General features: G+C 36.5%; 1 protein-coding gene and 1 non-coding gene across 2 annotated transcripts; both read right to left on the bottom strand.

Moving 5' to 3' along the window:
* Nucleotides 1-673: 673 nt before the first annotated feature.
* On the bottom strand, nucleotides 674-790 carry LOC112441715 (small nucleolar RNA SNORA57). The gene has a single exon (XR_003029573.1). It is a non-coding gene; the product is annotated as a small nucleolar RNA SNORA57 (small nucleolar RNA).
* A 3,954-nt stretch (nucleotides 791-4,744) lies between these two features.
* On the bottom strand, nucleotides 4,745-119,085 carry CEP126 (centrosomal protein 126). Its single transcript, XM_024975716.2, is given in 12 exon segments — nucleotides 4,745-5,379; nucleotides 10,794-10,858; nucleotides 17,190-17,399; nucleotides 18,948-19,023; nucleotides 22,521-22,633; nucleotides 34,806-35,469; nucleotides 35,471-36,949; nucleotides 43,992-44,187; nucleotides 61,207-61,318; nucleotides 72,308-72,453; nucleotides 111,795-111,914; nucleotides 118,686-119,085. Coding segments are annotated over 12 exon segments (3,369 nt in total). The 5' UTR covers nucleotides 118,814-119,085; the 3' UTR covers nucleotides 4,745-5,319.
* Nucleotides 119,086-126,771: the final 7,686 nt, after the last annotated feature.

The following is a 126,771-nucleotide window of genomic DNA, read 5'->3' on the forward strand; positions in this document are numbered from 1 at the left end:
CAGGCAAGAATGGTTATCAATTCTTGCCTGGAGAATTCATGGGCAGAGGAGCCTGGCAGGCTATAGTCCATGGGGTCACAAAGAGTTGGACATGATTGAGCGACTGCCACATACACACACACACAGGGCCAATACTGCATGGGGATTCTGGTCATATTGCAGTTTCATAAAAGGACAATGTCATAATGTATTAGGAAAGTACAAATCTTGTCCTGCTTTACCAGTTTACTAGTGAGGTTGTTCTGGTCTAGCCTGACTTTGGATTTTTAATTATTTTTAACTATCTCTTGTTTAGAGATATTCTTTGATGTATAAATGAAAGGGATTAAAGTTAGGGATTATTAACTGTGGAGTTGCTTTAGCATGTAGGAGGCTGATGAATACATTTACAGCAACACATAAATATGAATCCTTGTCTTAAAAAAAAAAACACACCACGTATTAATTTAAGATGTTTGAAATGCTTCACAAACATCATGGCACACCCATCTTGCCTGATTACCCCATGGGAATATAATTTTATTTATTTTCCTGTAGAACAGCCTTCATTGTTTGAAATGTGAAGTGGGAGAGGAGAGGCTAGCACAGCTCAGGCTCCCAGGGCAGCTCCACAGACCTGATATCAAAGGAGAATGAATCAGTACCTTGGGGAACCCTGCTGCTCCTTGGAGCCTGATGTCCGGGTGCTTGAGGTTAGTACTCACGGACTGGAAGCCACCGGTACCAAAGGCATGACACAGAGAAGGCCAGAGCCCTTTCTGGACCTCTGCACATGACCAGGAATGAAAGGAAAGTTGTTTAATGCTATCCTGATTCACAGAGGTATATTGATGGCATAAAAAAATGTCCAAAATGTTTACTGGTAGAGGCAAGCAACTTTCTATTTTTTTAAATCTGAGCTCTAAATTTTATGTTACCTTATTAAATTCTACTCTTATACACTCCAAATAAGACTGTACAAAATACTTTTTCTTTCAGTTGGTCATGATCTTGGGTGGGTTTAAGCTGTCTCTGGACTATGGTAACTGAATCAGTTCAGTTTAGTTGCTCAGTCGTGTCCAACTCTTTGCAACCCCTCAGCATGCCAGGCCTCCCTGTCCATCACCAACTCCAGGAGTTCACCCAAACCGATGTCCATTGAGTCAGTGATGCCATCCAACCATCTCATCCCCTGCCGTCCCCTTCTCCTCCTGCCTTCAATCTTTCCCAGGATCAGGGACTTTTCCAATGAGTCAGCTCTTTTCATCAGGTGGCTAAAATATTGGGGTTTTAGCTTCAGCATCACTCCTTCCAATGAATATTCAGGACTGATCTCCTTTAGGATGGACTGGTTGGATCTCCTTGCAGTCCAAGGGACTCTCAAGAGTCTTCTCCAACACCACAGTTTAAAAGCATCAATTCTTCAGTGCTCAGCTTTCTTTATAGCCCACCTCTCACACCCATACATGACTACTGGAAAAATCACAGCGTTGACTAGATGGACCTTTGTTAGCAAAGTAATATCTCTGCTGTTTAATATGCTGTCTAAGTTGGTCACAGCTTTTCTTCCAAGCAGAAAGTGTCTTTTAATTTCATGGCTGTAGTCACCATCTGCAGTGATTTTGGAGCCCCAAAATATAAAGTCTCCCACTATTTCCATTGTTTCTCCATCTATTTGCCATGAAGTGATGGGACCAGATGCCACGATCTTTGTTTTCTGAATGTTGAGTTTTAAGCCAACGTTTTCACTCTCCTCTTTCACTTTCATTAAGAAGCTCTTTAATTCTTCAGTTTCTGCCATAAGGGTGGTGTCATCTGCATATCTGAGATTATTGATATTTCTCCCAGCAATCTTGATTCCAGCTTGTGCTTCATCTAGCCCAGCATTTCTCATGATGTACTCTGCATATAAGTCAAATAAGCAGGGTGACAATATACAGCCTTGATGTACTCCTTTTCCTATTTGGAACCAGTCTGTTCTTCCATGTCCAGTTCTAACTGTTGCTTCCTGACCTGCATACAGGTTTCTCAAGAGGCAGGTCAGGTGGTCTGGTATTCCCATCTATTTCAGAATTTTCCACAGTTTGTTGTGATCCACACAGTCAAAGGCTTTGGAAAAGTCAAGAAAGTAGAAATAGATGTTTTTCTGGAACTCTCTTGCTTTCTCGATGATCCAACAGATGTTGGCAATTTGATCTCTGGTTCCTTTGCCTTTTCTAAATCCAGCTTGAACATCTGGAAGTTCATACTGTTGAAGCCTGGCTTGGAGAATTTTGAGCATTACTTTGCTAGTGTGTGAGATGAGTGCAATTGTGTGGTAGTTTGAACATTCTTTGACATTGCGCTTTTTGGGACTGGAATGAAAACTGACCTTTTCCATCCTGAGGTCACTGTACCTCACTCACATATGCACCCAAATGTCAGTTTCTCAGAGCCCTTCTCTGAGCACTTTACCTCTCTGTCTAAAATAATACTCCCATCATTCTCTGTCCCTTACCATGCTCTGATTTTCATTCAGTGTTATCTGATATTATAGTATGTTTTAACTATCTAATATTATAGTCTTATGTTTTAAAATCTGTAATTCTCACTAAAATTTAAGTTCCATAGTGGCAGACAGTTAGTTTTGTTTTTTATTGTATCCGTAGCACACAAAGCAGTACCTAGTACACAGTAGGGGCTCAACAAATTGAACAATTGAATATTTTTTCCTTGTTATTTTGATCTGCCACTATGTACTTTATTTTAATTTCAAAGGGAACAAATTAAGGACAATTTCTACCTTCTAGAATTCTCTTGATCTAGAAGAACAGACATTTATGCACACAAATAATTATAATGCAGGGTACAAATTTATATGTAGTGGAGATTTATAGGTAGTGGAGATGATTACTAGAAAAAATTGGGAGGAAATTTAACCTAAACAGAATTTAAAAGAATGAATTAAAGTTTATCAGCAGATGTAAGTAGAGTGAAAGGGAAGGCATTCCAAGATAGTATCAATGGTATATGTACAGGCAGAGAGGCATGAAATAGCAGGTTGTATTTGGGGGTCTGTAAGCAAGAGAGTTCCAGAAAAACATCTATTTCTGCTTTATTGACTATGTCAAAGCCTTTGACTGTGCGGATCACAATAAACTGTGGAAAATTCTGAAAGAGATGGGAATACCAGACCACCTGACCTGCCTCTTGAGAAACCTATATGCAGGTCAGGAAGCAACAGTTAGAACTGGACATGGAACAACAGACTGGTTCCAAATAGGAAAAGGAGTATGTCAAGGCTGTATATTGTCACCCTGTTTATTTAACTTATATGTAGAGTACATCATGAGAAACGCTGGGATGGAAGAAGCACAAACTAGAATCAAGATTGCCGGGAGAAATATCAATAACCTCAGACATGCAGATGACACCACCCTTATGGCAGAAAGTGAAGAGGAACTAAAAAGCCTCTTGATGAAAGTGAAAGAGGAGAGTGAAAAAGTTGGCTTAAAACTCAACATTCAGAAAACGAAGATCATGGCATCTGGTCCCATCACTTCAAACAGTGGAAACAGTGTCAGACTTTATTTTTTGGGGGCTCCAAAATCACTGCAGATGGTGACTGCAGCCATGAAATTAAAAGACGCTTACTCCTTGGAAGGAAAATTATGACCAACCTAGATAGCATATTCAAAAGCAGAGACATTACTTTGCCAACAAAGGTCTGTCTAGTCAAGGCTATGGTTTTTCCTGTGGTCATGTATGGATGTGAGAGTTGGACTGTGAAGAAAGCTGAGCACCGAAGAACTGATGCTTTTGAACTGTGGTGTTGGAGAAGACTCTTGAGAGTCTCTTGGACTGCAAGGAGATCCAACCAGTCCATTCCAAAGGAGATCAGCCCTGGGTGTTCTTTGAAAGAAATTATGCTAAAGCTGAAACTCCAGTACTTTGGCCACATCATGAGAAGAGTTGACTCATTGGAAAAGACCCTGATGCTGGGAGGGATTGGGGGCAGGAGGAGAAGGGGACGACAGAGGATGAGATGGCTGGATGACATCACCAACTCGATGGACGTGAGTTTGAGTGAACTCCAAGAGATGGTGATGGACAGGGAGGCCTGGCTTGCTGTGATTCATGGGGTTGCAAAGAGTTGGACACGACTGAGCTATTGAACTGAAAGTTCAGTATGCTGAAATAAGTGGTGTGGTGAGAGAGTTGGTAAAGATGATGTAGGTAAACAGGGAGGACTCAGGATATGAAGAGCCTTATATGCCATGCTCAGGTGTGTAAATTTTCTCTAGCAGCCAGAGAGGAAGCTCTAAAGACATTTAAGTTGGGATTGATATGATTTTCATTCTGGTCACTTCACTCATACTTCAGAAATGCCACTCTAGCAGCCTTATTGGTGCCAGAGGTAAGAGATTCATCTTGAAATAGTCCAGATGAGAGGTGATGAGAGCATGAAGGAGAAATACTTGATAAAAGGATGTATGCTGCTGATGTACTCAGTCGTGGCCGACTCTGTGATCCCATGGACTGTGGCCCGCCAGGTTCCTCTGTCCATGGAATTTTCCAGGCAAGAATACTGGAGTGGGTGGCCATTTCCTTCTTCAAAAGGATGTATGAGACTATTATAATTTTATGAAAACAATTTTTTTTTATGATCATACAACTTTTGGTTTTGTTTCTATAACTTAAAGAAACAATCTTCTAATATAAATCTAGTTTCACCAATAGACACTCTCATTGAGAAAAGAACATATTGATCAGACAATTTAAGTAATCCAGTTGGGATTGAAGTTTACTTTTGATATTTATCATTTGCCTCATGAGCTTTGCTAGTAAAGCCAATTCTTTAGAGGCTAACCACCCCTTTCAAATATGATAACTTTAATTTCTGAACATGCAGAATTGAGAATAAGACCCTTTAGTAACATCTCCAAAGTACAGAGATCCTTCAAAGTCTTAAATAGAATTACTATTTATGAGCGGTATTATTAATCATAAACTTTTTACACCATTCTACAAAAATTTAGAATTTATTAGGAATTTCAGCAAAACAAGCTCCTGAACTATAGCTAACACATAATTTGAATAATAAAATATCTTACTTTTAAATACAATGAATTTATTTCCAGTAGCATTCTCATTAAAAACAGTGAAGTATTTTCATTTATTAAAAATGTATTTATCAATAAAATACATAAAGTATTATAAGCATAAATGTAAATCAATTTATCTCCATTGTTCATGTTATTTGATGGTTATAGTATTTTAATAATTAACAGACACATAAATATATATTTATAGGAGATTCTCAAAAATAATGATTCCATTTAATAACTACTGTTATACTCATCAGTATTTTCTCTGTGATCTGGATCCAACATCAGATGGACTGGTCCTTGGCTGGCTGTTCTGTAACATAATTTCAGAATATATTCTTTTACTGTAGTATTCATAGACTTTAAGGAAAAATCTGTTAGGTGGATCTCCTTACAGATTACAGATTTTAATAAGACTGAACTCATAATTCAATTTCTCAAATGCTACATAAACATCAATCTCAACATGATGACTATCACTTTATATAAGGCATCATACTAATTATAATGGTTCATAATCTTTACTCTTTGCTATTGGCAAGATGTTTACAGGTGCTTTTTAAAAATCATAACCTGCTGTGTAAATGGTCAAAATTTAATAATTTTAGTTTCTATAGGAATCACTTGGAGCCCATACAATACCCTAGGAGTAGTTTAACAATGTTAGGCTAAAGAAGTTCTTGGGAAAGTGATTGTTAAAAATTCATTAAATTTATTTTATTTATTAAAAAAATTTTTTTTAATTAATTTTATTTTTAAACTTTACATAATTGTATTAATTTTGCCAAATATCAAAATGAATCCACCACAGGTATACATGTGTTCCCCATTAAAAAAGCAGGTAAAATATTCCAAACTGAAAATTCTGCTTCTAAGATTCCTAGTTTTTATATTGAAAAATCATGGGAGGGCCTGGAGGCTGCCCTGCAGTAACCCTTTTATCCTATATTGTTTGCATTTTATCTGTATGTCCGTGTTATAATGCACAGACTTACTTCCTTACTTGAGGAAAGGAAAGTGTTTTCTGCTTTCGAGTCCCAGCCTGACACAGGGTAAGAACTAAGCCTTTATTTGTTCAGTGAATAAAAATAGGCAAATACAATAATTTTTACAAAAAGAAAAAATCAGACTGCTACGGTTTCCAAAAAGAAGAACTTCTAAATTTTGGGTAAAACAAAGTCTGAGCTGGGTAAGCCTATCAGGGATGACACTGAAGTCAAGTCTTAAAAGAATAGAGGAGAGAGGAGTTTAGGAGCACTCCTGTGAAGCAGTGGGAGCAGTGTGGGCCCGGGATGCTGCAAGAAGTTCCAGGGAGACCTGCTTCTTACTCAAGAGTATGTAAATTATGACCTGTAGAGCAACTGGAGATGAGGGTGAAAAGCTCTTGAGTGTAGTTCTCTGGAGTTTTTAAAAATTACTTTTCATTGTCTATTTATTTATTTTTGGGTGCACTAGGTCTTCGTTGCTGCACCGGCTTTTTCTAGCTGCAGCAAACAGCGGCAGCTCTTTGCTGCATTGGGGTGACTTCTCTTGTTGCAGAACACAGGCTCTAAGTGAAGGGGCTTCAGCAGTTGTGGCCCGTGGGCTCTGCAGTTGTGGGTCACAGGCCCTAGAGCACAGGCTCAGTAGTTGTGGTGCATGGGCTTAGTTGCTCTGTGGCATGTGGAATCTTCCTGGGCCGGGGATCGAACCCTGTGCCCTGCACTGGCAGATGGATTCTTATTCAAGGTACCACCAGGGAAGTCTTAATTTTATCTTTCAGGTGATGGGTAACTACTGAGATTGGGTTTTAAGAAAGAGAGTGTTATGTTCCTACCTGGCTCTTTAAAAAGATTACTCTGATGGTGATGGTGTGAAAGACACAGTGGTGAGAGCAAAAAGGGAGGCTGTTGAAATGGTCTAGATGAGACATGGTGAATTCTTAAACTAAGATAATAGCAGAAATGGAGAGGAGTCAGTGGATTTGAGATGCACTTTATTATTGGGAGGATTTATTGACTAGGGGTTCAGGGAGAATGACAAGCCTGGATAAGATATAAATTTCTCTCTGGGAAATTTGGTGGATAATGGTGCCATTGAAATAAGGATTATAAAAGGTAGAACAGATTTTGGGGGTTAGATGGGAAAGTGTAAATCCTGACTCATCACTGAGAATGCATCACCAGAACTCATCACAGTTCTGAGAGTTGAGAAAATCACTTAATGTCACCAACGTAGAAGATTAAACAGAAGAATATCTGTGAGACCATTTGGTACAGTGCTTTTCAATGGTAGGAGCCTAGTAAGTGTCAGTTTCCTTTCTTCTACTTATATCTCAAAAATGTTCAGTTGCCGCAAAGACTGTATTGATTAAATGTTAACACTCAGGGGCTTCCCAGGCGGTGCACTGGTAAAGAATCCACCTTCCAGTGCAGAAGATACAGGTTCGACCCCTAGGTTGGGAAGATCCCCTGGAGAAGGAAATGGCAACCCACTCCAGTATTCTTGCCTGGAGAATTCCACAGACAGAGGAGCCTGGCGGGCTGCAGTCCATGGGTTTGGAGTTGGACACGACTGAGTGAGTACACAACAACATTAACACTCAGGGACTTCCCAGGTGGCCCGGTGGCTGGGAGCCCACAGGGCTGTGGGTGGGGTCGTGGTCGGGAAACCAAGACCTCAACTGACAGGACAGCTGAGCCAGTGTGCTCTGGAGCCTGCGCTCTGCAACCAGAGGAGCCTGTGTGCCCACAGCTGGAGAAAGCCTGCGCAGCCAAAGCAAGCAAACAGATAAACAACACTCAGTAGAGGCCTTTGGAAGAACGCTAGAAACAGTGGTACTTTTATGGAGCATAAAATCCTTAGAATATTAAAAAAGGTTTCAGGTTCACTGCATTTTACTGAAGTCTGAAAAATGTGGATAATTTATATATTCACAGACCATGTATAAAAAAGCCATATAATCTCCACCAGTATTTTCAAAGATTGAGTATGTGCAAATTTCTATGAAGTGGGCAGATAAGTGAAAAAAATCCTCTAAGATCCAAAAAAGATTATTCACTTAGAAAGACAACTAACAAAGCACATATGGAGTACACATGTGTAAAACCAGATATACTGCAGTAATAAGTTCAGAGGAGGCTTAGAGTATCATAGATGGATTGGTCACAGCATGCTTCATGGGAGAAGTAACATTAAACTGCAGCTTAGAGGGTTGTGTCTGAAGAGTAGAGCAAAAATATAGTGCAGGTAGGAATTGGGCAAGAACGTAAGTAAAGCATGAGAAAAACATGAAAGCAGAGCAGAGCATTGCAAACTTAATTCACATTAAATACATTAAACATGTTTGGCTAGAATAGATCAACATTGTACATTGTGGGATTAAAAATTGTTGTTAGAATAATTCATATTTTTTAGAAGAGAAGTTATATTCTGCATGTAAATTTCATGTAAATACTTTTTGGAATGTCACTTTTTTTGGAGATAATTTAAACTAGTAAGATGACCATGTGCATTAGTTGCTCAGTCGTGTCTGACTCTGTGCGACCCCATGGACTGCAGCCTACCAGGCTTCTCCGTCCATGGGATTCTCCAGGCAAGAACACTGGAGTGGGTTGCCATTTCCTTCTCCAATGCATGAAAGTGGAAAGTGAAAGTGAAGTTGCTCAGTCGTGTCTGACTCTTCACGACCCCATGGACTGCAGCCTACCAGGCTCTTCCGTCCATGGGATTTTCCAGGCAAGAGTACTGGAGTGGGTTGCCATTGCCTTCTCCACTAAACACATTAGGAAGAAAAAATACATCGGTTTACTTCTATGCCTGAGATGAGAAAGAAACCCAGATCAATACTATCAAGCACTGGTATGGGGGAAACATCCCAAAGGGCAATTGAATGGGGTAAATATGCAAACAGCAACAACAATAAAACCCATATATGTGGGGTGGAGGGTGGTGGATTAATATATAAACTTTACTCAAGTTGTGAATTTTCCAGAGAGATATACAACTTCTGGGAACGAAACATCAATTCTCCAATGTTAAACCAATGACATTTGGGTTTTTAGTACTGGGGTACCTGATAGATATTATACAATTAGTGTTGCTAGGTGGAGAAATTTAGTTTCTGAATTAACTACATAATACTTGTACATTGTAAAGCTATAATATAGTATTATAATTTAAAAACAAAATTCTTGTTCATATGGATAGGAAAACATTGGAGATGAATGAAAAACAAAAAACACTGATAAAAAACTTATCTGCAATATCTCCAAAATAACAAATACTTTTGAACAGACATTTTTGCCATTTAAAGAGATAGAAATATTTTTTGGAAAAATCTCTATTGACTAGAAATAGGCTATACTACAGGTGTCCTGGTAAATACAATTTTAATGGTCTCTTGAACATACAGAAAGTGTAAGAATATGGTTATATATTGCCTTTTTAGAACTTTCATATTAAATAATTTTACATATATAAAATACAGTGAAGATCCAAGAACAAATTTTGAAATCTTTTAAAAGACCAAAGTACATTGAAAGCCCATGCACTTTATTCCAAAGGGAGGAACTAAGCTTGGACATCTAAAAGTGTGGACATCTGTTTTTGGGACTATAGATAACAAGCAGTTAAATAGAATTGGGCAAGATACAGGTAGAAATAAGCCCAAGTGATTAAAAGAAAAACAGGCTACAAAAACATAAACTGAGAACTCTGCATTCATAATAACCTGAATAAAAAATAACCTGAATCTAATCATGAGAAAACGATCAGACAAATCCAGATTATAGGGTATTCAATATAATCGGTCTGGATGCTTCGCAAGTGTCAATGTAGATGAAAGACTGAAAAACAGGAGACTTTTCTAGGTTAAAAGATACAACAACCAAATGCAACATTATAATCCTGGGTTAGATCCTGGATCAGAGAAATAAAATAGCCACAGAGAGTTTTTTTTAGACAACTGAAGAACTTTGAATGTGGAATGTGTATCAAATAATATGTGATATTAAATTTCTCGGGTGTGATAATTTTGATGGTAGGTGAATTTCTGTATGCTGGGGTATTAGAGGGGAAGTATCACCATGTCTACACTTTTAAGCAGTTCATTAAAATATATGTTTGTGTGTGTTTAACTATGCATCTTCTGTCCCATCTACCCTGTCCTATCTGAGCCCACCTATTCTACTTTGCTCTTTCATCTGCCCATCCATCCATACATCAGATAAACCAAAGACGGCAAAATGTCATCAGCTGGTGAATCTAAATGAAGAGTAAAATAACATAAAATAAAAACAGCAGACAGACGGTCAAACAAAAATAAAATGTTCAAATCTCCAGGCAGAATATGGCAAATGAAACCGTATTGATGGAGGAGGGGAATGGTGTAATTTTGATGTCATAACTCTGTGAATTTATACCATTTTCCCTGAGAAAGGAAGGTTGCTGACTGATGTTACTGATGTTAAAATAAGGAAGAGTAACGTTTTTAGAGAGAAAGTTAATGGTTACCATCTGTCAATTGATGAAATGCTCTCAATGTAAAAATCTTTATATTATGATTTTTTAAATGAGAGGATATTTGCTTGATTCTAAGAAAACATCTTATAATTAAAAAGTTGATTGGGGAGAAAAGCTTCCTAAAAGTCAATCTCAAGAAAAATTATTACCAATAAAGGATTTTTACATATGAAAACATGATGTTTCCTAAAAAAAGAAAACAAAAAATACTCTGAAAATACTTACCAGAAGTGGTATTATTTGTAAAGTACTTTTGATGGATGGATTTTTGCAAATGGTTTCTTGTATATCTGAAATAATTATACCATGATATATAAATAATTTAGTTATATATATTGAAAGGACTGGCTAAAGAATCAAATATTAAATTCTGATGTGTCAAAATATTCAAAACTGAATAAGAAACTTTTTTCCTTATTGTCCTCAGAAACAGTCGAGTTAATTTGATTAAAAACTATTATTATACACAAAATTTATGTTCCTAAAAAGACATTCCCAGTACTTTGACTGTTCCATACCAATCTTTATTCAAATGCTAGGTTATTTTTTCTTTAAAATTTTTCTATCTTCTTGTTTTTTTCTTTTTTAATTTTTCTATCTTTTTAAACAAAAAACAAATTTCATTCTTGGAGGATCTCAGGAAAAAGGAGGAGATGTTTAGCTACTGAGGTGCAAAAAGTTTAGTAATTTGGTCAGCTCTTGCCTTTTCAATGTTTTTGCTTTTGTCCATATAATAGCAAGGATCTGGACAAAAGAAAAAAATTAAGACAGAATCTTTTATATGAAGCATTTAAGATATGTGGAAGTATCTAAAGGAAAAAAAGAACCCTCCAAAAAAACTGACTTGATGCTTTTATTCTATATCTGCTTAATTTTTGGAGAAGGAAATGGCAACCCACTTCAGTATTCTTGCCTGGAAAATCCCATGGACAGAGGAGCCTGGTGAGCTATGGTCCATGGGGTTGCAAAGAGTTGGATGCTACTGAGCACAGCACAGCTGCATAATTTTACCTTAAACCTACAGCTTTAGTTATGTATTGCTTTTGTAGATTCAGCACACTGTCTTTTATTAATGTATTAAGCATTTAATTTTGAAATTAACACAGAGTATGTAAAACATATGTGCATATTTATTCAGTAATAATAAAGCTAATGTCTTGTGTAACTACCTAGACTAAGATATTTGAACATTATCATCACTTTGGAGAAATCCTGGAATACCTCAGATGCTCTGGGGATTGCATTCTCTTCCCTGCTCACAGAGGTAATGCACTAAACTGGCTTTGCTTCTTTATAGATTTAATACATGTATACATATCCCCCAAATAATTGTCTAGTTTTGCATGTTTCTTTACATAAATGGTATTTCCGAGATTTGCCTTATTTTGCTCAAAATTATATATTATTTGGATTCATCCATGATGACGTGTGTAGATCTAATTTTCCATGCGTGTAGCTGTTCATTTTCCTTGTTGAATAGTAATCCAGAACCTGAATATACCACATATATATGTGTGTGTATATATATATATGTTTTAAAATTTTTGGCTTTTGTTGTTATGATGATCTCTATCCGCTGGAGAAGGGAATGGCAACCCACTCCAGTATTGTTGCCTAGAGAATCCCATGGACAGAGGAACTTAACAGGCTACACTCCATGGGGTTGAAAAGAGTCAGACGCGACTAAGCAACTAACACACACACACTACACATACTTATACATGTTTCCTGATACACATGTGCAGTTTTCTCTAGATATGCACCTAGAAGTAAAATTGCTAGGTTGTAGGGTATGTTCATGTTCAATTTATTACATGGGTAGCAAAACATTTCCTAAAAGATTGCCTCAGTTTACATTCCCATCAGCATTATCAGAGAGCTCTAATTGCTGTACGTCTTTGCCAACACTTAGCATTGCCATGCTTTTAAACTCATGTCTTTCTGATGAGTATATAACTGTACCTCATTGTTTTATTTTGTATTACTAAAAATGTTGAATAATCTATTAGTGCTTATTGTCATTTGCATTTTCTTTGTTGTGACGTTCCTGTTCATCTTCCCACACCTATTTTTCTACTAAATTGACTTATCGATATATAGAAGTTCTTTATATATTTGAAAGATGTATTAAATTTTCTTCTGTTTTGTGGCCTGCCTTTTCATTCTTTTAATGTTCTGATATGAAGAAAAGTTTGTAACTTTAATACAGTAAAATTTATTATCTTTTTCCTCTATGGATTATGATCCTTGTGCTCTACTTAAGAAATCTTTCCTTGAAATCCTGAGATTACGAATATTTTCTATACTACCTCCTAAAAGCTTTATATATATATTTCATATTTAATCTTTAATCACCTTGTAACCGATTTTTACTTATGTAATAGGAGCTCAATTTAATTTCTATTTGGTGCCCAACTGTTGCAATTTGAAGTGACAAACAACTTGTCTCAGAATGACCCCAGAAGTTCTTCATAGCTATTTGGGATCGAAGAATGGGTTCTCATCCTATGTGAAAGGGCTTTACCTAAATCCAATCAGTAGCTCATTCCAGTGAAAAAGGCTGCAGTTTCTCACACTGGGGTCCCAATCAGATGTTTGTTAGACTGGTTTATATTGTCCCATGGCTCTTAGATCCTCTGTTCTGGTGTTTTCCTTCAAACGTTTTGGTGTTTCAGTTTGGAAATTTTCTCTCACCTATCTTCAAATTCATAAATTCTTTCCTCAGCTTTGTTGAATCTGCTGACAAGTACATAGAATACTAATTTCTGTTACAGTGTTCCTATTTCTCACATTTCTATTTGACCCTTTTGTATGGTTTCCATCTCTCTGCTGAAATTCTTATCTGTTCAGGCTTGTAATCTCCCATGTGGCCCACCTTTTCCACTATAACCTTTAACATATTAGTCATAGTTATTTAAAATTATCTATCCAACAGTTTCAACATCTGGGCCATCTGTGTCTCACTCTGTTCATTGCTTTGTCCCTTGACTATGAGTTTTTTTCCTTGCTTTTTAAGTTTTGACTGAATGCTGAACTTCTTGTTTGGGGTAAATATGTTTGTGCCAGAAAATGGGCATGTCTTTTCTGTTAGACAATTGGTGTGTATGTATGTGTGTGTGTGTCGTTAATCAACTCAGTTTGAGTTTTATTGTTGCTATGGTTACCTTCAGTACATCAATGGTTTCAAAATTCTCTAGTGTTATTTTGTGCTTCTGCAGGTATCAGAGGTTTTTCCCTTAAATTTTCCCCTCTACTTTCAGTTTTTGCCTCCCTGTGTGTCTGCACAGTACCACAAGACTCTCTATGCTCTTGCTTTTCTCCAGCTGATTTCCATTGCTTGTTCTTTGGTACTCACTGGCCTTGTAGTGGGGGAGTAGTGGAGTCTTTCTGTTGTCTTGCTCCAGGCTTAAGCCTTAGGCATGTCCTCTATGCCTCCTCAGTCATTCTGCTCCTCCTTTCCAGGGCAGTCCACTTTGTGCACTATATCTTTGGAAGGTTTTGTGCAAGACAATTTTGTGCCCCTTCTCCAATAGCATGATACCTCTAATAATATGGGTCTCTGCCTCCTTTTTGCCCCTTCTCTAAGAGTAGAAGCCTACTTCTCTCACGTTTCCGCTACACCCAGTAAGTCTTCACTTGTGCCCTGGGGGCAATCAGCAAAGTTTGCTGCCTCTATCCCAATACCTGTGTGTGTGTGTGCTGAGTTGCTCAGTTGTGTCCAAATCTTTGCACACCAATGGACTGTAGCCCACCAGGTTCCTCTGCCCACGGAATTTTTCAGGCAAGAATACTGGAGTGGGTGCCATTTCCCACTCTAGGGGATCTTCCTGACCCTTCCTGACCCAGGCATCAAACGCACATCTCTTTTGTCTCCTGCTTTGGCAGGTGGATTCTTTACCTCTAGTGCCACCTGGGAAGCCCAGACCTTCATTCTGCAGGAAAGAAGGTTCTGCATGGAGCTTGATACCTTTCCTACAGTGATGGCTGCTCCCCTTCTCCAAGACTGCGCCACTGAGAAAGGATTTCTCTAGTCTCCTATTCTGCTTTTTTTCTTATGAATACACAGTACAAGTTTATAAATAAGAATCTGTGAGCTGTGTGAACTCTTGTGTCTGTGACTCCCAGGGGTTTTATATTCCAGTAATAGCCCACATTTATCTGTTAGCAATTTAAACATAATTCCTAACATCAGCTTGTATGGAATCTGGCATTGCACCATACTCTGCCACAGCAAGCCAACGGTCATGTTGTCTCTCCTTGGAAGTTCCTGTCTTTCCTTGGATGTCAGGCTACTTGGTTGTGCTGGGATCTCAGCTCTCTAATGGGTTCAAGAAAACCTACACTTTTGTTGTTTATCTGTTTTTTCTCATTCTTAGTGTGTGATTGATATATTCCAGTTTTCTACATTTTATGCAAATGTGGAATATATACATGCACACAGTAAATACATATATATTTTTATATATATGACATATAAAAAAATATTCAGTAGTTCTCAACCATAGGTAATTTTCTTTTTGCCATTCAAAGGACATCTGGCTACGTCTGAAGACACTTATCATGATGGGGACATTCTATGATTTTCGAAGCCAGAGATACTGCTAAGCATGGTACAAGGCACAGGAAAGCCCCCCACAACAAATGATTATCAACCAAAAATGTCTGTAGTGACAAGGTTGAGAGACCTTGATAAATACATACATAGAAAATATTTTTATTATTGTTCACATCTAAATAGTTTGTAATTTCTATTATAGTTAATTTTTCAGAACATTGGTTTGTTTAAAAATGTTTTTCTTAATGGTTATTTTTTGTTACTCATGTTTGTGGTCAGAGGATGTGCATTACTCCAATCCTTTGAAATGTGTCAATGTGTTTTATAGTATAATATTGGTTCCTTTTAATAAATGTTCTAAGTGTGCGCTTACAAAGAATGTGTCCCTTTGATCAAGAATGTTAATCATGTTTGATTATTATATATCAATTTTTTCGGTCTATCTGTTCTATCAATTACTGATTGTAATTAATTATAATTAATGTTAAAATATCCCCTAATCATGGCTAAAAAATACTTTATACATTTTGAGGCTATGTTTTTAAATGTTTATACAATGAAAATATTTTATAATTTTTCCTGTATTAAAACTTTGATCATCATGAAGTCATCTTTTTTTATGTCTAGTAATGTTTTCTGCTTTATAGTCAATTTCATCTGATAATAATTCATCTAAACTAGTTTTCCCCTGTGACCTTAGTAATGAGCACAGACATACTTTATTCATCAACATCTAAAGTTAATTTCTGTCTCTCATGGACAGAGGAGCCTGGTGGGCTGCAGTCCATAGGATTGCTAAGAGTAGGACATGACTGAAGTAACTTAGCAAGCATGTACAAAGTTAATCTCTATCTTTACTCAATTCCATAACCATACGAGAGTTCTAGTACACTTTAACACCATTTATGTTCTCCAATTTATGTAATATTTTTGATAGGTGTTTAAACTCTGTTTTCTCTTTGAATCACGTACTACTTTTTAATTACATTTATTTTTTTTATACAATGTTTGTTCAAATTTACCCTCTCAGACTATCCATCTGAGATCACTTTTGGTTTGCTAAAGTACAATTTTTAGAATTTCCTTTAGTAAGAGACTGTTGTTGACAAAAACCTCTTAAAGAGTTACATAGACATACAGAGACATACAGAGGGGTGAAAAAGCTTGCATGTCTTCGCCCCTCATCTGTTTAATTCTGAGACTTGTTAGGCAAGCTTTTTTTTTTTTAACCTCTCTGTCTCTCTGGGAGTGTGAGACTGCATAGGATGTAGCTCCTCGGTAGGCCCAACTTTAGGGTGGGAGGGTCTTCCATGAGACTACTCATCTTTAAGTAGGCCATGGATTTTGTCTTCTGTTCCCATTTTTCCATGAGGCCATGAAAAGCAAAGCTCAATTTCACTCTGTGGGTTAAATGTTCTCAAGAGAAAAGCTAGCAGCAGCACTGTCCTTATCACTCTAGGATCTTATTTATATTTAGTTCCTGGTCCTGTGAATTTCTGTATTCTCACCATCTTATTGCTATATTTAAGATTTTCAAGTACATAACCCTGAATTTATGGTTGTTTTTGATGGATGGTAAATACAGAGGATGAGATGATTGGATGGGATCACTGACTCAATGGACATGAGTTTGAGCAAACTCAGGAAGACAGTGAAGGATGGGGAGGCCTGGCATGCTGCAGTTCATGGGCTGACAAAGAGTTAGACATGACTTAGTGACTGAATGACAACAATAATCCTGAATTTATGGTTGTTTTAGATGGATGGTAAGTACAGATAACTAGCTTGTCACATTGCTGAAATAGAAGTATATTCACACATTGCCAAAAGACAATTAAGCCTGCCAGTGAAACTGGTATCATTGTAAATGATATGAATACAGTATACTTGAAATAGTATAGAGATTCAGATAAATTTTAAATTGTTATATACTTGGTTCAAATAGGTGATAATCTGGACACATTTTGCATTTTCATTTTCAATTTTTAAATTAAATTTTAAATAAAAATTGTCTAAGAATAAAATACAAAATTTCCTGTACACAAAAAGTGTTCTTCCATACTTACAGTATAATCTTTCATTGAGATGATTAAGGGACTGTAGGATCTTTTGTTCTTCAGCTGATAGTGCACAGATGTTAAATTGCTGCATTTTATTTAAAGCCAGATTTGTTTGCTGTAGCTGCTTGCTATTCATGACAGTTAGAATCTCATCCTCAGGCACTGAAGCTTTCACTAGATTTTCAGCCATCAAAAATTCAGAAGTACTGCCTGAAACTACAGAAACTTTATATTAACTATTCTTTGATCCCTTTTTGTCTTTGGGATCTGTCCTTATACATAACTGACACGCCTGTATGTATTAATTTCACAAACAGAAACCCAGTAAATCTTTTGTTACTTTGCATTTTATTTATCAGGGTCTTCTATATCTAGCATTTTCCCATCCCTAAGTAAAAAACAGACACTCAAAATGATGGCAGTGAGGTAATAAAAGTTCATAGGTGTTAGTTTAACTAAGGAAAAAATACATTATGTATATGTAGATTATTTCTGTGTTGTTTTTATTATTCATTAGTAGAATAAAGAGATGAAGTAGATTGTCTTATAATAGCAATTATGATGATAAGAGAAAAGGAACTTACAGAAATTTTAGAAAATTAGATGATCAGCTGGACAGAATTGAAAGCTTAGAAACTGACCAAATAAAAGACCATATGACTATAGAAGGATCAAATACTTCAAAGAAGATGAGTCAAATAACTTAGCTTGTTGCTTATAAAATAAGCACTTTGGAGTTTCACTTCACATCATCTATTTAAACAAATTTCAAAGGAATTAAAGAGTTAAGTTTAATGAATCAAATCATTAAAGTAATCTAGAGGGAAAAGAAACATTTCTAACTTTCTTCATCGGAAAGTTTCTTTGGTAATGCACAAATCACTAAGACAAAACCAAAAACAAATTTTTTGAGGTTGGTCTTCCCAAATAGATTTTAAATTCTGAAGGCCAAGACTTTTTACATGTTTGATTAATTATTATGTATCCAAAATATTTAGTTGCAGGCAGGAAATTAGCTCTCAATAATTATTTGTTAAATGAAAAAATGTAAAGTAAGACTTGTATATGTGAAAATAAAACATAAGTGGAATAAAATGCACATAATAAAGTAGTAAAAACATTTATAACTAGCATAAGGATCAGAATCCTTGATATTTAAAGAGTTTGCAGAAATGAGTGAGAAAATACTAAAACTCCAATATTTATAGGAAAAAAGAATATGAAGAAATAATTCACCAAAATAAATACACATACAGAAACAATTAAGCTTATTATTAGTAAAAGGTACTCAAATAAGAACTAATAACACACCATTTCTCTGTCATATATGCAAATAAGAGATGTGATATTTACCTTAAGTTCACATACACCCAGAAGAATTTTGAATGATAATACTTTTCATGAAAATGCTACAGGAATATATAAAAAAAAGCCACAACAAAATTTATTTCCTTTGACCTAGTACTCATTTAATACACAGAGTTTCATTCAATAAATATTAGTTGGGTGCCAATTAAGCCAGGTATTCTAATTTTAAATAATCAAATAGGAAAAAATCTGATGTAGAAAGATGTTAAATATATTATTATTTAGAACAAATAAAAACTGGCAACAGTCTAAATGTGCAGGGTGAGGAGAATTCAGGTCCTAATTGGTGGTATAACAGTCATGTGATATGTAACAGCTGTGGAAAATATGTAAGAACAACAAAAAAGAAATCATTGGGAACAAAGCTGAGAAGAAACTGTTTAAACTAAAACATACCTTCTTCAATATTAGAAGTACCCCTTGTAGTTTGTTTTGGCTCACTTGAACTTAGCTGGATACTTTGTCCAAAATTCTATAAAAATAGAATATTAAATCAGAATATAATTCCATATTTAAAATTAGTGATATATATATATTGGCTTAAAAACTTTTATTTGCTGTTTTTATTTTCAATTATCACTATTCATATAATACGTATTTCCTTTTTTTGGAGCAGAAATTAGGAATTACTAGAATAAGCCCTTTCTATGGAAACTAAGTGGCTTCCCTGATAGCTCAGTAGGTAAAGAATCCACCTGCAGTGCAGGACACCCCTGTTTGATTCCTGGGTCAGGAAGATTTCCTGGAGAAGGGATACACTACCCACTCCAGTATTCTTGGGCTTCCCTTGAGACTCAGCTGGTAAAGAATCTGCCTGCAATGCGGGAGACCTAGGTTCGATCCCTGGGTTGGGAAGATGCCCCGGAGAAGGGAAAGGCTACCCACTCTAGTATTCTAGCCTGGAGAATTCCATGGACTGTATAGTCCATGGGGTCCCAAAGAGTCGGACACGACTGAGTAACTTCCACTTTCATGGTAACTAAAGATTAGAAAAATGTTTTATGTCAATTTTGGTACATTTTCAGATTGCAATATCATCTTGGACATTTGGAAGAGGGAAGTAAGTTGGGTGTTAATCAAAAGTATTAACTAAAGGAAAGGTAAAAAATTACCCTAAGGCTGGTTTATCATTGTAAGGGTAGGTGACAATTACTAACTGAAAAGTCTCTGATTGTGGCTTTATGCCAAGGATAAGCAAGCATCTTAGATGACAATACTTAGAAAAGAAACAGCTGCCTCAATGCTGCGCAGAACTGGGCAATAAGAAATATCAGAGCACTGGCAACTAGCATTTCCATTCAACACTCTTGAGTGATACCAACTCTCCTTCCCTGGATATGGTCTACTTTGATTCTTTACTCTCGTTCTGTTCCACTTTAAGAAATGATTCTTAGATAAAGTTGCCTGGCTATGACTATACCTAGACTTTGTTCAGTCTAATTGGAAGAGTAACTGAGGCAGGTTTCTGCAAAAACCCTGCTTCAATAGCTCTCATAGCCTTGCCTGATCTCCATTATAGACTTGAGACAACCTGGACTGAGACCATGGCACAAAGTGGCAATTGTGCGTTTTTTTATCTTTCATTGTGTTGGAGAAGACTCTTGAGAGTCCCTTGGATTGTACGGAGATCCAACCAGTCCATCCTAAAGGAGATCAGTCCTGGGTGTTCATTGGAAGGACTGATGTTGAGGCTGAAACTCCAATACTTTGGACACCTGATGTGAAGAGCTGACTCATTTGAAAAGACCCTGATGCTGGGAAAGATTGAGGGCAGGAGGAGAAGGGGACGGCAGGGGATGAGATGGTTGGATGTCATCACCGGCTCAATGGACATGAGTTTGAGTAAACTCCGGGAGCTGGTGATGGACAGGGAAGCCTGGCAAGCTGCGGTTCAGGGGGTGGCAAAGAATCAGACACGACTGAGCGACTGAACTGAACTGACCTCTTTTCGATTCTCTCCACACAGAAGTAGTGGTTGGGAAAAATCCAGTGTGATAAAATACATTTCCTAATAACAAGGTGACAAGAGCCAGTGCTATAGAAACTGAATTCTTGTTTACCCTCTTGAGTGAAAACAAAACCAAACTCAACCCCAAACCAAAAATCAAAACAAAACAATAGGGATGAAAAAAAATGAAACCTCAAAACTGTTTTGAGTCAGGAAACACTGACCTATTTTAAAGCTAATGAGACTTTTGTAGATGTGTAAGTGGAGTGAGTATGTGAAAGTGGAAGTGGAGCTTCTGGGAAAAATAGAAATGGACTCTAAAGGCAGCAAGATAGAATGCAAAGGAGCAACACACAGGAAAACAGAAAAAGACACAGGAAGACAGAGATGAATTTAGAGAGGACAGTAGTAATGGCATTTAAAATTCAGTTTGTTCATTTTTTGTTATAACAACTATACATTACTTATAAATTTAATATATATTGACAAAAACAAAGAGAAAATAAAGATAAATTGTTGACTTTAGAGATTTTGAGATGTTTGATATGAACAACATGGAAGGTAAAAAGGAAGGACTTACTAGGTATTATTCCATTTGTAATCAGGAAGTTATATTTATAATTAAGTACTATGTTTGTTATTAAACACTAAAAATGTACTGGTAATGTGACAGCATTATTTACATAAATAAAAAAACTAATGATTTGTTTTGCTAAATCATGATTGATTGTTCTCCATATTAATAACTAGCCATATAAAAATTAATAGTTCCTACAATATTCAAACAATAGGACCTTCTACCTTTAATTTGAAATACAAATTTTTCATAAAACATTCTATTTTCAATTCTATTAAAGATCACAGGTGTTATTTATTTATTTTTCTCTTTTTTATTATTATTATTTTTTTAATTTTTATTTTTATTTTTAAACTTTACAAATTGTATCACTCATCCATCTAGGTTTTAAAAAATATTTTAAATACAATCCTTGGATCAAATTACACCTCTAGAAAATGTTATATTTAGGTGACACTTACTTAGCTCTCACAGAATCGCCTCCACTAACTTTTAAATCCACATTATTATGCTTCTGACCTTTACTGAAGGCCTCTATTTCAAACAGCACAGGAAACTCCTTATTTATTTGTTGCTGACTGTTAATAGGGAGATATCTATTATGAACTTCAAGGTCCTGTATAGGAGATTCTCAATGATATAAACAAAGTCATTATCGATATCCCCTGAGAACAATGCAACACTCTATTTTCCTTCTTGGCATGTCTTCCAGGAAGTTCAGGTTCAAGGAGGGCATTTAAACACACTGGAACTATATTAGTCTTTATAAGCACATTGCTTTATTTTCAATGGCTCTGGTTTACTTTTCTTTTTTTCCCTTTTTAATGTATAGCTAAATATTAATATTGTTGTGAATAAATTCAGCTTTTCCCCAGAGCTGACTATACATAATAACAAATAAAATGATGTGATTTCTTAAGCTTGGTTTAAAATATTCATTAGTAACTGATCATTTAGGCAAACTAGAATATAGCATTTGGAGATCAGCCCTGGGATTTCTTTGGAAGGAATGATGCTAAAGCTGAAACTCCAGTACTTTGGCCACCTCATGCGAAGAGTTGACTCATTGGAAAAGACTTTGATGCTGGGAGGGATTGGGGGCAGGAGGAGAAGGGGACGGCAGAGGATGAGATGGCCGGATGGCATCACTGACTCTATGGACATGAGTCTGAGTGAACTCCGGGAGTTGGTGATGGACAGGGAGGCCTGGCGTGCTGCGATTCATGGGGTCGCAAAGAGTCGGACATGACTGAGCGACTGAACTGAACTGATCTGATAGTACAATAAGCTCCTAGCATAGAGAGTTCCAGTGCTTCACAATGGCTTCGGCTATATCATTTATGTTGTGGAACAGTTTGCAGGCAGAGCACAGACCTTTAAGAACATTCTGTTTTCCAAGAATTTTTCACTATTGAATGGAGATGTCTACTAACGTGGTACTTACATTCATCTGCTCACTGTACTTCTGTCCTACAGATCCAGGGTTTTGTCTTTTTTGCTCTAAAAGAATTTTGTGCTTATTTTCGACAATTCGTTTTCTTCTTGTAACACTAGAATCTTAAACAAATACCACGACAAAGTCAAAATTTACATGAGTAGACAGTATATATCCACTGTAAAATTCCAAGTTACCTTCAAACATCACAGAAAACCCTAAGTTTCATTCATTCAGTTGGCAAGCTTTTATTGAACTTCTCTTACATGTACTATACATGACACAGGTACCATAAAGATTTAAACATCTCTGCTTTTGAGGGGTCTATACTTTAGAGCAGTGACCTCTAAAGTGTTGTGGCAGAACACCAGGAGGATATGCAAAACAAATCACTGTTGCACAAGAAGAACATGTTAAAATTTCATTTTCTATTAACTAAAAACTAGAAATTTAAAATTTACTGTGGTAAAACATGATTGATACTGGCACCCTTGTGAGTTTGCAAGGTAGATGCATATAGTATGCATACAAGGTATGCACATTGCATACAGTAAACAGTTATTTTGGAGGAAGAGCAGAGGTTCTAAGTGTGTGAGGTTGGCAGTGTTATTTTCATTAGTGTTCTTTTGTGTCCTTCAATGCACTGAATTTTATGTGTGCCCTGGATTTATGGATATCTCATAGTATCTGAGCAACTTCACTTTCACTTTTCACTTTCATGCATTGGAGAAGGAAATGGCGGCCCACTCCAGTGTTCTTGCCTGGAGAATCCCAGGGACGGGGGAGCCTGGTGGGCTGCCGTCTATGGGGTCGCACAGAGTTGGACATGACTGAAGTGACTTAGCATAGCATAGCATAGCATAATATCTGAATGAATCCTTACAAAGTGGAAAAGAGGCTACAATGACTTTTGTAGGGCTTTTATTGTATGTGTAATGTTTTATTATTATTATTTTACTTATTATTTTCTCTATGACTAATTAAAAACATAGTCTTGCAAAATCATAAAGACGATACTAATAGTGCAAGCACAGGTGAATGAGAAAGACAGAGCTGATACCCATCTTATTCTCAATACAAACTCTTTGCCACATAATAAAATGACAGTATAGTTGCATTATAACAAAGGATCATAAATCTAAAATTGTAAAAAATAACAATAAACCTCAATCTGTGTATTATGCCTTGAGATATCTAAGGATGGTATATAGAATGAAGTCATCATAATTGATAAGACATTTGAAACCATTCAGAAAATTATTAATACTATATGAGAATTTTTGCATGTTAATACATAAAACTATTTTTATAATTATTTTAAAATGTATGATTTATAAGATACAAAATATAAAAATTATTTTAAAAGTCTGTATTTCATCCTTGTCTCAGTTAAAAATTTTTTCTATTTCTGGCTAAGGTGCTTAATGTATATATCAGTAGAGTAATATGTATGTATGGTATATACGTATGTGATATTTGCTCAACATTTTTGTTAATGGTGGTACAATAAAAACTCGAAGTATTCCAGAAGAATGGATATAAATTTAAATGGATTATTACAGTAAAGTGAATAAACTGTAAGTGAAGTTGTAATAGAATTAAGTGAAAACACAGAGCCTTTATGAGAATCAAGAAAGCTTTCATAGAGGTTATGTTTAAGCTTGGTCTTAAAGGAGTAGTAGGCCTCCAAGTATAAGGATCTTTGAGTCAAAAGGAACATTATGTTCTAAAGTACAAAGTAACAATGATACATAGTTAATGAGATTCTTGGCCTGAAAGGTGGAAAATGCAATGAGTGTGTATAAGCACACAAATGTCTTGGGAGTGTATATGTGTGCTTCTGTCATACAGGCTTAGGTAGGAAAAAATATACAAATATTTTTAGCTGAAATTATGTACTGAAAGAACACAGATATTTATGCTACCATAGCTAACTATCTGTATATTTTCTCTATATAACATATATATAATTATATACATACACTATAAGTAAGTAAATATCTGTATCTATATAACAACAAAGACATAAAAGCTTTCAAATTTCAAGAAAGCTGGCTAGTAACTGAACATCTGACTTTTTAGAGTAAGAAATACTAACATAATTTTAGCTACTGTGTTGAACATTTATAGTTGCCCAGGCCTTGTTCTATACTATAGGCACTATTATCATCACTATTTTTATAGATAAAAAAACTGAGGCACAGGCAAGGGTTAGTAACTTGCTCAAGGTCACAGAGCCAGTAAAGGGCGAAGATGAGATCCAGCTCAAACAGTCTCTAAAATCTAGAATTCTAGCTCTTACTCTATGCTAGTAATTTTCATTTTGATTTGACTGTGTCTCATAGAAAGATATCTTCCATTGTAACCTGTGATGCACATATAGTTTTGTGAACCATATTTACTCTTAAAATATACAGTGCCCTCTGGTAGTTTCTATTCTAGAACATTCTACAATTATATTTCATTAAAAATTTCTGGTTACTACTCATTAACTGATTTATAACCTGCTAATGAGTCATGATCAATAGTTTAAAAAACACTGTATTATGTTTATTCTAATATGGGGATGCTAAATATGTTAAATGCTGCTGCTGCTAAGTCACTTCAGTCGTGTCTGACTCTGTGCGACCCCATAGACGGCAGCCCACCAGGCTCCTCCGTCCCTGGGATTCTCCAGGCAAGAACACTGGAGTGGGTTGCCATTTCTTCTCCCATGCATGAAAGTGAAGAGTGAAAGTGAAGTCGCTCAGTCGTGTCGGACTTTTAGCAACCCCATGGACTGCAGCCTACCAGGCTCCTCTGTCCATGGGATTTTCCAGGCAAGAGTACTGGAGTGGGGTGCCATTGCCTTCTCCATGTTAAATGCTAGATACGTTAAATGCTAGATATGTTAAATGTTAATAGCTTATAGTGAGATAATTTGGGTACCAATAAAGTTTTAATACTGTTTATTACGCTTGGATTGTCTTCTAAATCTTGAAAAGTCTCCATTTTTCTATTTTTGAACAGCTCTAAAAATATCTTAAATGAAAATTAACTTGGTTACATGACTGCTGTATCAATAATTTTTCTCTTCCTTCAGCCTGTTAATAAATCTTCTGGAGGCAAGATCTACCAATACTTTTGTACTTTCTTGATTTGTAGCATAATTATTTGCTTTTGATTGTTCTTTGTGTAGATGTTCAGTTTTGTGGATTATAGATTGATCCTAAGAACAGATGAAAATATATGCTTAAAACTGTTCATGTTTTGTTCAATTCACATACATGAACTTAAATACTATTTACTAATTAATATAATAGCTGAGAATATAGGTATTTTTGCAAAACTAATATAGTTTGTACTGGCATCTCTAGCCAAACCTCTTGTCCCATATGAAAATTCTAAATATGATAGAATTACTACCAAAACACAAAATAAAGCTACTAATCTTTAGGAAAGTATTACATATTTTAAAATCTGTAGTATTGTTAATTATAAACAAGGGGAAATTCTGGAGACATTCAGGAAATTATAACTTTGGAAGAGATCTTAGATGTTAATTAGTTCAACCTCTTGCTCATAAACCTAAATCACTCAGAGGTGGACCGTCAACCTGTGCTTGAATGCTTAAGTGATGGGGAGCCACTTCTCCATGGGGTACCTTCCTCAATTGTTGGTGGTATTAGCTCAAATTCCTCCTTATGCTGAGCTGAAAACATTTTTGCACGTTTTACCCCTTCACTTAGTTCTGTTTCCTCCTTTTTTTACATAATAAACCTTCAAACATTTGTACAGAGCCTGCACATGTCTCTTTGGCTTAAGCTCCTTTAATTGGCCTTCAGAGACAACCCCTCCTTCTACAGTTCTGGCTCACTCCAGTTTGTTTATATACAGCTCTTAAAACACATAGCCTAAAATAATGTAGACTATTGCAGTACTTCCAAAGATCTGGTTATTATCACCTAAAATTATATTAAGTTTCTAACAGATATGGTAAAGTTTTCTTTTTTGTTTGTTTAGTTTTGTCTTGATTTTTTCTTTTCTTAAAGAAAAACTGTCAAGATAGATATCTTGCTTCTGTTAAAAAAAAAAAGCCAAACTAAATAGATAGAAGCAAAATGCAAAAAAAAAAAAAAAAAAAGACCACACAAATCACAAATTGGCAGAAAATATATGCAATACATATAACTGATGTAGAATCCTAGAATATATTGATATAAGGAACTTCTATCAATAAGGAAGAAAAACTCAGAACCCAAGAGCAGACATTTCACAAAAAAGGAAATGCAAATTGTGCATAAAGATATGAAAAACGCTCAATTCATTAGTAACTAGGGCAATGCAAACTGTTATAATTAGACACCATTTCTCACCCATACTTTTGAAAATATTAAAAAGTTTGACTACTGGAGGTTTAGTGAGCATGTAGTAAAGGCACTCTTATTGCTTCAGAAAATAATTTGGCATTACCTGTGGCAGTATACTTAACCTGGGTGAAATACACATACCCAGCAACATGTGTATCAGCAGATGTACAAAACTGTTCCTAGAAGCACTATTCACAAAGGTGAGAAACTGAAAGACGCCAAACGGCCAGGAGTAGGAAAATGAAAAATTTCCATAGACTGTAATACAGCAATTTTAATGAAATGTAATACAAAACAAATACAAATGAAGTGCAGCTAAACTAATCAATAATAATGAATCCAAAACACAAAATTAATTGAAAAAAAGAAAATCATAGAAGTATATAGGTGAAATGGTTCTATTTATATGAGTTACAAAACTAAAGCAAAACTAAATAATATATTGTTTGAGATATATTTACATATGGTAAAATTATAAAGCAAAGCATGGAATCATTTACACAAGTCTATATAGTGTCATTTTGTAAGAGAGAAAGGGGATGTAATCAAGGAGAGGCATGTTGAGATTTCAACAATACCAGTGATTTTCTGTTTTTGAAATTGGGCATTGGGTTCTTTTATTATTAGTCTTTAACTTGTTCTTGTATATTATGTATATTATTTTGTATGTAAGATACACTTCACAATTGAGAGACTTAAAAAAGTATATTGAATGCAGAGAGGGAGGAATAAATTGGAAGATTGGGATGATAAATACACACAACTATATATAAAATAGATAACTGAAAAGGACCTATTGTATAGCACAGGGAACTCTGCTCAATATTTTGTAATGGCCTATGTGGGAAAATAATTTTAAAAGGAGTGAATATATGTATAACAGATTCATTTTGCTATATACCTGACACTAAAACATTGTAAATCAACCATGCTCCAATTAAAAATTTTTTAAAATTGTATTGAATGCATATACATGACTATAGTTATCTCTACATAGTTTTTTAGTTTTGGTTTATCACTTCAACTGGTAAAGATGATTTTAAATCTTCATGCCATTATTCATTTGATTAATGACTTTGTTACTTTGTACTTTTGACAAACTGTATTAGATGAATGTACTATTTTAAAAATGTGTATCACTGAAAAATTTGTGGTTATTCAGAGTTTTAAAAATTAATTTATACTCTTCAGCTTTAGTGAAATATTGACAATATAACATATTTAAGTTTAAAGTATACAATGTGATTAGTAGGTAACATATATATTTCAAAATAATCACCACAATAAGATTATCTCCATCTTCTTACAGAGAGAGGTATTTTTGTTGTTTTTGTTTTTAATTATAAGCATAATAGCTAAGTAATTAACAGTAGAGATAACAGAGACAGAATGCCTGAATTTTAACCCTGGGTCTGCCATTAGTCCTAGTCATGTGGCTTACACAAGTTATTAGCCCTCTCACTGCTTCATTCTCCTCATTTATAAGATGGGAGTATTATTATTTACTCACTAAACTATTGAGAGAATTAAACTTGTTTCCACATGTAAAGTGCTTACAATATTGACTGGCACATAGTAAATGCTACCTAATTTATATCTAGAATAATTTGCTTCAGTATCTCTAATTACATTTCTGATCTCATGAAAACTAGATTTATTCTACGGTAAGAATAAATTCAGCTGCAATACAAAATTCTGGCTCTGCTTTGAACTACCTGTGTCATCTTGGGGTATATAATCTCCTTATGTGTATCAGTTTCCTCATCCATAAAGTATGGGAGCTAAGCTCAATTGTATCTTTGATCTTTTCTAGTAATCAAATTTTTGAATCCTTGAAGGTATTTTTAATACTCCCTGGAGAAGAAAACAAAGCATTCTTTTTGCAATCAGATTTCAAAGTATTTAGTATGTCAACATCATTTGGATTTTTAAAAAACTGAAGTACAGCTGCCTATAGAAACATGTGCAAATTGTAAGTATTCAGGTAGACACACCCAGATGGCAGACACCCAAGTCAAGAAATAGAACATTACCAGCACTGAAAAAGCTTTCCTTCTTACCTGTTTCCATATAACCCCATCCATGGTTTTACCTATTCTTCAACCTGATAGAAATGGAATATAATATGCATTTTTATGACTGGCTTCGTTTGTACGATATCCTGATGTGAGATTTAGTCATGTTACTGTTTCTTAGTAGTGGCTGATTCATTTTTTATTATGGTATTACACTGAATGAATAACTTTTACTTTACATATTATAGCACTGAAGAACATTTGAGATTATTCTAGATTATGGCTATAAAACTGCAATGAAAGTTCTGGTACATATCTTCTGTTTTACATATGAATGAATTTCACACACACACACACACACACATCTGCAGGTCTGGAATTGCTGAGTCATAGGATATGCATATATTCAAACTTTGTAGATGTGAGCTCCCAGGCATCACACATCCTTCTTAACAGCATTGTAGCGTAAAAATTTTAGCCCTTCAGATGTAATTTTATCTAATTATTTTAATATGAATTCTTCTGAAGACTGAGGTTGAAGTCTTTCATATGTTAATTTACTATTTGATAAGCCTACTTTATGAAAAGCTAATTCAAATATACTGCCTTTAAAATAAATTGGTGTGATGGTTTTTTTGATATGTCACCTGTCTACAGTCCCCAGTTGTTCAATTAGGCACTAATGTATTCCTGTGAAGATATTTTGTAGATATTATTAAAGTCTATTATCAGTTTGCTTTAAGTAATGGAGATTATCTTAGATAACCCATGTGAACTTGAGTCAATTAAGTCAAAGGCCTCACAGGTAAGTCTTTTTTGAGAGAATACAAAATTCTGCCTGTGAATGGCAAGTTTCATCTATTGCTATGAGTTTCTGCCCTTCTTCCTGGCCTGCCCTAAAAATTCTGTACTTGCTTAGATTCCCTGTTCCCCATATTTACGTAAGCCAATCTGTTGCAATAAACAATATATCTTACTGGTTCTGTTTTGTTGGTTCAAACATGACTCATATAACTACATGTCTTTTTCTTATTGATCGTAGGAGTTCTTTATATATTTTGGACATGAACTCTCTGTTGGTATTATGCATTATAAATATCTTCTTTCACTCTACAGTTTAATGGTGTTTTGGATGAAAAAGTTTCAGTCTTATTCTTAATGGTTAGTGTTTTTTATGTCTATATAAAAAATCTCTGCCCATCCCAAAGTCATAAGCACATTCCCTGTATTATCTTCTAGAAGCATTTCTTTTTCACTTTCCATATTCATATATACAGTTCACTTGGAATTGATTTTTGTGTATGGTGTGAGCTAAGAGTCATTTTACTAATTTCATAAAATCATTCAATTGACTCAGTACCATTTAATAAAAAGACAAGTACTTTCTCCCTGCTATGCAGTACCATCTTTGCCAAAAATCAAGCATTCAAATATGAGTCTGTTTTTAGACTGTATTTTATTCCACTGATGTAAAACACCTGGTGCAAAAAGCATATTGCAATCAGAAAGAAAAATGTAAATTAAATTACTAATTTTAGAAGTAAGGAAGTTATTGATGTTGACCCAGTCCAAAGTATGACAAAGGGAATGGGTACTTGAGGCAGAAAATCACTAGAAAATCACTAGTACAGAAAATCACTAGAGGTGAGAAAGGATTGAGAGAGATCAGGGTGTTGGATCGTTCGCTCACATGAATGCTGAGTCACCAGTATATTGGCAAAGACTTTTCCAATAAAGGAAGACTGTGAACTAGATATCAAAGTCATCTTCAGGGGAAAATGACTTGAAAGGTCAGAAGTTGGTACAGTTGAATGGCTTGGGTTTCATGGAATAGAGTTTTTACTGAAAGTTTTGCTGGAGAGTTTTGGATATGCTAACAGAGAGCAAGACACCATCCATAACTGTCAACTCTGGGTACACTGACTATGAGAATAAAAATGCCATAGCAAATAGTAGAGTAGAAAAAAATGAATAGATGCTCACTGAACTATAATTCATGGGCTTTCCAGGTGGCACTAATGGTAAACAACCAGCCTGCCAACACAGGAGACATAAGAGATGTGGGTTTGATTCCTGGGTTGGGAATATCCCCTGGAATAGGAAATGACAACCCACTCCAGTATTTTTGCCTGGAGAATACCTGTGGATAGAGATCCTGTGGATAGACGATCCTGGCAGACTACAGCCAACGGGGTTGCAGATTCAGATACGAAATGACTTAGCCCTGAGAACTATAATTCAGTATTAACAAGGGGTTCACTTGAAATGTTTAATATTTAAAACAGTTTTAAACAATGTTTGAATGACTGAACATACAAAGTTTTGTTAGTATTATATTTTCTAAGTATAACTACAATAATAAGAAGTATAATATCATATATGAAACGAGTCGCCAGTCCAGGTTCGATGCACGATACTGGATGCTTGGGGCTGGTGCACTGGGACGACCCAGAGGGATGGTACGGGGAGGGAGGAGGGAGGAGGGATCAGGATGGGGAACACGTGTATACCTGTGGCAGATTCATGTTGATACAATACAAATACAAAACCAATACAATATTGTAAAGTTAAAAAATAAAAAAATAAAAAAAAAGAAGTATAGAAATAAACAACAAAACAGCATGGTACTGGCACAGAAACAGACACATAGATCAACTGAACAGAAGAGAGAGCCCAGAAATAAACCCACCCACTGTGGTCAATTAACCTATGACAACTAACCTTTTCTGCTTTTCAATAGAGAAAAGACAGTCTCCTCAATAAGTGGTGCTGGGACAACTGGACTGCTAAGTGTAAAAGAATGAAATCAGAATATTCTCTAACACAGTGTACAAAAATAAACTCAAAATGGATTAAAGATCTAAATATGACTGGAAATCATAAACTCCTAGAAGAAAATATAAGTGTAACACTCTGACAGAAATCATAGCAATATATTTTTCAAGATTTGTCTCCTAAAGCAAAGGAAATAAGAGAAAAAATAAAGAAAATCCAGTTAAACTTAAAAGCTTTTGTACAGCAAAGGAAACCATCAACTAAACAAAAAGACAACCTCATGAATAGGAGAAAATACTTGTAAATTATATGACCAATTGTTGTTGTTGTTCAATTGCACGGTCATGTCTGACTCTTTGTGATAAGGGGTTAATATCTAAAATATGTAAACAGCTCGGATAACTCAATAGCAAAAAAGTAAAATAAAATAAATAATCCTATTAAAAAAAAAAACACAGGCAAAAGACCTAAATAGACATTTCTCAAAAGAAGACACACAGATGGCTAACAGGCACACAAAAAGATGCTCAATATCACTAAGTTTTAGAGAAATGCAAATCAAAACTACAGTGAGGTACCATACCAGTCAAAGTGTTATCATTAAAAAGTCTACAAATAATAAATTCTGGAGAAGGTGTGGAGAAAAGGAACTCTCCTATACTGTAGGAATGTAAATTGGTGCAGTCACTATGGAAAAGGGCATGAAGCTTCCTCAACGAACTAAAAATAAGACTACTGTATGACCCAACAATTCCACTCCTTGACATATATATGATAAAAATGAAAACACTAATTTAAAAAGCTATGTGCACCTCAATGTTCATAGCAGCATTATGTGCAATAGCCAGGTTATGGAAGAAATGCAAGTGCCCATCAACAGATGAATGGATAAAGAAGATGTGGTACACACACACACACACAGAGGAATATTACTCAGCCATAAGAAGAATGAGATTCTTCCATTTGCAATAACATGGACAAACTTAGTATTATGCTTAGTGAATGAGGCAGACAGAGAATAAAAACAGTATTGTTATCACTGTCTTGCAGAATCTAAAAACTAAGACATATGAAAGTATATAACAAAACAGAAATGGACTCACAGTATAGAAAACAAGCCAAAAAAAAAAAAAGAAAAAGAAAACAAGCCAGTGGTTACCAGTGAGAAGTGTAAAGGGGGAACAGGCAAGATAGAGGTATGGAATTAAGAGATACAAACTACTATGTAAAATATAGATAAGCAACAAGGATATATTGTACAGTACAGGAAAATATACCCATTGGCTTTTAATAACTTTAAATGAAGTATAATCTATAAAAATATTAAAGCACTGTGATGTATACTGGAAACTAATATGATATTGTACATCAACTATACTTCCATAAAAACAAAACAATGAACAAAAAGTATGGATATACACAACACTTTCAACATTTCTCTTTAAAAACATGGCTAAAAATATTAAACTTTTCCAGTATTTCTTATACAAAGGCCCCAACTTTGATTATATGTTAGAAAAATATTTGTTTCTCAGATTATATATACAATATATATTTTTTCTTTTATCAGAGAATGAGAATATAATTTTCATATGTTATATTTTTATATTTATGCTATTGGGAAATTATATTTCCTAATGCTTTTCCTGATCATCTCAGACATATGTTTTCTTAATGATTATATTTATTACATAGTTTTAGTAGAATAAGCATGGGACTTGAAATCATAGATATTTGGATGAAAATACTATTTTTGCTATTTATTGATAATAGCTCTTGACTTTTGGCAATTCTATTTCCTTCTTTGCAAAATGAGGTTTTAAAAAATACATATTTGTTAGGATTGCTGTGAGGCTTAAATGAGATAATATGTATAAAGCACTTACTACTATAATTGGCAAAGAGTAGAAATTCAAAACAGTTAACCATCATAATTTCCTTTAAAATATCAAATCTACATGATGCTTTCATTTTTTGGAAGTAGTGTGAAAACTAAAGTTACACTGTGAAGTGGCTGGATAAAAATAAAGCAAAACCTTTAGTGAGAGAAATACTATTTAAAAATCTAGTTTAAAACTAGAGTCTTTGCATTTAGCTTCCCATCTGCTAACATGGCCTGTGTCCATTCAGTTTAAGAAAAGTTTGGGTGCTTATTAAGTGCCAGGCATTGTTAAAATCTGGGGATAAGGTAAAGAAGTCAAAAAAAATCCCTTGTTCTTTTTTTTTTTTTTAATTTAATTTATTTTATTTTTAAACTTTACATAATTGTATTAGTTTTGCCAAATATCAAAATGATATTTGTTCTTAAATATTTGTTCTTAAAATCTCATGGGCCAATTGAAGAAAGGTGAAAATATTAAATCTAAACTAACTCTCACTTTATATCTTAATATTTATTCATACCTTTGGGAAAAGAAAGAGTTGCTTTTCTGATTTTTTTCTCAAATCTTATGTATTTCTGACTAGTCATCTGATTTCTACTAGTAGAAAAATGTATGGGCCTGTAGTCCATTCCTTTAGAGGAAAGTAGCTCATGAAGAGTCAACAAGGGCCACTAAGGGCAATGGCATAACACAGAGAATTAATTTTCAAAAATGTTTAAAGGAATTCTATATTTTTTTCCTTCATATGAAACCTTCCATACATAGCCAATTAAAACAGAGCTGCCCCTCTTTTGGAAAGATAATTAGAGGGTTAGGCACACCTATTGTTGGCAAATAACAATTAAATTTAACAAATATTTTAAATAAGAATAAAGAAAAGTATTATAATCACATTTATTCACCTGTTTAGAATAATTTAAACAAATATTTTCCACTGTGCTTACTTTGACAGAAATTTTGACTGTAACACTGCAGTAATAACAGAATGATATGGGATAAGAATCAAATCACATTTCTTGTCTTCCCTCTTTTAAACTAACAAGTCATGGGAAAAACAGAAGTTAGCAAAAGTTTCTAATTTTAGTTAAGCAAAGGTTGGGTCATTTGCTTAAAAGTGTTAGCTACCAGACAGACAAAGGTACAATATTATGGGTGATGTTATTTCTATAAGGCTGTTGTTGTTCAATTTTAATATATTGTAAGGTACATTATCAAACCACAACAAGAAAAACTTCACATTTTACCTATAAAAATATATAAATTTATTCTTACCAGCAGCCTTTTCATTTTGACCCAGAATATTATGCTGTCTTTTCCACAAGGGAACCAGTTCTTCTCTAGTAGTTTTAAGAGTCACAGAGGGATGACTTTCTTCATATGTTGGATGTCTTTGGGGGCAATATAACGTCCCATCTTGCGGGGCAACAGTTTGCCTGCCATGTGAATGATTTATTTTCGTTAACGTTTGGCACTCCGAAGAACAATATGGTAGAGCTGGCATCACAGTGACTAAGTCAGAACAGACATGAGGGAGTGGAAGACTACTTTCTTGATTCCACTGATTCAACTTGTATTCTGTTGGAAGCATATGTTTTGAATTAAAGTAGTTACATGTACTGATGTTTTGAGAATTTTCAGGCATTACAGACTGACACTGAGATGCTTGTACATTTTTACAACTTCTAATATTTAATTGAGATGTAGGAGGAGGATGAGGTACAATTAATTTACCCTGAGCCTGTACAAATGTGTTGGCTTTGCTCGCAGACTGTGGTCGAGTAACAGTGCCTTTTCTGTTCATACATACAAAGCCTGACTGGACTTTAGCAGATCTTGTTCTTCTAATGACTTTCGCTTCACTCCTTTGTGGATTAGTTTTCTGAGTTTTGGAACCACCACTCTTTACAGGGGATATACTTTCCTCCTCTGTGGAAGTCTGGCCAGGCTTGTTTAGCAGTGTTATAACCTGAAGGTATAAAACAGTTCAAAGGCACATGGTCTGTTCCAGATCCTCCTAAAGCAGTGACATTTTCAGAGATAAAATCGTCCTTGGGCTCTTTTTTATTAGCAGAATCCACAGCAGAAGCAGGAATACTAGGCATGTTGCTGGCAGCACCACTTTTAGCTCGAATGTGGGATGGTTGAGACCACTGTTGAGATACTCTTTTTCTACTCTTTAGCAAATGACTATCTTCAGCATTTTTCCTTGTATTGCCAGTTTCATCAAACCATCTCAGTTTTTTAATAGTTTTTGGAGTTTCTGCACTTTTCCCTTTTTCTTTTGTTAATTCAATACTATCTCTGATATCTGCTGCTTTTTGATTTCCTAACTTAAAGCCTTGGTTTGTAACCAGTGCCTTAAAATAATCATGCTCGTATTTAGATTCTTTCTTTAAAATACTTTTAAGAAATCTCACACTATTCTTCTCACAAATATTGTATTTCATTTTTTTGTGCTGACTGACTAAGTCACAGTTAGAAATTATATTAGATAATGATTTTGATGCTTCATGTATTTTCTGTTTATCTTCTGAATCAGAGTTGTGAAGTATACAGGCTACTTGAAAATTATCTGAAAACGAAGACAACTCTTCCTCATTACAATTAGAATATTTTGTCTTTTCATCTTTAATGTCTTTCATTTCCCCTAACTTATCAGAACACTGCACTGGGTCAATTTCTTTTATGTGTATACTGCTCTTTGGTAAAGGCCTAGCTGATTGTGTATTCGATGGCAAAACTAAAGGTGTTGCCAAAGGTACAAATGAAGTAGGAACTGAAGTAGTTCTATTTTCTTGAGTCATTTCAGAATATTTCTCTTGGTCTGAAATTATTGTGATTTCCTGGGTTAGAGAATCTGGAGTGGCCCAGGCTTTGCTGAATTTAAATTTTGGGCTCTCAGTAACTAATGGTCTCTCCCTTTTGAATGCTCCAGAAGAGGAGTCAGTTGTCCTTATAACACTAGTTTCAGATGTGTTTTTGCTTTTTTTATCTTGTACAAATATGGATGGACTATGTAGAATGGCTACTGAATTATTAGCAGTATTTACGGCTCTTTCCTCAGTTCTACTCAGAGCAGATGGATTTTGTTCTTTACTATTAAAACATTTACTTGAATCAGGGAGAACATTAGGTTTACTAAAAATATCTGAGAAAATATTTGGATCATCTATATTTATAAGCCAATTATTTATGTGTTGAGTTTTAGAGAATGACAGTTTATCTTCATCAAAGCAGCTTAGATTAGTTGATTGCAGATTTGCTAATTTGAGAGAAATAGAATTCTGCTGCTGGACTGATGTGGAAGGCTCCTTATTAAGTGTTAAATATATTTCTTCACGTTCCCCAGCCTCAAGACTGTCTATACTTGAGAGGGTTTCAGAATTTATTATCTGATTAACTTCATCACGAAATTTCTGAAAGAAAAAAAAGAACATTGTTTTATAGCTTAGAAATTTTAAGTGTCAACAAAAACGATTCAACATACCACCATTACTTGGCACATAAAAGAGAGTAATATGACTACAGACAGTATAGGTATATAAATAATCCATATCCCTGGAGCAGTCCTCACAGTGAAAAAGAGGGAGCCAACAAAGACAATAAAATGTATTTGCCTTAGTTTCTTCACCTTAAAGTAACTACTCAATTATCCTAGCCATTAGTTATAGCTTAGAAAATAATTTTTGCTATTGCTGTTCCATTCAGAAAATAGTTTCCTGAAGGTTTCATAACAGCATGTGAAATTCTGAAACATAGTTATTTACAAAGGGTATTTTTTTTTTCCTGAGACTCGGACTGGACTTGAATGAGGCTCTTAAAAGCCCTATGACTCTAATATGACTTTCCTATTGGTAAGGCTATACATTCTTATAAAAGTTAATCTCATGGTCTATAAAAATATAAGATGTCTATGAAAACATGCCTGGATCCTGCTGATTTAATACTTAGATGGAGTGCATGCACTGGTATTATTATTTTTAAATTCCCCACGGAATTCTAATGTGGATTTAAGACTGAGAACTATTGATTTTAATGGCTCATTTTTGGAGATTTAGCACAGTAATAATTTCCATGAATTCTTTACAGTAAGAGTCTCATCATTACTTCAATGTAATCTAATGGAAATTATCAGTTTTTAATAAAATTTCATGATCACTTCAAAGTATTCTTGTTGTTCAGTCGCTCAGTCATGTCCAATTTTTTGCCACCCCATGAACCGCAGCATGCCAGGCCTCCCTGTCCATCACCAACTCCCGGAGTTTGCTCAAACTCATGTCCATTGAGTCAGTGATGCCATCCAACCATCTCATTCTCTGTTGTCCCCTTCTCCTTCTGCCTTTAATCTTTCCCAGCATCAGGTTCTTTTCTAATGAGTCAGTTCTTCGCATCAGGTGCCCAAAGTATTGGAGCTTCAGCTTCAGCACCAGTCCTTCCAAAGAACGTACAGGGTTGATTTCCTTAAGGATTGACTGGTTTGATCTCTTTGCAGTCCAAGGGACTCTCAAGAATCTTCTCCAGCACCACAGTTCAAAAGCATCACTTCTTTGGGGCTCAGCCTTCTTTGTAATCCAAATCTCACATCATACATGACTACTGGAGAAACCATAGGTTTGATTATATGGACCTATGTCAGCAAAGTGATGCCTTTGCTTTTTAATACACTATGTAGCTTTGTCATAGCTATTCCAAGATTGTTGTTGTTCACTCAGTTGTTCCAACTCTGCAACTCCATGGACTGCATCATGCCAGGCTGCTCTGTCCTTTGCCATCTCCTGGCACTTGCTCAAACTCATGTTCATTGAGTCAGTGATGCCATCCAACCATCTTGTCCTCTGTTGTCCCCTTCTCCTCCTACTTTTAATCTTTCCCAGCATCAGGGTCTTTTCTAATGAGTCAGCTCTTTGCCATCAGGAGGCCAAAGTATTGGAGCTTCAGTTTTAGTATCAGTCCTTCTAATGAACATTCACAATTGATTTCCTTTAGGATTTCCTGGTTTGATCTCCTTGCAGTCCAAGGAACTCTCAAGAGTCTTCTTTAGCACCACAGTTTAAAAGCATCAATTCTTCATCGTTCAGCCTCCTTTATGGTTCAACTCTCACAAGCATACATGACTAATAGCAAAACCATAGCTTTGACCAGATGAACCTTAGTTGCCAAAATAATGTCTCTGCTTTTTAATATGCTGCCTAGGTTTGTCATAGGTTTCCTTCCAAAGAGAAAGCATCTTTCAATTTCGTGGCTGCAGTCACCATCTGTAGTGATTTTGGAGCCCAAGAAAATAAAGTCTGTCACTGTTTCCATTGTTTCCCCATCTATTTGCCATGAAGTGATGGGACTGGATGCCATGATCTTTGTTTTTTCAATGTTGCATTTTAAGCCAGCTTTTTCACTCTCCTCTTTCACCTTCATCGAGAGGCTCTTTAGTTCCTCTTTGTTTTCTGCCATAAGGGTAGTGTCATCTGCATAACTGATTTTATTGATATTTCTCTCAGCAATCTTGATTCCAGCTTCCTCCAGCCCGGCATTTCCAATGATGTACTCTGCACAGAAGTTAAATAAGTAGGGTGACAATATACAGCCTTGACATACTCCTTTCCCAATTTGGAACCAGTCCTTGTTCCATGTCTGTTTCTAACTGTTACTTCTTGACCTGCAAACAGGTTTCTCAGGAGGCAGGTAAGGTGCTCTGGTATTCCCATCTCTTCCAGAATTTTCCAGTTTGTTGTGATCTACACAGTCAAAGGCTTTAGTATAGTCAATGAAGCAGAAGTAGATGTTTTTCTGGAATTCTCTTGCTTTTTCTGTGATCGAACAGATGATGGCAATTTGATCCCTGGTTTATCTGTCTTTTCTAAATCCAGCTTGAACATCTAAAAGTTCTTGGTTCATGTATTGTTGAAGCCAGGCTTCCTTGGAAATTTGTGGTTGCAGTCACCATCTGCAGTGATGGTATAGTCAATGTTTATAACTATTTCTAATTTCACACATATAACACAGATATTTAAAAAGCATTAATCAGCATAACATATGTAGAAATAAATTTACACAAATTTTAGAAAATTTAAATATTCTGATATTAAACAAAAATTTAGTATTTTTTTTTAGCCCTGAAAATAAACTGAGAAACCAAAGAAGTCAGTTACAGATTAAAAATATTTTAGTTTGTATAGTTAGTACTTACTGATATACTACTGTAAATGTTTTGCAAATGGTTTATTAGAGTTTGATATTACTAGCCTTTATTCCCTGTCACTTCCTTCAACCTAACTCGAACAAAGCAAAGCACAGCTCCTTCAGTGTCTGCTTTTGGAACAGTTATTTTAATTGATAATGAGGCTCCTAAAAGCTCTATGACTCTAACAAGAATTTCATCGAGACTGCATCTAATGAGATATAGAAATCTGGATTAGAAGGTCCTTTTAGACATAAGTATGATGTCTGTGGCTTTAACATTTCTCTTTGCCTAGGTCTGTGGTTGCTTCATTTCCCAAAGCACCTAAAAAGAAGTTCAGCAAACTCTTTTTTTTACTCAGAATTTTTCACTAAACCAAACTTTTTTTCTCAGAATTTTTCTTATCACTAAAAAAAATGAAACATTGTGATCAGCTTCAAGCTTTGCTTGTAAGTTACTGATATAAATTGTACTAGACTTAACATTGGAGAAGGCAACGGCACCCCACTCCAGTACTCTTGCCTGGAATATCCCATGGACAGAGGAGCCTGGTAGGCTGCAGTCCATGGGGTCTCTAAGAGTTGGACACGACTGAGCGACTTCACTTTCACTTTTCACTTTCATGCCTTGGAGAAGGAAATGGCAACCTACTCCAGTGTTCTTGCCTGGAGAATCCCAGGGATGGGGGAGCCTGGTGGGCTGCTGTCTATGGGGTCGCACAGAATCAGACACGACTGAAGCAACTTAGCAGCAGTAGCAGTAGCAGCAGACTTAACATGCTTTGTCTTTTAATTTTTAAATCAACTGTATTGAGATATACTTATTTACAGTAAAATGCACTCATTTTTTGGTTGTTATTGTATGTTTATGGAGTAAAATTTCATAACATAGAAGTTGGCTTAAAGCTTAACATTCAGAAAACTAAGACTGTGGCATCTGGTCCCATCACTTTATGGCAAATAGATGGGGAAACAGTGGAAACAGCAGCTGACTTTATTTTGGGGGGCTCCAAAATCACTGCAGATGGTGACTGCAGCTGTGAAATTAAAAGATGCTTACTCCTTGGAAGGAAAGTTATGACCAACCTAGACAGGATATTAAAAAGCAGAGACATTACTTTGCCAACAAAAGTCCATCTAGGCAAGGCTATGGTTTTTCCAGTAGTCATGTATGGATGTGAGAGTTGGACTATAAAGAAAGCTGAGCACTGAAGAATTGATGGTTTTGAACTGTGGTGTTGGAGAAGATTCTTGAGAGTCCCTTGGACTGCACGGAGATCCAACCGGTCCATCCTAAAGGAGATCAGTCCTGAGTGTTTACTGGAAGGACTGATGTTGAAGCTGAAACTCCAATACATTGGCCACCTGATGTGAAGAGCTGACTCATTTGAAAAGACCCTGATGCTTGGAAAGATTGAGGGTGGGAAGAGAAGGGGACGACAGAGGATGAGATGGCTGGATGGCATCACTGACTCAATGGACATGAGTTTGGGTAAACTTTGGGAGTTGGTGATGGACAGGGAGGCCTGGCGTGCTGCGGTCCATGGAGTCGCAGAGAGTCAGACACGACTGAGCCACTGAACTGAACTGAATGGAGTGAAACTAATAATAATCAAATAATTATTTTTTAAATATAAAACGTATTTATTCACATTTTTGAGAAGTTACCATTTCTTCAAAAAATTTATGTACAAAATGCCAAGAAAAATTACAATAGCACCTTATTTCAAACCAAAAATACACACATGATGTATACAAACTTTAAAAAACAAAATAAAAGCAATGTGAATATACATTATTTCAAAAATATTTCCAATGGTATAGCTACAACTTAAATTATGTTAAGAGAAATAAATAACAGTGTTACCTAATATATTTACATATTTGTGTCATATTTTTTTGATGTGGACTATTTAAAAAAATCGTTACTGAATTTTACAATATTGTTTTATATTTTGATTTTTTGGCCACGAGGCATGTGGTATCTTAGCTTCCTCATTAGGGACTGAACCTACACTCCTTCATAGGAAGGTGAAGTCTCTACCACTGGACCGCCAGGGAGTCCCTAAATTATCATATTTTAAATGTATAGTTTGATAGGTTTTGACAAATTATTTACCCATAACTGTCATCCTGAAATCTTTAAGAACTTTCCATCTGTTGAATGGAGAAGGCAACAGCACCCCACTCCAGTACTCTTGCCTGGAAAATCCCATGGATGGAGGAGCCTGGTAGGCTGCAGTCCATGCGGTCGCTGAGAGTCGGACATGACTGAGCGATTTCACTTTGACTTTTCACTTTCATGAATTGGAGAAGGAAATGGCAACCCACTCCAGTATTCTTGACTACAGAATCCCAGGGATGGGGGAGCCTGGTGGGCTGCCGTCTATGGGGTCGCACAGAGTTGGTCACGACTGAAGCAACCTAGCAGCAGCAGCATCTGTTCAAAGTTCCCTCATGCTTCTTTGTAGTAAATACCTACCCACCACTGACAACTACTAATCTGTTTTTTGTTACTATATAGATCTGAGTTTTCATTTGATATCATTTTCATTCTGCCAGAAAGACTTTCCAGAGGATCTTTTATTGCAGATACTGTTGTGTTCAGCTGTTGCTCATTTGAATATGAATGCCTATTTGGCTTTCATATCAGAAGGACATTTCAGTTAAATATAGCTTATAGGTTGGTAGTTTTTTTTTTACTTGTCAGAACTTTGAAAATGTTTCACTGTCTTCTGGCCTGAAATTAGTGTGGTTCATCTTACCTTTGTTAACTTGCATGTAATACATCTTTTACTCACTTTAGCTTAATTTAATTTTGATAAGGTTTTTTTGTGATGGGCTGTGTGCACATACATATGAGTGTATACTTACTTATCCTGGAGTTTGTTGAGCTTCTTTAATTTATGGATTTGCAGTTTCATCAAACTTGAAACATTCCCAGCCACTGTTTCTTTAAATGTTCCCTCTCCTCTTTGTGAGATTAATTAAATGAATGTTACATTTAGATATTGTCCCTCATGTCACTAAGTTTTGTTAAATATATTTTTTCTGACTTTTTTCTCCCAATGCTTCAGACTGGATGATTTCTGTCCACTGATCCTTTTGTCTATAGAGCCTTCATTGATAAGTCCAACTAGTATAATTTTAATTTCAGGTAATATGTTTTTCAGATCTAGAAATTCTATTTGGTTCCTCCAAAAATTTCATTCTCATTATGTTCACTTTTCTTTAATTCTCTGAACACATTTGTAAAAGTTACTTTAAACTCTTGCCTGATAATTATCTCTGTCATTTATGATTATATTGACTATTTTTTCTCCTGGTTATGGGTCATATAGCTTTCTGTTTTTTCATACCTAGTGAGTTCTGAGTGTTGGACATTAGGAACATTATGCTGTATGTCTAAATTTCAGTCTTCTTTAAAAGAGTGTTTCTTTTTTTGACAGGTAGTTAAAATACCTATGGATTTTTTCCGAGGCCTGTCAGGAGGATATGTCCAGGTAAAAAGCCTATATGATCATAGGGCTTACCTCATTTGTTTCCCTTTATTCAAGACCATCTCTTATACTACCTGTTCTGCACAGTTTAAAAATAACTGTTTCATATATTTTATTCCAAATTATAGTTGTGTGTGGCAGGACGGCACTTCTTCATAGCCAGATGAAGTCTCCTGTTTTGCTTTTCTAGCCTTGCCACAATTGCTCAGTTACTGGATAAACTAGGCCAAGATTACAAATTTAATCTTGATATCAGCATACTGACAATCTTATAAATGTGGGCAATTACTCATAAAAAATAAAGTGCATGAACATTTCAGGAAGTTTAGTATGAAATCCATACTCATTTGTAGGAAAAACTGAAGTAAACACCATACTAGACAGAAGAGAAACACCATTTCTGGCTAATTATGCCATTTATTTATCAAGAACTTAATAGCCACATGTATTATAATTTTCAATTTGTATTTTATAATCCAATCTATAATGATACTTAAGATACATTATACTTTCAAATAACTTTCATATTTTTCAAAAAATAACATTCATAAAGCATATTTTTCTATGTATGAGACGTGGAAAAAGAAGAATAGCAGCACAGAGAAAATTGGAGCAAAAAGCTATTAAAACCTTCTCTCATTAGTATCTGTCATGAATCTGTGCTGATTCATCCAAACATACCGTTGGCTAGTGTTATATATTTCTTTAGTGGATAACAATGCAAAAATGGGACAGAATTATTGCTAGATATTAAAATATTAATAATGTATTTAGAGTTTCATACTTGCAAACTGCTTAGATGCTGATCTTCTAGGAGTTTCTGCGTTTCCTCCAGTTTAAGCTGGAATGCATCTTTGTTAGTAGTCAAGTTTGCCTTGCTGTTTTCCATTTCTTGACCACAATTGATTTTGGATATGAGATATTTCTGATGCTTATGATCATTTTTTGACAATGATGAAGGCAAGTCATTATCTATAGCTCTGTGAACCACACATAAAAAATGTTTAGTATACTTAAATAAAGTTAACATGCAAATGACATATCATGTAATATGTGTTTGTGTGTGTCCAGATAATCATATATAAGGATATTGGAGAAATATATAGATATATTAGAATGGGAATTTAAAGGAATCAATAATAGAATAAAAATGGATGTGGGATTATAGTGTCAATAAAGCATTCCATCTTCGTGTAGGAATGCCCAATTTTTCATGGCTTTGTTTATTAAATCCTATTCCTCTACTATTTGGGATAGATATTGAAGTAATTACTATAGATGTACAGAGTCAGTCCTCAGTTCTTTAAGAGCATCCCTATCTGGATAATAACATGCTGCACTACCCTTAGTTCTGAGTTGACATCATAGATGGTGCTATCCCTATAACCCTAATAGAGTTGGTTGAAGATTCAAGCAGTTAGAAAATATGAAAATTTCTTGTCAGGGTAGACTGGAATTTCCATCTAACTTTAATACGTTTGGAAACTTGGATTCCATCTAACTTTACTAGGTTTGGAAGATACTAACATATTTTTCTCAGTTGTACCACAAATATAAGCATGGTTTTCATGGCACAGAGGGGGCACCTTTAAAGCAGAGTCTATTTTTAGTGTGTTAAAGTGCCAGCTCCAAATTATCAGTGGATGATATCATCCTGTTTCAGAATTTTGCATCTTCTGGAAACTTACAGCATGTTACACTTCAGTATATGAACAAAGTGAAAATTAAAAAAAAAAAAAAGGAAAATTTTTTTGGGGTGGGTGAGAGATGAAAGTATATCAAAAGCTGACTGCTATTGCATTAGGGCTGGCGGTATGAATCCCAAGGGTATTTATCCCCAATTCACTTGAATTATCCTCAATTCAATGAGGATTAAAATACTTTGAAAAGTGACTTGTGGCCACATGTGACATATATCTATCTCCAATACCCATATATATCTTTATTTGGACAGACTGGAATAGTCAAAGTCAATGATTACTAGATTCCTGACTATCCTTTTGCAACCACAGAGAGATTAAGGAGAGCAAAAAGGTATCTAAGTTCCTGAACACTGAGATTATGTTTCTCTTACATATTCCTTCCCTTTCAGTCACCCTTCCCAAATGAAGTATTGCTAAATCTACAGAAATATCTAATAAACTAAATTTATTTACCTTTTAAGTTGTCGTCTCTCAACTTTTTCTTCTCTATTTCTTTCTTGCTTCTCTTGCTTCTCTTCTCTTCTCTACTTGCTTCCCCCAGTGAGGAGGATTGAAGGAATGTATAGGAATAAAAGGAGATGGAGAGGCAGAAAGACAGGAAGAGTGAAGCACAGGGGGAAAGGAAGAAGAAATCATAAAAGAAGAAGAAACAGAAGGAATGGGAGAGGGGAAATCTAAATTTGCTGAAGGCAAATATGGAGAGGGAGATGAATACAAAGGAGAGGAAAAAAGAGGGATAGACAAAAGAGGTAAGAATGGAGAGGTAGTAGGGGAAGGTGAAGGAGAGGAGGAAAGAACAGATGAAGAGGAAGAAAGCTGTAGAGAGGATGAAGAAGAGGATATGGAATTAGAAGGTGAAGACAAAGAGGAGGATGGAGAATTACAGGGAGGCGGATTGGACAGAACTGACACAGATGGATGACCTACAAAGGCCTGGGGAAGATTTGACAGTGCTATGGTTTGTGGGACAGATTGCTGGACCGATGGAAAAGGATCTAACTGAGCAGGATGTTTAGGCAATGGAGTGACAGCAGAAAGAGTGGGGACTGTTTGATGAGGGGGATGACTGGCTAAACAGGAAGGCTTCAAAACAGGAAAACCTTCCAAAGGGGTTGGAGGAACAGTCAGTTGAGCTGGAAGGGAACGACGGACAAGGGCAGGCATTAGAGTTGTTGGGGTTGAATGCTGTGCTGGAAGAGAATGTTCGGATCTGAAAGTTTTAGAAAACAACTTGCTCTGTGAGTCTGAATCAGGAATGACTGGTGAACCTCGGGGTGGGTGGGGTAAATGGTCAGGTGGGCCAGAAGGAATTGGGGTTGGCAGATGAGGGAACCTGCCAGGAAAGCTAGAAGTAACTGAAGCTGGTGGGCGAGGAAGATACTTGATCGGGTAGGATGGTAACGGGGCTGCTAAGAAGTTCTTTGGAAGAGCAGAGGGGACAGATGGATGGACAGGCTGGCAGGTGGAAGAAACGGTTGGATAGCTAGGAAGAATTTGGGAATGGTGGGATAGCAATGGGGCTCTGAAGGGAGATAGCTTATTAGGTAAGTGGGGATCAGGTGTGGAGGTAGCTGGACAGGCAGGAATGGATCTGCATAGGTGGAAAAGCATTTGAACAGGGAAGTAGAGAGACAGGCCTTATTAAGATGGTTTTTCGCTGTATTGGGCTCCCTCTATGTTCATGCTATGCTTTGTTCTGAGGGTCCATGCATTACGTCCTTCTGATCAACCAGTGTCCTCTCATGAGTTGAGAAATGTACATAGGTTACTTATTCAGGTTCCCCTTTTCTCATTCCTTGCCCTTTAACAGTATTTTCACCTCTCAGAAGTCTGATAGTCATATAGATAATGAATATGGGCTAGAAAATCTGGTTGAAAGTGATGATACAAAGGGCAAATAGAGGTCAAACAGATCACTGCTCAGCTTTAGTCAGATTTCTCAGGGTAGGTAGCCTGTGGTTCAGGATCAACCGTCTCACCACAAATACATGGATATTGGAGATAGATATCTAACAACATTATCTTAAAGTATAAAAATATGGGGAAAATGTAGTTTCTTTTGCTCTATGTGTACGTCTACCAAAAGGGTCAAGTATATTATCTTTGTGATAAGGATTTGGTTGTGATGGAAGGCTTTTATTTTTATTAGTCATTTCTTATATCTCATTATTTCTTGAAGTAGTTTTTATTTTCATATGGACATGTGTCTTATTTTTCTTGAGGCTTAAGCACTGAATGCCTTCCATTTTTAATACAATTCTTCTCTCCTTTAGATTATCACATTACAGCATCTTAAATTATTTTTATCTACCACTAATATTTTCTACATTAGAACAATCATTTGTGAGTACAGATATATCTCCCCTTCTTTGGAAGGCCCCTGTTTCTTGGTATTACCTTATTGTTTAACACATTTTAGGTTTATATTGTACAGAAAATGTATTTTTAATGTGATAACCGCATATAAGTATTTGTAGCCTAATTACATTTTTAATCCTAGTACATATAAATATTTCTATGAACTTAACACCTGATCTTTAATATTCCAAGCTTTCACATTTGTAGTACAGCATCTTTATAGTTTATAAAGCATTTTCACATACATTATTTTAATACTGTCAGTTATCTGTGGAGAGCAGCTTAACTTTATAATAAGTAAACAAGGGTGTTCTCTCTATAAATTGTATACATTTGTTGTATTCCAAATACATAAAACTTATGTATGTGTATATAGAGATATAGACATCATGAAGTCATAGTAATAATAGTATATTACAACAATAACTGAAAACTATGTATTCTAGTTTAGAATGGAAATAATTTCTTGTAAAAGAAAATTGGTACAATGGTCCTAGCACAGATTTGGTATAACAATAACTACATGTTTGTTTGCTACAGTGAAATCAAAGTTGTCTGATGTGTTATCTCTTCTAAGACTTTAGAAAGTGTATACTGTTGAACAAAAATGTCTATCCTTTTATTCATTGTGCAAAAGTTTTTTTGATTGAAAATAGTTGATGTTATCAGGATAATAATACACAGAAAAATAAATCTAGTAGAGCAGAAAACCTGTATATAAAAATGCACATTACTTCTATACTAAATTACTGGAAATTTTTTATTCCTCTAAATTCCCCTGGACCCTAAACCCCCTCTAATTGTCTGTCATCTTCCTTTTTGAGACAAAAATTTCCAGTGAGTACTCTAAAATTACACTGTGTTCACTGCCTCAGCTTCCATTCGTTTCTTAATCTACTGCTGTCTGGCTTCTGTCTCTACCATTCCAATGTACTGCTTTTGCTAGTGATTAACTAATTGACCTAACTGCAAAAAGAGACACTTCTTGACCACTATCTTTCTTGACTTTAATTCCCTCGGTTTTCATATTATCATATGTTCCTGGATATTTTGTAACTTCTCTGGTTGTTCCTCCTCAGGCTCTTTCTTGAGCTCCTCTTTCTTTGCTTGGATATGCTAGATTTTTTGAGAGTTATGCAATCCTCTGCTTGTCTATCCATATTCTCTGTGTAATCTTATTCATATTGTCTGTGTGATCTTATCTGTATCTGTATGTAAGTGAAGGGTTAATCCATCCTCTGTGGACCAATTCAACTCTGGGTTAACTCTTTATCTCTGTCCCCTGGATTATTAGCAGAACTAGGAGTGTGTTTCAGGCACACAGATATAAAAAATGACCCTTCATGGATAAACTGTCTGTACTGACAGGACTGTGAGTAAGTCATAGGAAGGACTTATAGGAAGGACTGGTAGGAAGCTATAGCTTTGGGTTTCCCCAAGTGTGGTAATTCTTAAAACTGAACATATCGCTTGCATGGAAGCTATTCATATAGTCATTACAAGAAATATTGGCTCCTGTTTAGAACAGAGGATTTCTAACCCAGGTTGTCTGTGCATTGTGGGAAAAGGGGGATAGCAAAGATGAGCCCTTTAACTATTTCGCAGCATGCCATGAGGATTCCGCCTACTGAAGAATGTTGCCTGTTGGCATGCAGTGTTTTATGTCTTCTAATTGAGGTCAAACCTGGTCTACTGCAGTCATGAGTTTGAGTGTTCAGCTGAACCAAGACCACCACTAGTGGGTACTAAAGTGTTAGTCACTCAGTTGTGTCTGACTCTTTGTGACCCCATGCACTATAGCCCACCAGGCTCATCTGTCCATGGAATTCTCCAGGCAAGAATACTGGAGTGGGTTGCCATTCCCTTCTCTAGGGGACATTCCCAACCCATGGATCAAACCTGGGTATCCTGCACTGCAGGCAGATTCTTTACCATCTGAGCCACCAGGGACTGAACTATGGCTTTAACTTGTCCATTCATTGACAACTATCATACCTACATTCATGGCCCAGACATCTTACCAATGAGAAATTGACTCCAGAATAGCTCATAAGTGTCTCAAACTCACAATTTGTCATCATCCTTCCAGTTACTCTCTCCCTTAAACCACTTTGTCCTGAACAGTCCTTATTTTGATAAATTGTTTCACTATCCATTAACTAACCAAATCCATTCTCCACAGTCATTCTTGATTCCTCCCATTCACCTTTTGGTTCTTAAAAAGTTACCAAATCATGTTGATTCTACCTACTAAGTAGGTCTTCATAAGTCATTGTTTTCATTAACTAAACTACCATTTTGTCTGATTTTTCGACCTTTAGTCTTACTATATTCTTCCTCATCCTGACAATATTCCTAAAATATAAATGTTATATGCTTGCTTAAAATCTCTCAGTAACTGCTTTTAGGACAAATTCCTTAACAAAGCTCTTCATGTCTTAATTCATGGCTTCCTTTCTAAACAACCTATCTGTCTACAATTTCTCAATGTACACATTAGTCAAAATAAATTACCACAGACTTATAGTTACCAGAAGGGAAGAGACAGATTGGGAGTTTGGGATTGACATGTATACGCTGCTATATTTAAAATAGATAACCAACAAAAATCTACTGTATAGCACAGAGAACACTGCTCAATATTCTGTAATAACCTAAATGGGGAAAGAATTTGAAAAATAGATACATGTATATATACATAACTGAATCACTTTGCAATATACCTGAAACTAACACAACACTGTTAATCAACTATGCTCCGATATAAAATAAAAATTAAAATGAACAAAATGAACCACCTCTTTCAGCTCTCTTAATACAGCATGTCCTTTTATACCTTTGTTCTTTTTCACATACTATTTGTTCCATCTTTCCGGAGTTCCCTCTCAATGTCTCTGATAAATATCTTCCTCATTTATTAAGTTTCAGGTCATGTTTATATCCTCTGAGTTTTCATAATGCCAGTGATGTTTCTCTGTTTAAAGTATTTGTTGAATACTTCCAACATGCACAGCACTGAACTAAGCATCATAGGGAATATTTGCATGAGTGAGATTAAGCTATTGTTCTCTACAATATTACAGTTTGGTGGGGCAGGCATAACTACACATAAAAATTGAGCAATAACATACAATCATGATTTTAAAATTTATTTATATAGCCTTGAGCTCTTGTTTCATCGTACGTTCAACTGTTTTTATACATTTCTACTTGGATATTCACTCTCTAAATTCAGAAAGCTCAAATGAAGTTTAATAATATCTTGTTAAACCTATACACTTTTATTACATTCTTTATAATTTTTAAAGTCAGGAAATTCCCTCAATGATCAAGATTCAAAATTTCACCCTCTTTTGATTTTCTTACTTCTTTCATTTTCTTTATCCCACCATACACCAAAGCTATAATACAGTCTTTCCATGAAATATTTTTCTTCTGTCTTTCTTTTGTATTTCACTACCACTCTTTTAACATAAGTCCTTTTAAACTCATTGCTTGAATATCTCTTGATTTTCCTGCACTATCCTCTCCATACTCCAATTATTTTTATATCAAGAGATACTTTATTCTATATGAAACTTATCACATTATTCTTATTCTTTAACTTATTCTTTGATGATTTACATTATTATGTTAAATTCATGTATACAGCACCTGATTCAGTATTTTTGCAGGTTATACTCAATTATAGGTTACTGTAAGATAAAGGGCATAATTTTCTATACTATACAGTATATTCTTGTTGCTTATCTATTTTATTTTGTTATTATTTTTTTGATTTACACAGCATGCAGGTTCTTAGTTCCCTCACCGGGGATGGAACCTGGGCTCCCTGCAGTTTAAGGGAGTCTTAACCACTGAATACCAGGGAAGTCCCATTTATCTATTTTATATATAGTAGTTTGTATCTGTTAATCTCATATCTCTAATTTGTCCTTCCCCCTCTCTCTGGCAACCACAAGTTTGTTTCTATATATGTATGTCTGTTTTGCATGTACATTTATATGTATTTTTAGATTCCACATATAAGTGATATCATATAATACCTGCTTTTGTTTGACTTATTTCACTAAGCACTGTATTCTCTAGGTCCACCCATGCTGCTGCAAATGGTACAATTTTATTCTTCTTTATGGCTGAATAATATTCCACCATATACATAACACATCTTAATCCAATCATCTGGAAAACTGGGATGCGATTTCTAAGTATTAAACTGAACTGTTTATGTATTTTGGCTATTAGCCCCTTTTCAGTTATATCATTTACAAATATTTTCTCCAATTTTTAAAAAGTTATCATTTTGTTGATGGTTTCCTTTGTTGTGCAAAAGCTTTTGCATTTAATTAGATCATATTGGTTTATTTTTGCTCTTATTTCCACTGACTTAAGAGACAGATTCAAAAAAAATTGCTATGATTTATGTCAAAGCGTGTTATGCTTATGTTTTCTTCTAGGAGTTTTATAGTTCCTCATATTACATTTATGTCTTTAATCCATTTGAGTTTTTACTTTTGTACACTGTGTTAGAGAATGTTCTAACTTCGTTCTGTTACATGTAGCTGTCCAGTTTTCTGGACAGCTTGTCTTTTCTCTATTGTGTATTCTTGTCACCTTTGTCATGGGTTAACTGACTGTAAGTGTGTGGGTTTATTGCTGGGTTCTCTATTCAGTTTCATTAGTCAATGTGTCTGTTGTGCCAATAACACTACTGTTTTGATTACTGGAGCTTTGTAGTATAGTCACAAGTCTGAGAGGGTTATATCTCCAGCTTTGTTCTTTATTCTCAGGATTTGTCATTTCTGGATGTTTTGTGATTCCATATAAATTGTAGTATTATTTGTTTTAGATCTGTGAAAAAATGTTATAGGTATTTTGATAGAGATTGCATTAAATCTGTAGATTGCTTTGGGTAGTATGTCCGTTTTAATGATATTACTCCCTCCAATTCAATAGCATGGAATATCTTTACATTTCTTTGAATCATCTTCAATTTCCTTCATCAGGTTTTACAGTTTTCAGAGTACAGGCCTTTTATTCTCTTGGCTAAGTTTACTCCTAGGTATTTTATTTTTTGATGTGATTTTAAACAGGATTGTTTACTTTATATTTCTGATATTTCATTATTAGTGTATAAAAGACAATAGATTTCTGCATATTATTCTTATATCCCACAACCTTGCTAAATTCATTAGTTTCTAATATTAGTAGTTCTTGGGTGGAGACTATAGAAGTTCTCTATATAGAGTGTTATGTCATCTGCAGAGCGAGTTTTACCTCTTCATCTTCAAATTTGGATTCCTTTTATTGCTGTTTCTGTGGTTAGGAATTCCAACACTATGTTAAATAGAAGCAGTGAAAGTGGACATTCTTGTTTTGTCCTTGATTTTAAAGGAAAATTTAAAAAATTTTCACAATTGAATATGATGTGGGCTATTGGATTTGTCATAAAATGGTCTTCGTTATGCTGAGATATGTTCCCTCTATACACACTTTGATGAGGGCTTTTTATCATAAATAGACACTGAATTTTTTCTGTTTTTCTCTGTTATCTATTGAGACAATCACATAATTTTTCTTTTTGTTAATATGGTTTATCAAATCGATTGATTTATGTATCTCAAACCATCCTTGTGACCCTGGAATAAATTCAACTTGATCATGATGTATGATTATTTTTACGTATTGTTGGATTTAGTTTGCTAACATTTTGTTGAAGATTTCTGCATCTATATTCATCAAAAATATTGGCCTATAATTTTTTCTTTTTTTGTAGTGTCTTTGCCTCATTTTGGTATCAGGGTAAGGATCATCTTGTAGGATGAATTTGGGAGTATTCTAATAAACTCTTCAAGTTTATGAAATAGTTTGATTAGGACAGGTATTAATTCTTCTTTATACATTCAGTAGAATTGCCCTGCAAAGCTGTCCTGTTCTGAATTTTGTTTGCTGGGCATTTTTCTTTTTTTAAAAATTCAACTTCACGTCTAGTGAATGGTCTTCTGTTCAAACTGTCTATTTCTTCTTGACTGTCTTGGCAGCTGTATGTTTCAAGAAATTTGTCCACTTCTTGTAGGCTGTCCAATCTATTGGCATATAAACTGTTCATAGTACTCTTATGATTTTTTTTGTATCTCTGTGGTATTGGTTGTAATTTATCCTCTTTATTTTCTTATTTTATTTGGATCCTCTCTCTTTTCTTCTTGGTGAGCCTGTTTATTTTTCAAAAAACTAGCTCTTGGTTTCGTTCATTTTTTTCTACTGTTTTTTTCTCTCCTAGGAAATGACTTTTTAAAAAATTGAAGCACAGTTGATTTAAAGTATGGTATTAGGTGTACAGTAAAGTGATTCAGTTATATATATATATTTTTCAGATTATTTTTATTATAGATTATTACAGATATTAACTATAGTTCCTTATGCTATGCAATAAATCCTTTTTGCTTGTTTATTTTATATATAAGTGGTTTGCATCTGTTAATCCCATAATTTATCCCTCCTTTCCCCTTTGACAACCATAAGTTTGTTTTCAATGCCTGTGAGTTGGTTTCTGTTTTGTATACATCAATAGATTCATTCCTATTATTTTTCAGATTCCACATGTATGTGATATCATTATTTCCTTTCTTCTGCTAACTTTGGACTTTTTTCTTTTTCTAATTCTTTTAGGTGATAGGTTAGGTTGTTTTGAGATTTTTTTCTTATTTCTTGAGGAAGGACTGTATTGCTATGACCTTCCCTCTTAGAACTGCTTTTTCTGTATCACATAAATTGGAAAGTTTTGCTTCCCATTTCATTTGTTTTGAGATATTTTCTGATTTACTCTTTGATTTATTCGTTACCCTCTCTTTTTTTTTTTTCAGTAGCATGTTGTATAGTCTCCACATGTTTATTCTTTTCTGTTTTTCTTTCTGTAGTTGATTTCTAGTTTCATACCCTTGAGGTTATAAAAGAAAAAGCTTGATATAATTTCTATCCTCTTAAATTTGTTGAGTCTTGTTTTGAGACCTAGTATGTGATATATGTTAGTTGTTCAGTCATGTCTGACTCTTTGAGACTGGATGGACTGTTACCCACCAGGCTACCCTGTCCATGGAATTCACCAGGCAAGAATAGTGGAGTAGGTAGTCATTCCCTTAACCAGGAGATCTTCCTTGCCCAGGGATCAAACCCGGATCTCCTGCATTGCAGGTGGATTCTGTACAGTCTAAGCCATCAGAGAAGCCCCTTGGACTGCAAAGAGACCAAACCAGTCAATCCTAAAGGAAATCAACCTGGAATATTCATTGGAAGGACTGATGCTGAAGCTCCAATACTTTGACCACCTGATGCAAAGAGCTGACTCATTGGAAAAGACCCTGATGCTGGGAAAGAAGAAGGCAAAAGAAGAAGAGGGTGGCAAAGGATGAGATGGTTAGATAGTATCACTGTCTCAATAGACATGAATTTGAGCAAACTCCAGGAGATAGTGAAGGACAGGAAAGCCTGGCATGCTGCAGTTCATGGGGTGGCAAAGAATTACTTTACCACAACTGCCTTATTGATTTTCTTTCTGGATGATCTGTTCATTGATATCTGTGGGGTGTTAAAGTCTCCTGTAAATACTGCACTACTGTCAATTTCTCCTTTTATGTTTGTTAGTGTTTATACAGTTAGGTGCTACTGTATTGGGTATGTATATGTTAAACAGTACATATCCTCTTCTTGTACTGATCTCTTTTTATCATTACATAGTACTCTTTTTGTCTTTCATTAAGCCTTTGTTTTGTCATCTCCATTTGCATAAAATATACTTTTCTGTCTCCTCACTTTCAGTTTGTATCTTTTGCCTTAAATGAATCTCTTGTAGGCAGCATATAGAAGGGTCTTTTTTAAAATCCAATTAGCTAGCTGTGTCTTTTGATTGAAGCATTAATCCAGTGATATGTAAAGTAATTTATTAATAGGTATATACTTATTACCAATTTATTACTTGTTTTCCAGTTGTTTTGTCATTTTTCTCTCTTTTTGTCTCTCTCTTTTCCTGGCTTGATGATTTTCTTTTGTAGTATGCTTGAGTTCCATGCTTTTTGATTGTTGTGTATCTATTTGTGGTTACCATGGTGTTCATATACGTTAAACCTTAATTATGTCTACTTGCTTTAAACTCACAGTCATTTAAATTCAAACACATTCTAAGAGATCTACATTTTTTACTACTCTACCCCACATTTTGTATTTCTGATGCAATTATTTATTTATTGTAGTTACAGTTGCTTTACAACTTTTGTCTTTTAATCTATGTGCTAGCTTATTTCGGAGAAGGCAATGGCACCCCACTCCAGTACTCTTGCCTGGAATATCCCATGGATGGAGGAGCCTGGTGGGCTACAGTCCATGGGGTCACTAAGAGTCGGAAACGACTGAGCGACTTCACTTTGACTTTTCACTTTCCTGCATTGGAGAAGGAAATGGCAACCCACTCTAGTGTTCTTGCCTGGAGAATCCCAGGGACAGGGGAGCCTCATGGGTTGCCTTCTCTGGGGTAGCACAGAGTTGGACACGACTGAAGCGACTTAGCAGCAGCAGCAGCTAGCTTATTTAAGTGATCTTCAATCCCCACTATATATGTCTTTCCTATTGGGGTTTTCTCTTTCCTATAGATTCTTCTTTTTCATTTTGAGAAGACCCTTCAACATTTATTTTAGGGTAGGTTTATTATTGCTGAATTCTTTTAGTTTTTGCTTGTCTGAGGAGTTCTTTATCTCATCTTCTATTCTAAATGATAATCTCACTGGGTAGACTATCTTAGGTTGCAGGTTCCTCTGCCCTTTTATTTTACTTAACTTTCTGTGTCTCTGACTTTAGGTGAAACAGTTACCTATTACAGTCTTGAAGGGGTGTTCTTATGTGGGTGTGTCCCTATGCAGACTGTGTGTGCCCAATGTATTTGGGGGGAGGGCTGGATTAGATGTGGATGCAAGTCATGTCTTTCCTCATGGTATGCTGGCCTCTACCACATTGGAAAGGGGGTATGGCTGGTAATGGAGGAGTTCAGAGTCTGTGCAGGGTGTGGGACAGTACGTCTATGCTCAGTGGCCATCACTGTCCTGTCAGGGGTGAGATCTGCTCCTAAGTGGTGGGAGCAAAAGCCCTCAAATTTGGGTTCAAGCTGGTTCTGCTTCCTTTAAGTGTGTATTTTTCCTTCTCCCTGCACTAGGCAATCCACTCCAGCACTCTTGCCTGGAAAATCCCATGGACGGAGGAGCCTGATAGGCTACAGTTCATGGGGTCGCAAAGAGTCGGACATGACTTCACTTTCACTTTCACTTTCAAATGCCTTCTATGGAGAAGGCAATGGCACCCCACTCCAGTACTCTTGCCTGGAGAATCCCATGGATGGAGGAGCCTGGTAGGCTACAGTCCATGGGGTCGCTAAGAGTCGGACACGACTAAGTGACTTCACTTTCACTTTTCACTTTCATGCATTGGAGAAGGAAATGGCAACCCACTCCAGTATTCTTGCCTGGAGAATCTCAGGGACGGGGGAGCCTGTTGGGCTGCTGTCTATGGGGTCACACAGAGTTGGACATGACTGATGTGACTTAGCAGCAGCAGCACTAGGCTTGAACTTGGCCTAGTGGTTGTGGGAATTCAAGTCTGGGCTATTTCTTGGGTGCTATTTGAGTAAGCACCAGCAATGGACACTGCTCTATCTAGACTACATCCCTGGCCCCCAGGACACCTTTGGATCTTTAGATTGACTCTTTCCCAGGTCCTGAATGCCTGAGATCCAGGGCCAAGCTGTGGCTTGGAGTGAGCAGGGTAACCTTCACTTGGCTCAGACTGGGGGGTGTGGCATGGCGGCAGCTACTAGGGTACACCTCTCTCTGCCTGGTCTGGTGGCAAGCTAACACTTGCACTCTCCTCGAGTGGAGTCTAGGCTTCTCTAGCCTTCTCAGTGGTTCTCCAAGCAGCCAAAGGGGCTTGTCTCCTATGTGCAGGACTCCAGGATGGGGATGCCCAGGCTATGGTTGGACTCACTCACTTCTTAGGGTGAGTGTCTGCCGGCATGATCTCCCTTTTCCTTTCAGTCCTCTCCCAGAGGCACAGACCCCTTACCTGATGCTTTCTTCCTATCCTGCCTGATTACACGTGTATCTTACAACCTTGGTTATATAAGGGTCCTTCTGCAAGTTTCCAGTTAGCTTTCCATGAATTGTTCCACATGTGGATGTATTTTTGCATTGTTTATTATGGGAGGTAAGCTCAGGTCCTCTTCAGCTCCCGTTTTTTATACTCTACTTCTTATACTTCTGATTGATCAACATTCGTAAACGTTTATGTCTCTTCTCTGCCATAAAGGGCATTTTCATTTTTTCTTATTCTCTCATCTTTTCCTTCTAATCTCTCAAAATAATTTTATTCTTTATTAGATCTGTCTTTTCCTTTTTTTAGAAGTGTTATTGAATTTGTTACAATATTGCCTCTGTTTTGCTTTTTTTGGCCATGAGGCATGTGGAATCTTAGCTCCCCAACCAGGGATCAAACCTGCACCCTCTGGAAGGCAAGGTCTTAACCAATGGATGACCAGGGAGGGCCCTCCTTTTCTCACTATACAAAATAGTACTATTTTAGTTTAGGTAGTAATGATCTGTCACTTGGATTAGCCCATTAAGTTTTTCTAGTCTCCTTGTTTCCAGTTTCTTTCCATTCTTTTCATTCTCCAACATTCATACCAATTATCTTCCAATATAAAGAGGACTATGTCACTCTGTTTAAAAACCTCCATTGGCTCTCTACTAGTTATAGGGTGAAATAAAAACTTCCTAGCTAGAAATACAAGCATTCACATCTGACCTCAATCTACATTTCTAGACAATCTCTCATCCTACCAGCAACATATACTACAGTCTTGTTACTCTGAACAAATTCTATGTCCTCAGGCATCTTTGACTTTTACAACACTGTAGGCCTGAACATGCCAGAAATCAACCTGTGCTTAATTAGTAGACAATATGTACTCATCCTTTAAGTCTCCTCTCCAACTTTAAATTTTGTACTTTATCACGTGTGTGTGTATGCTTAGTCACTCAGTTGTGTCCAACTCTTTGTGATCCCATGGACTGTAGCCTGCCAGGCTCCTCTGTCCATGGGATCCTCCAGGAAAGAATACTAGAGTGGGTTGCCATTCCCTTCTCCTGGGGATCTTTTGACCCAAAAATCAAACTCGGGTCCTGCATTGAAGGTGGAGTCTTTACTGACTGAGCCACCTTTATCACTTTGCTAGTATTTCTGTAACTGCACACATTACACAGTTTTGTTCGAGTCTTACGGTGTAATTACCATTACACGGTATTATAATGTAACTGCAAACACTTATTGGGCAGAGGACCATATTTCATTCATATTATAACTCTTGCTAATCAACATACAGCATATAATAGGTACTTAAGACTTCACATTTTTATTCTCTACCTTTCTAGACTGCATTTCTGTTACTCATTAGTTTAACATCCATATTTAACAGGATAATATTTCTTCCATCATAAGAGAAAAAGCCATATTTTGGCCCTACATCCCCTTTGGCTACTGTTCTACCACTCTTTTCCTTTCACAGCCAAGCTACAGTTGGTATTTTTTCTTTCTCACTCTTCAGTTTCCTTTCAACTCATTGCAATCTTTTTTCTGTCTCCATCCCTCCACTGAAATTTGACAAAAACTGCCAGAGTGACTTTTCTATTTTGAAATATATGGGACATATTCCCTCTAAGCTGGATATTTTCTCTTTGCCACTCCATATTCATTTTCCACACTTATCTCTGCTAGGCAGAGACTAAATGATACCTGCCTTTTGATTTATGGCTGTTTTGACCAACGAAAGGTACTAGCAAGAAATGGGAATGTGACAGAACAAAGCGGTTTTTGACAACTGCTCCTCTGGCTTCCTCTCCGCTTGGCTTGGTTTAGCAGTGGCAATGCTCCTCTGCCTAGTAGCCCTCTTGTACAGCTACAGCTCTTTTCAGTTTAAAGTTTGTTATGATAATACTGAGTTTGCTGTCAGTTTTGGGGTTGCTTCATCATCCTTTGTTGGCATCCCAGTCTCTTTACTAACCTCTTTTCAGTTACCCCTTTTAAATGCTACATGTTTTCTGCCAGTATCCCAACTGGTAAAACTTTTTATATTAATGATTACCTAGAAGCCATTTGATTTCCATAAGCTTTTATTCCCCGTGAAAGTCTATACTTGCTTAGTTCCATCTTCTCCCTATATACAGTCTCTACCAACTATTCTGTTCCTATCTGCAGGCTTCTCTTTTTTCACTTCCTTATATATTGCTCTTCTATAGTGCTCTATCCTAGTTCTGCTGTCATAGTACATACTCTCCACTGCTGACTTCATCCATTGTTTTGGCTTCTAATATCTTAAGTTTAAATCTTTCTCTTGAGCTTCAGACCTATGTATTTTCAGTTACAGATACTGAAATAGTCTGTTTTGTCCTCTTTCAATCAGTTATCCACACTTGTTCACAATAGATTAGAATGATATGTCAAGCAGGAAAGAAAAGGGAAAGGGAAGTCGCTCAGTCGTGTCCGACTCTTTGCGACTCCATGGACTGTAGCCTACCAGGCTCCTCCGTCCATGGGATTTTCCAAGCAAGAGTACTGGAGTGCGTTGCCATTGCCTTCTCCAGTGGATCTTCCTGACCCAGGGATTGAACCTGGTCTCCTGTATTGTAGGCAGACGCTTTACCGTCTAAGCCACCAGGGAAGTCTAAACAGGAAAAGCTGATCTTATTACCCATCCTTAACTGACTCCTCTGAAAACTCTCAGGATAAAGCTTCTATTCCTTAGCATACAGGTGTATTTACTTTTCTAATCTCATATCTAGTGAAGCTATCGCTACTTTGCATTCTGTTATTCAGCCATACTCTTATTCCGGGAACATATCATTCCTTCTACTACTCTTGGCCTTTCCACAGTCTCATCCCTCTGTCTGGAATACCATCTACCCACTTGTTTCACGATTAACTCCTATTTTCTTCAAAGCTTTGCTGAAGATTCTTCTATTCCATGAGGTCTTTCTTGAACTATAATAAAGACTTGAGAGAATGAATTTAATTGTTTTTATATCTGATTAAGGGAACAGTTTGCCATAGGTATTCTAAAAATGGAAATACTTTAGTACATACATTATAAACAGTTAAAATATTAACACACTTTACATATGAATTATGTATATATATATATATCTTTATATATGTAAACATTAAATAGTATTATTATTACCCATTTGGTATTGTTCTATAATTTTTAAAGCATTATTTCACTTTCTCCTAGATTATACTCTTGGGATTATATTTTTGAATATCATATTTCTCCATATCCCCTTCACAATGGCTGATCTACTGCTGTGTACATAGTAGGTCCAAGAAACATTTATAGTAAGTAAATGGAAAACACAGGATGTCAGAGGGTACTCTCTAGTTGGTTGGTCCATTCTACTGAATCAAGATGATTCATTTACACTAACCTAGAGAGGAACCAGGGGGCACTGTAGTAGCTTTTTAAAATATATCCATCCAGGAAAGATTTTCAGTGAGGAAAACCCTATTTCTATCATAAAGTTACTCTTTTTATCTAAATTTATATCACTGTTATTCAACTTTTTTTCCTCTCAGTAAAACCAGTATCACTATTTTTAAATGGTTTTTATTATAGCTCCCATAGAAAATTACTCAACGTAGGCAACACTAAAACTAAAGACAAGAAACTAAAATTTTTACTTACTCTTGAAGAAATTAATATTACACTCCAATTCAATGTGTGAAAATAAAACAGTATACTATAAATAGAGGTGAGGAGTAACTGATGAAAAGGCCTGTAAACTCAGCAACTAGAGAGCTATTTAATTATTGTATATTAGTAACGATACATGATAATCATAAGTTACTTACCTCCAGTTTATTATTGGTCTGTGGGAAGAGGGAAGGTTTACTTCTGATTTTAAGTTGGATTCCTGAATTTGTTTGAGGGCATCTTCTAATGGAAGAACTGGTCTTTGAAGAACTAAGGAAATAATAAAGATCAAATAGTACAGAATCACTTCAACAATCTCTTTATACATAATTTAATTGGTCAATGATAAAATATTATCTTAAAACTCTTGTGACAAATTTATTTTGAACAGTATATTTTAAATTTAAACATACACTTCCCAATAAGAAATAGTTATCTCAAAATTCTCATCACCAATTTTAAGAATACTTATTTGGGAAAATGAAATCTGAGAAATGTCCAGGCTCTTTGATCTGGCATGCAAACCCCATTATATCTAGCCTCATAATTCCATAAATTTCTGACAAATTTTACAAATATCCTTATTAAGAAAAGGGGAAGATATAAAAATAGCAGTTAACATTTATTGAGCATTTACTGTTAAAGACATTATTTCTGAGCACTGTATAAGTATTAACTACTTTATTCTCACTAAGGCCTTTGAAAGAAAAAAAGCGTTAATCACTAAGTTGTGTTCAGCTCTTTGGAACGCCATGGACTGAAGCATGCCACGCTCCTCTGTCCATGGGATTCTCCAGGCAAGAATACTGGAGTGGGTTGACATACTCTTCTCTAACAGATCTGCCCAACTCAGAGATCGAACCTGGGTCTCCTGTACTTCAGGCAGATTCTTTATAGTTTGAGCCACCAGAGAAGCCCCAGTCTCCATTTGCAACTGAGGAAACTGAAACATAGCTAAGTAACTTGTTCAGGGTCACACATTATATGGGCACTCATCCATATATCATTCTGCACAACCTCTAATCCATCCCTAGCTCCCGTAAGTATCCACTTTCCCAAGAATTCCCACTGTGCCCTTTGGTATACACCTTCTTGTTCAAGTTGAAACGTACCTTCTATTTAAAGGATATTGCTTTCCGGCAGCCCTCTTAGGTGGAGATACAAGTAACTACAAATAACTGAAGGCCTGGAGATAGGATAGCTGACTTTCTAGCTCTTCAATGATGCTACCAAATTATTTTTTTCTCCTTTCTCCTTAAAAAAACCCATATCATCATGATTCTGATGTTTGTTATTCACCTTAAAATTTTTAAGCAAAATCAGTATATTATTACGAATGGGTTAGTTTGAACTTGAACTCTAGAGTCAAGTGGTGATTGCATAAAATACTAGTGAAAATTGCCAGTTATGATATGGTTTGCTGGATATTCTAACCATTAAGGACCAATCCTCTTGAGGCAGAAACTATCAAGCTTTAGATTTTGATTGTTTTTCTAATGAGCATAAGCAATATCCCAAATGATTGTTTATTGGTAAAATTAATGGCTAGGTGCATAGCCTGATGGATATTAAAAATGAACTTTCTTTGTTGAAATTAAAGATGTTCAAGACAGATGGACTTCCCTAAAGTATTTTAATCACTCCCTACCCTTGCATGAACAGAGAATAAGAATCTAGGGAGTCTATACCCTTTACCTTTACAGATGGCATTGAGGTTTGACCTCTAATTAGTCTTGGCTCCAGCTGATAAATAGGAACATTCTTGATTGTACAGTGCCAGAAGGCACATAATTTTATCTCTAGAATGTGACTGTGTAAGTCTAAATGGATCTTTCACATAAAGTGTAGTCAGAGCACCTCAGATAACATAGAGATGGGACTTTATTGAACTTAGTGAACAATTACACTGATTGTTTTGTGTGTGATTTGTTAAAAAAAAAATGTTTAGTTGAGCTAGATTATAGTTTGAGATTTGCTTTAATTAACACTCACCACTTACTATCAAAGAGAATTTAAAAACTACTTTTAAAACTAACTTGGGTCATTTACAAACACTCACTGCTATTTATTGTTGCTATTATCTAATGATCTCCTAGTCAGTACCTCCTACTCACTGAGGAATATTCAAGTCTACATTTTTTGAATATTTATTGTGTATTAGGGCTTTATTTGGAGAAGGAAATGGCAACCCACTCCAGTATACTTGCCTGGAGAATCCCAGGGACAGAGGAGCCTAGTGGGCTGCTGTCTATGGGGTCGCATAGAGTCAGACATGACTGAAGCAACTTACCAGGGCTTTATTATTCCATTTCAACTACTAGGCTCCTCTTTCTAGTTCTTTTGCCCTGATAGTTTAACTCCAACAATTCTCTGAATCTGACAATTTTCTGACCTCATTAAAACCCCCAATCCATCCCTTTTTCATAGCAAGGGGAAGCATTAGCTATCATGCATTTTGGGTGAACCTTTGGTGTAACTCTAATATTTGAGAATAAACTAAATGAACAGACAATTAAGTAAACAGTTGTTTATCACAGCTTTGTTGTTCTTCATTCATGACTGTAAACTTTCTTAAAATTTTAATTTAATATTTTGTACAGGTAACATATTTAGAAACTAAAAAATATAATACAAATTTGGAAGTTTTGCTCTAACTGGTATTTGTGTATTCTTTCACTGTTTATGCAGATATAAACATACATAAATATATATTTTATTTTTAAAAGTTGAAGTATAGTTAATTTATAATACTATCTTAGTTTCAGGTATGCAATCAGATATTTTATATTTTTATAGATTATATTTAAAGTTGTTAAAAATAATGGTTATGTTTCTCTGTGAGGTATAAGATATCCCTGTTGCTTAACTATTTTATTCATATTAATAGTAGCTTGTGTCTTTTAACCCATATCCCTATTTGTCCCTCCTTTTTCACTCTCTCCACTGGTAATCACTAGTTCTCTATATCTCTAAGTTTTTTTTTTTTTACTTTTATTTATTTATTTGGGCTGCTGCTGGGTCTTCGTTGCTTTGTGCAGGCTTTCTCTAGTGGTGGTGAGCGGAAGCTACTCTTGGCTGCAGTGTGCAGGCTTACAGCAGTGGCTTCTCCTGTTGCAGAGCACAGGCTCCAGAGGGCGGCCTCAGTAGTTGTGGCATGTGGGCCTAGTTGCTATGTGGCATGTGGAATTTTCCCGGACTAGAGACTGAACCCATGTCCCCTGCACTGACAGGCAGATTGCTAAATGCTGCACCACCAGGGAAGTCTTGTTTGCTTTTTTAAACATAGATTCATTTATTTTTTAAAGATTTTCATATAAGTGATAACATATTTATTTTTAAATGTAAGTTTGTCTATGACATTTTAATAGGCATAACACTAAGTCCATCCACATTGTTGTAAACAGTGGAATTCCATTCTTTTTATGGCCAAGTAATACTCCATTACTGTTCAATATCCCATGAACGGTATGAAAAGGCAAAAAGATAGGACACTGAAAGATGAACTTCCCAGGTTGGAGGGTGCTGAACATGCTACTGGAGATCAGTGGAGAAATAATTACAGAAAGAATGAAGAGATGGAGCCAAAGCAAAAACAACACCCAGTTGTGGATGTGACTGGTGATGGAAGTAAAAGTCTGATGCTGTAAAGAGCAATATTGCATAGGAATCTGGAATGTTAGGTCCATGAATCAAGGCAAATTGGAACAGTGAACACTGACATTTTAGGAATCAGCAAACTAAAATGGACTGGAATGGGTGAATTTAACTCAGATGACCATTATATCTACTACTGTGGGCAAGAATTCCTTAGAAGAAACAGAGTAGCCATCATAGGCAACAAAAGAGTCCGAAATGCAGTACTTGAATGCAATCTCAAAAATGACAGAATGATCTCTGTTCGTTTCCAAGGCAAGCCTTTCAATATTACAGTAATCCAAGTCTATGCCCCAAACAGTAATGGTGAAGAAGCTGAAGTTGAATGGGTCCATGAAGACCTACCAGACCTTCTAGAACTAACACCCAAAAAAGATGCCCTTTTTATTATAGGGGACTGGAATGCAAAAGTAGGAAGTCAAGAAACACCTGGAGTAACAGGCAAATCTGGCCTTGGAGTACACAATGAAACAGGGCAAAGGCTAACACAGTTTTGCCAAGAGAACGCACTGGTCATAGCAAACACAATTATACAGTGGAAGTGACAAATAGATTCAAGAGATTAGGTCTGATAAACAGAGTTCCTGAAGAACTATGGACAGAGGTTCATGACATTGTAGAGGAGGCAGGGGATCAAGACCATCCCCAAGAAAAAGAAATGCAAAAAGGCAAAATGGTTGTCTGAGGAGGCCTTACAAATAGCTAAGAAAAGAAGAAATGTGAAAGGCAAAGGAGAAAAGGGAAGATATACCCATTTGAATACTGCATTTGAATGCAGAGTCCCAAAGAATAGCAAGGAGAGATAAGAAACCCTTCCTCAGTGATCAGTGCAAAGAAATAGAAGAAAACAATAGAATGGGAAAGACTAGAGATCTCTTCAAGAAAATTAGAGATACCAAGGGAACATTTCATGCAAAGATGGGCTCAATAAAGGACAGAAATGGTATGGACCTTACAGAAGCAGAAGATACTAAGAAGAGGTGGCAAAAATACACAGAACTGTTCAAATAAGATCTTCGCGACCCAGATAATCACGGTGGTGTGATGACTCATCTAGAGCCAGATATCCTGGAATGTAAAGTCAAGTGGGCCTTAGGAAGCTTCGCTATGAACAAAGCTAGTGGAGGTGATGGAATTCCAGTTGAGCTATTTCAAATCCTAAAAGATGACGCTGTGAAAGTGCTGCACTCAATATCCCAGCAAATTTGGAAAACTCAGCAGTGGCCACAGGACTGGAAAAGGTCAGTTTTTATTCCAATACCAAAGAAAGACAATGCCAAAGAATGTTCAAACTACTGCACAATTGCATTCATCTCACGTGCTACTAAAGTAATGCTCAAAATTCTCCAAGCCAGGCTTTAACAGTATGTGAATTGTGAACTTCCAGATGTTCAAGTTGGATCTAGAAAAGGCAGAGGAACCAGAGATCAAATTGCCAACATCTGTTGGATCATGGAAAAAGCAAGAGAGTTCCAGAAAAACATCTACTTCTGATTTATTGACTATGGCAAAGCCTTTGACTGTATGGATCACAACAAACTGTGGAAAATTTTTCAAGAGATCAGAATACCGGACCACCTGATCTGCCTCTTGAGAAATCTGTATGCAGGTCAGGAAGCAACAGTTAGAACTGGACATGGAACAACGACTGGTTCCAAATAGGAAAAGGAGTATGTCAAGGCTGTATATTGTCACCCTGCTTATTTATTTTATATGCAGAGTACATCATGAGAAACACTGGGCTGAATGAAACACAAGCTGGAATCAAGATTGTTGGGAGAAATATCAATAACCTCAGATATGCAGATGACACCACCCTTATGGCAGAAAGCAAAGAACTAAAGAGCCTCTTGATGAGAGTCAAAGAGGAGAGTGAAAAAGTTGGCTTAAAACTCAACATTAAGGAAACTAAGATCATGGCATCTCATCCCATCACTTCATGGCAAATAGATGGGGAAACAATGGAAACAGTGAGAGACTTTATTTATTTTTGACTCCAAAATCACTGCAGATGGTGACTGCAGCTGTGAAATTAAAAGACGCTTGGTCCTTGGAAGAAAAGTTATGACCAACCTAGACAGCTTATTAAAAAGCAGAGACATTACTTTGCCAACAAAAGGTCCATCTAGTCAAACTATAGCTTTTCCAGTATTCAGGTATGGATGTGACAGTGGACCACAACGAAGGCTGAGCGCTGAAGAACTGATGCTTTTGAACTGTGGTGTTGGGGAAGACTCTTGAGAGTCCCTTTGACTGCAAGGAGATCCAACCAGTCCATCCTAAAGGAGATCCTGGGTGTTCTGGGAGTTCATTGGAAGGACTGATGTTGAAGCTGAAACTCCAATACTTTGGCTACCTGATGTGAAGAAATTACTAATTTGAAAAGACCCTGATCCTGGGAAAGACTGAAGGCGGGAGAAGGGGACGACAGAGGATGAGATGGTTGGATGGCATCACCGACCCAATGGACAGAGTTTGAGTAAGCTCTGGGATTTGGTGATGGACAGGGAGGCCTGGCATGCTGCAGTCCATGGGGTCACAAAGAATTCGGACAGGACTGAGTGACTGAACTGAGCTGAATATTCCATTATATATATTTTCCTTAATTCAGTTAGTATTCTTATCACTATTGCTTTGAATCCTCTGGTAAACTTTCTGTTTCATTTTTTTTTTCTCTTGCTCTTTCCATTAAGATCAATTCCTCTGTTTTCTCAATTTGCTTAACAGTCTCCATCTCTACGAAATTAGGTGAAACAGTTACCAATTGCTCTCTTGAAGGGGTGTTCTTTTGTGGGAGCAACCCTATACCGCCTGTGTGTCCAATGGTTTTGGTGGGAGAGCTGGATTTGACATGAACACAGGTCACATCTTTTCTCACGCTGTGCTTCCATATTACACAGGGCATGCTTCCATATCACTTTGGAAGGATTGAGGCTGGGGAGGAGGGGCTAGGGCCAGAGCTAGGGCTTCCTCTGTTGTCAGGGACTATCACCACCCTATCAGGTCCAGGGTTGGGTCCCTAATTCCTGGAATAGAAGCCCCAAGGAGCAGGTCTGAGCTAGTCAGGTGTGAGCTTTTCTCTCTCCCAACATCAGCACTCTGGCCCCGGAGGTGAGCAGTGCTGGAGCAAGAGGGGCCAGTATGAGCTCCTAGTGTGTGACCAGGTGCAGGTGGCAACAGTTTGGCCACATAGAGTTTAGGCTGCTTCTGATGTGCTGCCTGTGCAAGTGCCCATAATGGCTGTCCTTGCCCAAAAGATGCCACTTTGGTTCTGAGCTACCTCTGTGTCTCCTGGCTGAGTTCTTCCTTGGCTAGGGCAACCCTCACTCCAGTATGGAGCTCTGCATACTCCAGAGCAGTTTCAGGAGACCAGCCAGTCAACTGCGCAGTTTCAATCTGTCTTCTCTGCCCTCTTTTGGGAATAAGTGCACTCCTTGTGCACTCCTCCCAAGTGGAGTCCAGGCTTCCTGCAGTCCTCCTGTTAGTCCCCCAGCCATCCAATCAGCCTAGGGGCTCATCTCCCTTGTGCTGGATACCAGGATGGGGGGGTCTAATATGTGGCTTGAACCGTTCACTCCCCCAAGAGGATTTCTGCCTGTGTAATCTCCCTTTTCCTTTGGGTATGCCTCCGGACACAGGTCCCCAACTGACTGCTTCTCTTTCCTTCCTATCTTATTCTATGAGGATCTTTTTTTTCAGCCTTAGTTGTATAGGAGTCTTTCTGTCAGTTTCCAGTTAGTTTTCAGCAAGAATTTTTCCATATGTAGATATATTTTTGATGTGTTTGTTGGGGGAGGTGAGTTCCATATCCTCCTATGCCACCATCTTGATCTCCTCTCTTAACATACATTCTAATTTCTTCCTTTTCTTACAAAGAAGTCAGAATACTAAGTATACTCATCTGAACCTTATTTTTATACTTAATAAAAAATATATCCTGGAAATTGTATTAAAAAGCAGAGACATATTTTGCCAACAAAGGTCCATCTAGTCAAAGCCATGGTTTTTCAATGGTCATGTATAGATGTGAGAGCTGGACCATAAAGAAGGCTGGGTGTAAGAACTGATGCTTTTGAACTGTGGTGTTGGAGAAGATTCTTGAGAGTCCCTTGGACTGCAAGGAGATAAAACCAGTCAATCCTAAAGGAAATCAACCCTGAATATTCATTGGAAGGACTGATGCTGAATCCCCAATAGTGTGGCCACCTGATGTGAAGAGCCGACTCACTGGAAAAGACCCTGATGCTGGGAAAGATTGAGGGCAAGAGAAGAAGGGGGAAACAGAGGATGAGATGGTTGGATGGCATCACTGACTCAACGGACCTGAGTTTGAGCAAACTCAGGGAGATAGTGGAGGACAGGGAAGCATGGCATGCTCAGTCCATGGGGTTGCAAAGAGTTGGACACAATGACTGAACAACAACAAATCCTGGAAATCAGGGGTAGATCCGGGTTTTATGAAAGTATAAGGCTTACACAATTTGAGGGCCCAATTAAGAAAAAAATAATACAAAATTACTAATACAAAATTAGATGTAGGGACCATGACAGAGAGAGTTCCTGAAACTTGAACCTTATTGACTTCACGGTAAATCTATGTCTGTTGGACATCATTCCATATCAGTCTGCAAACTGTTTCCTCTTCTTTCAATAGCTGCATAATATTCCACTGAGTGAATGTACATGCCATTTGTTTTTACTAACACTTCTGACTCTCTGTACCTATGCCCTTGGGTAGTCAGCACTCTTTCTGGGTAAAGGATACCCAGGAGGGGTGAGTATTCTGAGGCATTTATCACAACTAAGTACATCCTCTTTCTTAAGAAAAACTACCTTTTCTTTTGCCTCTTATACAATTTTCTTTATTTCCTTTTATTTCCCATCCTGTTTTCCTGATAACTACTTCTCAAAATCCATTTTCAGTTTTTTTCTACCTATAATAAATGCTAGTGTGCATTTAGGTCTTATTTTTAGGCTCTATCTTCAATCTGTACTCTATATCTAATATTCACCTTATCTTTTCACATAGCTTCCTTTACCAACTATGTATCTTTTCATCGGCGACTCAAATACAATTTCTGTTCTATATCTTTTTCTTAATTTTCAGTTAGACTTTTCTAGTTGTTGACTTGATTTCCTCATTTGCATGAATCAAGGAAGACTCAAAGTCAATGCATTTAAAACTTAAAGATCTTTCATACCTCTAACCTAATTCTTTTCCTTTATTTGTAGTCTTGATTAATATCATCATCCAGGAAAATAATTAATTCATTAACAAAGTAGTTATCGAGTGCTAAATATTTGTGAGGTTTTCTGCTAAGTCCTAGGGGCACTGTTCTCCTAGTCTTTGTTCCAGCACTCCTGATAAATCAGTAACTCAATCTATTGATTATATATCCTGAATATATTATCTCCTATCTCTATATAAAGAGCAGTGCTTTAATTTAGCAACTTAACACTTCTTGCCACAAATACTGAAATAGTCTACTATTAGTCTACTTTAATATATCTCTACTTCAATTCAGCTTCCATGTTGTACTGAGAATTATCTTTCTAACAAACAAATCTAATTTTTAGTAAAGACCCCTCGTTTCCTACCTAATATCCATTTTTCCCTTTGTTCTTTGGTATGTAATGATGATGTGCGCGCAAGCTCAGTTGTGTCTGACTCTTTTGTGACCCCACAGACTATAGCCTGCTAGGCTCCTCTGACCATGGAATTTTCTAGGCAAGAATACCTGAGTGGGTTGCCATTTCCTACTCAAGGGGATCTTCCTGACCCAGGGATTGAACTCAGGTCTCCTGTATCTTCTGCATTTGCAGACAGATTCTTTACCACTGTGCTACCTAGGAAGCCCTTATTCCTGGGTAGCACACTCTATATTGTTAGGGGTGGCAATATAGCCACAATAAAGACACTAAAATGGTAAACAAGGATTTTGCTACTCTGAACGTTAAGTTTAATTTTCATATTCTGTGTATGTTATGTATGTGTTTAAAGAAATTATTTACTGTTGAAAATAAAGTTCTAGAATATTGTAAAAAAGTAAATCAATACTTCAATTAAGTACCCCTATATTTTCCAGTCTCCCTTGCAGATGGAGTTGCCAATTACATATTAATATAAGCAGATAGATGGGGGCTTTTAGGAAAACAATTTAACAGGAGTTCAGAGGTACACCCTTCTCTCCTTTATATATTTCTTCCTTCCTGTCTACAATGCTGACAACAGTGACATGATGCTGGAGCTCTAGCTGTTACCATGTGACCAATGAAGGTGAAGCTATAAATCATATATTAAGGGTAGCTGAACTGAGACAGGAGTCCGGGTTCCCTGTGGCATTGCATGATCTTCAGACCAGCTCCTGACTGCCTACCTGAGTATTTCACATTATACAAGAGAAAAAGCAACCTCTATCACGTTTAAGCTGTATTAATTTTAGCAGTGTTACCAGGTGCTCTTACGTTCAGTAAGCTCTCTTATTGACATAGTAAAGGCTTGCTTTCCAGTTAAAAAACTTTAAGTGGACTGCATATTGGATAGAGATGAAATTCCTAGCATGGCATCCAAATTTCTTAGAGAATTGTCCCAATTCATTTTTCTAGTCTTGTATCCATTTTTCTTTTCTTTTTTTTTTTTTTTCCCATCCTGTGCTTTGGATACACTTTGGATTTGCAATTCATAATTTACTTGCAAAAGTTGTTCCTTATGTCTGGGATTTTAAAAATTGCCTCTTTGCTTGGCAAAATGCTTATTCTTTAAGATTCAAATTAAGTCATTTTTTCAGGGATGATAGCCTGCAAGTTCCTATATACGTCCAGTGTTCTTTGTGCTCCATAGCTCCATACACATTCTGCTACTACAGCAATTAGATTTATTGACATTACTTGTTTACATTACTCTCATCTCCAAAATAAACTGTGAGGTCTTTAACAGCAGAGTACAATTAGATTTTTCTGTATCTTGGCATCTTTGCTTACCCCAGACTGGTGTACAATATAGCAGCACAACATGTGTTTGCTAAATACTCAAAGGTTCTGCTTGTCCTTTTTCTTTCTGAAGCTTTGACATTTTGTTGCTAATTCTGTGTTACTATTTAAGGCATAAAAATGTAGATGTGATACTGAAGAATCAAACATAATCATTTTAAAATTTTTAATTGGCTCCAGTCTTAGATTGTTGGATTATGTACCCTCTTTATGGATCTCCTTATTTTGCTGGTCTCTCAAATGTGAATTTGAACAAAAATGTGGACAAAATGCCAAAATAAATCTGATATTAACTTATTAAATCTAAATGTTAAATTGTATTTTAATGTTAAGCTATTTACTAAATCAGTTTTAAAAAGACAACACATTGTAAGCCAGTATGAAGTATAATCAAACTTGTATGCTTTTCAAATTTACCAACAGATCCAACAAAATATTAATTCTTCAAATTAAACCTATATCAAATTGCAATTTTCCATATGGCAAAAGTCTTATTATTCAAAACATATAGGCTGAATTTCCACTTTGTTTCTTAGTTTATTTTACTGTCTACTCAAATTGAATGTGATTACAACTTTCGTTTTTATTTTTATATTGCTCTAGAAATTAAGGCACCTGTTCTCCTCCGCTGTGAAAAAGGAATATGGGCACGCTGGAATTTTTCAGTAACTTCTTCAACCTTCTGTTTTCGTTGTTGAAGTATCTGTTCTCTGATTTGGTGTTCTCTTTCTTCTTGTTCTTTTCGTTTTTCTTCAAATGCTCTATATTTAAAACAATGCAGAGAACAGAATTAGGTAGTATATTAAAAAAAAATCTCAACACAGAAATAGTTCTAAAACAATGCATTTATTATATAATAGTGCTTTCATGTTTCAAACATTGAAAATAAAAAAAAGGTTTAATTACTTAGAAAAAACAACTTTTAAGTAAAAAAAAAGGCCATTTGTTAACAGTTTAAATATCTTTGCAAGTAGTAATTTCAGAATCTTACCTGGGTCTTTTGCAACTAAAAGAAGGCATGTAATGAACCGCTTTCTAACTTGGGACAGGCCTGCACACACTTCCCATTTTCATTTTCCAAACCCTGCTGTGGAAAAAATCTCTTCTAAAAAGCTACATTATTTTCTGTACTGTGAAGAAAATAACTGATTGGTAAAATAATAAGCCTTGCAAATTATGTAGTAGCCCGGAAGATAATATGTATTTCTCTTTTAGCCAAAAGTTTAAAATTGGCAGTCATGTTAAGTCTGAGTTGTGCTAAAAATTCAGACAATTTACATAAAAATAGTGATTCTCAACTTGTTTTGAAAACAAGAAAGACTTGACAACCCTGGACTCTTTATTCACTTATGGTTAGAAACACCTTCCCATAATTCTTACCATCCTCTATTTTTCTTTTTTTTAATAGTTTTTTAATTTTTTAAACAATGGAGGTATAACAGATTTACAGGAGAGTTAGGAAGTACAGAACAAGGTTACATATAATTCCTCTATATACCACAACTGTATTCTTAAGTAGATAAATTAAGATTTTTAGTTGGAGTTTCAATATCAAACTCTCAAAAATTACTAGAATGATTATACAGAGAGGTAGAAGGATACAGTAGATCTGCAAAGCACTATGAATCAATTCAGTATAATCAAGATTTATACAATTTTCATACAAATTCTATTCAAGTTCTCATAAACTATAAACTAGGAGACACTGGAACATATACAGAGACATAAAACAAGGTGCAAAAATTTCATGGTCTAAAGGTATTGAAATCGTACAGTTTGTTCCCTTATCATTGTAGAATTATATTAGAAATTGTATTTGAAAATAACCAACATATTTTCAAGTGCAATGTGACATTTACCAAGAGAGATCTTTGACTTAGCCACTGAAAACCTCAATAAAGTTAGAAGACTGAAAAAATACAGAGGGTGATTGCATAGAAGACATATTGAAATTAGAAAGTGAAAGTGAAGTCGCTCAGTCATGTCCGACTCTTTGCGACCCCATGGAATGTAGCCTACCAGGATCCTCAGTTCATGGGATTTTCCAGGCAAGAATACTGGGGTGGGTTGCCATTTCCTGTATCAAAATGAAAAATTAATATCAAACACATTTTTTAAAAATCCCATGGATTTGGAAATTAAATGTCCACTTTTAAATGATGGGTGTATCTAAGAAGCCATAACAAGGAACACTAGAAAATATTTGTAATATAATAAAAATGAAAAGAGAATTTACTAGAATTTGTTGCATGCAGCTGAAGCTGCTCAATGCAACTAAATACAATGTGGAGTCTTGAATAAGTAATGAAAACAAATAATGGACACTTCCATAAAATTTTGTGAAATCTGAACAAAATCTGTACTTTAGTTAATAATACTGTATCACATGTCAATTTCTTGTTTTTTTTCTTTTGTTGTTGTTGAACTAACAACAACATAGTAACTTTGTAAGTAGTAAGAATACTAACAACATAGTATTCTTTATATCCTCAGAACTGAATTAGAAGTTTCAAGCCTCATTCAATTTTTTTTTTAATTACTAAGATAATAAATTTTCTAGACTATTAGCAGTAATACTAAATGCCAAAATATATGGAACTATATTCAAAGTTTTGAGGGAATATAAATTAGAAATCTAGTATTCTATTCATACTAAGTCAAACAAGTGGAATCAAAATATCATAAATCTTTTAGCTCAGCAAAAATTCATAAATTTTCTAAAAACATATATATCATACACTATATATATGTATACAAAAGCTTTTCTACTACCTTTGATAAAGGTTTGAGAAAGAACAATAACAACAACAAAAAAAGAGATGGAGAAATTGGAAAACATAAACTAAATGAAATGGGAGCACTAAATATGAAACAGAAAAAGTAAAACAAACTAGATAAAAGTAAAAGGTCATCATATAGTCCAGTTGTTTTTAAACATGCCTTCTCATTAGAAGCACAATTGGAGCTTTGGAGAAAAAAGCAATACCTGGACATTTTTATTTTTCAAAATTTCCAAGAGAATTCTGATATGCATCTGGATTTTAAAAAGTAATTCCAAGTTTTTGTATTAAATGGTAGTTTTAGTGATATAGAATTCTATTACTTTCTACTGACCAATGGTACTGACCATGATCCAATGGTATTAGGCGAATAACAGTTACATAATCACAATAGTAAAAGATGTTTATCAGTTTTCACAATCAATAGCCAGACAAAAAATAAAAGATAACTACAATGGCAAGTCATAATGGAAACATGATTAACTTAACAATATAAATAGTTACATATAAGTTGGTGGGTTAAGTAGACTGATGTGGTAAGTGAAAGTTCATACATGCACATGTTTTCATTTGCCCATCCAGTTTATGTCTTTTGGTTGGTGGATTTAATCCAATTACATTTAAGGTAATTATCGATATGTATGATCAATCTTATTACTATTTTCTTAATTGCTTTGGGTTTATTTCTTATAGGTCTTTTCCTACTTTTTTGTTTCCTGCCTCGAGAAGTTCCTTTAGCATTTGTTGTAAAACTTGTTTGGTGGTGCTGAATTCTATTAATTTTTGCTTTTGATTTCTGGAAAGTTTTTGATTTCTCTGTCAAATCTAAACGAAAGTCTTTGCTGGGTAGAGTATTCTTGGTTGTAGGTTCTTCCCTTTCATCGGTTTAAATACATCATGCCATTCCCTTCTGGCTTGTAGATTTTCCATTGAGCAACCAGCTGATAACCTTTATCATCTTTCCTTTGTTTCTTTTAATGTTTTATCTTTGTCTTTGATTTTCATCATTTTGATTACTATATGTCTTCGTGTGTTCCTCCTTGGGTTTATCCTACCTGGGACTCCGTACTTCCTGGACCTGACTGACTCTTTCCATGTCAGGTAAGCTTTAAGTTATTATCTCTTCAAATATTTTCTCAGGTCTTTTCTCTCTCTCTTCTCCTTCTAGGACCCCCTATAATGTGAATGCTGTTTAAATAGGACCCCCTATTCATGTTGTGTTTCATGTTGTCCCAGATGTCTCTTGGGCTATCTTCACTTTTCTTCATTCTTTTTTCTATATTCAGTTGTGCTGTAGTGATTTCCACCATTCTGTCCTCCAGGTCACTTATCCGTTTTTCTGCTATTGATTTCTTCTAGTGTATCTATTTGTTCTTTAGTTTTTCTAGGTCTTTGGTAAACATTTCTTGCATCTTCTCCATTGTTTTCCCAAGATCCTAGATCATCTTTACTATTCATTATTCTGAAGTCTTTTTCTGGAAGGTTGCCTGTATCTACTTTATTTGATTGTTTTTCTGGGATTTTATCTTGTCTCTTCATCTGGGACATAAACCTCTACTTTTTCATTCTGATTAACTTTCTGTAATGTGGCTTTTGTTCTAGCTGCTGTGGGATTGTGGTTCTTCTTGCTTCTTCTGTCTGCCCCCTGGTGGATGAGACTAAGAAGCTTGTGTAAGCATCTGATGGGAGAGACTTGGGGTGCATGAAAACTGGGTCTTGCTCTAGTGGACAGGCCCATGTTCAGTAAAACTTTAATCCAATTATTTGCTGATGGGTGGGGTTATGCTCCCTCACTATTAGTTGTTTGGCCTGAGGTGATCCAGTCCTGGGGTCTATCGGCTCTACTGGCAACCTCCAAGAGGACTTACACTGAGAAGCATCTTCCAGGACTGTTACTGCTGCTACCACTGCTCCTGTCCCCGTGGTGAGCCACTGCAGACCCATGCCTCCACAGAAGACTCTCTAGCACTAGCGGGTAGGACTGGTCAGTCTCCTTTGGGATCACTTCTTATTTCCCCACAGAGGGGGGAAGCAGTCTTGGTGGGTCTTGATGCATGCAAGATTTTGTTTTGCCCTCCAAGAGTGGAGTCTCTGTTTTCCCCAATTGTGTGGAAGTTCTATAATCAAATCCCACTGGTCTTTAGATTCCTTGTGGATTCCCGGTCCCTTTGCTGAATCCCCAGGCTGGGAAGCCTGACATGAGGCTCCAAACCTTCACAGTAGTGAGAGAATTTCTTTGGTATTATTCTCCAGATTGTGGGTCACCCACACAACAGACATGGAATTTGATTTTATCATGTTTGTGCCCCTTCTACCATCTTGCTGGCGCTTCTTCTTTGTCTCTGGATATGGGACATCTCTTTTTTTTTTTGGTTGGTTCCAGTGTCCTCCTGTCAAAGGTTGTTCAAGAGCTAGTTGTGAGTTTGGTGCTCTTGAAGGAGGAAATGAATGAATGTCCTTCTATTCCACCATCTTGAACTGGAAGCCTCCCATTCTCTATTTTTATCTTTCCTATTTCATTTATTTCTGACTGTCCCTAGGCACTTGATTTTATATTCAAAGAACTAATATAAAAAATTAATTTTGTTCATAAAAATGTGTGTGTTTGAGTGTGTCAATAATATCTCATAGGTAATGAAAAAAGTGAAGGCACACTGGTATGTCTCACTGGTAGAGAAACTGTCAAGTATCTCTTGGGAGTACATGGGGTTGGGAGGTGGTTGGCAAGAACTCTCTAAATTTTTTAATGCCATAGGTCACTATTAACCAACCTTCCAAAGATCTCCACTGGCTGGAACTATCTGAATGACTATTATATTTATAAAAAGACCCAGAAAATTACAACTGTTATCAAGGATATGGAGAAATTGAAACCTTTATGCATTGCTGGTGGGACTGTAAAACAAGCAGCTGCCGTAGAAAACGGTATAGTGAGCCCTCAGAAAATTACTTTTAATTACCATATGATTACACTTCTGGGAATATACCCTAAAGAAGTGAAATCAGGGACTCAAATATATGTTTATATACTTATGTTAATAGTTGCATTATGCACAATAGCCAAAAGGTGGAAGTAACTCAAGCATCCACTGACAGATGAAGGGATAATCAAAATGTAACATTCACGTACGATGGAATATTATGCAGTATTAAAAATAAGGAATTCTGACACATACTATAACATGGATGAACCTTGAAGATATTCTGCTAAGTTAAATAAGTCAATCACAAAAGGAAAAATCTTATATAATTTCGCTTATATGAAGTACCTGGGCTTCCCAGGTGGTGCTAGTGCTAAAGAACCTGCCTGCCTAATGCAGGCAGATATAAGAGATGTGGGTTTGATTCCTGGGTTAGGAAGATCCCCTGCAGGAGGGCATGGTAACCCACTTGAGTATTCTTGCCTGGAGAATCTCATGGACAGAGGAGCCTAGTGGGCTACAGTCCATGGGGTTGCAGAGTCGGACACAACTGAAGCAACAGCATGCATGCATACATATGAGGTACCTAGAGTAGTCAAATTCATAGAGACAGAAAGTGCAATACTGGTGGCCAGGGGCTGGAGGGAGTGAGGGTATGAGAAGTTAGTAATTAATAGGCATAGAGTTTCAGTTGAGAAGGTGAAAAAGGTCTGGAGATGGATGATGGTGGTGGTTACACAACACTGTGAATGTACCTAATGTCACAACTATACACTTAAAGGGCTTCCCTTGTGGCTCAGCTGGTAAAGAACCACCTTCAATGCAGGAGACCTGGGTTGGGAAGATCCCCCGGAGAAGGGAAAGGCTACCCACTACAGGAGTCTGGCCTGGAGAATTCCATGGACTGTATAGTCCATGGGGTTGCAAAGAGTCAGACATGACTGAGCGACTTTCACTTTCACTATACACTTAAAAATGGTGAAACTGGTAAATTCTATGTTATACATATTTTATCACAATAAAAAATAAGAATCCCCTCAGGTATTTGCTATGAAGGATGTTTTCTCAACCTTATGTAATGTACAAAGCAAGTGTAGCTATAAGGTCCTTTGTGCAACTGTGCAATCAGATGAACACTTAAGCGTCTCCATACTGAGATATAATTTATCAGCACTGCCGATTAGAAATAAAATGTAAGCTGTATATATAATTTTACATTTTCTAGTAGTCACATTGGAAACCAGGAGAATTTCAGTATTTATTTAACTCAGTATGTCTCAAATATTTTCACTTCAACACATGCATCAATGTAAAAATTATTGAAATATTTTATATCCTTTTTTATACTAAGTGTTGCTTTATATTTAAATTTGGACTAGTTACATCTTAAGTGCTCAATGGACATATCAGACTAGCAGCTATTTTAATAAACTTTTCTGGTAGGCGGTTTGGTTTTCTGAAGAAGGAAGAGCTTTCACAGCAGACAAAGACTTAATAATAAGGAAGCTAGGTTAGAAATTAAGAAGGCCTATAAAAGGATTAATACAACTTCTTAAATAATTTTCTTTTAATTCATAGGAAAACACATAGCTGTCATTTAATTTTATAAAAATTTTGTTTTAAAACAGAGTTTCCTTTAATTATTCTAATACAGTGGTTCTCAACCCTGGGATATTTCCCCTTCCCTGGGTGCTTACAAATTTGTGAAGGAGTTTTGATTGTCACAAAAATTAGGGTGGGCGAATGCACTATCTGTCCTTTTTAATCTGGTCATTGTGAAGCTTACTCTAGACAAAACTATATATCTGAGAGGTGGCTTGAGAAATCCATGGCTGTCCAGATGCTTAAGGGAATTTGTCAAATAAAATTTTTTTTTTCTGTAATTCAAATGTGTAAAGTGGTTCATTAATAGCTTATATTTGAGTCATCAGATAAGACACTAAACATTTACTTGGCATAGCAGACACAAAAATAGGGAAACAAGTTATTTGTTGTTTAGAATCTTAAAACAGGAAAAATGAATTATACTTTACTGTTTACTGTTTACACTTTACTGTTACTGAAAAGATAGAAGATTCTGAAAACATTCTAGTAAGCAAGAAATAATAATTGCAAATTTGTTATATATTATTTCATGGCAAATAAATGGGGAAACAATGGAAACAGTGACAGACTTTATTTTCTTGGGCTTCAAAATCACTGCAGATGGTGACTGCAGCCATGAAATTAAGACACTTGCTCCTTGGAAGAAAAGCTATGACCAACCTAGATAGCACACTAAAAAGCAGAGACATTACTTTACTAAAAAAGGTCTGCCTAGTCAAAGCTATAATTTTTCTAGTAGTCAAGTACGGATGTGAGAGTTGGACCATAAAGAAAGCTGAGCGCTGAAGAATTGATGCTTATGAACTTTGGTGTTGGAGAAGACTCTTGAGAGGCCCTTGGACTGCAGGAAGATCAAACCTGTCCTTCTGAAAGGAAATCAGTCCTGAATATTCCTTGGAAGGACTGATGCTGAAGCTGAAACTCTGGCCACCTGATGGGAAGAACTGACTCATTAAAAAAGACCCTGATGCTGGGGAAGATTGAAGGCAGGAGGAGAAAAGGATGACAGAGGATAAGACGATCGGATGGCATCACCAACTTGATGGACATGAGTTTGAGCAAGCTCTGGGAGTTGCTGATGAACAGGGAAGCCTGGTGTGTGGCAGTCCATGGGGGTCACAAAGAGTCAGACATGACTGAGCGACTGAACTGAACTGATCCATTATTACTCTTGTAAGAGAGTGAAAATATAATTGATGTTTACATTGGCTTTATATTAGCAGATTGTTATTGTTTAGTCACTAAGTTATGTCTGACTCCCACCCAGGCTCCTCTGTCCATGGGATTTCCAAAGCAAGAATACCGGACTGGGTTGCCATTTCCTTTTCTGAGGATATTCCTGACCCAGGGATTGAACCTATGTCTCCTGCATTGGCAAGAGGGTTCTTTACTACTGAGTCACCAAGGAAGGCCTTGTATTAGGAGATACAGACTAGCAAATGTATGAGAACTTTTTATAGCTTGAATACTTAAAGGGAAATAAAAACATACTGAGGAGAGAAATGAAAGTTATTTTTAAAAAGAAATAAGTGGAAATTTGGGGGCTGAAAAAGTACAATATCTGAAAGAAAAATTTCCACTAGTAGGCTTAGTAGCAGATTACTGATAGCACAAGAGTCAGTAAACTTGAGGACTAATTAGAAATCATTTAGTCTGAACAACAGCACAGATGAGAGGGCAAAAGAATGAGTAACAACTTTAGTTACCTGTGGGTCACCAAATGATAAGTGGTCATTATTATGTGTCTGTAGTACAATATATGTATAATAGGAGTCCCAGAAATAGAAGAGAAAGAGAATAAGGCAGAAAATGTCTGAAGAACTATGGCCTGAAATTTTCCAAAATTGGTGAAGAACATTAAATTACAGATAAGAGCAGCTCAGTGAACTCCTATAAAGATAAATACCAAACCACAGACCTAGGTAATTTAAGTCAAACTAATGAAAACCAAACATAAAATATTAAAAGTAGTTACAGAAAAAAGGTATACTACATATACAGGAATAAAACAGGAATGACAGCAAACGTTTCATGAGAATGACAGCTAACTTCTCTATGAGGAACATGGAGGTCAGAAGACAAGAGAGTGGCCTTTTTATAGTGCTAAAGAAAATAGCTGTTAACTCAGAACTGTGGATTCAGTGCAACTGTCTTTTAAAACCGAAAGTAAAATAAAGTTATCTTCAGATAAACAAAAGCTGAGAGTATTGCCAGATGTCCTGTACTACAAGAAATGCCAAAGGAAGTTCTTCAGGCTAAAGGGAAATTACACCAGATGGAAACATGGATCTACACAAAGGAATGAAGAACACTGAAAACAATAAATATGCAGGTAAATGGAAAAGGGTATATTAATTCTCTCTTCCTCAACTGTTAAAAAGACAACTGGAGGTTTAATACAAAAAATACAATATTGTATTGTGGGTTTACAACATTATGGGTATAAAAGAAATGACAAAACAGCACAAAGGATGCCAGGGAGGTGGGTAAACATAAGTAAAATGTTGAAATGATCTAATATTAACTATAGGAACCACTGAAAAAAGGAGAACTTAAAAAAAAAACTTTTTTTTTTTTACTAAGTCAAAGGAAGACAGGAAGGAGGAACACACAAACAATAGAAAAAATAAAGAATTAATAGAAAACAAAGTTAAATTATAGACCTAAATCAAACCATTTCAATAATTATTAAATGTAAATGAACTAAACACTCCATTTAAAAAGCAGAGTCTTGGTTTTGGGAGATAATTCTCTATGAATATTTCATGTTTCTACACAGTTCAGGTCCTCTTTGAAGGCATTTACAGCCTAGTTAAAAATGTTTGTATAAGGAGACATTCCAGGATAGTAAAACTTAGAAAGGTCTTTCTTCCTGGAGACAATCTGGAGTAGTAAAGATAGAGATCTCTACTTGTTTACATTCCAGAGTAAAGATAAGATGTCTCTCTCTCTGGAGGGGAGGATGGGCAGGAGCAATGTATAAGATTAGACTTGCCCAATTCTCTGCTTCCTACTCTGTAATGAACCCTACTGCATATATAACTGCTGTGGCCTTCACTGCATTGCCCTTTGGGGCCTGAAGGTTGGGAATTGACACAAGATATTCTTTGGCTATTGCTTTTCCTATGGAAAGTCTATCTTCAAATTAGGGGGGTTATGTTTTTCTCTTAGCCTACCACAACATATATGAAATTGTGTAAGCTAAATCATTAGCTTGTAAGCCGGTTAAAAAATCTCAGACCTTTCATAGTTATTCACAGTTTATAACTGAAATACTTGCTAAATTGGTTATAAAGCAAAACCCAACCCAATATATATATATAATATATATTAATACCAGATGAAGTAGGCCTTAAGACAGGAGTATTACAAGATGAAAAACAACATTTCATAACGAGAGAAGGGTCAGTTTATCAAGAAAACATAACAATCATAAATATGTATGCACTGAAATAACAGATCATCAAGATACATCACACAAACAGAACTAAAGAGAGGAAATGATAAATCCACAATCATAGTTGCATATTGTAACATCCCACTCTTAATAACTGATAGAACAACCAGATAAATAATATCAGTAAGAATATAGAAGATTTGAAGAACACTATCAACTACTTTGACCTTGTTATTTATTTATAACCAACAACTATTTTAGAAACAACATATACATTCTTTTCAAGTACACCATAAGAAATCTTAGGTAGGGCCATAACATATATGCCAATGAATCTCATAAAATTTAAATCCTACAGAACACGTTTTCTGACCAAAAAATTAGAAATCAATTATGATATCTAAGAAAGCTCCAAATAACTGGAAATTAAAAACCACCACGGCAATATACTCCTGGATAAGCCACAGGTCAAAGAAGAAATCAAAAGTAAAGAAAACTTTTTAACTAACTGAAAATGCAAATACAGCATATCAAACCTGTTAAATGTAGTTATAAGATTGTTAAGAGGGAAATAACTTTAAAAGCATATATTAGAAAAACAGAATGGTTTAAAATCAATAATTTAATTTCTATTTTAAGGTGTTAGAAGTAGAACAAATTTATTCTAAAGAAAGGAATAAACAAAAATTGGAAAAGAAACCAATGAAATACTAAACAAAAAATAGAGACCACGGAGACTAAATTTGCTTATGAAAATCTAAATACAATTGATAAACTCTTATCAAAAGTGATGAAGAAAAAAAAAGCAAACAAAAATGATCAATATCATGAATGAAAGATCCCTACAAATACCCCAGGCATTTAAAAAATAGGAAAATATTATGAACAACTTTATGCTAGTAAATTGGACAACTTAGATAAAATGGACTGACTTCTTAAAAGAAATAAGTTAGTAAAACTGCTATAGAAGAAAAACAAAACATGAAATATTTTCCTCCTATAATGCTACAATAATCAAGGCAGTGTGGTATTGGTATGGAATATATAAACCAGTAGAACAGAATATGCAACACAGAAGTAGACCTTCCCATACATGGTTCATTGATTTTTGAAAGAAGAAGCCAGGGCCACTAAATGAAAAAAGAAAACAATTCCAACAAATGGTGCCAGAGCAACTAGATACACTTACAGGAAAAAACTACCTCAACCTTTGTATCACACCACACACAAATTGAGATGAATGATAACCTAAACTAAAAAGCTAAAACTATAACTGTTTTGGAAAAAAACAAGAAGGCTATGTTCATAACCCTGGAGTAGACAAAAATGTCTTACAGAGGACACAAAAAGAACTATCCATAGAACAAAAAATTGATAAACTGTTCTTTATTAAAACTGCTTTTTGAAAGATTTCATTAAGTAAATGAAAAGGCAAGCCATCAACTGGAAGAAAATACTTACAATACATATCTGACAAAGAAACTGTATCCAGAATACATTAAAAAAATCTTACAATGACAAGAAGATGAAAATCCAATTAAAAAATGAACAAAGTATTAGGACAGGGGCTTCACAAAAACTATACAGGAATGACTAATCAGGGAATTGCAAAATAAAACTATTTAAAGTCTATTATATGGCTAAATGTGAAAAGGTTGAGTCAGAAGGTTAAAAAGCTACTGGGGCTCATGTACATTGTTAATGGGTATGTAAAATGGTTAGCCCTTTTGGAAAATTGTTTGACAGCTTCATACACCAATAAACACACATATACCCTAAGATGCAGCAATTCTACTTTTAGGTATTTACTTGGGAGAAATGAAACACACATCTACAAAAAAAATTTCTTATCAATTCTTGCATGTTTTACCACTTCAGCTTGAATTATCACAGCCAGTAGCTTTATTAATAGTCCTAAATTAGAACAACTTCATGTCCATCAATGGGAAAATGGATAAACAAATTATGATATATTCTTACAATGTAATGCCACTCAACAATAAAAAAGAATGACCTACTGATATATATAGATATATATATAATGATGAGGATGACTTTCAACATTAAGAAAAAGAAGCCAGAAACAAAAGTACAAAAACAGGCAAAATGAATTCTGATTACAGAAATCAGAACAATGGTTGTTATAAGGGTAGAAATTAACTACAAGGGATTTGGAGGTATTAATACATGCAAGGGAATGATAATGATAGATCACTTTATTCAGTTTGAATAAAAGTGAGGATATAAGGGATGGAATGATCAGGGGCTTCTCACGCGGCTCAGTGGTAAAGAAACTGTCTGCTTCCCAGGTAGTGCTAGTGGTAAAGAACCCGCCTGCCAATTCAGGAAATATGAGAGACAAGGTTCAATCCCTGGGATGGGAAGATCCCCTAGAGGAGGGCAAGGCAACCCATTTCAGTATTCTTGCCTGGAGAATCCCATGGACACAAGAGCCTGGCAGGCTACAGTCCATAGGGTCACAGAGTTGGACATGGCTGAAGCAACTTAACACGCATGAATGCAGGAGACACAAAGAAGTGGGTTCGATCCCTGGGTGGGGAAGATCCCCTGGAGAAGAAACTGGAAACCCACTCCGGGTTTATTGCCTGGGAAATTCCATGGAGAGAGGAGCCTGTGGGCTATAGTCTATGGGGTCACAAAGAGTCGGACATGACTGAGCACACAATGAACAGAAAAACGGTGATAAGACAAGTGGACTGGGGTGGGTTCTTAGTTGCTGAATTCAGAGTACTAGGAGGAAGTGATATGGAAAGATAGGAGGTATAGAGATTGAAATGCTTGAAATTTAGGTTTAGGAGGTAGAGAAGCAATTGGTAATAGCTGAGGTCAATGACAGGGTGAAGTTCAAGAAAATAACAGGCCATCAGGTTGGATGGGTGGTTTAGGCAAATACTGAAATTACAAAGTACAATCACTAGAATAGTGGTAGGGAGACAAAAAGAGCCAGGTGCTAAAATTTTCAAGGGATGACACAGAGGATCTATAGATAACCACAATCAGAGAGTGGTAAGCAACATAGTTTGACTGGATGTGCTTCAAAAGAGCTGGAGGATTTTAAAGAAAACAGACAGGTTAGGAGTGATAAGGAGGGGTAACAATGATTCCTCGTACTCCATCCTTTGCTGCTGCTAAGTCGCTTCAGTCGTGTCCGACTCTGTGCGACCCCATAGATGGCAGCCCACCAGGCTTCCCTGTCCCCAGGATTCTCCAGGCAAGAACACTGGAGTGGGTTGCCATTTCCTTCTCCAACGTGTGAAAGTGGAAAGTGAAAGTGAAGTCGCTCAGTCGTGTCCGACTCCTAGCGACCCCATGGACTGCAGCCTACTAGGCTCCTCAGTCTATAGGATTTTCCAGGCAAGAGAACTGGAGTGGGGTGCCATTGCCTTCTCCAATCAAATATCTACTTGTTTCTTTTTACTTTCTACAATATCACCTTCTATTTTCCTCTCACATACTTTATCATAGAGAAAAACAGAAGCTGTTAAGCAGAGAATTTGTTATACACCTAAAAATTTACTTTTATCCATATTAATCTAAATTTGAGGTTCTAGGAATAGTTTCTAAACAATCACATCTTCACCTGTTTTAAGCCTTCATTTTGCTTTGGAGGGGATGAACATTTTCCACGTTTATTGTGTTCTGAAAGGCACTCTGCACATGGGTAAGAGTTTATATAGCTGACCTTTGTATTCTGGACAGGGGATACAATCAGGATTCTAGGGACTGATTTAAAAAGGAAGTTTGGGTGAAGACTGCTGGGAAAGAAAAGTTCATTACTACACATAAGGCAACCTGTGAAAATGACATAATAATAATAATAATTTATTCCAGGTGCTACTATTATTATTACTACTATAATAGTATTATTACTATTATTATTACTATTATTCCAGGTAATACTAAGGCATTGTATATGATAGGTATTTTATGTGTATTATCTTGTTTTATCTCACAACAGTTCTCTGAGTTAAGTATTTTATAGATGAAAAAACTCAGTCTTTGAAAGGTTAAGTACTTTTTTCTAAGGTCACATTAATTACTAAGTGGAAGAACTGGTAGTCTAAACTAGGCAGTCTGGTTTTGGCTGGTTTTTAATCATTATACGATATACTATGTAACAGCCTTTTTGGGGTAATTTTTCTTTTTCTAAAGCATTTCTGTCTCTGACATCACTTGTAACAAAACTGGCTTCCCAAAGAACACTAAGCTTGATTTTCTTATAGTATTTGTCCACTAACCTGTAATCATCTCTTCAGTTTTCTGTATTACTTGTTAGACTCTCAGTATCTTAAGAAGGACAGTTGGGTGAGCACACAGCATCCTGCTTGGAATATTCATTGTTGAATCAAAGAATTAATCTCATAGTCTCTCCCCCATCATATTCAGTTCTCTGGGTACAGGGACTGAAAACTTAATTTCTAGAATTCTTGGAATTTTGTATTTCTGGAATACCAAAGCCTTGCACTTGGTGGATGCTCAATAAATAGTTGTTGAACAAATGTCTGACCACATGTTAACATCAATAGATCAGCGCACATTTAAAAGCAGTTATTTATTATTTTAACTTAATAATTTATCTGCTGGGGATAAGTAAAACAGATATGGTCTATGTAGTTATTTATAATTTATTGAGGCAATCTACTCAAGTAAACAAAGAATTCCTAATTGTCATAGTGCTCTGAAGTAAATAAACTTTAGTCCATGATAGGGAACCAAGGAAACTCACTTTAAATACAGTAAACAGGGAACATGTCTCTGGAGACATGACATTTAAGCTACAATTTTCAGAATAAGGAGGCCAGTCATGAAAAGAATGAGGGGGAAGGATATGCTTTAGGTTGAATAAATAGCATGCAAAAGTTCTGAGCTGAGAAAAAGAAAAAAATTAGCAGTTTTTCAGATTGAGAAAATATTGAGAAAATAACACCAGTTCAACAATTTGGCAATGAGGAATGATGGATTTCCAAAGCTAAGAAGTGATTATTTTCCACGCTATAATCAGAAGGTCATTTTGATAGCAAACTACTATCACTATAATTTTATAATGTTCCACAGTGGCCCTGTTCTCTGGGATAAAATGCATAATGATAGTAAAAAATAATTTCACACAGCACTTTCTTGTATCATAGGAAATATAGGCTGTGATAGACCAAATCAAATTAAACAAGGGATGGAATGTGATCAAAAAGCAGACATTTCTACTCCCAAACTTAATGACAGGCTCAATAAAACAAAGTCTTACTAAAAAACTTTGCTTATTAAAAAAGTGATGATTAATGTAGTTCCGTCCTTATTCACTTAATGAGTAGTTACTGATTTTCTTTTATGTTAATATATGTCAGGCACTGTGGTAAGGACTGTGGGAATAAAAGGATCTGGGGATGCAAACAAGAGACAGCTTCTCTGCCATTGCAGAATTCAGCACTGGAAGGGTATGTTGCTGCCTCCCATTTACCATGGAATTACACTTTTTCACAGAAGAAACATGGTCTTCTTTGGCAATGTAAAAATAATATTTTTGGATAAATAAAAACTGTATGTATTAAAGATTTATAACATGATGTTTTGATATACATGTACACACTGAAATAATTAGAACAATCAAACTAATAACACACCCATCACCTCTGATTACTTTGTGTGATAACTTGGGCTCTATTCTCTTAGCAAATTTCTGGCATATAATACATTATTATTTTTTATAATACATTATTATTAATATTAACTACAGTCACCAGGCTGTACATTTGGTTTGCAAACTTATTCACCTTATAGCTGAAAGCTGTATTCTTGTATCCAAAGTTTGTATTCTTTGATCAATCTCTCTCCTTTTATCCCCAATCCTCCCTACCAGCCTCTGGAAACCATAATTCCACTTTGTTACCATGAGTTCAATTTTGTTTTTAGAGTCTACATATAAGTCTAAGTGAAAGATCATGCAATATTTGTCTTTCTGTGTCTAGCTTATTCACTTAGTGTAATGTCCTCCAGGTTCATTCATGTTGTCAGAAATGATAGAATTTCCTTCTTTTTTTAAGGCTGAGCAGCATTCCATGGTGTTTATTTATTTACTTATTTTTTACTTAAAATTTTTTTATTTTGTATTTGAGTATAGCTGATTAACAGCGCTGTGATATTTTCAAGTGGACAGCAATGGGATTCAGCCATACATATACATGTATTCATTCTCCCCCAAATTCCCCTTCCATCCAGTCTGCCACATGACAATGAGCAGAGTTCTTTGTGCTACACAGTAGGACCTTGTTGGTTATCCATTTTAAATATAGTACTGTGTACATGTTGATACCAAACTCCCTAACTATTCCTTCCTGCCATCCTTCTCCCTGGAAACCATAAGTTTATTCTCTAAGTGTATAAAGATACACCCATTTGAATGCAGAGTTCCAAAGAATAGCAAGGAGAGATAAGAAAGGCTTCCTCAGTGATCAATATAAAGAAATAGAGGAAAACAATATAATGGGAAAGACTATAGAGATCTCTTCAAGAAAATCACAGACACCAAGGGTACATTTCATGCAAAGATGGGCACAATTAAGGACAGAAATGGTACGGACTAACAGAAGCAGAAGATATTAAGATGAGGTGGCAAGAATACACAGAGGAACTATACAGAAAAGATCTTCAAGACCAAGATAATCACAATGGTGATTATTCCAGACATCCTGGAATGCAAAGTCAAGTGGGCCTTAGGAAGCATCACTATGAACAATGTAAGTGGAGGTGATGGAATTCCAGTTGAGCTCTTTCAAATCCTAAAAGATGATGCTGTGAAAGTGCTGCCCTCAATATGCCAGCAAATTTTGAAAACTCAGCAGTGGCCACAGGGCTGGAAAAGGTCAGTTTTCATTCCAATCCCAAAGAAAGGAAATGCCAAAGAATGCTCAAACTACTGCACAAAGTAATACTAGCATTACTCATCTCACACGCTAGCAAAGCAATGCTCAAAATTCTCTAAGCCAGGCTTCAACAGTATGTGAACCATGAACTTCCAGATGTTCAAGCTGGATTTAGAAAAGGCAGAGGAACCAGAGATCAAATTGCCAACATTGCTGGATCATCGAAAAGGCAAGAGAGTTCCAGAAAAACATCTACTTCTGCTTTACTGACTATGCCAAAGCCTTTGACTATGTGGATCACAACAAACTGTGGAAAATTCTGAAAGAGATGGGAATACCAGACCACTTGACCTGCCTCTTGATAAATCTGTATGCAGGTCAAGAAGCAACAGTTAGAACGGGACATGGAAGAACAGACTGGTTCCAAATTGGGAAAGTAGTACATCAAAGCTGTATATTGTCACCCTGCTTATTTAACTTCTATGCAGAGAACATCATGAGAAACACTGGGCTGGATGAAGTACAAGCTGGAATGAAGATTTCCAGGAGAAATATCAATAACCTCAGATATGCAGATAACACCATGCTTATGGCAGAAAGTGAAGAAGAATTAATGAGCCTCTTAATGAAAGTGAAAGAGTAGAGTGAAAAAGTTGGCTTAAAACTCAACATTCAGAAAACTAAGATCATGGCATCTAGTCCCATTACTTCACGGCAAATAGATGGGGAAACAATGAAAACAATAACAGGCTTTATTTTTGGGGGCTCCAAAATCACTGCAGATGGTGACAGCAGCCATGAATTAAAAGATGCTTGGTCCTTGGAAGAAAAGTTATGACCAACGTAGACAGCATATTAAAAAACAGAGACATTCCTTTGCCAACAAAGGTCCGTTTAGTCAAAGCTATAGTTTTTTCCAGTAGTCATGTATGGATGTGAGAGTTGGAGTATAAAGAAAGCGGAGTGTTGAAGAATTGATGCTTTTGAATTGTGGTATTGGAGAAGACCCTTGAGATTCCCCTGAACTGAAAGGAGATCCAACTAGTCCATCCTAAGGAAATCAGTCCTGAATATTCATTGGTAGGACTGAAGCTGAAGCTTAAAGTCCAATACTTTGGCCACCTGATACGAAGAACTGACTCATTGGAAAAGACCCTGATGCTGGGAAAGACTGAAGGTGGTAGGAGAAGGGGATGACAGATGATGAGATGGTTGGATGGCATCACCGACTCAATGGACATGAGTTTGCGTAAACTCCGGGAGTTGGTGATGGACAGGGAGGCCTGGCATGCTGCCATCCAAGGGGTCGCAAAGAGTCAGACATAACTGCATGACTGAACTGAACTGATGATTCTGTTTGTTTTGTAAATAAGTTCATTTTTATCATTTCTTTTTAGATCATGCATATAAGGGATGTTATATATTTCTCCTCTATTTGACTTCACTCAGTATGACAATCTCTAGGTCCATCCATGTTGCTGCAAATGGCACTATTTCATTCTTTTTAATCGCTGAGTAATATTCCATACCACATCTTCTTTATCCATTCTTCTGTTGGTGAACACTGAGGTTGCTTCCATGTCTTGGCTATTGTAAACAGTGCTGCAACTCTCTGACATAAATCTCAGCAATATCTTTTTCAATTTCTCACCCAAAATACAACAAGTAAAAACAAAAATAAAGAAGTGGGACCTACTTAAATTCAAAGGTTTCTGTTCAGCAAAGGAAACAATAAACAAAATGAAAAGGCAACCCAGAGATTAGGAGAAAATATTTGCAAGTGATGTGACAGACAAGGGATTAGTCTCCAAAATCTACAAATAGCTCATGAGGTTTAACTTCATCAAAACAAACAACCCAATCAAAAAAATGGGCAGAAGACCTAAACAGACATTTCTCCAAAGAAGATGTACAGATGGCCAAAAGGCATGTGAAAAGATGCTCAACATCACTAATGATCAGAGAAATACAAATCTATAATGCAATGAGATACCATCTTACACCAGTCAGAATGACTATCATCAAAAAAAGAATCCAAAAAACCCACAAACAATAAATGCTGGAGAGGATGTGGAGAGACAGGAACCCTTCTATACTAGGGGTGGGAATGTAAGTTGGTATAGTTACTATGGAGAACAAATTCCTTAAAAAACCAAAAAACAGAGCTACCATTGCATAGAGTGACCCTGCAATCCCATTCCTGGGCATATATACAGAAAAAAACATGGTTTGAAAGGATACATGCACCCCAATATTCACTGCTGTTTACAATAGCCAAGACATGGATCCATGGTATTTATATTCTACTTTTTCTTTATCCATTCATCTGTTAATAGACTTTTGGATTGGGTATTATGAATAATGTGCCTTAGCAACTTTTGAAGAGTCTATTTAAAATGTATAATTCTGAAAGATGTAGACCATCTTGATGTAGACCATGAAAGATTTAGACCACCTTGACTCAAAGCGATACACTTCATAAAATGATGGCTATTTGCTAAACTGTTTGTTTGGTTTCCACAAACAAACAGTTTGGGAATCTACAATTATGGAGTATAATTTTTTTCTTTATATACTTCCTTAAAAAGTATATAAATAACCACCATGACAATAACTTCCTTTAACAACAGAACCAAAACAATAGTGACTAAGAGTAACTTCAATCAGAATAACACAGGCAGAACACAGCTCTCCTGCAACACAGGAGAGCTGGCCTTCTGTGATGCAGTTTTTTCTATTTGGAACTATAATTCAGATTTAGGTAATTATAACTTTTTAGAGATATGATCACATATAAGTTTAAAATTCAACTATATTTTGAGATAATTAAAGATATTTAAAAATAGAATAAAACATATTTTAAATTAATGCAATTGGAAAAATAGTTTTTAAGAATAAAGTATAACATTTTAAACAAACAACAGTGCCAATATCCTATAAGAAATAAGACAGCTCAAGAACATACTGTCAATTTTCACTGCATGGCAAAGAAACACATCTTGTACTTGAAAAGAGTGAAACTTATTTGGAATGCCCCAAATCTATGTTGAATATCATATTTCCAACTTATTATCTGTCATTTAACTGGAAAAGAAAACAACAAAAAATGAAAAATTACCCTTATTGGAGGGGAAAATACCCAAACAACAAATATTCATATTCTAACTTAACACATAGAATTAGTAATGTACATACTACAAAGGGAAAATATAATAGCACCTCATTTCTCTATAGGCTGAGGTATTGGCTAAAATAAATATCAATATCAACTAAAGCACATAAATTTCAATCATAAGAGTCTCAAGTCCTTATTCACATAAATTCTTATTAGATTCAGTTCCGACAAAATCCTTTGTTTACTTAGGTAATACTGCATTAGAAATAAAAGAAGAAAGGTGAACAAGCGTCTAGAGGGAGAAATGTGTATATTTATGTAAGTGTTCAGTGTCTGACTCTTTTTGACCCCATGGATGTAGCTCTTCAGGATACTCTGACCATAGGATTCTCCAGGCAAGAATATTGGAGTGGGTTGCCATTGCCTCCTCCAGAGGATATTCCCAACCCAGGGACTGAACCCACTTCTGTGGCTCCTCTATTAGCAGAGATATTCTTTACCACTGAGCCAATAGGGAAGTCCACAAGAAGAAATACTAACATCAAAAAGAAATTTTGGAAGATGGCGGAGGACTAGGACGGGGAGAACACTTTCTCCCCCACAAATTCATCAAAAGAGCATTTAAACGCCGAGTAAATTCCACAAAACAACTTCTGAATGCTGGCAGAGGACATCAGGCACCCAGAAAAGCAACCCAAGTCTTCGAAAGGAGGTAGGAAAAAATATAAAAGACAAAAAAGGGACAAAAGAGGAAGGGACGGAGTTCAGTCCCGGGAAGGGAGTCTTAAAAAGAGAAGTTTCCAAACACCAGGAAACCTTCTCACTGCCGAATCTGTGCCGAGCTTTGGAAGCACAGAGGGCAACATAACAGGGAGAAAAAATAAATAAACAATTAAAACTCGCAGATTGCGAGCCCTACGGTAACTCCCCCAGCGAAGAAGCAGCGCAGACGCCTGCACACGCCATTAGCAAGCGGGTGCTGGGCAGGGAGGTGCGGCGCGGGCTGCATCGCTGAGAGTAAGGACCTGGCCTGAATACCCTGAGCGCTATCTGAGTGAAAAAATTTGGGCTAGCAAACCAGACTGTGGGATATCTACCACGCGAAAAGCCAGCCCTAACCTAAAACACCGCCAGGCCCGCGCATGGAACAAAGGACTGAACAGAGATAGCCAGTTCCAGACCTTCCCCCTCCGGTGACAGGCAGCCAGAGCCGGAAGGGGGCAATCGCAGCCCCAGAGAGACATTATCTATAAAACTGTAAGCAGGCTTCTTTGCTAACTAAAACTTCTTGGGGGTCTGGACGGTCAACATCTGCCTGAGAAGGTGTGCCAGTTGTACACCTAGATAACCGAGCAGCAGGGAGGCGATAAGTTGCAGCAATCGCGCTCGCCAAACACCTCATCACCTGAGCTGCTCGGACCTGGGAAGGGCACAAAACGCAGGCCCAACCAAATCTGCGCCTCTGAGGACTACCCGAGTGCCTGAACTTGAGCGGCTTGGACCTGGGAGGTGCAGGCAGCCCAGGGCCAGCCACGGATGGTTCCTGGTGGAACAACCTAGAGCCTGAGCAGTGTGGGCAGGGAGGCTACACGTGCCGTGAGCGGGGGCAGACCCAGTGTGGCTGAGGCACTGCGAGCACATGCCAGTGTTATTTGTTTGCAGCATCCCTCCCTCCCTCCTCACAGCGCGACTGAACAAGTGAGCCTAAAAAAAAAAAGTGTCCTCCACCATCCCCTTTGTGTCAGGGCGGAAACCAGACACTGAAGAGACCAGCAAACAGAAGAAGCTATAACAGAGGGAACTGCCTTGGAAGCTACAGGTAATAGATTAAAACCCTGTGGTTACTACCAACTACATAGGAAGGGGCCTATAGATCTTGAGAAATATAAGTCGGACCAAGGAACTAGCCAAAAATGAACTGAACCCACAATACTCACAACAAAACCAGAGAAAGTCCTAGATATATTTTTACTATTTTTACGATCATTCTTTCTTTCTTTTATTTTTTAAATTAAAAAAAAAATTTAAGTCCTCTATTATTCCTTTAATTTTCACTTTTATAACCTATTACTTTGCAAAAAAAAAAGACCCTATTTTTTTTCTTCAGCAAACTTCATATACATATTTTTAATAATTTTTTGACCTTGTTTTTTTTTTTTTTCTTCTTTTCTTTAACATTGCATTTTTGAAATTCCAAACTCTACTCTAGATTTTTAATTTTAGCTTTTTGGTATTTGTTATCAATTTTGTACCTATAGTTTTTTTTTTATAATTTCTGTGACTTTTTTTTTTTCTCTGTTTCTTTCTCTTCTTCTTTTACATAACATTGTATATATGAAATTCCAAATTCTACTCTAGATTTTTAATTTATGCTTTTTGGTATTTGATATCAATTTTGTACCTGTATTTTCTTTATAATTTTTGTGACATTGTTTGCTTTTGTTTGTTTGTTTTTTTTCTCTCTTTCTTTTTCTTCTTCTTTTTTTTTAACATTGTATTTTTGAAATTCCAAACTCTACTCTAGATTTTTAACTTTTGCTTTTTGGTATTAGTCATGAATTTTGTACCTATATTTTCTTTATAATTTTCGTGACCTTGTTTGTTTTTGTTTGTTCATTTTTTCTCTCTTTCTTTTCCTTCTTCTTTCTTTAACATTGTATTTTTGAAATTCCAAACTCTACTCTAGATTTTTAATTTTTGCTTTTATGTATTTGTTACCAATTTTGTACCTTTAAGAACCCAATCTTCAGTACCCATTTTTCACTAGGGAGCGAGATTACTGGCTTGACTGCTCTCTCTCCCTTTGGACTCACTTTTTTCTCCACCAGGTCACATGTGTCCCCTCCCTAACTCCTCTCTACTCTGCCCAACTCTGTGAATTTCTGTGTGTTCCAGACGGTGGAGAACACTTAGGGAACTGATTACTGGCTGGATCTGTCTCCCTCCTTTTCATTCCCCCCTTTTATCCTTCTGGCCACCTCTGTCTCCTTCCTCCTTCTTCTCTTCTCTGTATAACTCCGTGAACATCTCTGAGTGGTCCAGTTGTGGAGCGCACATAAGGAAGTGATTACTGGCTAGCCCACCCTCTCCACTATTGATTGCACCTCATCTCATTTGGGTCACCTCTAACTCCCTCCTCCCTCTTCTCTTCTCCATGTAATGCTGTGAACCTCTCTGGGTGACCCTCACGGTAGAGAAACTTTTCATCTTTAACGTAGATGTTTTATCAATGGTGCTGTGTAGAAGGAGAAGTTTTGAAACTACTGTAAAAATAAGACCAATAACTGGAAGCAGGAGGCTTAAGTCCAAACCCTGACTCCAGGGAACTCCTGACTCCAAGGAACATTAATTGACAGGAGCTCATCAAACACCTCCATACCGACACTGAAACCAAGCACCACACAAGGGCCAACAAGTTCCAGGGCAAGACATACCAAGCAAATTCTCCAGCAACAAAGGAACACAGCCCTGAGCTTCAAGATACAGGCTGCCCAAAGTCACCCCAAAACCATAGACATTTCATAATTCATTACTGGACACTTCATTGCACTCCAGAGAGAAGAAATACAGCCCCACCCAACAGAACACCGACACAAGCTTCCCTAACCAGGAAACCTTGACAAGCCACCTGTACAAACCCACACACAGTGAGGAAACGCCACAATAAAGAGAACTCCATAAACTGTCAGAATACAGAAAGGATATCCCAAACTCAGCAATTGAAACAAGATGAAGAGACAGAGGAATACCCAGCAGATAAAGGAACAGGATAAATGCCCACCAAACCAAACAAAAGAGGAAGAGATAGGGAATCTACCTGATAAAGAATTCCGAATAATGATAGTGAAATTGATCTGAAATCAAAATGGAATCACAGATAAATAGCCTGGAGACAAGGATTGACAAGATGCAAGAAAGGTTTAACAAGGACCTAGAAGAAATAAAAAAGAGTCAATATATAATGAATAATGCAATAAATGAAATTAAAAACACTTTGGAGGCAACAAATAGATTAACAGAGGCAGAAGATAGGATTAGTGAATTAGAAGATAAAATGGTAGAAATAAATGAATCAGAGACGATAAAAGAAAAACAAATTAAAAGAAATGAGGACAATCTCAGAGACCTCCAGGACAATATTAAACGCTACAACATTCGAATCATAGGGGTCCCAGAAGAAGAAGACAAAAAGAAAGACCATGAGAAAATACTTGAGATAATAGTTGAAAACTTCCCTAAAATGGGGAAGGAAATAATCACCCAAGTCCAAGAAACCCAGAGAGTCCCAAACAGGATAAATCCAAGGCAAAACACCCCAAGACACATATTAATCAAATTAACAAAGATCAAACACAAAGAACAAATATTAAAAGCAGCAAGGGAAAAACAACAAATAACACACAAGGGAATTCCCATAAGGATAACAGCTGATCTTTCAATAGAAACTCTTCAAGCCAGGAGGGAATGGCAAGACATACTTAAAATGATGAAAGAAAATAACCTACAGCCCAGATTATTGTGCCCAGCAAGGATCTCATTCAAGTATGAAGGAGAAACCAAAAGCTTTTCAGACAAGCAAAAGCTGAGAGAATTCTGCACCACCAAACCAGCTCTCCAACAAATACTAAAGTATATTCTCTAGACAGGAAACACAAAAACAGTGTATAAATTCGAACCCAAAACAATAAAGTAAATGGCAACGGGATCATACTTATCAGTAATTACCTTAAACGTAAATGAGTTGAATGCCCCAACCAAAAGACAAAGACTGGCTGAATTGATACAAAAACAAGACCCCTACATATGGTGTCTACAAAGAGACCCACCTCAAAACAGGGGACACATACAGACTGAAAGTGAAGGGCTGGAAAAAGATTTTCCATGCAAATAGGGACCAAAAGAAAGCAGGAGTAGCAATACTCGTATTAGATAAAATAGCCTTTAAAACAAAGGCTGTGAAAAGAGACAAAGATGGTCACTACATAATGATCAAAGGATCAATCCAAGAAGAAGATATAACAATTATAAATATATATGCACCCAACACGGCAGCACTGCAGTATGTAAGACAAATACTAACAAGTATGAAAGGAAAATTAACAATAACACAATAATAGTGGGAGACTTTAATACCCCACTCACACCTATGGATAGATCAACTAAACAGAAAATTAACAAGGAAACACAAACTTTAAATGATACAATAGACCAGTTAGACCTAATTGATATCTATAGGATATTTCATCCCAAAACAATGAATTTCACCTTTTTCTCAAGCGCACATGGAACCTTCTCCAGGATAGATCACATCCTGGGCCATAAAGCTAGCCTTGGTAAATTCAAAAAAATAGAAATCATTCCAAGCATCTTTTCTGACCACAATGCAGTAAGATAAGATCTCAATTACAGGAGAAAAACTATTAAAATTCCAACATATGGAGGCTGAACAACACGCTGCTGAATAACCAACAAATCACAGAAGAAATCAAAAAAGAAATCAAAATTTGCATAGAATGAAAATGAAAACACAACAACCCAAAACCTGTGGGACACTGTAAAAGCAGTCCTAAGGGGAAAGTTCATAGCAATACAGGCATACCTCAAGAAACAAGAAAAAAGTCAAATAAATAACCTAACTCTACACCTAAAGCAACTAGAAAAGGAAGAAATGAAGAACCCCAGGGTTAGTAGAAGGAAAGAAATCTTAAAAATTAGGGCAGAAATAAATGCAAAAGAAACAAAAGAGACCATAGCAAAAATCAACAAAGCCAAAAGCTGGTTCTTTGAAAGGATAAATAAAATTGACAAACCATTAGCCAGACTCATCAAGAAACAAAGGGAGAAAAATCAAATCAATAAAATTAGAAATGAAAATGGAGAGATCACAACAGACAACACAGAAATACAAAGGATCATAAGAGACTACTAACAACAATTATATGCCAATAAAATGGACAATGTGGAAGATATGGACAAATTCTTAGAAAAGTACAACTTTCCAAAACTGGACAAGGAAGAAATAGAAAATCTTAACAGACCCATCACAAGCACGGAAATTGAAACTGTAATCAAAAATCTTCCAGCAAACAAAAGCCCAGGTCCAGACGGCTTCACAGCTGAATTCTACCAAAAATTTAGAGAAGACCTAACACCTATCCTGCTCAAACTCTTCCAGAAAATTGCAGAGGAAGGTAAACTTCCAAACTCATTCTATGAGGCCACCATCACCCTAATACCAAAACCTGACAAAGATGCCACAAAAAAAGAAAACTACAGGCCAATATCACTGATGAACATAGATGCAAATATCCTTAACAAAATTCTAGCAATCAGAATCCAACAACACATTAAAAAGATCATACACCATGACCAAGTGGGCTTTATCCCAGGGATGCCAGGATTCTTCAATATCCGCAAATCAATCAATGTAATACACCACATTAACAAATTGAAAAATAAAAACCATATGATTATCTCAATAGATGCAGAGAAGGCCTTTGACAAAATTCAACATCCATTTATGATAAAAACTCTCCAGAAAGCAGGAATAGAAGGAACATACCTCAACATAATAAAAGCTATATATGACAAACCCACAGCAAACATTATCCTCAATGGGGAAAAATTGAAAGCATTTCCTCTAAAGTCAGGAACAAGACAAGGGTGCCCACTTTCACCATTCCTATTCAACATAGTTTTGGAAGTTTTGGCCACAGCAATCAGAGCAGAAAAAGAAATAAAAGGAATCCAAATTGGAAAAGAAGAAGTAAAACTCTCACTATTTGCAGATGACATGATCCTCTACGTAGAAAACCCTAAAGACTCCACCAGAAAATTACTAGAACTAATCAATGACTATAGTAAAGTTGCAGGATATAAAATAAACACACAGAAATCCCTTGCATTCCTATACTCTAATAATGAGAAAACAGAAATAGAAATTACGGAAACAATTCCATTCACCATTGCAACGGAAAGAATAAAATACTTAGGAATATATCTACCTAAAGAAACTAAAGACCTATATATAGAAAACTATAAAACACTGGTGAAAGAAATCAAAGAGGACACTAATAGATGGAGGAATATACCATGTTCATGGATTGGAAGAATTAATATAGTGAAAATGAGTATACTACCCAAAGCAATTTATAGATTCAATGCAATCCCTATCAAGCTACCAACGGTATTCTTCACAGAGCTAGAACAAATAATTTCACAATTTGTATGGAAATACAAAAAACCTCGAATAGCCAAAGCTATCCTGAGAAAGAAGAATGGAACTGGAGGAATTAGCCTACCTGACTTCAGGCTCTACTACAAAGCCACAGTCATCAAGACAGTATGGTACTGGCACAAAGACAGAAATATAGATCAATGGAACAAAATAGAAAGCCCAGAGATAAATCCACGCACATATGGACACCTTATCTTTGACAAAGGAGGCAAGAATATACAATGGATTAAAGACAATCTCTTTAACAAGTGGTGCTGGGAAATCTGGTCAACCACTTGTAAAAGAATGAAACTAGAACACTTCCTAACACCATACACAAAAATAAACTCAAAATGGATTAAAGATCTAAATGTAAGACCAGAAACTATAAAACTCCTAGAGGAGAACATAGGCAAAACACTCTCCGACATAAATCACAGCAGGATCCTCTATGACCCACCTCCCAGAATATTGGAAATAAAAGCAAAAATAAACAAATGGGACCTAATTAACCTTAAAAGCTTCTGCACAACAAAGGAAACTATTAGCAAGGTGAAAAGACAGCCTTCAGAATGGGAGAAAATAATAGCAAATGAAGCAACTGACAAACAACTAATTTCAAAAATATACAAGCAACTCCTACAGCTCAACTCCAGAAAAATAAATGACCCAATCAAAAAATGGACCAAAGATCTAAATAGACATTTCTCCAAAGAAGACATACAGATGGCTAACAAACACATGAAAAGATGCTCAACATCACTCATTATCAGAGAAATGCAAATCAAAACCACTATGAGGTACCACTTCACACCAGTCAGAATGGCTGCGATCCAAAAGTCTACAAGCAATAAATGCTGGAGAGGGTGTGGAGCAAAGGGAACCCTCTTACACTGTTGGTGGGAATGCAAACTAGTACAGCCACTATGGAGAACAGTGTGGAGATTCGTTAAAAAACTGGAAATAGAACTGCCTTATGATCCAGCAATCCCACTGCTGGGCATACACACTGAGGAAACCAGAAGGGAAAGAGACACATGTACCCCAATGTTCATCGCAGCACTGTTTATAATAGCCAGGACATGGAAGCAACCTAGATGTCCATCAGCAGATGAATGGATAAGAAAGCTGTGGTACATATACACAATGGAGTATTACTCAGCCATTAAAAAGAAAACATTTGAATCAGTTCTAATGAGGTGGATGAAACTGGAGCCTATTATACAGAGTGAAGTAAGCCAGAAAGAAAAACACCAATACAGTATACTAACGCATATATATGGAATTTAGAAAGATGGTAACAATAACCCTGTGTACGAGACAGCAAAAGAGACACTGATGTATAGAACAGTCTTATGGACTCTGTGGGAGAGGGAGAGGGTGGGAAGATTTGGAAGAAGGGCATTGAAACATGTATAATATCATGTAAGAAACGAGTTGCCAGTCCAGGTTCGATGCACGATACTGGATGCCTGGGGCTAGTGCACTGGGACGACCCAGAGGGATGGGATGGGGAGGGAGGAGGGAGGAGGGTTCAGGATGGGGAACACATGTATACCTGTGGTGGATTAATTTTGATATTTGGCAAAACTAATACAATTTTGTAAAGTTTAAAAATAAAATAAAATTTAAAAAAAAAAGATAAAAAAAAAAGAAATTTTGCTTCTGAGAAGAGGAGGTAAACAGACTTTCTGCTATGTCTTTCACTAAGTACAAATAAGAATCTTGGACATTACATTTTTATAAAAAAATTTAGAAGAGTCTGAAAGATGGAGAGAAGGAGGTAAACTGGCTAGGGACCTCAGGATCCAAGGGAAAACATGATCGTAAGCTCCCTGAGTTTTCTTTTGGCTTCTTATATCCCATACCTGGAGTGGGAGAAATAGGCAACATAGAAATGTCAACAGGACAAAAAAGCACCATCTCTCAGTTCACCACCACCACCACCAAAAAAAAAAAAAAAAAGAGTCTGCTATCTGTAGCTCCATGAGGAGGAAAAGGCCAGTGTAGCAAGACAGAAAACTTTTTGACAATAATCTTATTACTCTATCCAAACATCACAGAAAAAAAGACCTGTGGTTCTTTTCCCATCTAAGCCAAGATTGAGTAGGGAGCCTAGATTTCATTTCCATCCTCGCCAGAATGTAGCTGGAACTGGCTGTCAGAGCAGCTCAGTAGAGTGCTAGGCTTTCATCCCCATCCAGTGATAATGAGGTCCTTCCTAGTCCCAGTATTAGCAGTAATTACCTGGCGAGTCTGCACTATCACCTGCCTTGCAGTGATGAGCTATCCCCTACTTCCCCTGGTTGGATTCTGTTCAAGAGGCCTGTGGAAAGACAAAACTTTTACCAACTTTCACTAACAGTAATGAGGCCACTCCCAATGTGGTGCCAGTGGGGACTACGTGAGGAGCTGTAACTCCAACTGCCCAGAAGTGATAAGAAGTCTCTTTCCCAACCCTGTCAACAGAGGGGTAAACCTAGACTTCCACCTCCAACAGTCAGCAATGAAGCAGTGTCTCCCCCTCCTACGCCTTTCCTCTGCTGGCACAGTGCCAGAGAAAGCCAGCTAAGGCTGAAGGTTTAAGTAAGTTTCAGAGTCTCATAACAAGATATGAAAATGTCTGATTTCCAGTAGAAAAATCACTTGTCATTCTAAGAACCAGGAAGATCACAAACTAAATGAAAAAAGATAGTCCATAGGCCAACACCAAGTTGACAGGTTTGCAAATGAAAACATAAAGTCTCAAAAACTAAACAGAAGATACAAAGAAAACCCAAATGGAAATTTTAGAACTAAAAAACACTATTGAAAGAAAAATACTCAGTGGATTTATTAGGAGATTCAACATAGAAAGTATGTCAATTCTTCCCATACCCTTTAGATATACAAGTATAAAGCAATTCCTATAAAAATCCTAGTGGAATTTTTTACAGATACAAACTAGATTATTTTAATTTTATATGTAAAGGCAAAATAATTAGAATAAAAGAATTTTGAAAAAAAAAAAAGTAAAATGGAAGGAAGTGATTTGAGGACTTAAAGCCACAGTAACCAAAACTGGGTAATAGCCTTGGTGGAGGGATGAAAATGAAAGTGAAAGTGAAGTCACTCAGTCATGTCTGACTCTTTGCGATCCCATGGACTGTAGCCTATCAGGCTCCTCCGTCCATGGGATTTTCCAGGCAAGAGTATTGGAGTGGATTGCCATTTAAAGAACCAAGAAATAGACCCACATAAATATGCACAAACGATTTCTGACAAGGATGCAAAAAATTCATGGAGGAAAGATAGTTTTTGAACAAAGAATGCTGGACTAATTGGATATCCATAGGTTAAACAATACAAAACCAAAAAACCATGACCTATGTCTCACACACTGTAAAAAAATTAACTTAAAATAGATCACACACCTAGACTGTAAAAACACAAACTTTTTACAGTTTGTAAGTCTATAAACTTTTAGGAGAAAATATTCAGGACCTAGAACTAAGCAAAGACTTCTCCAAAAATGCAATCTATAAGAAGAAAAAGTTATAAACTGGACTTCATAAAAATGAGAAACTTGCTCTAGGAAAGACTCTATTATTAAGAAGGTGAAAATATAAACTCCAGTGCAGAATAAAATATTTGCAAACCACACATTTGACATAGGATTTGTACCTAGAATATATAGAGGGCTCTCAAAACTCGACAGTAAAAAAGAAAATAATCTAATTAGAAAATGGATGAAAAGTCAATCCAAGACAAAGGAAAAGACTCTGATGCTGGGAAAGATTGAAGGAAGGAGAAGGGGACAACAGAGGATGAGATGGCTGGATGACATCACTGAATCAATGGACATGAGTTTGAGTAAGCTCTGGGAGTTGGCGATGGACAGGGAGGCCTGGTGTGCTGCAGTCCAAGGGGTCGCAAAGAGTCGGACACAACTGAGTGACTGAACTGAACTGAAGACAAAGGAGGCAAGGCTATACATGGAGAAAAGACAGTCTTTTCAAGAAGTGGTTCTGGGAAAATTAGACGGCTATCTGTAAAACAATGAAATTATAATATTCTTTAACACCATATAAAAATAATCTTAAAACAGATTAAATATCTAAATGTAAGGCTAGATACTGTAAAATTCCTAGACGAAAATATAGGCAGAACACTGACACAAATCATAGCAATATTTTTGGAGCCATCTCTTGGACTAATGGAAATAAAAACAAAAACAAATAGGACCTAATTAAACTTAAAAGCTTTTACACAGCTTTTGCACATAAACAAAATGAAAAGACAATCTATAGTCTGGGATAAAATATTTGCAAATGATGCTATTGACAAGGAATTAGTTTCCAAAATATAAAAACAGCTCACATAGCTTCAATATCAGAAAAACAAACAACCCAATAAAAAAAATGGGCAGAAGACTTAAAGAGACATTCCTCCAAAGAAAACGTACAGATGGCCAATAGACACATGAAAAGATGCTTAATATCACTAATTATTAGAAAATCACAACTACAGTTAGGTATCATCTCATACCAGTCAGAATGGCCATTATTAAAAAGCCTACAAATAATAAATACTGGAGAGAGTCTGGAGAAAAAGGAACTCTCCTAAATTGTTGATGGAAATTTAAACTGGTGCACCCACTGTGGAGAACAGCATGGAGGTTCCTTACAAAGCTAAAAATAGTCACCATATGATTCTGTAATCACACTCCTGGGCATATATCTGGAGAAAACTCTGATTTGAAAAGATACATGCACCCCAATGTTCACAGCAGCACTATTTACAATAGTCAAGACATGGAATGTTAGGTAGGAAGTTAGGCATGAGCAATGAGGGGTGGCTTAAGGGAAAGGGATGCAAGCTGATCTCTAAACCCCACCTCAGACACTCACAGGAGAGCTCACAGATATGCTACAAAAACAGCCACAGAGACTTTTCCAATTCTTGCCCATGTGCCCTAGGCCCACAGTGGATACAGACTCGCCACAGGGCTTCTCCAACTCTGGCACATTCTCTCTTGTACACAGCTGTGTCCTCAAGTATCCTTAGGCAGCCAGGAGCCCATTAAAGGTTCATAAATATTCTATACATACATATGATTATAACAGACTGAAATATGGGAAAGCAGGACCAATAGAGCCTGTTATGTAACTTGCAACTATTAATAAAGCTCCCAGCCCACCCCCACCTAGATGAATATGTAAAAATGCTATTTTTGCATGTGCCCAGACATGCCCCCTTCCCTGATTGACCTTGAGCATACATCCATTTGCATTCCCTTTCCTGATTGGTGGTAGGTACACAGGGCAGAACCAAGAGGAGGAGATGGGAAGTATAAAAATGGAAGCCAAGAGGACCGTAGCCACAGCTGCTGCCAAGTCTCCAGAGTGTACTATCCACTCTTTGGTTTAATAAAAGTTCTGTCTGCTTGAGCTGTAGTTGATCTGTAACTAGTCTGTTGTTTTGAATCCTTGCTATTATGAGACAACAGTCAAGATATCCTGCCTGCTTTAGCTGTAATTAGTCCATCATTCCAAATCTTTGTTATGGATGAGACAAAAATGAAAGGAGAGAAATAAACCAACCTGACAGAAGCAACCAAAATGTCCACTAACAGATGAATGGATAAATTAGTAGTATACATATACAAAGGAATATTACTTGGCCATAAAAAGAAAGAAATAAAACCATTTGCTTATGGACTTAAGAGATTACCATATTAAGTGAAGTTAGAGAAAGATAAATATATGATACCACTTATATGTGGACTCTAAAAAATGATACAAATTAACATATTTACAAAACAGAAATAGAAAACATAGAAAACAGAAAACAGACATAGAAAACAAATTTATGGTTACAAAAGGGGATAGTGGGAGGGGCAGGAAGATAAATTAGGGGTTTGGGATTAAAATATACTCACTACTATACATAGACTAGGTAAAAAACAAACAAGTTTGTAATACTCAATATTACAGGATATTGAGTACAGGGAACTGCACTCGATATCCTGTAATAACCTGTAACAGAAAAGAATCTAAGAACGTGCATATACGTATAACTGAATCACTTGGCTGTGCACCTGAAACTAACATAACATTGTAAATTATCTATACTTCAAAAAAATTGAAAATGGATAAAAGACATTATGAGAAATTTCATAGATAGGCAGATGGCAAATAAGCACATTAAAAGATATTCTGCATCAATAGGCATTAAGAAAATATCAGTTAAACCCACACCAAGATATTATTACACCTTTGTTGTTGTTGCTGTTTAGTTGCTAAGTTGTGCCCAATTCTTTGCAACCCAATGGAACTGTAGCCCACTAGGCTCCTTATGTCCATGGAATTTCCCAGGAAAGAATACTGGAGTGGGTTGCCATTTCCTTCTAGATACTATACCTTTAAGAATGGCTAAAATACAAAATAGTTACAATATCAATGCTAATGAGGATGTGGAAAACTGGATCACTCTTACACTGCTGGTGGATAGTCACTCTGAAGACCAATTTAGCAGTTTTTTAAAAGACTAAACCACCATATGATCCAGCAATTGTACTCCTTCATTTATTCCAGAGAAATAAAAATGTTCAGTTCAGTTCAGTTCACTCAGTTGTGTCCAACTCTTTGCGACCCCATAGACCGAAGCACTCCAGACCTCCCTGTTCATCACCAACTCCCGGAGTTTACTCAAACTCATGTCCATTGATTCGGTGATGCCATCCAACCATCTCATCCTCTGTCATCCCCTTCTCCTCCTGCCTTCAATGCTTACACAAAAACCTATACATGAATATTCATAGCAGCTTTATTCATAGTAACTCCAAACTGGGAACTACCCAGATATCCTTAATGGGTGAATACTAATAATCCATTCGATATTAATCGATAATAATCCAGCGATCTGGATGAATCCCAGAGAAATTGGTTGAGTGAAAAAAGGCAATTCTGAATCATACATAAATCATCATATATATAATATATACACTATACATATATATGATAGTATTTATATAATACTCTAGAAATGAAAAAAATTACAAAAATGAGAACAGATTAGTGATTTCCAGGGGATGGGTGTGGGAGGGAAGTGGGTATGGGTATAAAAGGGCAATGTGAAATAACAGAAATGCTCTGTGTCTTGACTATATAAATGTCATTATCCTGGTTGTGAGACTGCACTATAGTTTTTCTAGATGTTACCACCGGGGAAAACTGAAGAGAGAGTATAATGTGATCTTGGGCTTCCCCAGTGGCTCACCGGTAAAGAATACACCTGCAAGGCAGGAGCTGCAGGAGACGCAGGTTCATCTCTGGGTTGGGACGATCCCCTAGAGAAGGGCATGGCAACCCACTCCAGTATTCTTGCCTGGAGAATCCTATGGACAAGAAGAGCCTGGCAGGCTACAGTCCACAGGGTCACAAAGAGTCAGAAATGACTGAAGCAAGTCAGCATGCATGCATGGGATCTTTCTGTATTTTTTTTCACAATTGCAAGTGAATCTACAATTACCTCAAAATGGAGGCTCAGTGGTAAAGAATATGCCTGACAATGCAGGAGACCTGGGTTTAATCCCTGGGTGTAGAAGATCCCCTGGAGAAGGGACTGGCAACCCACTCCAGTATTCTTGCCTGGGAAGTCCCAAGGATAGAGGAGCCTGGTGGGGTACAGTCTATGGGGTCTCAAAGAGTCAGAAATGACTTAGCGACTAAACAGTAACAATAACAAAGTTAAATTTAACTTTAAAAAAGAAATTACAGCTACGCAGTAAGGGAAAAAATCTTTTAACAAAGAATTCACCAAGCTAACCAGTAGAGGCTAGTATTGTAAATTAATTAAACTTAATAGTTCAAGGGCAACACAGGAACATAACAGAGTAAAATATTTTGATGCCCATAATAATGATTCAAAGGCATGAAGAAAAGATCAAACACATTTATCATAATCTATATAAAAGATGACAGAAATATGCATTGTAATTTAGATCGGTATTAAAAATGTCAGAATAAGGTTTGCATAATTGATGAGTATTCCTCTTCTGACAATGCTCTTCATGAGCCACCCATAACTGACCCTTGACTCCTACTGACCCTACTACTCAATCCCGACTCTGCCTTCATAGGCCAGCTTCATACCTTCTCTTGCTTAGATTCCCATAACAGCTTTCTACCCCTCCTCTTTGCCTCCAGCCTATGCTTTCAATTCATTCTCTACCCTTTGTTATAATGAGATAAAATATGAACATGAGCATCCATCTCTCTTTTACTCTTTCAACAGCATCTCAGGATAGAGTTTAATTTCTTTAGACTGGCACAAAAGTTATTTTAGTAATGTCTCCTGTCAGCTCTATAGTTTCCTCTCCTGATACCCTTCCACATTTTCCAGTGCCTAAATCACATAAAACTATTTTTTAATGTCTTTTATTTCATAACATTTAAGTTTTTTCACATATTGTTCTCCTTTGCCGCTCAAGTGAGCTAACTCCTCATTATCTAATAAGAATTTACCCTTCCAGGAATTCTTTGTCATGTACTGTGTGAGATGTACTTCCACAGCACCTTGTTGGTGACTCAATTGTAGTATTTACTGTACAGCACTACCATCCTTTTTTTTTTTTTTTTTTTACTACTTCATTATTAGTAAATAGAAAGCAAGAATGATGCATTTTATTTTTTATCCTCTGGTATATGAAAGGTGGCTCAGATGGTAAAGACTCTGCCTTCACTGTGGGAGACCCACGTTTGATCTCTGGGTTGGGAAGATGCCCTGGAGAAGGAAATGGCAACCCACTCCAGTATTCTTGCCTGGAGAATTCCATGCACCGAGGAGCCTCGTGGGCTATGGTCCATGGGGTTGCAAACAGTAGGACATGACTCAGACTGAGAGACTAACACTTTCACTACACTTTCAAATGTTAATTGAATGAATAAATGTTATCCTTTATAACATGTTCAATAGCTGAAAATAACTTCTAAATATCCTGAATTCCTTTCATTTCTCTTTAATATATTATGAACATATTATGGATAACATGGGCTTCACTGGTGGCTCGGTGGAAAAGAACCCACCTGCAATGCAGGAGACGTGGGTCTGATCCCTGGGTTGGGAAGATCCCCTGGAGGAGGGCATGGCAACCCACTCCAGTACTCTTGCCTGGAGAATCCCATGGACAGAGGAGCCTATGGGCTACAGTCCATAGGGTACCAAAGAGTTGGACACAACTGAAGCCACTGAGCACGCATGCATGGATAATATATCCAGGGATATTTAAATCTACTGATAATTGGATTTATTTGAATCTGTTTATATTTTTTAGCTTATTCCATACATCTATATATGTAGGCTTGATTAATATGACTTAAATTCCTTAAAGTATAAGTCCTTATTTATTCCAAGGTACAGTTTTCCTGCTTCATGGGGAACTCCATACTCCACCATTCTCACAAATAGATAATTTAGCTACCTCATACTTCATGTTCACCAAATAATTCACCCTGTGATTCTCTAGGTAATTTTTTTTCTGCCTATAGGATATTTAAGGAAGCTTCTTTATTACAGGTTTTAAAGATTCTTCCAAAGTGCCTGACCCTCACCACTTGCTAGTGTTTCCTCTTTGCTTTATTTGGGCAGTTTTCCCCATTCAATCCTTTTCTTTCTTATTATGCCAGTTGGTTATATAGTTACATAGGAGTTTTGTCTGATCATCTGAACTTTTAAGCCTACATACTTACATTATATTGTTTTAAAACTATTTGAATGTTTCTTTCGAGTTCTTTACTTCTTAAAATTTATTTCTATTTAGTTTCCTCATGAAGCCATATTGGATCTGATTATTGACATTTCTAACTTATAATGATGAAACAGATTAACCAAAATTATTTTTTCTCCTAATATAGTGTTTAATAATTGGTACTGAATTAGCTATGCTGTTGATGAATAAATGCCTCTTCACTAATTTATCAAAAGATAGTTCTAAGTTGAAAATTAAAAACAATGTAGGAAATAAGTTAATATTCTTTAAGTATGTGTATACATTAAAATTACTTGGTCCACAAAGCAGCCTAACTAGAAAGTTATTTGAGGTTGTGTTCCCACAAATTAATATTATAAAACAAAACAAAAAAAGGGATGCTATGGAAGACAAGAAACTGTGGCTCTAATTGCTAAGAGCAATTAAGGGAAGTCTCAGGATGCCTATTGTGATTAGGTCTATGGGTGTATCTATTACAGCAGTAACTACTGGTGGAGGAAGGTCTTGGAGAGAAACAAAGGGGACTTCACTGTATGAATACTGAGTGACAGAATAGAAAACTTAAGAATGCGATAAACACATACAAGAAAAATACTGGCAACAGAAACGCAAAAAATGGTAACAAGAAAATAAAATGTGTGTGATTTTTAGGCAATTAATAAAAGTAAAAAAGAGCACTTGGGGCTATGAAGATCTTTTGAGTAGTACTGGGGAGACAGTATTGACAATGCCAAAGTACAAATTTATCTTATTTTGTAGGAAAACACCTAAGTGTTAGGAGACCATCTCTACCTGTAGGAAAAATAGTTTTTCTAAACTCTGACCATAATATGAATAGACACCATAAACTCAGATGATGTAAAGCATAAATGGATAGATAATGGCAAGGCCAAAAAAGTCACAATGATAGATATATTCTGAAGTTCAGAAGTGTATCTAGAATTTCATTCCCTTTATAAAAGGTGAATATAGAAATAAATGATTAGTGTTTAAAAAAACACTTTTATGTGGTTTTACATAAAAACAGGTTTTCTTTACCCATCTGTAGGGCAACAGAAAAGGAAAACATAATGAAATTATATTGGAAAATGTACTGCCTCTTAGAATTTTAAACCCAAAATTTTCTTCTATATTTTCTACATCAGAATTCTTATGGTATTTGATGAGACAAGATAGGTTGGAACTTTATGAATCAAATTCCACATATAAAGCCTGCCATTTCATACAGCAAGACTATTAAAAATGTACAATTGACAGATACTAATTTGTTAATAAAATAAGCTTTAATGTTGAAGCACTACATGACAAATATTTTGTATATGTGTTCTCAACCATTTTTATTATTAAACTTTTTTGCTCTACATAATAATTCCTTGAAATACATAGTATTAATTCCAATCATAAATGAGAAACTAAAGCTCAAAGAGCTTAAATAACTTGCTCTAACTGATGGAGCTAGGATTTTAACCTAGATCTCTGACTCCAAAGCCAATGACTCTTTCAACATAAGATTATTCATCTTTATGGAACATCTATCAGTGCCTTTTATAAGCTTCAGGAGCTGAAAGGTAGGGGAAAAACAGAAATACACAAATAAAAAACAGAAACAAAATGAAGCTTCATTAAATATTATCAACTACACCAGGCGGTACAGAGCTACTCTAAAGAGAAATACAGTGCCAGAAAAAAATTACAGGTAAACAATTTTATATTCCCCAAATGGGATTTGCAACATATGCCCAATGATGTAGTTAATAAACTCTAGGGATTTTCTGCTATTCAGCTATTGCAGAAATATAAACAAGGGAGAAAGAAACAACAATAAAAATGGCATAACCACTCTGCATTAAAAAATAAACCAGCAATTCAAATGAATTTTGAGAAATGTCAAGCAGAGATAGGCTTGTTTGCATTTGCGTTTTTACTTTATTTAGTTGCCAGTTTATACTAGAAAGCTCTTTTTTTAAAGTGGCAATCATTTATAAAATTCTTTTTATAATATTTCCACCATTATTCATATTTCCCCTATTTTTCTGACTGGATGAATGAGGGAAGTACATACATAAAAATTATATATAAGTGAATAATAATTAAAATAAAATATATTCTATTAGAGCATAAATGCTAATTGGTCACCTTTTATCATAAAATGACACAAAAAATGAAGAATATATTTTATAGTCATTTTAAGAAGTAGATATGACACTAATAAATTCTATACCAAGAAAAGACTGCCTCAGTTACATTTACTAAACTAGATGATACATCATTCTGTGGTGTGGCAGAAAAACAATAAAATTTAAAAGTCACAAAAATTTTGATCAATTTTATACAGAAATCACTGTCATGACTTAGGTTCATAAAATGCTACAAAGTAGAGAAATTATTAATTTATAAAGACTGAGTTTCTATGCTTTTGAATAAAATACAGTTACTTACTTTTTTCTCCGGTTTGACTCCACAAAATATTTACGTGCTCGATTTCGACATATTTTTTGTTGCTGCAGTAATATTTGGCGCTCTTCTTCTAAATTTTTCTCAAAATGAATTTTCATATCTCTAATAACAGCATAAAGTTAAGGACAGTGGTTTACGTCTTTAGTTGAATGAATGTCAGTGCTACCTGATAAATATAATTACGGCCTCATATAATGATGTAATGATTTTTTGTGGAATAACTAGTATGTGTACACATTAGTGTCAGTGTATGACTGGCAGATGTTTTATTTTTTCCTGACTTGATAATAGATCTGAAGATACATCTCATTTTCTTTGAGGAAAAATTAATTACTTTTATACATCATGAGCCTAGATAAGGAGAATGTCTATCTTTTCTTTCATTATACAGATATTTGGGTACTTATTGCTGCTAAGTCACTTCAGTCATGTCCGACTCTGTGCGACCCCATAGACGGCAGCCTACCAGGCTCCTCCGTCCCTGGGATTTATTAACAAGTTGCTATCTTAGGAATGTTGGGCTTCCCATGTGGTGCTGGTGGTAAAGAATCTGCCTGCCAATACAGGTAGATGTTAAGAGACCTGGGTTTGATCCCTGGGTCAGGAAGATCCCCTGGAGAAGGAAATGGCAACCCACTTCCAATATTCTTGCCTGGAGAATCCCATGGACAGAGCCTGGCAGGTTGCAGTCCATAGGGCTGCACAGAGTCAGACACAACTGAAGTGACTTAACACACATGTACATCTTAGGAATGCATGTAGAAAAATGAAAGGAGGTTATATTTCACTAATATAAAGTAGATGAGTTAAACGTTTTGGTCAACATTTTCATGGGATTTTCCAGGTGCCACTGCCTTCTCCAATTCACATTATGAAAGTCATATTAAAATATTAAAAATCAGTTAGCAATATAACTGGGAAAATTTGGTGATTTACTCATAGGTTATAAAACAAACCATCAGGAAAACCATACATAGCAGTGTTTACAAGAAGTTTGCCAGATAAAGAGTATTTTAGTTATCTAAATCATCCATTCATTTGAAATTTATTTCTTTAAATGTTGAATTGCTGTGGTTAACTAATGTCTGCATTTACTCAGCTACATTTCAACTGGCATTACTGAATGCCTTTATCAAGTTTATCATAGTATTTTTCTGTTTTTAATGATTCTGAAGTTTTAAGAAGTGGTCATTGAATTACCATTTCCAGTACCTCATCATTCAGTTTAGTTCAGTTGCTCAGTTGTGTCTGACTCTTTGCGACCCCATGAATCGCAGCATGCCAGGCCTCCAGATGTACATAAGATTGTATTGAGGTTATATATTGAGGGCATGCCTAGTTGTCTTTTTAGAATAAACTATGTTTAAACCACTCCTCCCCCCAAATAAAGATTTGAAATTCTCTTTAAGAGGTCTATTTAATCAAAATTTTTATAAGATATAAATATTAGTGATAAAACAACATATTAAATAATAAGTTAAGCAGTACATAATTTGTTAATTCAAAATGTCTTAATTTTAGGATCCTACAGTGTTTCAGTATCAACATAGTAAAAAAAAAAAACTATCCAATACTATATATTTCAAACCAATCACATTTATTTGAATGTTTTAGTCATTTGAAACTTTGCAAATGGGCACTTTCAATTATGTTGCTATTTATCTATTTTTATGCCATTGGCCATTAATAATTTATTATAAAATTTTGTACCTCACCATAAACAAATACATGCACTTGCATACATGATATTTTTATTTAATGTTTCTTTTGAAGGATTTATAAAATTGAAACAAAAAAAAAAAAAGGAAGGAATCTGGTTCATTGTTAGCATGGAAAAAGCTAAAGATTTAGCTTCTTCTTCCAATAGAGTAATTTATTAGAAGGAGTCAGACTTCAACAAGATGGCTAACTGCTAAGTCACAACATCTCAGTGGAGGAAAGTGCAACTTCCTTTCAGGGTACCCAAGATCAACACTGTTGGGTGGGAGCAAAGGGAGAAGTTGCTTCGGTTCAGGTGAGAAATATGAAGGAGTGTGATGCACGTGGAAACAGTTGTGTTCAAGGTTTTAACATGCTTGCAGTCTCAGCACAGTAACATAAAGAAAATCACAAATGTAATGTTTGTAATAATGTTCTGACAACTATATGTTAGATTTAATTAAATCTCTCTCTACATATATATATATGGCTTATATATATATATATATATAATATTGCCTGCTGAGTTATAAAAAATGCTTTGCCTTTGCATCTCTTCAGAGTATGGTATTCAAATTTAAAAAATATTAGATGGCTGGTTAAACTTTTATTTTCATACAAGCTGTACTGTAAAGGTAAGATACTTCCATAAAAACCATAATTAAATACTTGTTCAAAGAAAGGTTATATATTTATATAAAAAAAAAAACCAACAACAAAACCAAGAAAATTATAGGTTGTAGTATTGGCTAAGTAATACATAATGATTGTAACTTAAAAGCATAGCCTAATATACCCCACCTCATCCTCTCCCAATATAGTCTTTTTCTAATTGTAGCTCATTTAGGTTTTTTCAAATATTGTACCACCACTAATAACTATGAATCATATAACCAATACTCTTGTCAAATTATTAGAGCTATCCTGATTCTTTTTCTTTTCTGTACCTTCTTCTACAGCCTTGACTGTGATGCTCTAAATCCCTTGCCCAGACCAATTCAGTAGTCTTCTAACTCATCATACTACTCCTAAACTTGTCATCCTCCATTTGAATGTCCACAAAATCAGCTAAACACAAATCTCACTATGTCTCTCATTCTTTGCTGTTCTCTAAAATCTCCCTGTTACTTTCATGATAACATCAGAATATAAGGCATCCTATAATCTGGTCTGTTTTTTCATCTTCATTTTTCAACACTTCCCTACATGACTCCTAGCTCAGTCACACTATCATACCAAGATACTTATTAACAGAACAAGCTATGACATAGTATGCCATTATATTTTGGTACATGCTGGCTAACTCTACCCATCCTTTCAGGGACACCTCAAACAGTTCTTACCCTATGAAGCTTTTTCTAACCCTCACTGGATGATATGACACTCTCATGGGTACATCATGTGTATCTCCTCTACATTTCTATAAAATATAATATGCCTGGCATGGTGCTTAGAATATGGTAATGGCATAATAAAAGCTTGCTGAACGATTTCCTTGGAGAAAATTCTCAGCAGATAAACTAAGACAAAAGGTATACATATCTTTATAGCTTTCAGTGTCTCACAGACAAATTGATTTCCAAAAGGGTTATATAAATTTACATGTCATTAGAAATATATGAATATGAGTTAAAACCTCATGAGTATAAGGTAGTACTTTTAAAAAAAGAAAGACCATGTGGAAAGTCAGGTTATAGTATGTATGCATTAGCAAAACAGAAAAATTGTCTTATTTGATACTAATTTTATTTTCCTCTTTGGTGGATTGTTAGTTCAGAGTCACTGGTCATTTACCTATTGAGAACTTCATTTAAAAAATCAATTTCAGTAAATTCTATATAGAATAGTATAAATATTAACCTTCTATCATAATTACAAGTATTTCCTCCAGATAATTCATTTTATTTAATTATACAATTTCCCCTTACACTAAAGTTTTAAATTAACAAGTTATCTTTGAAATATTTTTCATTTGAAATTGGTTCTTGCTTTTCAAAAGGTAAAGTTATTATACCTTCAAGTTATGAAAAATGTGAAAATCTATTTTCTGTCAGTTTTTCTTTACAATTTTGTATTTATTTTTTATGAACCTCCCAGTAGCTCAGATGATAAAGAATCTTCCTGCAATGCAGGAGACCTGGGTTCGATCCCTGGGTAGGCAAGATCCCCTGGAGAAAGACATGGCAACCCACTCCAGTATTCTTGCCTGGAGAATTCCATGGACTGAGAAGCCTGACAGACTACAGTCCATGCCTTTTTTTTTTTTTTTTAAATCAGTTCAAGTATATTTTGGAATGAAGTATAAAGTGTAACTCAAGGTAGAGACAGTGAATTTAGACTACTCTTTTTTAGTGGTTTGAATAATGAGACAGGAGATATTAAAACAGTTCTTATGATCAAAAGGTTTGATTTTTAGTTTTAAGGATAGCCAAGACTAGAGGGTGTTTATAGGCTTTAGGGAAAGAAGGCTATTAGAGAAGAGTTGGAAGTAAATTGTAATAGAGAGTTAGGATAATTTACAATCCAGGGTTACTGAAAAGAGAGGTGATGAAAAAAAGGACATAAGTGAATGGATTCACCTTCTACAGTAAAAGTGATATATATCCTATCAGTGAGCCTGGATAAAAAGATAGGGTAGGGGACTGAGGTTGGTGATGGGAGTAGGATGGTTTGTGTTGTTTGTTGGGAGGGACTTGAGGGAGTTTACGCATCCATTCTCTTATGAAATAGTAAGACAGGGTATTAAGAATGAGGGAAGGTGATCAAGAGCTGGCACAGAAGTTAATTTAAAAGGAACAAGACAGAATTCCGTTCTTGTTCTGGTGAAGCTGAGAACAATCAAAGCACAGCCATCTTGTGACTTTTCTCTGACAGATTTTTTATTATTGAGTGAAGGAGCAGAAATATAGGGTGGTAATAGTTACTGGATGGTTGAGAAAGAAGAACAGGAGTACAAAGAACCAAGGATGTTGTTGAGAGAATATGTGTAGATAATTAAAAAGGGTTAAACTAGGTAGGGAATAAAGAGAGGCAAGGTGGGTGCTAGGATAAAACGGAAGGGGAAAAGACTGGAGATACTTGTGAGAAAAAAGAGGCATAGTGTGAAGGGGACATGAGAGACCTTCCCTCCTTTTTTTGAAAACAAATTTTATTCTATTTCCTTTTGAATTGTTTTAAGAAATTGAAATTATAGAACTTCATCTAATTTTAATTAGATAAACTTCATGAAGTTTTGTTCTTCCATAGCCTTTAGAGTTAGGAAATTCCAACTTAAGTAGAGAAATATAGCCTCTGAGTACTGAATTCATATTTAGAAGTCACATGTAGAAATTTTACCAAGCCACTTCTTATTTTAAGTCTACAGTTCATTTTTTAAAATTTAGTTATTAATAAATTTGCACACCTACTCTGTACCAGGTATCCAATATGAAACATTACAGACACTGAGAATGTACAATATGACACAAGTGTTTAAGTGTTTCTCCACCTAGTAACAATGATATTCTTGATTTACTAGCAAATATATATGTATAAACTAGGAAAAAATGTATATTATATATAATACATATAGATGCATATACACACACACACACACACACTAGCAAAAGTTGTTGGATTTTAGCAAAGGCTCAGGGTATCTATTGAAATGATTATTTACAACTTTCTTAATTTTAACTATATATTTAGTATTTAAGTATATTTTTAGTAATACGTTTCTTTATAGGAAACCAACATTATAATTCTGGAATTATATCTATTTGGTTTTGTTCATTTGAGGTACTGCCAAATTTATTTCACAACTATTTCCTTTGTTGTATCAACATTCATACCTTAAAAATTTAAAAATATTAAGTCTATGATCATTTCACTAATGAAAATGATGGAAAGATACACCTTGTCAATGAGCCACTTACAGTGCTTCCCTATTTTCTGATTTACAGATAAATCAGGGTCAGTGTAATAGGAGTTCAGGGTTCAATGAAACACAGTGTCAAGGGGGCAGAATCAAATACATACTGAAAGCAATCCGGTTTATTTCAGATTGCACCTTGAGTCAGGATAGTTTTGAGGAGCAGCAAGGGCAAAAGCCAAAGTGAATGGAGTTAATAATGAATAGATGAATCAGAAGCTGTCATTGCAGGTTAGCATTCTGAAAAGTCGACTAAAGCAAGAAAAGATGGGATAAAAGCTTGAGGAAGCATGATCAGAAGAGGGATATTTACCATTATTTAAATAGCTTTGTATGTACCTGTCTTCCTCAGCACCTAGCCAAAAAAGGAAGCACTAAATGAAAATTGCTTGTTTACTTGCTTTTAAAAGTGCAACTCCCAGAACCCGGAGACAATAAGAATGGGAATTAATTTGAAAAGCAGAGACTCTCTGACAAGAATGAACATGATTACATAGCATCATCACTACCAACCAAGTCCTTTGAGAATACAAAGGTTACACTCTAATTATCATAACATTCTCTGAAGGAATAAACATGGTTTACATATTCTGAAAACAGAACTGTTTAACACTTTCAATTTTCTACAATGCAACCAATAATAATGTCAAAGGTGGGCTAGACCAATTCTTAGGTAGGGACAAGTCAGTGATAAACCAGTGTGAAGGCTCCAGGTCCTTTGCTTCTCATTTTGTCTGTTGTCTCTCTGACAACAGACTGGACAGAGGATGGAAAACAAAACAAATTAACCAACTATGTTAGGCTTTAGCAGCTCTGTAAAATAAAGGAAGTGTTAGGTTAACTCTTAAGACGGACTATTTCAGGAGACCAAAACATTTTATTTACTTGCGGCATTCTTTTCTCCAAGCAGCATGAATTATCAGGAGATGGATAATATGAAGTAAAGAACATAATGGCCTAACTCTACAAGAAAACAATCCCCAGAGAACACGTTTACCTATTTCAAAACTGATTAAAAAAAAAAAAAAATTACCGCAAAGTTGAAAACGGGGGAGATAACAAGGCGGCCGCGAAAGTGGTCCTAGAATAGAAGATGTTATTTCACGTTTAAGGGGAGCAGCGACAGTTGCCGAAGCAAATACCCGCATTAAGATGACTGGCTGGTTTCTCTCATCTAGCATCTGTGATAATGGGAACAGAACAGAAAAAAGATGGGGCTCCCACTTCCAACACCGCCACCCAGGCAACCACGACTGGAAGGATACAGGTAGGCGCCAGGTCGGTGACGCCCGCCGCTCAAGCGAGGGCTGACGGGGGCTTTGACTTGGGTGTCCGGGGATTCAGCGCCCAGTCCTGCGACCGCGCTCCGGGCTCCAGGCCTCCTGGTCAGCATCCTTCACCTCAGCGCCGCCTCCCGGCTAGCCCCCAGAGCCGCCCTCATGGCAGCACCCGCTGCCTCCTCCGGCCCTCCCAGCACTCCGTCTCTCAAGCCTCGCGTCACTGAGGCGGGAAAGTTGGCCGCCGCAGCTCCGGTTCCCGCACAGCGGCGCTCTGGGCTGTGGTGTCGACGGCAGCTGCCGCAGCGGCGACCTTGCCTGGAAACGGCAGAGGTGGCGACGCCGCCGCCATGTTGACAAGCAACCGACGCCGCGTCCTTCGCGACGGCGACCAGGGTGTGGGGGCGGGGCCCTGGAGACAGCCAATAGGAGGCGCGGACCCCTCCCCGTGCCCCGCCTCCCGCCCCCCGCTCCAACCCCCGAGTTGCCCGCGGGCGGCGGCCAGGAAGCTTGCATCCTCGGGGACTCGAGTCCTCTCAGGAGGGCGTGCTGACTTGTGCCTCGGAACCTGACTCCGTTCCACCTCGCTTTTATGAGGCTGTTTTAGTGGGGGTACTAAGAGTGATGAAAGACAGTGAGATGCAAAAATCCCCAGATATTGGCAAAAGCCACCGTGGGGATTTGAAATGATTTCCTCGGAGGTAATTCAGGGTAGGATTTGTTGTTTAACTACCGAGTGCTGTTGTGTGATTGAAGTTCTGTCTTTCTGGAGCATCACTGTTCCCAATCACCATCTCTTTTAAAAAGCTTTGGGAGTGGAAATTTCCTCTCTCTGCATTCCATCACTCCCTCCCTGATGCTTCTGCCATTCCGTCTGCAAGTCGTCTTCCTTGCCATTTCCCTACTTATAAGGTCTGCATTTCAAAGACTTTTAATGGTGCCAGCCTTGTTGCCAGATTCTGGAAATAGACCATCAAGCATCGGCGGCCAGGAAAGTAGTGCAGATTTAATTTAGTAATCTCCTGGGAAGACATGCCAAAAGAGATCATCATATTGAAACTGTTTCAGGAGGTATGGAAAATTGAATGGATTTTTGAGCCATCAGTTCAGAAGTTTTGCAAGTAAAACATTTGAAAAAAGGCTGAAACTTTTTGTTGGAGTTCATTGTAAAAACACATGTGAGTTCTGAGTATATTTCAGTGTGTTTTTTTTTTTTTTCTTTGTGTGTGGAAAAACCTCCCATATTGGAAGCAGAATGTACAAACCAAATGAAAATTACTCACCGAGCATTCAAATGCCTATGTCTTTGTGAATCAATTTGTTCATTTTTAGAGTTCAAAATAATAAACTTTTCCAGTTGAAGCTATTTGAAACAGAGTTTTTGCAAAGTTGGATGCAATGATTCAAACTGGAATGTGTTCTGATTAAAACTGCCACAACAAATCGAGTTTTGACTTAAAACACAAAGCACGTAAGCCCCCTTCAGGACCATGCCAAGAGGATACAATATGTAATCGTGGCAAAGAAAGCCTAACTGTGTACACTAGGAGGATTAGCTATCTTTGCAAATTTTTAACTGACTTAGTCACAGGAATTTACATTGATTCTATTCCCACTGGCTATCATCACAAGTCTGTTCTCTAGAGCCAATTTGAGAGAGAGTAAGCAATGTAGGGGAGTCTTCCCCTGTGGTTCAGTGGTAAAGAATCCACCTGGAATGCGGGAGCCTTAGGAGATGTGGGTTCAATCCCTGGGTAGGGAAGATCCCCTGGAGGAGGGCATGCAACCCACTCCAGTATTCTTGCCTGGGAAATCTCATGGACAGAGGAGCCTGGTGAGCTACAGCCCATAGGGTAGCAAAGAGTCAGACACAACTGGAGTGACTTAGCATGCAAGTAATGTAGGTCAGTAAAGTGCAAATAAAAGTGAATGCTTGCTGTTTGAAGTATTTGGGCATGGTTAGCCTTCCTGATCCAGTACTCTTGCCTGGAAAATCCCATGGACGGAGGAGCCTAGTAGGCTGCAGTCCATGGGACGTCTAAGAGTCAGACACGACTGAGCAACTTCACTTTCACTTTTCACTTTCACGCATTGGAGAAGGAAATGGCAACCCACTCCAGTGTTCTTGCCTGGAGAATCCCAAGGACGGGGGAGCCTGGTGGGCTGCCGTCTATGAGGCTGTACAGAGTCGGACACGACTGAAGCGACTTAGCAGCAGTAGCAGCAGCAGCCTTCCTGAAAGTCTAGTTTTTGCTATATTATTAGTTTTGTATGTCATGACTTCTAGGCACCTTATTGTTTTGTCACATGGTGTATTAGCATTAAGAAGCATAATTTGGTTTCTTAGTTTCCTACAAATGCTTGCCCATATAATCATTCTTCATTCAAATGTTGCTTTACAATGATAAAGAAGGAAAGAAATTTTAAACACAATGTTACCAATTTTTAAAAAAATTACAGGATTTTTTGATCTTTAAATTATTCCCTTCTTCAAAATGTTAAGCAGGCTTTTCACGTTTTAAGTAGTACAGTCCTTTATTAAGTTGCATAGATTCTAGAAAAACCTTTAAGATTAAATATTTGGATAGTAGATAATTTGAAGCATTTATAAGCTTTATCTTTTGGCAGGAAGGATAAGTATGATTTAAGCAATATTAATCTACTTCTGCTTTATTGACTATGCCAAAGCCTTTGATTGTGTGGATCACAACAAACTGTGGAAAATTCTGTAAGAGATGGGAATACCAGACCACCTGACCTGCCTCGTGAGAAATCTGTATGCAGGTCAGAAAGCAACAGTGAGAACTGGCCATGGAACAACAGACTGGTTCCAAATAGGAAAAGGAGTATGTGAAGGCTGTATATTGACACCCTGCTTATTTAACTTATATGCAGAGTACATCATGAGAAATGCTGGGCTGGGTGAAGCACAAGCTGGGATCAAGATTACTGGGAGAAATATCAATAACTTCAGATATGCAGATGATACCTTATGGCAGAAAGTGAAGAACTAAAGAGCCTCTTGATAAAAGTGAAAGAGGAGAATGAAAAAGCTGGCTTAAAACTCAACATTCAGAAAACTTAGATCATTGCATCCGGTCCCATCACTTTATGGCAAATAGATGGAGAAACAGTGGAAATAGTGTCAGACTTTATCTTTTTGGGCTCCAAAATCACTGCAGATGGTGACTGCAGCCAAGAAATAAAAAGACACTTGCTCCTTGGAAGAAAAGTTATGACCAACCTAGACAGCATATTGAAAAGCAGAGATGTTACTTTGCTAACGAAGGTCCATCTAGTCAGGGCTATGGTTTTTCCAGTAGTCATGTATGGATGTGAGTTCAGTTCAGTTCAGTTCAGTTGCTCAGTTGTGTCAGACTCTTTGCGAGCCCCATGAATCACAGCATGCCAGGCCTCCATGTCCATCATCATCTCCCGGAGTTCACTCAAACTCATGTCCATCGAGTCAGTGATGCCATCCAGCCATCTCATCCTCTGTCGTCCCCTTCTCCTCCTGCCCCCAATCCCTCCCAGCATCAGAGTCTTTTCCAATGAGTCAACTCTTCGCATGAGGTGGCCAAAGTACTGGAGTTTCAGCTTTAGCATCAGTCCTTCCAATGAACACCCAGGACTGATCTCCTTTAGGATGGACTGGTTGGATCTCCTTGCAGTCCAAGGGACTTTCAAGACTCTTCTCCAACACCACAGTTCAAAAGCGTCAATTCTTCGGCGCTCAGCTTTCTTCACAGTCCAACTCTCACATCTGTACATGACCACTGGGAAAACCATAGCCTTGACTAGACGGACCTCTGTTGGCAAAGTAATGTCTCTGCTTTTGAATATGCTATCTAGGTTGGTCATAACTTTCCTTTCCAGGAGTAAGCGTCTTTTAATTTTATGGCTGCAATCACTGTCTGCAGTGATTTTGGAGCCCAAATAAATAAAGTCTGACACTATTTCCACTTTTTCCCCATCTATTTCCCATGAAGTGATGGGACCAGATGCCATGATCTTAGTTTTCTGAATGTTGAGCTTTAAGCCAGCTTTTTCATTCTCCTCTTTCACTTTCAACAAGAGGCTTCTCAGTTCTTCTTCACTTTCTGCCATAAGGGTGGTGTCATCTGCATATCTGAGGTTATTGATATTTCTCCCGGCAGTCTTGATTCTAGCTTGTGTTTCTTCCAGCCCAGCGTTTCTCATGATGTACTCTGCATATAAGTTAAATAAGCAGGGTGTCAATATACAGCCTTCACATACTCCTTTTCCTATTTGGAACCAGTCTGTTGTTCCATGGCAAGTTCTCACTGTTGCTTCCTGACCTGCATATAGATTTCTCACGAGGCAGGTCAGGTGGTCTGGTATTCCCATCTCTTTCAGAATTTTCCAGTTTGTTGTGATCCACACAATCAAAGGCTTTGGCATAGTCAATAAAGCAGAAGTAGATGTTTTTCTGGAACTCTCTTGCTTTTCCATGATCCAGCAGATGTTGGCAATTTGATCTCTGGTTCCTCTGCCTTTTCTAAATCCAGCTTGAACAATGGAAGTTTATGGTTCATGTACTTTTGAAGCCTTGCTTGGAGAATTTTGAGCATTACTTTACTAGCGTGTGAGATGAGTGCAATTGTGCAGTAGTTTGAGCATTCTTTGGCATTGCCTTTCTTTGGGATTGGAATGAAAACTGACCTTTTCCAGTCCTGTGGCCACTGCTGAGTTTTCCAAATTTGCTGGCATATTGAATGCAGCACTTTCATAGCATCATCTTTCAGGATTTGAAATAGCTCAACTGGAATTCCATCACCTCCACTAGCTTTGTTTGTAGTGATGCTTTCTAAGGCCCACTTGACTTCACACTCCAGGATGTCTGGCTCTGGGTGATCAGACCATCCTGATTATTTGGGTCATGAAGCTCTTTTTTGTACAGTTCTTCTCTGTAGTCTTGCCACCTCTTCTTAATATCTTCTGCTTCTGTTAGGTTCCTACCATTTCTGTCCTTTATGGAGCCAGTCTTTGCATGAAATGTTCCCTTGGTATCTCTAATTTTCTTGAAGAGATCTCTAGTCTTTCCCATTCTGTGTTTTCCTCTATTTCTTTGCATTGATCACTGAGGAAGGCTTTCTTATCTCTCCTTGCTGTTCTTTGGAACTCTGCATTCAGATGCTTATATCTTTCCTCTTCTCCTTTGCTTTTCGCTTCTCTTCTTTTCACAGCTATTTGTAAGGCCTCCCCAGACAGCCATTTTGCTTTTTTGCATTTCTTTTCCATGGGGATGGTCTTGATCCCTGTCTCCTGTACAATGTCACGAATCTCTGACCATAGTTCATCAGGCATTCTGTCTATCAGATCTAGTCCCTTAAATCTATTTCTTACTTCCACTGTATAATCATAAGGGATTTGATTTAGGTCATACCTGAATGGCCTAGTGGTTTTCCCCACTTTCTACAATTTAAGTCTGAATTTGGCAATAAGGAGTTCATGATGAGCCACAGTCGGCTCCGGTCTTGTTTTTGCTGATTTATAGAGCCTCTCCATCTTTGGCTGTAAAGAATGTAATCAGTCTGATATCGGTGTTGACCATCTGGTGATGTCCATGTGTATGTTGGACCTTTATAGATATGAAGCTGAGCACGGAAGAATTGATGGCTTTGAACTGTGGTGTTGGAGAAGACTCTTGAGAGTCCCTTGGACTGCAAGGAGATCCAACTAGTCCATCCTAAGGGAAATCAATCATGAATGTTCATTGGAAGGAATGATGTTGAAGCTGAAACTCCAATCCTTTGGCCACCTGATCCGAAGAACTGACTTACCAGAAATGACCCTGATGCTGGAAAGATTGAAGGCGGGAGGAGACGGGTATGACAGAGAACGAAATGGTTGAACGGCAAAACTGACTCGATGGACATGAGTTTGAGTAAACTCTGGGAGTTGGTGATGGACAGGGAGGCCTGGCGTGTTGCAGCCCATGGAGTTGCAAAGAGTCTGACACAACTGAGCTACTGAACTGAATGAAAAGGAAAAATCTCTATATTTTGTTAAAAGAGATAAATGAATTAAATATAATGATTAGTTTTTCACATTAAAAGCCATAAAGTAATCCATTCTTTTATTAAGAAAATAAATATTGACCAGTTACTATGTGCCAAGTACTCTCCAGTGGTGGGATACAGCAGTGAGTGAAACTTCAAAGTCCCTGTGCTCTTTAAGCTTGTATTTATTTTTCTTTCTTACTAGAATATGTTAGGTAATGAAAAGTACTATGAGGAAAAATGGAGTAGTGTAGAGGGATAGAGAACTGATGTCAGCTCTATTTTAGATAGTGTGCTCAGGAAAAGCCTCCCAAAATGGGAAATTTGGGAAGAGGTCTGAATGAAGAAAGAATGTTGCCACTCAACTATATGGATGAAGGTTGTTATTCAGAAGCAGTGGGGGCTTTAAGTACAATAGGCTCTGAGGGCAGAATTTTAGTTGATATATTCAAGGAACAACAAGGAGACCACTGTATCCAGAACAGAGTGAGGTAGGGGAAGTGTCCTAGGACATGAAATTAAAGCAGTGTATGGGGGATGTCCTTCCAATATGGTGGTGACTTACGTAATACATAAGGAATTAATATAAAATCAAACTTCCAATGGAGGGAAAGCCATTGGAAAATTTTGAGTAGGAGAGTAATACCTAATTTAATCTTTCAAAAGGATCGCTCTAGTGGCTGTGGGGAAACTAGTCTACAGTTGATAACACTAGAAACAATGAGACCAGATTGGATGTTATGGTAGGTTGGTTGAGAGATTATGGAGGCTTTTACTAGGTAGTCAAAGAGGTAGCGAGAAGTTTTCAAAATTTTAACCAGAGTCATTAAGATGTGTTGATGCATGGTTGTGGCAAGTGAGTGGAGTTTTTTTTTTTTTAAAAGAAGAGTCAAATGTGACTCTCAGATATGGGACTGGAACCAACTACATAAGGAATATTGCCATTTACTAAAATAGGTTGAGTGTGGGAGAAGGAATAAGATTTAAGTTTCAAGTATGTTAAGTGTGAGGTGCCTATTAGACATCTGATTTCGTTAACATGGTTTCAGAAATTGTTAATGATGTTCTGTTTACAGAAGAAAATATAGTAACCACTTTATGGTTATAAAACATTTTCACATAGTAATCTAATTTGGATACTGTCATAACCTTGAGAATTATGTGAGGCAGTGTGTGATGGACAATTTCTTGAGCTTTCAGTTTCTTCTTGGCTGAGGCTATTTTTTCCTTCTACCAAAGTATTTTCTTGCTGAGGCTATTACTTTTTCTGCTGAAGTATTTTCTTGCTCAAGTAAGAATTTCCTGAATTTGTCTGTGGGCAAGCTGTGAAAGAACAAAGTATTTTAACGTCTGGCTGCTTTAAAATTACTAAAAATCTGCCATCTTCTTTTCAATTTTATAAGACTTCAACTAGAAATTTAAGATTAAAGATTAATACTCGAAAATAATGATGAAAATAAAAATAATAATGATACCACCTAACACTTGAATACTTGTCATTTCTCTTGCACTGTGCCCAGTGCTTACATACATCAAATAATTGAATCCACACGACAATCCCCATTCTACAGAGAAAGTAAGCTATCATGATATTAGGTAACTATGCCCAAGTTTCCAGAGCAATGGAGTGGTGAATCAAGATTCATCCAAGAATTCTGGTACGAGAGCCAGCACTCTCAACTACCACATATTGCCTCTTGGGAGAAACTGAGAAAATTTCAGCAGAATAAGAGATGACAGTGCTTGCATTTAAGCAGTGCGTAGTGAGGATGTAAAGTAAGAAAATAATCTAAGATATTACTTCCTTAATTACTATCTTAATACCTAGACCATACCACTCACTATGGGAGTGCCATCAAAACTGTCATCTCTACCCTGTGGTTCTTGGGCTAGGAATGGAAATGGAGACAATAATACCTTGAATTGGAAATAAAACTCAGGAAAGTCTTAATTTTAGGGTAATGAAGACTTAGGCATGTTTCTATAGGGAAAAGAAGGAGCCTCTATCATGGAGAATTTGAAAATTCATCAAAGACATTGATCTGTCAGAG

The sequence above is a fragment of the Bos taurus genome, chromosome 15 (genome assembly GCF_002263795.3).
Source record: "Bos taurus isolate L1 Dominette 01449 registration number 42190680 breed Hereford chromosome 15, ARS-UCD2.0, whole genome shotgun sequence".
Taxonomy (NCBI): Eukaryota; Metazoa; Chordata; class Mammalia; order Artiodactyla; family Bovidae; genus Bos; species Bos taurus.